At 31.6% G+C, this 144,179-nt stretch overlaps 11 protein-coding genes across 19 annotated transcripts in view; 6 read left to right on the top strand and 5 right to left on the bottom strand.

Moving 5' to 3' along the window:
- The window catches only part of Koko (cyclin Q), a 10,337-nt gene extending 211 nt beyond the window's left edge, over positions 1 to 10,126 (top strand). The window contains exons 2-7 of one of the 2 annotated variants that reach the window (XM_074256157.1): positions 58 to 118; positions 327 to 460; positions 5,328 to 5,425; positions 6,701 to 6,919; positions 9,641 to 9,871; positions 9,939 to 10,126. In XM_074256157.1, coding sequence (XP_074112258.1) covers positions 58 to 118; positions 327 to 460; positions 5,328 to 5,425; positions 6,701 to 6,919; positions 9,641 to 9,871; positions 9,939 to 10,034 — 839 coding nt within the window. In that variant the 3' untranslated portion in view covers positions 10,035 to 10,126. Of the gene's footprint in view, positions 1 to 34; positions 119 to 326; positions 461 to 5,327; positions 5,426 to 6,700; positions 6,920 to 9,640; positions 9,872 to 9,938 lie in introns of both variants that reach the window. The other variant, XM_074256158.1, reaches the window with a different exon arrangement.
- Positions 10,127 to 17,020: 6,894 nt separating this feature from the next.
- LOC141535899 (uncharacterized) lies at positions 17,021 to 23,219 on the bottom strand. The gene is made up of 8 exons (XM_074256064.1): positions 22,923 to 23,219; positions 22,591 to 22,837; positions 21,901 to 22,478; positions 20,309 to 20,602; positions 19,880 to 20,236; positions 19,071 to 19,276; positions 18,675 to 19,005; positions 17,021 to 17,040 (listed from the first exon to the last, which is right to left on the bottom strand). The coding sequence occupies exons 4-8, from the start codon at positions 20,520 to 20,522 to the stop codon at positions 17,021 to 17,023; spliced, it is 1,128 nt and encodes a 375-aa protein (XP_074112165.1). The 5' UTR covers positions 20,523 to 20,602; positions 21,901 to 22,478; positions 22,591 to 22,837; positions 22,923 to 23,219.
- A 9,005-nt stretch (positions 23,220 to 32,224) lies between these two features.
- On the bottom strand, positions 32,225 to 44,402 carry LOC141535663 (uncharacterized). 3 transcript variants are annotated; one of them, XM_074255721.1, is made up of 3 exons: positions 43,613 to 44,402; positions 33,932 to 34,094; positions 32,225 to 33,771 (listed from the first exon to the last, which is right to left on the bottom strand). In XM_074255721.1, exons 2-3 carry the CDS (start codon positions 33,994 to 33,996, stop codon positions 32,304 to 32,306), a joined length of 1,533 nt encoding a protein of 510 aa, XP_074111822.1. In that variant the 5' UTR covers positions 33,997 to 34,094; positions 43,613 to 44,402; the 3' UTR covers positions 32,225 to 32,303. The 3 variants fall into 3 exon arrangements, 2 of the variants coding, with proteins under 2 accessions (XP_074111822.1, XP_074111821.1); XM_074255720.1 differs by lacking the exon at positions 43,613 to 44,402 and having other exon boundaries at positions 33,932 to 34,166; XR_012480627.1 differs by lacking the exon at positions 43,613 to 44,402 and having other exon boundaries at positions 33,655 to 33,771; positions 33,869 to 34,171.
- On the top strand, positions 34,369 to 89,186 carry LOC141535662 (uncharacterized). 6 transcript variants are annotated; one of them, XM_074255714.1, is made up of 6 exons: positions 34,369 to 34,457; positions 34,805 to 34,928; positions 35,044 to 35,127; positions 35,770 to 37,903; positions 88,620 to 88,835; positions 88,910 to 89,186. In XM_074255714.1, the coding sequence occupies exons 2-6, from the start codon at positions 34,890 to 34,892 to the stop codon at positions 89,098 to 89,100; spliced, it is 2,664 nt and encodes an 887-aa protein (XP_074111815.1). In that variant the 5' UTR covers positions 34,369 to 34,457; positions 34,805 to 34,889; the 3' UTR covers positions 89,101 to 89,186. The 6 variants fall into 6 exon arrangements, with proteins under 6 accessions (XP_074111815.1, XP_074111818.1, XP_074111819.1 ...); XM_074255717.1 differs by having other exon boundaries at positions 34,439 to 34,457; positions 34,831 to 34,928; XM_074255715.1 differs by lacking the exon at positions 34,369 to 34,457 and adding an exon at positions 34,530 to 34,548.
- On the bottom strand, positions 63,533 to 64,973 carry LOC141536123 (uncharacterized). Its single transcript, XM_074256388.1, has one exon. The coding sequence runs from the start codon at positions 64,945 to 64,947 to the stop codon at positions 64,015 to 64,017; it is 933 nt and encodes a 310-aa protein (XP_074112489.1). The 5' UTR covers positions 64,948 to 64,973; the 3' UTR covers positions 63,533 to 64,014.
- Positions 76,691 to 77,931, top strand: LOC141535664 (uncharacterized). Its single transcript, XM_074255722.1, has one exon. The coding sequence runs from the start codon at positions 77,347 to 77,349 to the stop codon at positions 77,875 to 77,877; it is 531 nt and encodes a 176-aa protein (XP_074111823.1). The 5' UTR covers positions 76,691 to 77,346; the 3' UTR covers positions 77,878 to 77,931.
- A 9,822-nt stretch (positions 89,187 to 99,008) lies between the features above and the next one.
- LOC141536294 (uncharacterized) lies at positions 99,009 to 102,120 on the top strand. Its single transcript, XM_074256725.1, has 6 exons — positions 99,009 to 99,391; positions 99,863 to 100,539; positions 100,613 to 100,743; positions 100,814 to 101,021; positions 101,074 to 101,449; positions 101,912 to 102,120. Exons 3-6 carry the CDS (start codon positions 100,622 to 100,624, stop codon positions 102,103 to 102,105), a joined length of 900 nt encoding a protein of 299 aa, XP_074112826.1. The 5' UTR covers positions 99,009 to 99,391; positions 99,863 to 100,539; positions 100,613 to 100,621; the 3' UTR covers positions 102,106 to 102,120.
- A 2,016-nt stretch (positions 102,121 to 104,136) lies between these two features.
- Positions 104,137 to 105,308, top strand: LOC141535974 (uncharacterized). Its single transcript, XM_074256166.1, has 2 exons — positions 104,137 to 104,196; positions 104,462 to 105,308. The coding sequence occupies exons 1-2, from the start codon at positions 104,164 to 104,166 to the stop codon at positions 104,852 to 104,854; spliced, it is 426 nt and encodes a 141-aa protein (XP_074112267.1). The 5' UTR covers positions 104,137 to 104,163; the 3' UTR covers positions 104,855 to 105,308.
- Positions 105,309 to 118,421: 13,113 nt separating this feature from the next.
- Positions 118,422 to 142,912, top strand: LOC141536232 (uncharacterized). Its single transcript, XM_074256604.1, has 8 exons — positions 118,422 to 118,559; positions 118,663 to 118,872; positions 118,965 to 119,051; positions 137,352 to 137,518; positions 137,918 to 138,091; positions 138,529 to 138,632; positions 139,782 to 139,983; positions 142,322 to 142,912. The coding sequence occupies exons 5-8, from the start codon at positions 137,983 to 137,985 to the stop codon at positions 142,459 to 142,461; spliced, it is 555 nt and encodes a 184-aa protein (XP_074112705.1). The 5' UTR covers positions 118,422 to 118,559; positions 118,663 to 118,872; positions 118,965 to 119,051; positions 137,352 to 137,518; positions 137,918 to 137,982; the 3' UTR covers positions 142,462 to 142,912.
- Positions 122,854 to 123,270, bottom strand: LOC141535898 (uncharacterized). Its single transcript, XM_074256063.1, has one exon. It carries the CDS (start codon positions 123,268 to 123,270, stop codon positions 122,854 to 122,856), a length of 417 nt encoding a protein of 138 aa, XP_074112164.1.
- On the bottom strand, positions 127,710 to 128,917 carry LOC141536398 (uncharacterized). Its single transcript, XM_074256879.1, has 2 exons — positions 127,996 to 128,917; positions 127,710 to 127,918 (listed from the first exon to the last, which is right to left on the bottom strand). Exons 1-2 carry the CDS (start codon positions 128,206 to 128,208, stop codon positions 127,742 to 127,744), a joined length of 390 nt encoding a protein of 129 aa, XP_074112980.1. The 5' UTR covers positions 128,209 to 128,917; the 3' UTR covers positions 127,710 to 127,741.
- Positions 142,913 to 144,179: the final 1,267 nt, after the last annotated feature.

The raw sequence follows: 144,179 nt of genomic DNA, 5'->3' as shown, positions 1-144,179 counted from the left end.
ATAATTAAATAAAAATTTTTATTAATATTCGTAGATCAATAACTTGTCTCATTTTAGACGTTATAAAAAAAATTGTCGTCATGAATCCTTCTGAACCAACATGTACTGAAGTTTTGAGGTAATATAAATATTGTATCAACGAAGGAAAATTACAATTAGCATATAATGTCTAAACTTTTGCTGGTAAAAGTTGTTAGAAACTACCTTGCTTATAGAATTATAATATTCGATTAAGTATTGAACAATTATTGAAAAATACCAAATCATAATTTGGTCGGTGATTTGTAGCTGAGAGTTATTTCTAATAACTATTCCATTCATTTCAGTTCCAAGATGAAGGATGTTATCGATGTATTAGCTATGCAGCGAGAAAAAAGAAATATACTACAAAAAAGTATTACTATTGATTTCACGATATCAAGTGATAGCTTTACGATATCACGATTTATATTTGAATGTGGTAATTATGACAATTTCGCTTTATTGATTCTATAAATTTTAAATTTTTCATTTTGATTTCGCTCACCATAGTTATAACTATGTACTGATAAAAGTAAGTTAGTATACTAATAAAAGAAAAAAATTTTAAGCCTTATTCACACAAGCTCATTACTTCTGATTACAGCATCAAATTGAATTTCACAGAAAACGATTTAAAAGTGTATTTGTTTGCGATTGAATCGCATTTAACCTATTGGTTTTGGTGAAAACCATTTTATAGCAAGTTTAATTTACTTTTATTTTTTTTACTTGGGTGATAAACTATTATTAAAGCATTCATCTACAATAAATAAACTCATAACATATTTACATTAGGACTCCTAAAAATTTGAAGTGAAACGAGAGTGAAGAAAAGCTATCTTCTTTATCTTTATTTGTTTACCTTTTCACGATTAAGGAAAAATAAGAATGGCTTCACCTCACTTTCTTTTCACTTGAATTTATAGGAATCATGAATTGTAGTCTGATATCATTGTTGTGATTTATTACACTCAAAATATACATTGTCATATACATATATAATTTTAAGTTAAGAGGTACTTTCGATTTCCGCGGTAAAAAAAAATTAGGAAAATGGTTCACACTACAGGCCATCCCTGCAACTTCCCTCTAATTTCATACCTAAACGCTTAAAACTGCACTGATGACGTTTTTGAGCTCTTCGAGCTCAAAAATATAATCTATGTGTTATTTTGAGCTCTCCGAGCTCAAAGGGTTAGTTGTTCTCTGCTTTCAAGCAGTGCTGTACAATTGGCCGACTAAATCAGACATAAAGTTTAGCTAGGTTAATTAGTTCATTAGCCAACTGATTAATTCAAATTAACCGGTTAAACTACTTACCTAATTAACCGGTTAAATGATCAATTTCCATTTATAAAATATAAATTACTATTAAGTCATATATTTTCAACATATTTACAATGGCTATTAAGCTTTTATAAAACTAATTACTAATATTTTTTTGCTATGTTCTTATTATGATACAAAAATGTTAATAAATTTGTTGAATTTAAAGTTAAACAACTCCTCTTTGCTGTGATGACGTTCCCTGCCGTTAAAAAAACACGTTCAGATGAAGTACACATATTAGTGGGCTTTGGAATTTTTTACACTACAATTAATTCGAATATCCTTACTACACTACCATTACCATATATATTTGAATCGTTGATTTGAGAAACCCCATAAGTCACATATTTTTTTAGAAATCGAGTTCATTGTATTTTTCGCTTCTTTGAATTTCCCCTTACGTATACCAGCACCAAAAAATATTAAATTCGTATTTAAGACCTAACCAATCGGTCGATGCAAATCTCGTTCCGTTGAGAAACCCCATAAGTCGGTGACTTATGGAGTTTTTTGAAGAAACATTCAATTTAAAAATTTCAAAAATAAGATTCTTTTCGTTTTTTTACCAAAAAAACTTTTTCTGAGTAGAAAAAATTTAGTTTAATACAAAATACTTGAATTTTAATCATTTCTGTCGTATTAGTTTGATAAAGTTACATTAAATTATTGTTTTATTATTTAATGTGATTTTACTGACTTTAATTTTAAAACAATTGATTATCAGATAATAAAAAACTAACTTTACTGTTTGTTACGTTCTCGTAAATTTCCAATTTGTTTAAAATTTTATAAATTTATTTTACAAATTAATAAATAATTATTTAAATCATTTAATTATTATCCGAGGTATTTCGTAACGGTAATACCTCGAGATAACAGATTTCTAGAACGTCAACGCAGCCCAGTAGACTAAACAGTCTACGTTGTGGGATTTGGACTGCGTTGATGTTCTCATAGGGTAACCTGAGATGCAACGTTGCTAAAAATCATTATAAAACTCATTGTAATTATTATTGTAATACTCATTCTGTCTTCAGACTTCATCTGGAGCAGTCAGTCCGAGGACTTAGCAGAGGAGCAATCTCTGCTGGTCCGAGGCTGAGCCTGCTAATCCTTTATTAATAAATACTTATTTAATTGTCAATCAATTAAAATGGGTACTTATTAAAACCTTCACCCAGGGTTGAGAGCGCTTATCAGCGTTCCACCCTGGTTCCTTTACCTAGAGCGCTAGCCAGCGTTCGGGTATTCTATCCAAAAATATCCTAACTTTTACCCCCAGGGTGAGTGCGTTTATTAGCTGTTCTCACCCTGGTGAAATCGCCCAGCGCGCTAGCCAGCGTTCAGGCACTCTATCCATTACCTACCTGTAGGCAGGTAAATTAAAAAGTTAAAATATTAAAATATATATTTTATAAATTAAAAATAAAATTATTATATTATAAGATAAAGTACTTCGCGGAGGAATCAGTGACATGACCCACCTGAAGTCTATCGACTTCCTAACGAGGTCAAAATCTGGACTTAAATAAATTATTTAAATTTAAAATAATTATCCCCAAAATTTGGGAACGTAACACTGGTAAATATCTAAATTTTAATGTGTTTGGCAATATTCGTTTAATGGATTAAAATTGAAAATTTGTTGTTTTCTTGTTGACTCTGATTTCACTAGTTCAAATTCTGAAATTAATGATTACCAAATAATAAGACATTATATTTACTGTTAAACACTGATTTTAATAATTTTCGCAATTTTAGTTTTATAAAGTTAGGTTGAGATAAGTTAAAATGTTGTTTTATTGATGACTCAGTTCGTACTTTATTTTATAAATATAGTAAATGATTGACGGAGAAAAATTGATAAATTAATGATTTTATCACTATTCTGTTCGTTTTGGCGAGAAACCCCATAAGTCAATCAACTTCAAAACATTATTATTAATTGTAGTAATTAACAATTAAATTTTATCATGGTCGAATCTTTTTAAGGGATACTATCCCAGTGAACTCTTTTACATAAAACTGACGTCAGAATGACGTCATGCTATGTCACGATTTACGTAAGATATAAGTCATATATGAGTCATTTTTTCATATCTGTTGACAGAACAGTTTTGCGTAATATATATGACTTAACTGCGACGCAAGTGTGACGCTTGCGTGACATTTATGACATAACTATGACATCATTGTGACGTTCTTATGACATATAATTGATATCAGAATTAATACGCAGAAAAAAAATATTTTCTAGAAAAATAAAAAAAATTTAATTTTGCGTTTTTGAATTTGAACAATGAAATTGGAGACTGATTGTACGTTGAAAACTCGGGTCCTCTGGGTTCGAAGTCTTGAATGTTGCTTATTGATTATGAACTGGGTTCAATTTCATTTATATGAGTTGAAATCAAGAAAAAAACTAAGTTAATAAATTCCCATGAAATTTGTTGAGATTTCATGCAATTGTATACATTTTTTCTGAATTTTTATAATTTTTTATAAATTAATATCGCTCACACATCATAAGATTGGCACTACTGTCATTTTAACTTCATCCGATTTAACACCGAAAACCTTCTGTAATTAATTAATTCCTCCTAAAATTTAGAAAGTTCTTGAAATAAAAAATTTTTTTTAGCTTAAGTGAATTTTGTTTAAGCCATGAAATTTTCTGTTTAATTCAAAACAATAAAATTTTCTAAAATGATAAAGTTTACAACTCTATTATTAAAAAATCCAATCATGATAGTAAAAAATCTATTACGTATAAGAATTTTTAGAATCTGCATATTATAATAATTACTGAACTGTAAATTTTACTAAACGTTTTGGAATAATTACAATATGAAATGTATTTATTCATATCTGTTAGTAAATTTTACTAAAATATTGTAATTTTTACTATATTTTCGAGACTCGTTTTCTCCGTGTAGTCTCTCGCTTGTATTGTGTATTTTCCTTGTTTTCTTATGAAATATGATCCTTTATCAAAAAGTTGATGTGACGCTTTCATTATTGTCGCTTTTCGTTGCTATGGTCTCCACTTCGGCAACAGTTACCATGCCAACGGTTAAATAGTAATGAATAGAATATATAAAAATATTGATTGATTAAATTGTCGATGATAAACAATTTGATAAAAGCGCGTAAAGCGCGCTCGATTTTCTAGTAACATAAATAAGTCGTTCGTTTAAATATGTTAAAGTGACTCGTTTGAATAAGAATAAATTAAAATTCTAAAATTTATTTCCTGTCGTATTTCTTAATTATCGAGAACCTCTTAACTTAAAATGATGCATATAGCAAAATATTATTCTAAAAATTCCAGAATAATTTCAGTTCGATTTATTGCACGCCTCATAAGTGAAGCGTTGAAGTTGTCCTCTACTCTCAACATTTCAAAAAAAGCAGTTTTCTCGAAACTGAAATTGATTTTTTGTTATTTATATCGCACTTACAGGTTAATATGAGTACACTTATATCAACTCAAATAATTTATCAGGCACATAAAATATATTTCAATGACAATTTTTTTGTTTAACATAGTTAATTATAACATTAAACATAATCTTTTCTGGACGTCTGCGTATGGATGGGTGTATGTGGCAGGTAAATTAGTCGAAAAAATGATCGTACCGGAATAATTTTTTTTTTTTATTATCTAAAGTGACACACGACGGAATTTCTCAATTAATATAAGCGTTCAATTCACTGTCGTTAAATTATTATTTATAAAAGACTGATATATGACTGTGGATGTTTTTGTATATCCATCTATACATTTTATTATAGTATTTTTTTTCCTCACCTTAGAGTTATGGCGCCACTAAACTACGACAGAGTTTTCTGTTTTTTATTATTTTGATTTTTACATTTTATTTTAATTAATTTTTTTGTGAAAAATGAGACTATGAGGTGTGCACTTTTGGATTTTCCAAACTTGTTAATTTTATTACTTCTATTATATCTTACAGGTATTAAGCTAGATGCACATCCCTTAACTGTTGCTACTGCTTTAACATTGTTTCATCGATTTATGAGGGAAGTAACACCGCAAACCTATGACTTATACGTAAGTGAATTTTAATTGAATTCGACTAATATCTGATTTTAATTAAAAATCCAAACTGTTTATTAATATTTTTATGTTATTATTATTTATTATTTACTGTTTATTATTATTTTTACGACTTCGCGATAATGGACACTTTTATAGAACATTTAGTTCTGAGAAAATCATGTATTTGGACAAGATTATACCATAAAATGCCGCTGAGCTATAAGAATTAAAAAAAAATTAGGAAAATTGTTGACCCTGAAGGCCATTCCTGCAAATTTCCTCCAATTCCATACCTAAAGGTTTGAAATTGCACTTATGACGTTTTTGACTGTACATTAGACCAGACCCACCAACCGACATGTTTATCGACCCGCTGAATCCAAATTTCCATCATGAGCACTAATGCAATAGTTAAATTTTTATGAAATCTATTAATAATAGATTATTAATTGATACTAAAAATATCCACACTATTAATTTTAATATGAATGTCAGGTTGGGATGCAATCTATAAATGTGTAATTTTGCATCCGTAGATAGGGTTGAATACAATGAATGAGATTCTTTATCACGTGAAATCGAATCATCTGAAGTTGTTCAATGCAGAATGGAACTAAATACTATCTTAAACGATACTAACTTAAATTATTTTCTGATTATGTCTGATATATCATTTCTTGATATGACTGGGCATGATGATTATACATATATTAAGGTTTTTTGATCTATTCCCTGTAAGAAAATTTTTTTTATTTCATCTAGTAAAGATAAATATGGAAACATTTCGTCTTTGAGAGACATCGTTATCAAAATAAACTATAGTAACACCTTATTTAAAACTTATAACTTTGAATTGAAACAAAAATAAAATTTAGCATGAAAATCCATTATAAAAACATTCATATTAACTATGTTCTTAATCTTTTCTAGATCTTCATAGCCTAATAGTGATAAAAGTGAAATTTTTGAGTTTCTAAAGTCCAAGAAGGTATATTTTTTAATAATTTGATAATCGCAGGAAGCCGACAGATTTCACGTTTTTCTGATTTTTCTTGTATTAAATCCATATTTTGTTATTTTATTCATAATTAAAGTTTCCCATCCTCAATCAGTTTTTTAAAAATACTACCCGTTGGTAAAAAATTGAAATATATGTTATATTATAATAAATGAATTATAAATTCTAATTAATGTAGATTTCTTCAACTTCTTCGAAATATATGTAACCGATAAAAATATTCAAGTTATTCAATGTACAACAAAATATTACGAAATCTTATATTTTAGTTGATTGCGGCAACATGTTTGTACCTTGCTGGAAAAATAAAAGATGATGCATTAAAAATACGAGATGTCATGAACGTGACATCAAACACTCTCCATAGAGGATCTCCACCTTTAGAACTTGGCGATCAATATTGGAGTCTACGTGATGCAATAATTCAAGCTGAACTCTTAATTATAAGAACGTTAAAATTTCAAGTAGTATTTACTCATCCACACAAGGTAAACTTCATATTAAGTAACGTTTGCTTATATTTGTCGTATTGTTTTCCTAATACAAAATTTTTTACACGCTTTTTATTAGTTTCACTTGTATGTTTGTATGTTTGTATGTTTGTTTGTAACCGACTTCTTTGGACGCGATTTTGACCCACTTTAAATGGCCAGATTTCGTTCAAACTTTGTAGATTTATCGAAAACCGATGACAATACACTAATTTGATAAAATTATTCCATTTTTCAATTTGCAAAATAAGATTTTTGTTAATTTATATAATTTTCATCTATAGTCGATAAGGCAGAAATTTTAATTTCCAACCATTATCTTTAGCCGATTTATCTAATATTAACAAATTTTCGAATACCAAAGAGAATTTTTAAGTCAACAAAGCATATAATAGTTTAAAAAATTAAAAAAAAAAAAGTTTTTATAAATAAACAAAACTAAAAAGTAGAAGATAAATAATAGTTTAAAAAAGGAAAAAACACGCTTTTTATAGAAAATCGAACTAAAAAAATAGAAACTAAGTTTTAATGAATTTAAATTAAGAATAGTGTTAAAAATTTCAATAAATATAAATTAACAATAGTGTGAATAAAAAAAAATTTATTTTATTTTAAAAAAAGCGTGGGGTGCATGGTGTCAATAGTTATAAATATTTTATTGGAAGATATGAGTAGAGTGCATTGAAATCATCAAAAATTCTCAAAATCTGTCGGTCCGAATCATTCAAAATAGTTTTCAAAATTTAAGTTCGGTCAAGCCCTTTCGAATGGCACCAAGCGCGATGAAATCGGTCAAGCCGTTCAAAAGCGGTTCACACACACACACACACACACACACACACACACACACACACGCGCGCGCGCGCACGCGGGGTTATTTATCATTTTAACCAGAGATTTCTAAATCTAGAATTTTTAACTGGCCCTACTTTCCCTAGATAATCATTCATAAAATTTTCATGAATGATTCTATGATTTTAAGTGATAAGTCTTAACATATTGTCAGAAATCAAGAAAAAAAACTTAAATTTACTCTAAATTAAACTTTAACCTTGAATAACTGTTGAAGGAGTGAATTTGTCGAAAAATGATAAGAAACCTTTTTTATAGAGCAATTAATTTTCTATAAAAATAAGTATCGCTCATCCGGCACTTTGCTTCTAGACCGAAATATAAAATTCCAAAGTTCAAAAATTTTTTTTCCAATGTTATTTCAATGGGAAATAGAAATCTGCGATGAGCGACCTCTAAATATTAATATTAAGAGCTCTTCTCTTTAAAAAGCATCTTTCTACACCTTCTCGAAGGTATAAATGGAATTGTTTCGAAAAAAAAAAAAATAGTCACTTTTTTTGAACCAGTCTAATATATATGTATATCAGATATAATGCGGTTTGTCACGACGATAGCGTCGCCAATTTACAACGGATCTTTACCAAACTCAACGTAATTATTCTACAGATAGATACCGAAGTCAAGTTCGTAGATGAGCTTAATCGGTCGAGTAATTTAGAAATGCCAGGATTTTAAAATTTTCAAAATCATAAAAATTGATATTTCTTCACTTTCTTACTCGTATAACTTTTGAATGGGATAACTTATCGAATTTCTGTAAATTTCATCTGAAAGCTCTTTAAATAAGCTTCAATTTGAGTACCATTATATATATATAGTCTCAAAATTATGGCCTATTCCGCTATGCTATATATGAAATTTGCTGTTGCATTGGTTTTACCAAACGTCATCCAAAACTTATCGTTGTGGTTTGAAAATTGTAATTTCTTTTGATTAATAAGAAATTATTATCATCATTGTCAATAAAATGAAATCTACTTCCATTTCGGCTGCCGAATGGTCTTTTTTATTAATTGTTTTTATAATTAATAATGTTTACGAGATTTATCCTATACGTCGCTATAATGAACTTTGATGAAAAAGAAAAACATGGCGCGCAACTGAAAATCGTGACGATTTTTTTTTACATTGCTATAAATTTCTCTCATACGTCGATAAAGAAGTTTCACTTAGAAAAAAAAAAGGTATCAACTATAAACCAACGCAATTTCGTAGAACAGAAGATTTCCTTCAAATACTCAGAATAACATCGATCTACTTCGAAAAAGATCGATAGCAGTTTTAACAATCTCCACTATGTGATATTTTTTTTTCCAAGTTTCATAAGTAAATATATTGGTTTCCCATTTTTTTGAAAAATTACATTTTCTTTTTATTCGAAATTTTACTATTTTCTCTATTAAAAATTACAACATTTTGAAAATTTCATGCTGATAGTTTGACTTTTAGTTGTTGACGACTTCCCTAATTTTCAAAGTATTGTTCTTCAGTATTTTTGAATAACATTCATTTAAAAGAATTCTTTGAGTTTAATATGATAATTTGATAAAATTTTTAAGGCTTAAAAAAATTCTCGTTATTTAATATATCACCTTAAAACAAAGAAATTGAATGTTTTTTTTTTTTTTTTTTTTTATTTTATATTCATGTTTACGTCACTCGAAGATATCTCTAATACATATTATTATTTTGAAAATTAACAAAATCTTGAACAACTTCTATAGAGATCGAAAAGTAAGTTTGAAATGTTCAGTCGATATTACAACTGCACCATACAGTATATAAATACTTGATATTCAGTAAAATTCAAAATTCTTTGAATCATTTATTAATGAACATTTTTTCAATTTTCATTTTATATAGTACCTCCTTCATTATTTGCGGTCCTTTCAAGCATGGTTTGGAGAAGATGAATGGTCCAAATATCCTGTGGCAAAAACAAGCTTAGCATTATTACAAGATTTTCATCATTCACCTGCAGTTTTGGATTACCCTCCAAATTGTATTGCCTTAGCGTGTATTAATTTGACGCTACAAATTTATGGAGTAGTAGTACCGTTGATGGATGAATGTGATCAACTTCCGTGGTTTAATGTGAGTATTGACTAGTTCATCTATAAATGAGGTAGATTGAAAATTAATTGAAAAAATGAAATTTTAGGTATTTTGCAAAGAGCTCACTAGAGAAAAACTATGGGAAATCATGGAAAAAGTTATGATAACTTATGATCCTGAACCTGAAACTCAAGATAACTGATTTATTATTATTGATAACGGAGTTATTATCCACCAAATAATGTGCATTTAGTTGAAAAATGATTTTACAATAAACCGAAAAATCGAACTTTATTTGCTGGATTTAAAATGTGTTAACTTTTTATTTTAATCTAAGAAATAAAGGAACACATACTTTAAGTTCTTATGGAAAGTATACGAAATCTCAAATTACTTGATATTTTAAATTATTATTATTAATGTGTTATTTTATTCAGATTAAATTAATTATAATTTTTTCTGAAAAAAATCAATTAATAGTATCGTTTGTTTATTTTATACCATTATTATTGTCATTCTAACCGTTAGCTATACAATAATATATTACACACCTAAGGAAGTAAAGTTAGAAATGTCTCAGATGTAATTGTCAGCCGAGGCGAAGCCGAGGTTGACAAACATGTGATCTGAGACATTTCTTATTTTACTGCCCTAGATATGTAATATATTATTTTTGCTCGATGAAGGCAGAAAGCGGCAACTTCGTTTAGTGCAGCGGGCCGAAAGTTGATGCTTTCTGCCCGTTGAGCAAAAAACATATTATAATTCTGTTACTAAGTATGAATAAGAATGACAAAAAAAAACTATTCAATTTACGAATAGTGTTTAATAAAATATAAACCATTATTTTCTTGAATTGTAGGTTTTAATTTTCTTAATAAGTTTTATAATAAATAGTATATTACACCCTTTGGAAAGGAAAATAAGAAAAGCCTCAGATCACATGTAATTGTTGACCGAGGCTTCGCCTCGGTCAACAATTACATGTGATCTGAGATATTTCTTACTTTACTTCCCTCGGTGTGTAATATACTATTTGTCCGACGAAGGCGGAAAGCGGCAACTTTGTTTAGCGCAGCGGGACGAAAGTTGCCACTTTCCGCCCGGAGGGCAAAAAACGGTATTTTCGCTATTCGTCTAAAACGATCTAGTTTTGGTTGGCTCTAGACATTGAAACTAGATTTTTAATGCAACTTATATGAAAAATGTAATGTGTGACGCGGGATGAAACACGATTTCAGACCGAGTGATGCACTAGATTGCTCGTACTGCCTCCTTCTGGACTGAGGTATGAGTTGTAGTCACGCGAGATCAATTTAAATTTATTGTCGTTTATTAATTTAGCTTTTGATCATGGAATTTGTTAGATTATGTTGAAGAAAAAGGTAAACTTTAGTTAGATGGACAGGTTTAAATGATAAAGAATAATTGACAAGAGCATGATTTTATTCGGTGGTTTCAACTGAAGCAAGTGCTCAGTTACGGCTCTCGGGGAGAAGTAAAGTTACAAAGTGTTGGCTCGAAGTCGGTGTTTCCCGACTTCACTTCCCCCTCTATGCTTCAAACCAATATACTTAGTCTATTACATCTTATACTTATTCTAACATGTATATTAATACTTACTAGAATTTAAATTTGCGCGCGCAAGCGCGCGCCTCATATTTGTTTGATATATTTATGTGTCGTTTATGTATATTATATTCACTTTCAACCAATCATAATGAGAATAGTTATTTTCAACCAATCATATCACGAATAAATTGGTTTCACATACATTTCATCTCTATTTTAATATTAAGATTCTGACTTATACACTAAATACTTATACTCGTCCATGTTTGTGCCTATATATATTTTGTTTGATACATACACAAATACATACTTGAGCTCACGAGTTCACAATTATATCTTAAATTCTTATGGCTTATGAATTAACAACAATATTAACTTTAGAACATTATTATTATTTATTATAATTAAATTGTTATAAAATTATGAATATACTTATGCAAAGTTTATCTACCATAATTACAAGTTAACTATTAATTCCCAAACGTTACTTGTTGGACTGATATGATTCAGATGTTCGAATTTAACATATGTATTGCAGATCAATTATCATTTCGTTTTTTAATTAATATGAGATATTGTCCCTTTGAATGAATATTAACTATTATTAAATATTATTAACAATAATAAATAGTATTATTGTTGGCTTGGTTCTATGGTCTTATTCTATTTTATAATTTCTTGCATGACTTTTTGAAAATGCTTAACGAAAATGTATATGTAACTAACAAACCCTTGAAGGACATTTAATACATGGCTTTTCTTTTATTAGTTTTCACAAAGGTTTAATTGTCGAAATTGTCGAGTAACACGAGCAAGCTTGTTTGAGTACTTTTTATAGTTCTGAGAAATGTTGATAAAGTTAATTTGTTCATTGTTTGTTTAAGGAGAATACTATACTTTAATTTATGGACTACAACAATTTTGTATGTAAAATAATATGTATTATTTATAATTTATCACAAGTTAAATTAAATCATTCAAATTATTATGGCTGTTATGTCGCAATAACTATAATGCTTTGGGTTGCATCTGGCAGGTGACACTACTTGTCAGATAAAACAGAATTTGAATATGTTAATTAGTTACATTTATAATTTAAATTTATATTTATATTTTATATAGATTTAGAATTTCTATTTGATTTAATTGCTGAGTTTGGTCGTTGAGTGCACACGTGTCTTCGAAAGAGAAACTTTAATCTCAAGAAAATAATACAAAGGAATATAGTATTAGGCTCTGAAAAACCATAAAATCTTCGAGTAAACACAGAACATGTCCTTGCCACATTGACAACTTCAAGTCCTTAAAAGAAAAGCCATAAAAGACACGTGTGGAAAGTCAACGGTCTCTTGTTCTCTAAAAACAAGGCACTTCAACTGAATTTAACAACAAATAAATAAATAATAACTTATTTATCCACTTTATTTTAAGTAACTAAATAACATAAGTAATGAGTATTTAGACGCGACAACATGTGTATATATGTATGGATTTAATGTTACAATGGTTTTAGACAAATTTAATTACATATTAGAATAATTGAAAAGTAAATGGTATTAAATTGAATTTAGAAATGATTAGCAAATATTTAAGTAAAATCCGCATCTGATATAATTTATTGAGCAGATAATACTTTAAAATTATAACACGTTAATTGATTCTAATGAATATATGTTAATTAAATTATAAATAATAGATAAGGATGATCATTGTTAATAACGATCTGATATTATGTTACCATTACTGTCTGTACCTCGACCAGGTATTCTGCGGTTTCCCTAGGTCGCTGTGCTGAATTTAAAGCCAGGTAAATACAGGTACATGAATATGTAAGCCGGCCGCAGCCGCAAATAATAAGTGTTATATAAAAGTAAGTTTATATAAGTACATGTAAGATAGTATATTACGCACTATGTATAAGAGTAGTTCTAGCAATAGTATAAGTGTATACGTGTAACCATAGTGGGGGAAAGTGAAGCTGAGGAGTCAGAGTTGAGACTTTGTGACTTCACTTCTCGGATAGAACTCTATAGCCATGAAAGTGATGACTTAAACAACAACTGATAACATAGGTTCCGATGACTTGAATTCCTATAGCCCAGATTCCGATAGCCAAGATTTTCGATTGGATATAATTCCGATAACCAAGAATCCCGATGAAATAGAAACAGTTAACCTAAATTCCGAACCGCTAAAAAGTTGACATGGAAGTGTAATATTGGAAAAAAACGATTAGGTGCTCCTAATTGCTCACTAATTGCTCAATCAAAATCCGCAATTGCTCACTTAATTAATTAATTATTTAATTAGTTATTAACAATTAAAAATACAAAAGTTATTTGTGCTATTTTTTCAATGAAGCAATTAACTTTTCTTAAATTTTTTAATTCTAATAAATTGCTCACAGGTTGCTCCTTCGATTTCAGACTTTTTTTTATGGGATACCTTTTGTTAATTCAAAATTAATTAAAAATAAATATCATTGCTCATACAGTCATTGCTGGATGACGTCACACAAGACTTCAGAATTATTTCTGCGCATGCGCATAACATTATAGGCGCGCAGATTTTTTAAATTTAAATTTGACAATTTCTCCTAAATTCATCCTACAAACAACAATGATATTATTAATAATAAGGATCGCGATGAAATCGGTTGAACCGTTTAAAAGTAATTAGAAGTTTACACACACACACACACACACACACACACACACACACACATAGTGACACCCTCGCGGGAATAGTCAGAAGTGCTTCCTAGGACTTCAAAACGTCGAGATCTGATGAAAATTCGATTTTTTCAAAATGGGGTAAATCCAATAACTTCCCGACTTTTGAAAATTTTCAATTTTCTTAGCGGGAAGTTTAAAACTTATGGCTATTTGAAAATGATAAAGCCATTTTTTTAAATTCATAACTTTTTTGGGTGAGACAAAAAAATTTGAAAAAATTCTCAAAAATGTTTTTCAAAGGGTAGAAAAGAATGATATATATATATATATATATATATATATATATATATATATATATATATATATATATATATATATATATATATATATATATATATATAACCTATTTAATAAACTATTTATATAAGTTTATCAATTATATGTTTTATTTAAAAATTGAGGGCTTATTAATTTTTTTATTTCCTTTTTTTAGTATTTATTTCAGTAAAAATAACAGTCACTAATTTTATTTTGATTGAGGTGAAGAGTTAAATATATCAATTTAACAAAATCGAAGATGATACTTTCCTAGAAAAGTAAATAGGGAAGAAAAAACAAAAATTAAATTTCTTTTAAATTCAAAATTTATTGTAAAAAACGTTGTCTTATTTGCTATAAAATATGTATACACTATAGTGTCAAAAATTTTTTAAATTTAAGTATGGAAAAATTTTTATAAAATCATACAATTTTATTAATATTTATGATTAAAAGACAATCATATTTTGAATGAGGCACAATTTGATGTATACATACAAATTGCAACTATTTTAAAGCATTTATAAATATTTAAATATGTGATTTAGTCATTAAGAAACAGGTTACATTTAATATTTCAATTTTTTATTGGTATCTAGGTTCGAATTTAATAAAGAAAAAAGGTTCACCAATCTGCTGAAGAATGCCAAGGTAATGAATGATAAAAATCATGTACAGATTGATCGAAGCACCTTTAATAAATACAGTAAAGGTACATCAATTATTTATAATTTAGAAAGAGAGTAAATAATTACAAAAATATTATTTACTTCCAAAAATTTTTTTTTATATTTCAATTATTTAATTGTTTTGTAGTTCTCGTCTAAATTCTAAAAATTTCAATTTAAGATAATTAATTAAACATTTTTTCATTATCATACAAACTATTTACATTAATTTCAAAAAGATTTTTATTGTATGCAATATCAACGTAAATTAATTATTTAATATCCAACACTCGGTGTTATATATTTGCTCACTTAAAGAACCGTATATACAAAGTTTATTAATAACGCAAGTATTCTTTATACGAAAAGTTCTAATTGTTACTATTTTTTTAAGTAATCAAGAACGACAATATAGTAGTTAGTTGATTCAATTTAAATTTAAACTAAAGAAATATTAATTAGCAATTAATCCATTGTTTGGCCATAATAACTTGTACAGCGTTGGTTTTAGTTCCTTATAATAAAATAATTTCAAATAAAAATAAGAGCCCATCTCATAAAAAAATTAAGCACTTCTACATCTTTTACGTATCTTATATTTCAATAAGTGTACCGTAATGAATATATTTATTATGATTCGTGATAATGATTCGTATATATAATCATAACCTTACTTTTCTATAAAATTTCCAATAATTCATTTTATGATTTCTGGTTTTTAATTTGTTTTTCTCATACTTGTTAAGAAAATTTATTATTCTTTATTTAATCTAATCAATGTAAAAAATTTAATGAAGTTACGTGTTAATAATATTAGTAATTCATTTCTATATATAAACAGCAATTTATTTATATATATATATATATATAGATTATATATATTACTTTTCATAACATAAACTTTATTATAACCATACTTCAAGATTTCAATTATAATTATTACCCATAAAATAATCTTTTAAAGAGTTTAATATAGTTTAATAAAGTTTATTAATATTTACTTTGATTCATATAGAAAAAAATTATATAAGCGTGACCACGTGGATTTTATAATCTATACACAAATGTTTTTAATTATTAAAATTATATGAATAGTTCATAATTTCAATGAAATCTACCCATTAATTAAATTATAATAATTAAAAATAAAATTTACAAAAATATAATAAATAAATTCATGTTGTTAAGAAAATCATTAAGTAATATTTTAATTTTTTTAATACATATATATAGGTTAAAATACTCATTTTTTTACAATTTGACATATTCTATGAATAAAAAATTATATTATCAGAGACCGTCAATGGAAAAAGAAGTTTAAATAGGTTTAAAATCAATTATGATGTTTCAACTTAAATTTTACTGGCAATTTGTTATAATTATTAATTATTTTTGCCATTTAAAAAAGTTCTTAATAAAATATTAATAGTCGTTGACAGCGGGTAAATCAACTAATTCTTGGTTTTGCATTATTGTTACTTTATTCATCTCATCTCATTACCTTATTGATATCTTTATAGAATTTAATTGCAGCATATATCCAGACGTTTTTGTTATAGGTAATTATCAAAAAGGAAAGCAAACGTAGTACATCATCAATTGTTTCACCTCTATCGACTCATATCTATAAAAAGATGCAACAACTGCTACCGCATTTGTTGCACTGGTGACCAAAGTAAGTTCAAGTGTAACAGATTTGATATTTTACAAAATATCCCAGCGTTTTTTGAAAAATGCGTACCACAAATTATCAAATTTTTTTCAACGGAATTATATAATACTTGAATTTTTTTCTCATTCAGAAAAACAGTTCTAAATAGAATGATGTTCTTGATCCCTACGAATAAAACAATGAAATCTTGTATGTTTATTAAAAACTAACGTATAAAAACATTTATCAGGGACATCATTTTAAAATAACTATTAATTCATAACTTTTTAATGATAGTTAATAATCACAATATTGTCAGCGATACTAAAAAAATAATTATTATAAAAATTCAAAAGTGAGTCATTCTTGGGTTGCCAGAATATCTACTTAACTAGCTATATTGATGATTTCGTATCTTTGATCAGCATTTAATAATAAGTAAATAAAGGAGTATACTACTACTAATGTCAATTAAAGATTTACTTGTAAAATTGTAAACTTCTAATAATCGAGCAGCTTTAAAATTTATCACCTGTCTTAAAATTTAATAACTAATACTTGAAGATTTAAAATGAAATAATGAGAAATGAATGAATAATAAAAATGAAATTATAGTTACCTGAAATTTTTACATACCACATTATGTAATTTTAACCTGGCTGTTATATAATTTGATTTGTAAAGATTTTCTGAAAGAATAAATGCAATAAATGATTTAAATGATTTAAAATCGGATTTTTAAAATTATATTATTTTTAATCTTTTTAATTTTACTTTTACAAAAATATTTTTAATTAGATCATATTTTATCCATAATTATTTATACCAAAACATAAAGTAATAAAGAAACTCGTACATTGGGTAATTTAGCTTTTAATATTGTTGGTGAATTTCTTAAATCATTTAATTCAGTCCATTTGTTTTGGATTGTTCGGGTATAGGTGACAAAATGTCCAATTTTAATCAGTGAATCAGCCGGTTGGAATTCAATCACACCAGTTAACATATATTTTTTATTTTTTAAATTGAGATTTATTGGAATTTCTTTTAAATTACTGTTTACCAGAGCTTGTTCACCTTTTTTTTAGAAGTAAGTAGTTTTTTTCATAAAAGTGATCTATCCCCAAACATACATACGAATCTATATCTATTGTTCGACCAATCATAGTTTTATTACATTTTTACAATAAAAAGTTTTTTTCAATATCATTTAAAATACTTGCTTCTAAATAATCAAATCCTTTTTCCATATTAATCCAGCGTTAACATAGAAAACTGACATTTTTTTGTCGCAAAGATTTGCATTGAATACAGTGAGTATATTCCGTGAGTGATTCATAATGAATCAATAATTGTTCTATTAACTTACACACATCATCTGTACAGGTAATAGTAAAGTCTTTCTCAAAAATTTTACGTAGAAGTTTAAATCTTTTCTTGTAAAATTCTGCATTTGCACCAGATTTAGCATAAAATTGCAAGATTTCTAAAAATTCTGACATGCTTTTTTGATTATCTATAAAGTTTTGAAAACTTTTAAAATTTAAATACGCAAAAGATAAAAGTTCAGTAATGGTATCAAACGGACAAGTATTTTGGAGTGATATTTTTAAATTATCAATTTTTTGAGAACCCATTCCCGAACCATTTTTAATCATTTTTTTTTTTTTTTTTTTTTAAATTTCTATTAGCATTCTCATGGAATGCTTTTACTTCGGGAAATGGATTAACGTATTTACCCCGTTTAGTTGGTTGAGATGAAGTGCTGTGGAATAAACGTTCTCGCTTAACTGATATTTTATTCTCATTAATTTTAAATTTAATCGGTGACTCATTTAATATTATGGAAAAATTATTTTCCTGATTTTTTTTAAACGATAAATGTAAAGTTGTTGATGAATCGCAAGTAGTATTTGGGGTAGAGTGAAACTTAGGTTTAATAAATTCTAAATTATTACTTAATAAATTATTATTTTCTTTGCTTGCATTTGAATCTCTAAAATCGATAGAAAATTTAGTAGATGTGTCCCCAGAAGTTACAAGAGGAGTCAACTGTCGCTTGAGTACTGAAGAAGTTGATTTCATCTCAGAATCAGATGGTAAACTTGGAGTGTCTTCCTCAGACGATTCACACTGATTCATTTCACTTTTATTTGCACTAATTTTACATTTATCAATTACTACATTAACGTCATTCATAGAAATACTATCATCAGAAAATTCATTTTGATTATCAGCTAAAGTTATATCTTCAGTTTCTTCATTCTTGTTTTTATTTCTCCAGTTTTCCTCAAAATTCAGAACACATTCTTTACGTTCAATATTTTTTTAGAATTTTTTAAGGTCTTTTTAACCATCTGATGTTTATCGTAAGCAGCTCTTGCTTCTATTACTCTTGGTGAAATTGTTTGCAAATGCTGGATTAAAAACATATCCGCACGAGTTGGTTGCCGATCCTCCAAAACATTTTCTTTAACATATTTAAAATAATTTTCAGATCGCGCTGAAGTAGCAACATAATTTTCGGAATTATAATGCTTCCTCATAACATTAGTCCACGCTGGAAATTGTTTAAATAATTTTATTAACTTTTTTGTATTGCATTTAAAAATAAGGATTGACATCATTAAATTTAATAGATTGATCAGAATTGATAGAATTTGGAGTTTCTTTAACGATCCTATCAATAAAATCAGATAAATAGGAATCATCTGATGAATTTGATTCACAAGAATCATCAACTTCTAATTCTTCATCATGACATGTTAAATGTGAGTCACAGTTGTTTTTTTTGTCACAACTACTACTAATTTTTATTTTTTATAGTCCACTGTTTTATCGAATTCAAATGTTTCCATTCTCGTAAGGATCCAGTTAATATCATCTTTACATCCGTATTCATTCTGACTGATATTTAACAAAACTTTCATCATTTTTACAACATCCTTCAAATCTTCTATGGTACTCATCAAACCGATAGCTCTTAAGTAAAAATCCTTGACTACAAATTTCACCGATAAAAACATTTCTGTGTTGCTACACTATGTATTAAATGTGCGATGTCGATCCGCACATATGGACGTGTTAAAACTTTGGTTTTTCCCAATAGGAATTGATAACAGTGAGACAGGTATTGCTTATAAGACATTTGGCAAAAAGCTACATAAACCATTTTGTAATGCCAGTGACATATCCGTTACTACTTCCAAAGGTACTTTAACATTTGAAGAAATCCATTCGTGAAGCCAGAACGTCACTATTTTTGTGTCATGTCTTTCAGACAACATCTGGCAAACTGGAACAATTAATGAGCCGATATAAATCACGATTTGGTACAAAAATATCGGGCCACTGTCGTAGTTTTGAAGGAAAGAAATTTTTCGCACCACACTCCCAGTAGCATCTATGGACACTATGGATTCCAATGTCACAAGATCATTGTAAATATCACTTTGCTGATGAGTCCAATATATAAGAAAAAATTTATCAAATCCAACTTGTTTAATGACTCCCTGAAGCTCTACATTATTGTGTATTAAAGATTTTAGTGATTCCCATAAGTTTCCCTGGATATTTAAACGAATTTTTTTACCTTCATGACGTATTTGAGTGATAACCGGTGTATTTGGAATTATAGGAGCTGCCTGTTCTCCATATTCTTGGTACTTTGTAATAAGTCTTCTCTTGAACAAATCGCCTTTCTGCAATTGTAAAGCTTCTGCATATTCGCGTCTTTTATCACCAGTAATAGCTCTTTTTTTTTTTGAATGAGGAGCGTCAATAGTATTTTGTGTATGTATGAGCATCCTTATATTTTCATCTTCACTAAAAGTAAAAATACATTCACCAAGAAGTGCAGCTTTGCATGACTTTTCAGTACATGAACCTGAAATTTTCACAATAAATTTATCAATATTATTTTCACTATTAAGATACTGAACACATTGCTGTGGAAATTTAAACGCACAAGGTAATTTTTGAGAAATATAAATTAATTCAGAGATAATATCAGTCCAGCCACTTTGTAAAATATAATATTTTTATTATTACAATCTAATTTCTCTACTGGTTTAATTTTTAACCACTCTTCTTTCGTAAAATTAATATAAAAACCTATGAATTTTGATTTGCTTTCAGGAATGTCAATTGCATCTCCAGCTTCTAAGGAGATAGTACATTTATTATCACTAGTCTGAGAAAATTTAAACCTCGCTCTTGTACATAGCGATCATAAATTTGATGTCGATTTTGTTGAAAATCAAAAAATAATGCTACAGGTGATTTTAAATATTTTCCAGAGGGTAATTTCCAAGTTTTACATACTTCTGACCAAATTGGATCACCTCTGGATTTAATTTTTCCATTATCAGTACAAATATCGAATTTTACAACGTGATTTATCACTTCCACAAATGGGACTGCCGCCCAAGTTGTCATATTGTTATTTACTTTAATATATTTAAATAAATAAACAAATTATAAAATTATTAATTGAATATAAAACTTTTTGTTACGGGCATGTGAAATAATAATAAAATTAGTTTAGTCATTTTGATTGTCATTTGTTTTTCTCAATGAATCGGTATAGCGGGAAACTTAAGAAATTCAAAAGATATTATTTAAATGTAATATAACAATACTTATTTTTTAGAAACAAATGTGTCTGTTTAGTGAACTTATTGTTTAAAATTATATCAAGATATAATGGGGGAGCGGGGAAATAATAAAAATTAAGCTATAAATTTTATACTAAAATCAATCGACATTGCTGAAAGTGAATAAAAATTTGTAGGTTTCAACATATCATTGTTATAAAGGCACATTAATTAAAAATTAAACCAATTAATAAATAAAAATAATAAAAATAATAATAATAATAATAGTAATAATATTATTATAATACACAAATAAAAAAATAACTTGATTTAATGAAATTATTTCTAAAAACTGACTCTCTTAAATTGAATAAAAATTTTGTGTGATGAAGAAAAATTTCCTTGGTTTAAGATTTTCTTTCCTGATTCAAATTAATTTTTTTATCAGTGTAAAAATAAATACTTAAGGAAAATTTTTATTTTTATGGTTTATAAATAAATTAGATCATTATTCTCAAAACAAACTTTATTAAGTTGTTGAATAAAAATAAATCAAAATGAGTAAAAAGTAAAAAGATTAATAAAATACCTGATGTCCAATTTTTTTAGTTTTGAGTAACTCAATAGCGAGTATGTATTTGGAGTACTAATAATACACGAACGGTATTAATTGGATCAGTAGTTTAGTCGTGATTTTATTATTATTTCTTCAATCTTTAACCTTGATTTTTCTAATCATCAATCAAGTGATGATCACTGCTGAGCGAACAACCTGGTGAGATGTTTTTTTTTCTGAAAATATTAGCATATCATAAATAGATATTATACATATAATACAATAATATATACACATTTATTAGGACATTTCACAACTATTTATTCACAATTTAGCTTAGAAAAAGAAATTAATCCTGCTGTAAATCGATGAAAGAAAAAACTATACTTTCACAGAATAAATAATAAATTAAAAAAAAAACTCCAAAAATATTGATATTGATCTGATTTCAAAATTCTGTCAGTAATTAAAAAAAAAAAAAATTAATCAATCTCAGTTTGAAAACGATTTATGCAAAGATCCCTTGTCATACCACCAAACTAGCCGTAATATATGACAGTATTATCGTCTTTGTGAATTTTTTAGTAGCTGCCGACAGATTCTTTATTAATCTACAAAGAAGGTAATAAAGTAATAACTTAGTTAAATTGATTATTAATTGTAAAATTAGAAAACTTTAAAAATAAAAATTAAATAACTTTTTGATTAAATAATTAAACTTACCGATTACTTCGCAGGAGTTCTCCCAAATTATCAGACATCCTTGAGATAGTTCTATTCTTTAATCTATGAAATCTCAACAAATAATACACATAAAGTCATTTTGTGTAGGTAAATATATCACTTTTACAGCCCTCAGCGTTATTTTGTGTCTTTTTCTAATTTCAATTGAAACTGTTCCGAGAAAATAGAAGGTATCTCATTTTAATATAGAAAATAATAACCCTACAGCATATCACTTTAGTTTTCCCTGTAAATAAATGATCAAAATTCATTACAAAATTAAAATTATTTAATGGGTTCAATAAACACATAAAATAATAAGAACAATTTACCATGATAGGACGTTAATTCTCGATGAACTGGCATTATGTAGACTGCACAATTTAATTTTTATCACCTACAATTATTTTTACAATAATTTATAGTTTGAAAATTAAAATATCCTATATTTGTTTAGGTGTCAAAATATGGAGCCTATACACATACACCTGGAGTGTATAGGCTCCATATACGGAGAGTAGTCTTTTACTCTCCATAAAGTAGTCTTCTACTCTCCATAGCTCCATAGTTGTAAATTGAAGCAGACTCCATGAATGGTCAATTTGTATACATCAGTAAATCTTGAATACAATTAACTTGTACTGAAATCCCTGCTTAATTATCATTCATATTTTATCATAATTTTAACATGCTGATTTTTTTTTCAACATTATAATGAATTAATTTATCATAATAATTTGAAAAATTTTCAAATGTCTAGTCATTTCATGCATGATAAAGGTTAAAAATAGAAAATTACGATCTTATTCACATGACACTATTTTAACCAGTTAATTAGCTGGTTATTTACCCAAATGTGAAGAACAACAATATGGCAGGTAGTGGAACTATTGTGATGTAGCAGTACATGCCGCCATCTACATAGGATATAAATTAGCGATTTATTTAAATTCAAATCAAACAAATAATTGATTAATAATATAATTATAAGAATAATTATTTTAAGAGAAATAATAAGAATATCGTAACAAAGAAAATAAAACATGTAATACTTAAATATAGAATGGTCACTCGAGAGGAAAATAAAATATAATATCCTGAGAAAAGCTATAAAAGGAGAAACAAAAATCTTAAATAACAAATACATCTCTATTTCTTAGAGACTCTAGCAAAATACTACAATTTATGACTTTGAATGAAGGACTCTATTATCCTAGGCTAAACTAAATATTCCCTTTTTATGGCTTTTCTTCTAACCAAGCAACGACTACGATGCCATGTGTTAAACACATGGTTAGTTTCACTTTTCTGAGAGAAAACTAAACGAAGGTGTCACTTTTATTTTGAGTCCCACTCTTGAAGAAAAACGACCAATTAGAAATAATTCTTATAATAAATCCAACCCCTAAAGCTAAAATCTCTCCTCTAAAATAAATAATTAATTCGATGTAAAACTTAGAAAAATTAAGTCATAGCAGTAAGCAAGTAACTCCTGTACATGAAATATCTTACAATATACAGTGAAAGCTGTTTAAAGTTACGGTAGTTCTGTCTCAATTTCTCATAAAACACTAATAGGAGCGAGAAAGACAACCTGGGTAATTTTTAAGAGCTTTTACTGTATTCCTTATAACTTGCATACAAAATCTCATCATTTATAATATCAAATACCAAATCCTCATCCTAACTAGTATAAGTTAATAATAATATTAATTATTATTCATGACAGTCCATAACAGGAATACTTTCGTATTCTTTAGCGAATTTTAAAGAGCCCGCCAATCTGAGCCGAATCAAACGAATCAAACTATAATATTGAGACATCTACAGCAATAAAAACTTACTAAACATCGAATCAGATCATAACTTTATTCGAAATCGAATGCAAGGGATGCGTTCCGTTAAGCACTCTCATAACTCTCATATACTGTTGTAACCAGTTAATTAGCTGGTTATTTACCCGAATAAGAAGAACAATATGGTGGGTGCTTGAACTCAAATGCAAGGAGTGCGTTCCACTAAGCACTCACAACATATACTTGTGCAAATTCAGCACTCCATGTGAAAATTTTTCAAAATGATGATGTTCTTCGGGCAAGTTTTTCAATCCGCGATAATTAGATAATTATTCATATTAGTTGATTTAATATTAATTATAAATATTTTATAATACTTGTAGCGTCTTTATTTTTACTATGTACCTTTACTTCTGATAGATAAAAACCAGAGAACTAACTCATAGCATATTGCGGTATCACTGGACAAAAAATTACCCTAATAAATTTTTGATAACCTTCAAATTAATTTTGAGCCCATGTGTATATAGTACTGATTGAGATAAATAACATTGAATTAATAAAAATATAAATATGTTATCTAAATATGTATAATTAGAGAGTGTCCGAATAGCCACACTCTAATAAGAAATAATACGGTGATATAAATAAAAAACAGGCTCATACAATGTATTCCGCAAAAACTAATCACAGGAAAAATACATATAATTGAGTTTTTCTATGTTTTCTCCTGGTTATAGTGGGGTAGTAACTACTGAAATTCAATCATTAATATAATAAATTTACAAAATAAAAAATTAACAACTACGTTAATATAAATTATTTTTCATCGGTGCAAGAATTGGCTAAAACTGGTCGGAATTAACGGTTTCGTTAGCTTACTTGTGTATCAGTGGTTTATATCATGGATAATATTTTTATTACGAAAAGCAAAAGAGCCTCTGTTCTCCATCATAACACAAACAAGTTTGCGAGCATACTCTAAATGATTGATTAATCAATTCTAAATTAACTAACTTAGATAGAATCAAAATTATATTTTAATTTTTAATTTTCTAGCAGTATTTCCAGATAACAATGAAAGCCATATTTTTAAACAGTTTATTCAGATTGGAGATTAACTCAAATATGGAAAGCTCATCACATGAATGCTACGTGTCTCAATTAGACTTTAAAAATTAATAAAATAGTCATGTGGAGCTAATAAAGATGGTTATGTTTAAAATCAAGAGAAATAGAAATGTTTTGATCGAATGACCTCCATTCTATGATTTTCATCTATGTTAGTAAAACTAACAGGTGTAAAAACTATTGATGATTTTTTTTTCTAGATAAATAGTAGAAAAATAAAAAAATTTTTTTTTCATTTTAAATGTAAAAGGTAAGAAAAACTATAATTAAAATTTGTCTGATGTTTAGAAACTTTTTTACGAATTTTTCAACTTATACTAAAATATGTTTTACGAATTAAATCAATTAATTGTATTGAAAACGAAGTAATCGAAACAATACTTGATTTTATCTTATTTATTTCTGTTCGTTTTTCCTTTTAAAGTTGCACAAATTGAAATATTTAAAAAAATATTTCAAGATGTTACTAAATTTAAAAGTAGATATGTGTACTTTTTCATGACATTAACCAAAATTGTGATTTTTTCAAGAAGCAAGCTTTAGTTTTTGAAAATTAATTCATTTGTTTGAAATAGTCATTACATTTTTCTTTGGCAATTTTTAGAGTAATTGATTTAATCTATAAATTATAAAATTTATGTTTGTTAGCTTTGGTTGTTTTAATGATAAATATTATTTAACGGATTATTAGAAATTATTTTTGTCATTTTCTATCTTTTTTAATTCATAAAAATTAATCCAATAAAAATTCTAAGAGTTAAAAACGAAAATTAATCTGTTAAAGTGAAATGGAAATTATCAACACTAATATTTATATTCATTACATTAATTATAAATTCTTCTTACTATTATTTTTAAATGGCTTTAGTTTTGTTTTATGTCAAATTTGATGTTAGCATATGAAAAAAATACATTATATAAACGTTCAAAATTTAATTTCCCCTATTCTCTCAAGTTCTGGATGATTAACAAGGATGAATTATAATTATTTTTAATAATTTCTAAAAATAAATATACTATTAGTTCAGGATTCAGAATGATAGCTGTTCATTAGTGGCTTTCGACGCATACAAAGCAACTAATTCGATCAACTGTGTCTGCGATTGATCAGCATCCACATCGATGCAACGGTTCTAACATGTCATAACCCTCAAAATTTGACACCTTCACTTTTTTTTGAAAAATAGTATCACTACAATATTATTGTTTTATTATCTTATAAAAAAATTTATACGTCAAATTGTTTCATAACTATTTTTATTCATCAAATCCCATTTAAGCCGTCTACTGTAAAATTTTCTAAATGTGGGTTACGATATGTTAGAAAGTGGGTATTGATATAATAGTTATTGTATCGAAATAAATTGATTTCAAGATATGGGTATTTGGTGCTTATATAAAAAAATATATGTTCACTCAAGTTTGGGTCCTAGGGAGCTGAATCATTATTAGAAACTTTTTTACTCAATTTCCCAGCTCATCTAATGATAGTGGTTAGATTCATTCAGTTGCATTCATTCCAGCAGGAAATTTTTACAGTAGCAAATTTTTAAAAACATTTATCAGAAAAATTATAATTAATAGCAATTTCTCGTTAAATATTAAGAGACATAGTTGTAGCTATGCGTTATTTATTTGATTTGAACGGCCAAGCTAATTTTAAGCTTTATGAAGAAAATTACGTTGAAAACTCCATGCTGTTTTTGATAGACATTACTTATTCTTGGTGTTAGGACGTTGGGTTTTTCTAAATCTGTAAGATTGTTAACATATTCACAAGTAATTAAAATTTTTTTATCGAGTTATTCTTGTTTTCTATTTAAAATTTTTTTCTTTTTCAAGTTCCATAATTAGATGCATACGACGCTTGAAAGAAATGGTTGGACAACTGACAACCCAGGTATATCCCTGATGAAAAAAGTATTGAGACAAAAAAAAAAAAATATTGAAAAGTATTGATCTTCTAGTCAATCCAATACTTCTCAATAATTTTTCTTTGTCTCAATATTTTTTTTTTTTCATCAGGATAAAAGAAATTATGTATAATTATTAATGATATTTGATCCATATATAATTATATATGATATATACATAATTATATACAATAATACATAATTACATACAATTATACATAATTATATAGAATTGTACATAATTATATGCCAGGGTTTTTGTGATTATATATAACTAGCAACCTTACAGTCACTATGTGACTGCCGTGGCTTGTGCACTGTAAGTAAATAAAATTTCGCTTTGTTAAATAATGACTTTTGTTAGAATTGCACTGTATTTTTTTAACTATTGACATCATAGGGATCTTGTTTTTCTCTCATTATCGGATAAATAATTACAAAATTTCATAGAAAAAATTTCATGGGATCATAATAGCAATTTTATTAATTTTATACGTATTCATAAAATTTTATAAATTTTTATGAAATTTCATATACTTTTATAAAATTGTACAAATTCGGAGATTTGTTCCCTTATGATATTTTATGAAATTATCTCAAATTTCATGAAATTATACTAAATTTCATATATTTTTATGAAATTTTATAAAGTGTTATGCAAATAATTTCATGGTTTTTAATAAAAGTTTATAAAACTTTTTAAAATTTAACAAAAATTCATAGAATTTCATACCAAAAATTCTATGGGATCTTAATAAGAACTTTGTGAAATTCGATGTTTCCATGGAACTTTACATAATTTGATAAAACTTTATGAAATTTCATGAAATGTCATGAAATTTTATAAATTTGCAATAGGACAATTTTATAAAATTTCAGGAAGTTTCATGAAATTTTTAAAATTTCATAAAAATTTTTTTTTCCGGGAGAGCTAATCATTTCTTTTTCTGATAAATTGTGTGTAAAAATAAATTATGTAAGGAAAATAAACTTAATTTATCCTTGAAGTTCATACGCATTCTTTATTAATAAAATTTTTGATTTTATAAATTATTTAAATGTGTTACGATTTAAAAATTTTTTTAAAATTGTTATCGATGTTTCGATAAAACATGGTAGTTATTCATTATTCGATTGTAATTTAAATAAACAAAAATTGAGATCTATTGCCAATTTCCTTTTGTTGATTAATGCAAAAACTTTTCTACTATCAAATTTTTTTAATTTTTAGTTTTATTGTACTTCTATCAACAAAACTATTTATATACTTTATAGATAAAGATATATTTTCAACGATATTTAGATCGTAAACACAAATGAAAAATATTTTCATTGCTAACAAGCATTAGCTGAATGATTGAAGTTTATGTTCAAATAAGCTTATTTTCCTAGGTATTTTATTTGTGAGACCAAGAAAATATTTGGAAGACTGAATTTCACGACTTAAAATTCTAACATATCTTTTTAAAAATAATATAATTTGGACTTACATCACAAACCCGTTGAAATTTTTGAAGATTAATCAACGACTTTAGAGTTTGAAAAATAGAGAACGACAAAAATTTCAATAGAGGATCCTCAATAACGTTTTAATTTTTTTAATTGATGGAAGAATAAAATTTTTTTAAATAAATTTTACCCTGGAAATTTTTCAATTTTCTGTAGAGGAGATACGATACAAAATAATTACTAACAACTTATTCTCGTAAAATATTATGCTAGTATAAGTAAATTTTATCAATTTATTTCAAAACAATGTTAAAAATAACCGTAGGATGGACATTAAAACAATTAACTAATCTTTGAATGCAAAAATCATGCTACAATAGCTGCATATTAACAATAAGACTAATGTAATCGCCGATTGGTGATCGTGGGACACGGTGTGCAACGACCAAAATGTACAAAAAAGAAAGATATCCGAAATGAACATGTTTTTTTTTTTTATTAAAAAATAATATAAGTACAGCTAGCTGCAATTAATAATAATAAAAAGTACATAAATAAAGTCGAATAGAATCGAATTTGTTGCAATATAAAGGTAAAATTTTAATGATATAAATATAATACAATAAAGTAATAAACAATAATAATAGTAATAATTTGATTGTAATAGTAAAAATGATATTCATAGTAATAGTAAAATTATTATTATTATTATTATTATTATTACTATTATAATTATCATGAATAATATTATTGTTGTTTGTAGGATGAATTTAAGAGAAATTGTCAAATTTAAATTTAAAAAATCTGCGCGCCTATAATGTTATGCGCATGCGCAGAAATAATTCTGCACATGCGCATAAATGGGATGCTCCTGAAGTCTTGTGTGACGTCATCCAGCAATGACTGTATGAGCAATGATATTTATTTTTAATTAATTTTGAATTAACAAAAGGTATCCCATAAAAAAAGTCTGAAATCGAAGGAGCAACCTGTGAGCAATTTATTAGAATTAAAAAATTTAAGAAAAGTTAATTGCTTCATTGAAAAATAGCACAAATAACTTTTGTATTTTTAATTGTTAATAACTAATTAAATAATTAATTAATTAAGTGAGCAATTGCGGATTTTGATTGAGCAATCAGTGAGCAATTAGGAGCACCTAATCGTTTTTTTCCAATATTACACTTCCATGTCAACTTTTTAGCGGTAAATTCCGATTACCAAGATTTCGATACCCAAGATTTTTGATAGGGTATAATCCCATTAACCCAGGATCCCGATGGAGTAAAATTCCCAATGCAACTGCGAAAAAATTTTTATTCAGATAGGTGGCGCTATTTGATTGCAGCTGTTATGCCTCCATCTAGTTGCGAATTGTTTTATTGACTCGAGCGTTACCTACCGTCGTTTTTTCGCCCGAGAGTATTAAAATACTCGGTTCCAGTGCGGGAAAAGGAAATTTGAATTTAAATTAATTATACTGAACGACTTGTTATTTGGTTATTAAATCGTGTAAAATGTACTTATTTCATTTATTGACTAAACATTTAAATATAAGATTATGATTTGAATTACAGAGGGTAGATTATACAGTTCTGGGCTCTCAAGGAGAAGTGAGTTACAAAAATATCGGCTCGAAACCTCCGACCTCACGTCTCCCCTCCGTACGTCACACATATATACTCAAACTATTACAATTCGTACTTCGCTTGACGCTTACACTAATACATACAACTAAACTTATCTCGAAATACACTTATACTTATTGCTTTTTACATGTATATCTACAATATAAGAAACTGAAAATATATATATATATATATATATATATATATATATATATATATATATATATATATATATATATATATATATATTAGGTAGGGGTTGTCTTATTACACCAAGTTTCTTATACCTTAAGTTTCTATTTTATTAATTAACTTAGATTACTATCATCATATCTACTTTAAATATCGTTAATATCAACACTAATTATTATTATTGTTACTACAATTATTCGTATGTTTGTATTTTGTAATTACTATTATTGTTAACATTATAATACTATTATACTAACTTATTATTATTATTATTATTATTATTATTAAGTTAATTTTGAATACTATCATTTACTTATCAACAGTGATCTTATTATAATAACATAATTATTCATTAATTAATTTCTATTGTTGCGGCTGTGGTCTGACTTGTGCATGGTGTATCGCATTTGCCCTGCTCCTCACCCCTTTCTCTCAGGCTCTTGGAACAGTGACACGGGGAAACCACAGAGAAAACCCATTTCGATACATATATATATAAAAATGAGTCGATTATAAAAATATATTACTTATTATAGAAATACAATTTCCAATTTACGATGAATATTTAAAAGTTATTTTAATATTTCCTTAATTATTCATGTAACAACCGTGCCATTGTTATTTGAATTTTATAATTTTAAGTTTTCTTATTTTGTATTTATATTTTATTGCTTTTGGGAAATGTTGTTGTAGGATATCTAAATGGTTAAGGGAACCCCTTGAAAGGTTCAACATGTGTTTTCTTTTTATGTGTTTCCACAAAGGTCTAATTGTTAGGCGACACGTGTGGGTCATATTCGAGTGTATATTTTTTCGTTACGAAGAGGTTTACAAGGATTTATTTATTTATTGTTTACTCCAAAAGAGTGTTACCCAAAATTTATGAGCCATAAAGATTTCTTTTTGGACGTTGATTTAACCGGATGTTGTATTTGTTTTTAACAATTATAGTTTTACATATTATCGGACAATTTAAATTCGCGCCTCCTGATTGCAGCGTCATCTTACGGATTCCGCTGATGACATTACAGTATTGCAATCAAAACGACATCTATTATATCATAGGGATCGTGCGTGAAATATAGAGGCAGCACTACTGTCGAAGTAAGCGCTCTCTAGTGTTCTTTTGCCAAAGATAGTGGGATCAAAACATTCATTATAAACAACATAAAATATTTATAAATAATGGAAAAAATAATAAAATATGGTTTTCAACCAGTTGTCAATAATATTATACGTGGCCAAAATGATGAAAAAGGGAAAAAATTATTTAACTCTAATCATGTTTATGGTGTAGTTGAAAAACAAAATAATTTTGCAAGTGTCATAATCGCTAAAGTCGTGCCTCAAACAAGTGTGTCAAATACTTATGATGTAAAAGTTTTGGTACGTATAAAAATTAAATTAAACTCTTTATTGCAATTAAATTAAAATTATCAGTAATTTAGATATGTGAATTGAAGTTCAAATAATAATAAAAAAAATATTAAACATTTAATTTTTATTACTTTCTATAATAAAAACATTTATATAAATATTATGTATCGATTTATTTAATACAATTCCCAATTCAATATATTATTTATAATTTTTCTCAAAAAATTTTACTCATTCACTTTTTTCTCTTTAAACAATGGTTTCTGAACATTAATTAAGGCGCAGATGACAAAAACTATCTCATCAATATGAGGAAATAACGAATTTGGTACTTTAGATAGAATTTTACAGTCCTTGATTCGTTGATTAACGCTTTCAATATGTACCCTTACAGAAGCGATGTTGTATGTTTCGTCTACTTCTTCCGGGGTAAATTGATGTTTATGACCAAAAGGAGGCATCACAAAAACAGCATTTTTATTTTCTACTTGGGTTTTTATCTGTGGAAAGCCTTTATCAGCTAGAACGACATCACCAGGTTCAATTAAATCGACTAAACCACAATCATTCGTTATAAAACAATCATCAGCACGACCACCATAACATTTAGAAATAAAACTGATAAATCCACTTGGCGTACAACCCACCATAAACTTCACTGTATGATGATGCTTATATTCTGAATACATTAATACCCTTTGATTTACTTCCGGTGGTATTTCGGTATTAACTTCTGTGCAATCGATTATAACACGAGTGTCTGGGTAGTGTCGTTTGAATGATTCTGGTAGAGATGCTTGTATACTTGATTTAGAAGGCCAAAAAATAAAATTTTTCAGTAAAATATTCAATTCTTGTATATGCTTTACGAAGATTCTATGTGCTGAAGTTCGATGAATATTAAACAATACTGAAAGTGCCGTAAATGATAAACCAGTTTTTAATTTCATCAATGTAATTAATAAACTAGTTTTTTTTTTGTCTATTTTCGAGGCTTTACAGTCTGGAAGTAAAGTTAAGAGATATGAGAAAATTGCCAATGACACGCCCGTTAAACTGCTCATAACTTCGTCTGTAGTAATTGAAGATAGTCCATGGAAGCCTTGACAAGATTTTGTGAGATCCACATTTATTGGATCACAACTTGAGTCTCGGACATCTTTTGAAATTGGTATATTTGCTTCGCAATTCTTATCTTCTGTTTTGTTCATTGGAATATTAATCTGTACTGCTGCAGTGCTTATACCGTCATGATAGTCCTGATTGCAAAAAAAATATGTTAATTCTTCATACGTTTCATCCACAACTGTCTCCGTTTGACAACTTATGCTTCGTTGTACAGGTTTAAAAATAACACTTTCAATATTAGCATCAATCTGATTCTGATCAACACTATTAACATGCACATTATCACCTTGCTCCATTACTGAATTAATTGAATTGGTGATATTTATCGAATTCTCGGTTTCATTACTCACAAAAGATTTCTTAATATTTGAAACTTTTAATAATTCACGATTTTTGACTCGCTGGAAACGTCCCAAGGATTCTATATTTTTTTTAACATTTTCACTTCCAGGAAAGATGGAAGGAACGTAAGACGGATGTAACGGATGTTCCGATTTTTCGTTGTTGATAAAATGAGAATTACAAATTCTCGTATTTTTATTTGGTTCCCAGTCTTTTGGATTTTCTCTGAAAACAAGACAAATTAAAAGGTTAAGTTTTTATTATCACATAAATATCATAAATATTAATAACTTAACTATCAAAATTATAGTTTTTTATATACCTGAGTTTAATTACAACTTTTACTTTAATTTTGCAATGAATTGTTGATTAATACTGAACTTACACATAATTTTTTACTGCTTTCATCCACTGTTTACGTTTTGCTATTTTCCATGCGGCTCCAAACATGCTATCTGGGAATTTATAAAATTTCACTTTCACATCAACCCCACGTTTTTGACGTGATGTATTATTACAACCACGGATGCAGCAATTCTTTCTTGAAGCTGACATAATTAAAATAATATCAATTAATTTTAATATTATTTATTAAAAATAAATCACGTGTAAAAATTTAATAAACGATGCCAATTACTTGAGATATTCACCACTAGTTGGCGTAAAAGTCTAGATGCTCGGTCCCTATCGGATATAACACATATATACATAGAGATGTTTTCGAGTACGGGAGAAATACATATGTCGCCCACCCTAAATATGCAAGTAGAAAGTCGTTATACACAACACTAATAATTTGATGCTGCCCCCTTTGATGAGTTTTACTGCTATGTATCGATAGATTGTTACTTTTTTTTAACCATATGTTGTGAATTAAAAATTACAAAATTAAAATTTCAGTAAAATTTGAGGTAAAAAAAAGTCGCTAAATACTTTAATATTAATGAAATGATAAAAACCATAAAATTGAAAAATAAAATCTTGAACAAGAATTAATTCAACGTATGTAAATCTTTGAAGTTATTTTTACCATATTGAATCAATAATGATGTTTTCATCGTGTTTAAGCTTAAAAAAAAACTTTTCCGTCATGTTGAAGTCGGCTCAATTTCAAATTGTCATTCTAAATTATTATTAATTATTAATAGTAGCTATTATTAGTATATGTCAAATCATGACCGTTGACGTCAAATTTTCCTGAAATTTTACCTAAACTTGAGGTTAACTGATTATCCTAACACGAGTACGATTGTTATAGGACAATTAATTGGTTTTTTGGTTTAGGTAATTTAAAATAATATTTAACCTGAATGCAATAAAAGCGTACGAATAGCGAATTTACTATGAATAAAAATGAAAAACTTTTTGCTGCTAGACAAAAGGTAAAATTACATTCTAATTTTGTGATAATAATTGAAAAAATAATTTTATTGATGATTTTTTCTATTCCTCTTAAAATATCATCAGAAATAACTAATAAATTATTACATTTTATAGCTTAGAGAATTCCAGCTCAATAAACAATATCAAGAAGGTTTCCATACCCATCAAACTGAAAACGTCAATGACGGGAACTCACAGGTATATGACAAGATTATTTTACATTAGAACGTAACGAAAATAATTTTAAGTTCATGTACAACTATCTACCAGTATTTAGTATGACTAATTACATTACAAAAATTTATGTCTGACTGTTAACTTAGATAGGGTAGAAATGCCGGTTTTGGCCATTTCAGGACCATATTTGGCCACAACATTTTGGTAAATTTGTAAAAAATTTAACTATTCAAGTAGAATTTTTATAGGATTTATCAATTAATAAATTTATACGAATTTAATTTATAAAGTCTTGCGCTTATAGAAATATTTATACAATAATTTGAAAATGAAGTGGGCAAAAAAGGTACACTGACTACAAATGGTACTTCTATCGTAACTTTTAGAAGAGTGAATTTATCAAAAAATTATCCAAGACTTTTCTTTAAATTATTCAATTTTCTTCTAAAATATGTATTACACTTCAGAACTTGTTCCTTGTAGGAAGAGCAATAAAAGTTCTGAAGTTTACTAAAATTTTTTCCCTCATTATTTAAAACGAAAATGAAATTTCGCGATCTTTAAATCATAACCAATCAGTATTAGAATTATTAATAACTAATAACTTTTATGAGTCATGATTTCAATTGCAATTTTTAAATTAATTAATGATTCATATTTTAGGAGTTCGAGATAAACATCAATAATCACACTCGATTGATTCAAAATCATACACAATTAATCGACAGCCGTAGAGCTAGTTTAGATTTTTTTGAAATCGTAGAAGATGGTGTTAAGCGAAATTTATTAGATTTTTCTAATGTAAACGAGAAATCTAAAATATCTAACCCTGCAATCAGTACGTTCAAGTCATCACCGTCAATCGATCTCATCAGTCATGATAATGAATGTTTACTTTCATTACCCCTAGACAATGTTATTACATCCGAAAATAAAACTGTTTCTGGCACTAACATATCTCAACATTTTTTTTCATCATCTAATCAGCCTGATCTTTCATCGAAACATATTTTAGATATTTTACATGATAATAAATTTACTACAAACTCACTTGAAATAAATTATGACTCTGAAGAAGAAAATAAAGTATCATCAGAAGATGTTCCGATATTAAATGAACTAAATTTTCAACTCAATCAATCCCAAAGTAAAATATCTAATTTAGAAAATTTAGCTTCTACACAAAGCAACAATTTAAATCAAAAAAGTATTGAAGAAATTGACTATCTAAAAAAACAAATCCAAATGTATTCGCAAACTACAGATATTCTTATTACAGAGAAGGCGGATCTTAATAAATTAGTTTCTCACTATCAAATATTAATAGAAAACAAAAATCAAATTATTAAAGAATTGAATCGAGAATTTAATTCAAGTGAGCATCGTTGCAACGATCTACAAAATAACTTGTTACAAATACAACGACTTGTTTCTGAAATAGAAGAGTCACATGAACTTTTGCAATATAATCATAAAAATCTTGATAATAAATGTAATGAATTAGAACAATGTAATGAAGATCAAAAGCTAGAAATTGCAGAATTACAACAAAATTTAAATTTAAAAAATATTGACTTGAAAAGACTCTCTCAAGAAGTTCAAGAGAATAACAAAATATTGGTGTTAGCAGAGCTTAAACTTCAACAATTAACGAATAAATCGCAACACACAAATTTTTTCGAAGATCAAAGTCAAATTCATACAATGGTTGAAGAAGAATCATCAAAATTACATGAACACTTGAAAACCTTCAATGCAGAAAAATTAGAAATCTTTAATCACTACGAGAACTATGTTAAACAATTACTTAATAAATGTGAGAACATGGGTAAAGATTTACTAAAGTCACAGACCATAATTAAAAATTTAAAAGAACGTGAAGAGAATTTAAAAAAACTATATCATCAAGAAACTCAGAAAGTCGAATCATTTCTTTCTCAAGAAACAAATAAGACTCATGATGAATATTGCACTGAAAAAACTAATTCTTTCTTGCAAACCCAGGAATATCTTACAAACACTTTAAGTGAAAAAGAAATAGAGATAGAACTACTGAAAAAAGAGATAACAGAACTACAAGAACTGAAAAATCAAGATATTGAAATTTCAAAATTAGTTTCAGCGTTAGAAAGCGAACAACTAGGGGCATCTAGGGCTATTTCCCAAAATCAACAACTTAAAAAACAACTGAGTGAAATGCAGGATGCATTTTCCACTCTTAGCAATACGAAAGTGGATCTGACTCAACAGTTACACTATGAGTTAAAAGTAAATGAAGAATTGATATCTCAATTGAATTCATTAATCTCCAAAAATGAACAATTACAAAATGAGTTAGATAAAAAGATAGCTATAATAAACACGATGGAAATGGAAAAATCTCAAATAAAGTTGAACGTTTACGAAGAAAATGATCAAACACAATCATGTAATTCGATCAATTCGAGTGAAAAAAGTCAACATACTTTGGATTCAAAGAAAATGTGTGAAATTACGAATCAGAAGTTAAACTTTGAAAGTGAAACTTTCGCAACAACAGTTAATAATGATTTACAAATTCAAAATGGTGAACCAATAAAAAAAGATAATGACTGTTTGTTTACGACCGAAAAAATTAACGAAAATTTTGGAGAATCTAAAGAAACACATTCAGAAGCGAATGATATGATAATTGAGCCAAGAAAAAAACTAGAAAAAAGATTTAAAGATCTAATTGAAAAAGTAGCAGAATTAACTGATGAAAAACAACGTTTAGAACACTTAGTTTTACAACTTCAAGGGGAAACTGAAACTATAGGTAAATAATTTAATATAATTTTTTTTAGTGCGTCTGTACATGAAGTTTTAATCTCAACTCAAGTTTATGCACCAATTTTTTAAAATAAAAATGGTAATAAATTCAAAATTTTGATCATCCGTATAATCAAAAGACGCACAATTAACTATAAGTAAAAAGTGCGCTTCAAATTGTGTATTAAATACGTTTGCTTTTGCTTTAAGATTAGGAAAATAATTATGAATGTAAATTAAAATGACCTATTTTTATTCCTTGAGCAATTAACAAGAAAGGATTTTCATTATTACTCAACGCATTAACGCACAACTATTAAAAAATTTTGACTCTGCAGAGCCAAAAAAGCGTATAAAAAAAGTTTTTTTATATACGCCCTTTTAGCTCTCAGACAAAAAATTATAAAGCCAAAAGGGCGTATCATTTTTTTTAATCACAATTAAATACTAGCCTTAAAAAAAAAAAAGAAAAGTTATAACATACGTGAAAATAATGACTCTTCTACTCATTTCATTTGAAGAGAACATGTATTCGATTAAAGAAAAAACTAAGATATCAATTAAACTAGGCACTACTCCGATGCCGTCTCCATAATCATTATCTTTTGCTTCTAAAGGTAAAAAATAATAAATATATAGGGTATTCCACGCCAAATCCAACGGTTTTAAAAATTTTAGATATTCTCAATTTTTTGGTATTTTTTAGTACACCCCAAAAGAAGCCTCTTGATGAATTTTGAGATTTTTTGATCACTGATTTAAAAAATATCGAATTTTTAGAAAAACCACTCTTTTTAGTAGATTTCATGGAAATCTAACTATTGCATTGGTCCTCATGACGGAACTTTTGAAAAATTTTGCTATATTTCGACTCAGCTCGTCAAGCGAATTCAGAAAATGGTTCAAAAGTTTATATATATATATATATATATATATATATATATATATATATATATATATATATATATATATATATATATATACAGGGTGTCTCAGAAGTCGTGAGCCACCGGACAGGGTGTGGTAGAAAATTGGATTCTGAATAGAAAAGTCCTTTACCATTTTTCGATCAGACCCATAGAAAAATTACTACAAATTTATGAAAATAGACCAATGAGGAGCGCGGTTTAGCGGCAGAACGGTAGGCGCAAGAGCGAGCGAGTGGAAGCGCGACAGGCAATGAGTGCGCGCTCGCTTGCACACGTGTGATATCATTGCTCAGTTATAGCGGGATGCCCGCATGCAATAATAATGATCAATGATACTCCTGTAAATAAAAAAATTAATATTAGAAAAATCATCCCATAGACAGCCCCATAAAATAAAAAATGTGCGATTTTTTGATAATTAAAACTTAAATTTTCGGTGTCACCGAAAAATGGAAAAAAAAAAAAGCCAACAGTCATATTCAATGATACCCCTGTAATTAAAAAAAAAAAAAAGAAAAGTTATAAAAGTACCCCATACACTCTGAGATACAGCCCCATAAAGCCAAAAATTTGCGATTATTTAATGATGAAATTCAAATGATCAGTGTGCACTTGAAGTTAAAAAAAAAAGCAATAAAAATAATCAGTGACACTACTGTAGACCAAAAAAATTGAAAAAAATAAAAACTACCCCATAGACAGGGAGATACAGCCCCGTAAAGCCGAAAATTCGCGATTATTTAATAATGAAATTCAAATGATCAGAGTGCACTTGAAGTGAAAAAAAAAAGCAATAAAAATAATCAGTGACACTACAGTAGGTGAAGAAAATTTTTAAAAATAAAAAACTACCCCATAGACAGGGAGATACAGTCCCATAAAGCCAAAAATTGTGCGATATTTCAATAATTAAAATAGAAATTTTCGACGACTACTCAAAATTTCAAATAAAAATCTAGGACTAATAGTTAACTATACCCATAACAATCAGAAAAAAATTAAAAATTACAAAAACCACCCCATAGACACTAAGATACAGCCTAATAAAGCCGAGTATTTCGGGATTATTTAACATAAAATAACTCGGAATAACTCAAAGAAAATTATCTTTCTTTCCAGTTTAACCTTTTTTATGAATTAAAAAATCAAAATTTTGGAATCCACCCCATAAACACCGAGAGGCAACCCCACAATGCCACAATTGTTCGATTTTTTATTGATTTAAATTGAAATTCTCGGTGTCTACTCAAAATAAGTAAAAGAAAATTATTGTACTTTTTAATGTTATCTCTGTTATAAAATAATAAATCAAAATTTTAGAATCCACCCCACAGACACCGAGATACATCCCCGTACAGTCGCTATTTGTCGATTTTTAATTGACTTAAATTGAAATTCTCGGTGTCCACTTAAAATAACGAGCATAAACTCATTCCACTTTCCAATTTACTCTTTTTAATAAATGAAAATATCAAAATTCAAGAATTCACCCCATAGACCCCAAGATACGCCTCCATAAAGCCGCGATTTATCGATTTTTTGTGGATTGATATCGAAATTTTCGGTGTCATATGAAAATTTGAATTTTAATTATTGAAAAATCGCGAATTGTTGGCTTTATTTGGATGTTTGTTAGTGTCTATGCGGTGGATTTTCAAGAGTTTTTTTATGTTTTTAAGGGTGTAATTTAAAAGTACAATAGGTTTCTCTTGTTGTTGTGTTAAATGGACACCAAGAATTTCAATTTCAATTACTAACAAATCACAAATTAGCGGATTTATGGGGTCCTATCTCGCCGTTAATGGGGTGTTTTTTTCAAATCTTATTTTTTTTTGCTTACAAGAGTATATCTGAAAATGAGTTTTCATACTTTTCATTTATTTTCAACGGACACCGAGAAGTAGCATTTTAATTACTAAAAATCAGAAATTTTCAGCTTAATGGGATCATAATTCGGAGTTTGCGGGGTGGTTTTTAAATAATAATTTTTTCGATACACAGGAGTTTAATCGATAAGTACAAAAGGTTTCTTTTGTTGATTTTCAATGGGCACCAATAATTTGAATTTTAATTTCTAAGCAATCCCGATTTTTGTGCGTTATCAAGTCATATTTCGGTATCTATGGGGTGTTTTTACAATTTTTTAAATTTGTCTGATGGTCAAAAGTACCACTGATAATTTTGATTGGTATTTTTTTTCTATTTCGAATGCACTGTGAATATTTTAATTTTTATGTTAAATAATCCCGAAATACTCGGCTTTATTAGGCTGTATCTTAGTGTCTATGGGGTGGTTTTTGTAATTTTTAATTTTTTTCTGATTGTTATGGGTATAGTTAACTATTAGTCCTAGATTTTTATTTGAAATTTTGAGTAGTCGTCGAAAATTTCTATTTTAATTATTGAAATATCGCACAATTTTTGGCTTTATGGGACTGTATCTCCCTGTCTATGGGGTAGTTTTTTATTTTTTTTCAATTTTTTTGGTCTACAGTAGTGTCACTGATTATTTTTATTGCTTTTTTTTTTAACTTCAAGTGCACACTGATCATTTGAATTTCATCATTAAATAATCGCAAATTTTTGGCTTTATGGGGCTGTATCTCAGAGTGTATGGGGTACTTTTATAACTTTTCTTTTTTTTTTTTTTTTAATTACAGGGTATCATTGAATATGACTGTTGGCTTTTTTTTTTTTTTTCATTTTCGGTGACACCGAAAATTTAAGTTTTAATTATCAAAAAATCGCACATTTTTTATTTTATGGGGCTGTCTATGGGATGATTTTTCTAATATTAATTTTTTTATTTACAGGAGTATCATTGATCATTATTATTGCATGCGGGCATCCCGCTATAACTGAGCAATGATATCACACGTGTGCAAGCGAGCGCGCACTCATTGCCTGTCGCGCTTCCACTCGCTCGCTCTTGCGTCTACCGTTCTGCCGCTAAACCGCGCTCCTCATTGGTCTATTTTCATAAATTTGTAGTAATTTTTCTATGGGTCTGATCGAAAAATGGTAAAGGACTTTTCTATTCAGAATCCAATTTTCTACCACACCCTGTCCGGTGGCTCACGACTTCTGAGACACCCTGTATATATATATATATATATATATATATATATATATATATATATATATATATATATATATATATATATATATATATATATGTATATATACGATATAACCGGCCTTGTCTCTACTCTAACTCCCGCAATTCTGTACGGATCTTAATAAAACGTAACATACTCATTCTTAGGACTATTTCCGAGGTTAAGTTCGAAGATGAGCGAAATTGGTCGATTAGTTTAAAAATGAGAACAATTCACAAATTTTCAAAAATTACAAAAATTTTCACTTTTATCGTATTTTCGTGCAATAACAATTAAACGAGATATTATATTCCATTTCAGTGAATTGCACCTAAAAGCTGATTTAATAAGCTTTAATTAGCATACTTATCTATTTTTCTAAATTAAATAGTTTAGGAATGACAGCAATTCAAAAATTATTGAAAATTACCAAACGTTTTACTTTTTCCGTATTTCAGTGGGATAACAATCGAACGCGACGTACCATCAAATTTCTGTAAATTGCAACTGAAAGCTTATTAAATAAGCTTTAATTTGGATACCTCATTATCAGTCTAGTCCAAAATTTACCTACTTTCTCAGACAGATTTAATGAAATTTTTAGTAGATTTCATAGACATCGAACTATATCGTTAGTACTCTATGTCGGAATTTTTAAAAATTATATTATACATCCTTACACAATATATATATATATGTCGGAGGAAGAGTGGTTCGGGCATCGTTAGGGTCCTTTGGATCATTATCAGCCATCTTTATTTATTTTTACAATAATCAAATATAATAAAGACTTTGATTTAAAATATAACGTACACTAACTCGTACAAATAATAAATTTAATTACAAATATTCTACTGCGATTGATATAACAGTTAAAGACGTTTTGGGAATAAGACCGAGAACGAATCCGGGGTCAGCAGGATGTATGCGATCCTTACTTGATCAATGCTCAACGAGCACTACTCTCCCAAGTACCCTAAATACTTATTCACTCAAAAATTATTTCGACAGCCCTCATTGTCTGTCGATATTTCTAACTATATACTTTTTACTTCTATCCTGTGACCTCGGCTACGTTTGGTGACCATTGTCACTCCGGACTTAAGCCCATCGTTATAACCATAAAAAATATAACTAGCTTAAATCATAAATAATATCTAAATATTCTATGCTTTACGATTTTGCTTAAAATTAACAGACAAACTAAAATATTGGGAATTTCCAATCTCTGGGAAAACCCAGCTCGATATTATCTCCGACATATATAATCTTTTCTTATTCAATTGCTAGGTATTTAGTAATAAATTATGAAATCTACTTCCATTTCGGCTACCGAATGGCTCTGTTTAGTTTTTACGCGTAACTTTTTCAATAATGGTCGGAATTCAAATTTTTTTTTAAATTTTCGTTTTTAAATGCCCTTTTCAGAAAAAAATATTCAAATTATTTTTCATTGAGATTTTTGATTTTAAGTTTTAAATCGTATTTTCCAAATTGTGTATCCATCGATTTTTTGAAAATTTTCTATTTTGAATTTCTATCCATCCTTCGACTTATAAGCCCGGTCTGGTAATGGGCCCTACATAATTACTATTTTTTTATCGATTTTTAAAAGTTGAAAAAATTTTTTTCTGCTACAAATTATTATTAGTACCGATTTTTTAAACTCTGTACTTCTTTTTTACTTACACTAAATTGATTTTGGTGTATTTTTGTTCCAAATTGAAATTTTAAAGAAATATAGAAAGGCTAATTTTGTTAAAGAGTAACTATTAACAACCGTTATTATTTATTTTGATTTTTTTTAAATATTTCACACAAACGATCGTTTTGTAAGTTTGAATACTTCTTAGTTAATATGTTTTCGTCGCTCCTGGGAATAACTGAATGAAATTTTTGAGTTCCTGTAATGGTCTTAGCGGTATTGTACCACAAATCTAATCTTTTTTTTTTGTCTCAATATTGTCTCTTTCAGGAGACAATTTGACAACAATATTCGGTCTCGACGCCCAGTTGTACAACTCTATTACTGTGGTTATTTAGTCATCAAGTGGCCGTTGAAGGCTTGTTCTTGCTGCTTTTCTTTTTACCGTTCCTCTAATACCATCACATAGCCCTTTATCATGTGCTGTTGTGAAAAAATGTCACTCAGGATCTAAGTTAAAGTCTTCTTTGTGATAATGAATATTAACAAAATTCTTAAAGTTATGATACGAACAAACAAACAAACTATGTATGTCAGCCAAAGGAAACTGCCGGTATAAAGAAGACATCAGTAGTGTCAACTAGTGAAGAAATTATCAACATGGGTAACTTTTTTTAAAATGAGCTGAAATTCATATAGACACGGAGATTTGAATGAATATATGAGTACTTTATGAAACAAAAAGTATCTACAATTTAAATTTCGAACAGTTTTTGAAAAATAAAAGAAACATGAACAAAAACTTTGGTTAATAGTTACTCGGTAATAATATAACCCTTTCTTTATTCCTTTAAGACTCCTATTTGAGATAATAATTTATGGCGGAAAAAAAAATTTTTTAACTTTTAAAAATCGATAACAAAAAGTAATTATGTAGGGCTCATTACCGGACCGGGCTTTAAAGTTGTAACAGTTTTACCTGCTCAGGTTGGCCCCTAATCAATTTTTATAATTAAACTAACAAAACTAACAACAATATAATTATTAGGGCGCCACCAGGATTTTTAATCACGGTTCCTGGAACCGGTCCAGAGCTGAGAAATCTTATCTTAGGGTAGAGAGAGTGGAGGAAGGTGCTGCTGAATAATAAATAATTAATTAACAAGATCGATCGATATTTATTAACAATAAAAAGAAAACTTAACAGTGTTTTGACTTAAAACAAGTTAACAAAATTCATTCACTCACACACTATCCACACTTAACAATATTAAAACTTATAAACTACAGCCTAACTGTCGGCTGACCAGAACAACTTAACAATATCCTTATTCTCGACGAGCCCCTTTCGGTGTCTACCCGTCGATTTCTAACACCTGCCCCTTTCGGCGTCTACACGTGACGGGCCCCTTTCGGCGTCTACCCGTATAATATTTTACCAACTAACTAAACTTTTAATCACCCGCACAGAGACTAATCGTATGCAGGGATCGTTGACTCGGCCCAGTGTCGAAACGTAGACCTAGATACTCTGCAACTCACACATAACCCACACTTGTCTCACACTAACACTACTGATTTGACTCTATTTGATTTTTATTTTATAAATTTTATCTTTAACACAATTGACTGCAATTAATTTTAATTAAATATTCTAAATTAATTATTCAATCATTAGTAATTAGTGAAACGATAATTCCAAATTCACAATCAATTTCTATATAACCTTGAACTAACTATTACAATTCTCAATTTCCGATTGCTAATTTTCTTTCTATTAAAATATTAGATAGATTAAAATTCCAAAGTAAGTTATAGTCACGGTCTTAATAATATAACAATAACTATTTAAAACAAGAGGCTTAATACCTTGAATTAACTTTTGCCAATTAAATTAATCACCATATAAATTTCTCAATCAAGTCAAAATTATTAACACAAGTTTATTGTTGTAAATTAATTAATTCTGACCGAATTTTTCCTGTGATATTCTTGACTCAAAATAACTAATTTCTTGGACTTAATGTCCACGCCGATAATTATCAATTTGGAATAAAAATTAATTTAACTAATTCACGGACTTAATCCCAAAATTACTAAATTTATAATTATAAATAAAATAGTTTTACAATAAAAATATTTTCAATAATTAATTCTTAATAAAATATTCTGAATGATTTTCTAATAGTTTTATAAATTATAAAAATAATCGACACGAGTCGAAGCATTCAAATTTTATTTGCTAGAACATTCGCTAGCTAAGTTTTACTTGACCTTGGGTATTGGAATTTACTGCGACACAAAAATGTATTGACGCTCGACCAAAATTCCACGAACAAAAGTTTGTCGATTATTTTCAAGTAACAAAAATTAATCAATTTTACTAAGTTAATTGTTATAAAAATTACAACAATGAAATTAACGAAATTTTCGGATGTTAATTAATTAATTGATAATTTTTTAGTTGTTAAAATTTTCCCGCAAGGTCGATTGAGTGATTCTCGGGTATAAGCCCCCGTGAAAATCACTAAATCCAAACTACCAAATGTTCAACTATTAATTATTGAAATAATCGTCGATTAAACGATCCAATAATAATTAATTAGGAGAAGTAACTGGGTATTGGGTAAACCGCGGTCCACTTCTTTCCCATAGAGTAATAAATGATATCTTGACGAATAAGATGATGATCTAACTCTCTAATTGAAGATGAAGTCTTAGTTGTAGTTGGCTTCCTTCGTCTCGTCACTACTCCGGGGGTCGGTCCTTCTCGATTTCCGTGGCACTCAGTCTGGCGGTCACACTACTTCTCCCTTTTCCACTGCACGGCTCACCTATTTTAACCCAAAACTACCTCCTCCTATTCTCCCTTTAGGCCCGAAGATCGAGACGCGTCAGTGCTATGTCGAATAATTATCGATATCCGGTGACTTATCGATTTAGGGTAATTTTATCCTGTTACAACCTTTACAAAACAAAATTTCACGGTTTCACGGATCCGCGTTGACCCTCGGTCGGTAACACTCTCACACACACACTTCGAAATTTTCGCGGTTTCACTTTTGCGGTGCTATTTGCCCCCGGTCGCCATTGGGGGTGTCTGGTCAACAAACCCCAACCACCCTACTCGGCCCTTCCCCAGAGGGTAAGCGGATGGTCTCCGTCTCGCCCCCACCTACTCGACTATGGTTACCTGCCGTACCTCCGCAGAAGGCCTCGGTACGGGGATCCCTAATCTCCCGTAATTTTGATTCACTTACCTTGGTCCTGGCCACACTCTAGGTAGAGTGTTTTTGTGTGTGTTGTCCAGAGAATGGTCTTCTTCAAGAGAACACTATACAGGAGACTAGTTGCCCTTCTGCTTTCTTCAAATTCTCAAAAATTTTAATCTAATCAAATATCAAATTCATTCAAACAATTCATCAGATTACAATAAATTTCAAACAAATTCATTTCCATACAAAAAGTCGTTCGGGATTCAGAAAAAATAACATCCGTCAAAATAATAATTTTACCAAAATAATTTCCCATACTAATTTCATTTCTGGTACTTAGTCAAAAAATAATTTCACAATAAAAATAATTAATTAGATATTTCGAATTTATTCGTAATATTTAATTAATTCTTTATTTCAGGTAAATTAAATTTTTGTTCTTTCAAAGAACATAAATTATCGCTACGCAGTTTCGCTTATATTAGCTCGTCAGTTTTTACTGCAAGCGAACAAACGGCGAAATTATCCGCCATCTATCGCAGCGATGGCAAACTACTCATTTCAAAAATTCGCTCGTATTTTGTCAAATAATTATTTTTCTCTTTCACCTCGTTTCTCTTTCACTTCGTTTAGAGGAATCAGGGATGCCAGCAAACGCTCCAAGGGTGTCTGGATTTTCTTCGGTATCTGGAATAGATCTCCCGACTGTTCGGTGAAGTGGTCCCGCTATTTCTGCAGCCAGGAGGCATCATCGTAGCTGAGCTACGCCGCGGTCTCGGATTCTGGTGCTGCTATCAACTGGGGACTGCGTTCGCGTGGGCTCGGGTTGGTAGTTTTGTCGTTGTCCGTGCCATGGGTGCTGGTGCTGGTTGGTACCCCTTTTAGCGGTACTGTTGCTTCACGAGGAGGAGTTGCGCCGAAGAGGGCTTCCAGTTTCAATCGTCGTTTAGCTGTCAACTGGGGACTGCTTTGTTCAAGTGGGCTCGGGTTGGCGGCTTCCACTTTTTTCCCGTCATACGTCTCAGCTTGAGCGGTTCTCGACTTCTCCGGTCTGCTGGCTAGCTTTAACAGGCTAGCGGTGGCCGGCCTTATTAGGGCTTGGGTCTTCTTTCTGGGCTTGAACGGTCCGTGGGTGATCTTTTTCACCCCTTGGTTGGTCACGGTGATCCCATTACTGGACGGTCGGTCAGGCCTAACGAACCCGGGGTTGGCTGGGTCGTACGACTCGTGAACTTCCGCCAGGTGTATTGGGGTTTTTACCTCCCGAATATCCCTCACGCGAATATCGGGCTTCTTGGTCGGTGGTTGGAGCTTGGTGGAGCGGTGTGAGGATGAGTTGAGATGCTTGTCGGAGCATATCCTCCATCAGCCAAATTTCTTCCTCCATGATAAACTGCTCGGCTGTTCACTGCATCGATATGGTACAAAAAAGATTTCACGGTTCGCAAGGTTTACAAAATCATACCAATTTCGTACAGTTATTCACTTCCACGCTCTCGAGTCGCCATTTTCGGTGTCCTAAACAGGTAGCAGCAGAGGGCTAGCTTCAAAATTCAGGGTACAGATTAATTTTAATAGGCAATTCCTCTAATATTTTATCTAAGAACAAAACAACAAAAGTACAAAAAACGACCTCGCAACGAGGTCATCAAAAACCAATACGCTTTAAACGTGTTCAAACACGGGGATTTTGACTGGTCAGTTCATTTGTTTGGCCCGATCTCAACCCGGTTCTCCGGTGGCAAGAGTTAGTTTCACTTTCTTGGCCATAGCTCGGGTTATCCGTCGTGGTTCCAGGGATTCATCTAAATCTGGTTCAGGTTGTTCGTGATCAAAATGTTCCGGGTCTAAATATTCGTGGTTCAGCTTCGGGAATTGTCGCAGTAAGGAGGTAAACTCCTTACTCACAAAAGGGGTGCCGTTGTCGGTAATTACCGTCTCTACTCTCCAAAACGCAGCAGGACTCGCTCTTTGAATGCTGTGGCGATTGCGGCGGCTGTTTGTTGTCGTAGCAAACGAAGTTCACCTCTTTTCTTTCCGAGGAAGGAGGGGTGTGACCTACGGTCTAGTAGGTGCGAGCGAGACGGCGGAGCGACAGTAGAAATACCTACTCTTCTATTCTCATGTTCTCCTGATACTAAGCCGGCCGGAACCGGCGAAAATATTTTTATTTAATGTTTAATATTGTATTATTGTTCACATGGTATTATTATTATTAATAATACCAGTTACCGGAGTTTAATTATTATTTAATTATTAATTTATATCATTTATTTACTACTCGTTCCCATTATTAATAACGTTTTCTTTATTATTGGCTAACATTTTTATTTGTTTAAAATGACGATTACTGACAATAATTATAAATGAAAATTATTTAGCGTTGAAGTGCTGTACTTATATTTATTTATCGCGGGTAAGCCTTTTGTATAAATAATTTTTGAATCTATGAGATTTCTTTTATTTAATTGGATTTTTTTTTATTGTTTTGAGCCTAGTTTCGAATTATCGATTTGTGTTAAATCTTTAACTTGTTTTATTTCGTGTTCTTTATATTGTTTATAACATTTTGATACTTTCGTTTATTATTGTTTAATGGAAATTTTTTCATTCACCAAAATATTGACTGCAATTTAATTATTAAATTTATGAAAAATAATTATTTGACAAAATACGAGCGAATTTTTGAAATGAGTAGTTTGCCATCGCTGCGATAGATGGCGGATAATTTCGCCGTTTGTTCGCTTGCAGTAAAAACTGACGAGCTAATATAAGCGAAACTGCGTAGCGATAATTTATGTTCTTTGAAAGAACAAAAATTTAATTTACCTGAAATAAAGAATTAATTAAATATTACGAATAAATTCGAAATATCTAATTAATTATTTTTATTGTGAAATTATTTTTTGACTAAGTACCAGAAATGAAATTAGTATGGGAAATTATTTTGGTAAAATTATTATTTTGACGGATGTTATTTTTTCTGAATCCCGAACGACTTTTTGTATGGAAATGAATTTGTTTGAAATTTATTGTAATCTGATGAATTGTTTGAATGAATTTGATATTTGATTAGATTAAAATTTTTTGAGAATTTGAAGAAAGCAGAAGGGCAACTAGTCTCCTGTATAGTGTTCTCTTGAAGAAGACCATTCTCTGGACAACACACAAAAACACTCTACCTAGAGTGTGGCCAGGACCAAGGTAAGTGAATCAAAATTACGGGAGATTAGGGATCCCCGTACCGAGGCCTTCTGCGGAGGTACGGCAGGTAACCATAGTCGAGTAGGTGGGGGCGAGACGGAGACCATCCGCTTACCCTCTGGGGGGAAGGGCCGAGTAGGGTGGTTGGGGTTTGTTGACCAGACACCCCCAATGGCGACCGGGGGCAAATAGCACCGCAAAAGTGAAACCGCGAAAATTTCGAAGTGTGTGTGTGAGAGTGTTACCGACCGAGGGTCAACGCGGATCCGTGAAACCGTGAAATTTTGTTTTGTAAAGGTTGTAACAGGATAAAATTACCCTAAATCGATAAGTCACCGGATATCGATAATTATTCGACATAGCACTGACGCGTCTCGATCTTCGGGCCTAAAGGGAGAATAGGAGGAGGTAGTTTTGGGTTAAAATAGGTGAGCCGTGCAGTGGAAAAGGGAGAAGTAGTGTGACCGCCAGACTGAGTGCCACGGAAATCGAGAAGGACCGACCCCCGGAGTAGTGACGAGACGAAGGAAGCCAACTACAACTAAGACTTCATCTTCAATTAGAGAGTTAGATCATCATCTTATTCGTCAAGATATCATTTATTACTCTATGGGAAAGAAGTGGACCGCGGTTTACCCAATACCCAGTTACTTCTCCTAATTAATTATTATTGGATCGTTTAATCGACGATTATTTCAATAATTAATAGTTGAACATTTGGTAGTTTGGATTTAGTGATTTTCACGGGGGCTTATACCCGAGAATCACTCAATCGACCTTGCGGGAAAATTTTAACAACTAAAAATTTATCAATTAATTAATTCACATCAGAAAATTCGTTAAAATTATTGTCATAATTTTTTATAATAATTAACTTAAGAAAAATTGATTAATTTTGTCACTTGAAAAATAATCGACAAACTTTAATTCGTGGAATTTTGGTCGAGCGTCAGTGCATTTTTGTGTTGCAGTAAATTCCAATACCCAAGGTCAAATACAACTAAACTAGCGAATGTTCTAGCAAATAAAATTGAATATTTCGACTTGTGTCGATTATTTTTATAATTTATAAAACTATTAGAAAATTCTTCAGAATATTTTATTAAGAATTAATTACTGTAAATATTTTATTGTAAAACTATTTTATTTATTAATTATAAATTAATTGATTTTGGGGATTAACTCTGTGAATTAATTAAATTAAATTTTTATTCCAAATTGATAATTATCGGCATGGACATTAAGTCCAAAGAATTGGTTATTTTGAGTCAAAAATGTCACAGGAAAAATTTAGTCAGAATTAATTAATTAAACTTGTGTTAAAAATTTTTAACTTGATTGTAAAAATTATATTGTGATTAATGCAATTATCGAAAGTTAATTCAAGGTATTAAGACCTCCTGTTTTAAATAATTATTGTTACATTATTAAGACCGTGACTATAACTTACTTAGGAATTTTAATCCAAATAATACTGTAATTCAAAGAAAATTAACGATCGGAATTTGAAAATTGTAATAGTTAGTTCAAAGTTATTTAGAAATTTGTTGTTAATTGAAAGTTATCGTTTTATTAAATTCTAATGATTGAATGTTTTAATGGCACAAATTTTAAGTTATAAACAAAATTAAATTATTCTTAATTATGAAATTATAAATAAAGTCAAATCAGTAGTGTTAGTGTGAGACAAGTGTGGGTTATGTGTGAGTTGCAGAGTGTCTAGGTCTACGTTTGGTCACTGGGCTGTTACTCCTGTGAGCCGAGTCAACGATCCCTGCATACGATTAGTCTCTGTGCGGGTGATTAAAAGTTTAGTTAGTTGGTAAAATATTATACGGGTAGACGCCGAAAGGGACCCGTCACGTGTAGACGCCGAAAGGGGCACGTGTTAGAAATCGACGGGTAGACGCCGAAAGGGGCTCGTCAAGAATAAGTTTAGAAATCGACGGGTAGACGCCGAAAGGGGCCCGTCGAGAATAAGAATATTGTTAAGTGTGGATAGTGGAAGGGGATTGTGTGTGAGTGATTGAATTTTGTTAACTTGCCTTAAGTCAAGATACCGTTAAGTTTTCCTTTTTGTTGTTAATAAATATTGATCAATCTTGTTAATAAATTATTTATTATTCAGCAGCACCTTTCTCCACTCTCTCTACCCTAAGAATAAGATTTCTCAGCTCTGGACCAGTTCCAGGAACTGTGATTAAAAATCCTGGTTGCGCCCTGATAATTATATTGTTTGTTAGTTTTGTTTGTTTATTTATAAAATTGGTTAGTGGCCAACCTGAGCAGGTAAAACTGTTACAAGGCAGTAATAGAGGGCTACAGTCTTTATGAAAAATAGTGTAATAAAGTTTTGTTTATTTCTTGATTAATTTAAAATTTGGTTTAAATTTTGTTTATCCCCTTTTACGATCCTGGACACCGGCGAATAATAAATTCGAGCAAGGGAATAGTCGTTTGGCAGATTCCTACTTTTTATTCTGTGGTTAATATTTTAAAAACAAGCCAATTATAACCCGTTGAAATCGGCGCTCGAACAGGGACGAGGACTTTCATCCGGTCGGTCTACGATACTTACCTGGGTCTTGGTCAGACTCCAGGTAGAGTATCATCCTCTTGAATTACTTGGTGAAGGGTATTCATCCAAGTAATTCTCCGAAGAAAGAACTGCTTGATCAAAATTATTTTCAAAACTAAACTTATCATATTTATGAACTATCTTTACGAACGAGAAATCTTCGCCCTCTGTCGAGGCTCGCGCAAGCTCATGGATTATAAAAAATTTCTAAGTTTTTATTTCCAATAGAATAATTTCGTCGAAACACTCATAATTATTTCATTATTTTCATTGCCCTTATCTCATTCTCTATTCATTCCATCGCTCAAACTCTAAGTTTTTATTCTTTTCAAATATTTTCTCACAAAATAATAATTGTCATTCTTCCATTCTCTATCCATTCATCGCTTCTCTATACTAAATTAGCTTGGGACTTGGAATATTTTCCCATTTTTTATTGATTCTTTTACAAATATTTTCTTTCGCTCGCTAAATTCACTCCAACTCAAAATAATTTCTCATACTCTTCAAAATTCTAAATTAATCAAACCATCAGTACCATTAATATAGTAATATTGACCAAATAATACAATAATGAAAACTAGTAAATAATCGTCATAATAATCATAATAATTATTTCTATTAAATTTTAGTGATGATTAAAAAAACAATCACTCATAATACCCTAATTAGTCAATCCACGTCACAAATTATATATGATTATATATAATTACTAGCCGTTACCCGCCCGCTTCGCGTGGCATAAAATACTTGCCAAGTGAAAGAAATATTAAATTGTGTTATCTAGCTGCCTAATTATATATCATGAACGGATTTTACGAAATTAACACACCTTTCACTACTTAGGGTCTTATCGATTTATATGACTTAAAATAATAAATAACACAGCTTTCCACATCACCATGGAGGTACTGTGTCGTACGATGCGTTCCCATTATTTTACATGGCGGGATCCCCAGTAGGCCTACACCATGGGTCGACGTGAGTGTTAATGCCATCAAGTTTAGAATTTGTTACACATATCAAATCTATATAAATATAGATTGGATATAAACAACTTAAACCTGGGCATTAATACTCTGTCGTGCTAAATAAAAAGACAGTAATTTAACTTATATCTTTTTTATTAACTAATTCTAAATGAACATTAGTTATAAATTTAAAACTATGAACTTTTCAGCATATTGCTAGCATTTTCTATTTTAGCATTGTTCTTATTTTTATACTATTATTTTCATAGTTTAAAAATTTTTTTGATTACTAATTTTGTATATTAGAAACGTAAATTAAAATCCAAAAAACACATTATTCATAGTTTTAGCTTTACAATAAACCTGAAAATTATTAAAATATATTGTTTATTATATCTATTCTTTGGCAATTTATAAATGTATCCAATCAATTAACACTAAACAAAATTGAAAGCTTGATAAACATTTCTCTTGTTACAGTAAAAAGAAATTATTATATAGATAAAATATTTAAAATAATTGAATTAAAAACCACTCTAGCGGTAGATCCAAAAAATTTTTGAAATTTTAATATTTATTGATTGGATTACTGTTTATTTTTTGATTCTATCGATCTAATTTAAAGAAATAATTATTAATATAGTCAAAAATCGAAAATTGAATACTTAAAACTTCTTTATATACAACATTTTTCGTTTTTTCTATTGGTTGAAGAATGACCAAGCTGTCAGGTGAACTTACTCTTGTGCATGCCACGTATAGTTGGCCATGAGAGAAACAGTCATTTCTTAAATCAATACCAGTCATCTTTAAACTCTGCCCTTGTGCCTTGTTAATCGTCATGGCATAACAAACTTTGACAGGAAATTGCAGACGTTTAAATTCGAAGTGGTAATCTGATGGGATCAGAGGAATCCTTGGAATGAATACAGTTTCTCCTTCATATTTTCCGGTGAAAATCATGGCTTCAATGACATTTTTGTGTAAGACCTTGACTTGAAGCCTGGTACCATTACATAATTTTGGCGGATTTAATTTTCGGAGCAAAATTATTGGAGTGTCAATCTTGAGTTGAAGAACATGAGGTGGTATCCCTGGTGGATTGAGAGTGTGTAAGAATTCAACAGGATAGTGGACAGCTTCTTCATCCTCCAGTACTTTGTCCACCGATTCATATCTTACTTGCTCAGTTGGCAGTTTCTCCAGCAAAAAGTTGTTAATACAATTGACTTGTTCATTGGTTGGTGTGAGGATGGCTCTTTCCTTTAACCATGAACTACAATTGTCGCCAGCTTTTTCAATATTCGGGTATATTTTGTCAGTCAAGGTGATTAAATCTGGGACAGTTTCACAATTAATATAGGACACGTTTATTCTTCCGTCTTCTTCCGGAATTTTGCCATCACCTATATCAATCAGTATTTTTGAAAACTCTTCTACTTTCGAATTTGGCTGAAGATGAACACGCATATTGATGGTCAAAGATAGAACTTTGACCGAAGGCCATAAAATTGATGACTTGATACAGGCTTTAACTTCATCTGCACGTGTTCCTCATGGCACAACAGGCAAAGTTTGTCTAAAATCACCGGCCAAGAGAACAATTACTCCTCCCATAATTCGGTCGCAACCTCTAATGTCTTGGAGCAATCTGTTTAGAGCTTCAATACCATTTTTGTGAGCCATAGTGCACTCGTCCCAGATAATAATTTTTGCTTCTCGCAGCACATGAGCCATATCACTCTGTTTAGAGATGTTACAAAGTGGAGACTCAGAATAACCTAAATTGAGAGGTAATTTAAAGGCAGAGTGAGCTGTTTTACCTCCGTCTATCAAAGTCGCAGCAATTCCTGAAGAAGCTACGGCTATAGCGATGTTTTTTTCACTCCTGATTTTCGCAAGCAGTAAATTGATTAAAAACGTTTTTCCAGTGCCACCTGGAGCATCAAGAAAATACAACTGCCCAGAATCAGATATAATTGAATTTAAAATTTCATTGTAAACTTTTTCCTGTTCTAGATTTAATTTAAGAACATTTTCTGCTACAACTTTAGTTAAATAGACGGTGTCGTAAGCCAATTCACGCAAATATTGACGATTAGGGACAATAAACCTTTCATCTCGGGTTGGAGAGTGGAGACCGAACTGAAGAAGTGTTTTTCCAGACATTGATATAACAATATCTTCAAGTAGTATGAGACATTTGTTGTAAATAACGTCAAGTAACAGCTCAACATCTCCACCGTCTCGTTCTACCTCTCTCTTAATATCTTCTGAAAAATAATCTCGATATTTCTCCCATAATTTTGGTGGGTCGTCAACATGACAAAAAACTAACATAATGGCAAACAGCTCACGGATCTTGTAGGGCGAATCAAAGATGCAAGCTTCATCCAGAGTGCGATACCAATTAGCATCATCTTCTAGAAGACCAAGTGCTCTACATGCTGCTTAAAATGATGGATGAATCACTCCATCAACAGGTTTCAAAGCAGAAAATGATGTAGGACCTCGAATCTCATGTAAGAGAAGACGCAGGTGATAACATTCAGTATTTCCGGGATGCACGGTATAAACTCTACCTAAAACTTGATCTTTCTTGACTCCTAAATAACCTGAAACAACCTTATCTTTTTTTCTTCTATCAAATCGGTTATTTTTCCATACGTAATAAGCTGGAACTTCAACATACAAAAGAGTTTTTGCAAAGTCATCAACTTGGCAAAGCTCAAAAAAAGCCATTAGTGTTGTTTTTTTTGGATTAATTACTTTGTCAACCACATCTTGCTCAGTAAAATAAATTCTTTGACCATTTTCAAGATGTACGGCAAGATGCATCACCGAAGGAAACCTGTCATGAATAGGAAAACGAAATATTCGCCAGACTGCTTCAGAGCTACTGATGTAACGTCCCGCCTGGTAGTTCGTCACCTCATCAAGATCCTGAACGGTGAACGATGCTTGGTCAGATCCTTTATTTAAATAATTACAGATGTATTTTATGGATTTTACAGAGTTACAACTCTCAACATTAACATGAGCCCCAAAAGTATGGGATAGAACGGGATTGTACGGCACTATCCATCGGTTGTCGATTTCAACTCCGTTAAGTTTGAAAGTTTTTCCTCCGTCTGCTGGTGATCGTCTACGATACTTGGGATATCCGTCATCTCCTGTTTGAGTTTCTTTTAAAAATTCCTTGGGGTAATTTTTTGTGCACTTACCATCAACCACACAGGGTGATTTTAAATTGAAAGATCCACATCGACCGTGAACCATTGTTGTCTTGATAATTTGATAAAGATCTGGATTTATGTCTGGATCAGGTAACTCAGCGCAGATAATTTGGTCAATAGACTCTGGTCTCATTTTCTCTTCTAACCATAATAGAATATGAACATGAGGGAGTCCACGTTTTTGCCATTCTATGGTGTACATGTGACACCTCGTGTCACCAAAGATACGACCTACTGTAAGAAGTTTTATCATATGTTTCACTTTCACATTGAAAACCCTCACTACGATGTCATGTCTATCATGAGACTGTTGACCTTCACTCAAAAGCTGCGTTATTTCCGGCCACTTAGGATTGCAGGTGAATGTTATAAATAAATCTGGCCGTCCATAATGACGTACATATGTCATTGCATCTTGAGTTCGCTCATGCATGTAACGGGGTCCTCCAGTAAAAGAAGAAGGCAACACAACCATTTTTCCCATTGTTGATAATTGTTCATCATTTTTTGACAAAGCATCTTTCAAGTGAACGTATTCTTCACTTCTCAGTTTTTTTTGGTTACGAATATAGTTAAATCTTTCAGTCTCAATTTTTGCGTACATGTCAACTAAAAATTGATTTAAAAGATTGCGGAATCGCAATAAATAGCACACTTCACTCTCACGCTCCATAATCCTAAAGCTGTAAAATTCTGAAGCAGATACTGTCTTATCGAGAGGCAGTTTAGTCCTCTCGTCACGCTTAGATATGTTGATGTGATAGCCATCTTCTCCATAACAGAACATCAAAGGATATTGTAAAGCATCATATGAGCGGTGTGTTTCACTAATTCGCATCAACTTATTGTCTCTACTGTGAAGAACAATGTCTCTTTTTTCGAAATCCTGTCCGACAATTAGAACTGCAACTTCTTTTGCTTGAGGAGCATTAAAACGGCCCTTATGTTCTCCAGCCGGTTTTCTGTCAGCATTAATTATTACTTTGAAGTCTTTTTGATCTTTAGGAATTGAATCTATTGCAGCCTTAAAATCCTGAAGATATTTGTTATGCTGATGTAACAACTTCTGCAGTTGATGAACTAATTCCGGATAAACGCCAGGATAAATTCCACAACGGATGTCTCTTTCATGACATTCATCACCAACAAAGTATATTTGAAGAAAAGAAGGCTTTTGATTAGGTTCAGACATCAAGCTGCCTATTCTGTGATAAACCTGCCCTTGAACTTTGAAAGTTGGCATAAAATTTCCTTCTCTTACCTCTTTGGCTCCAAAAGATGTCATTTAAAAACATCCATTATACTTACGGGCATTTTTCAGAAAATGTTCTGATAGTGGATCCTGATGAGTCAATAGGCTGTGTAAAGATTCAGGATAGGGACCAATCTTAGAAAGTTGGACTTTACCACTACTGCAGCACATTCCTTGAGTCTCATCTTTCCATTTCAGAGCATGACACCATTGGCAAGGAGAACGTGGACCAAGATTGACAATTTTATCATTTGAATAATTTATTCTACTATCGTACTTGAAACCGGACAAATGTTTAGAAGTCCAGGACAATAATTTAGATTTTGATCTCTTTTCATGATATTTGGCAGTAGCTACTCGATTGACGTGTGGATTTTTTTCGTTGTACGCCTTGTGAATTTTTTTCACTACATCAGGATGAGTTTGACGATATGTTTGGGTAGCTTGTTTTAAGATTTCAGGATGACTTTCATTATATTTTCTAGCGGCCTCTCTATGAACTTCTCTATGGTTTTTTGTATATTTTGAAGCAGCTTTTTTCAGTTGTTTAGCTCTGATTGCGCTAGAAAATCTTTTTCTTCGTTTTGTTCCACTTTTTGATCGTATTGATATTTCAGTTACAAAAGCAGATCCATCACTACTCAAGAAAGTTGTGTCAGAAGTTAATTGAGAGGAAGACAGATTTGTTACATCTTCGGTCTCTATTTCAAGATTTTGATCAAGATTGTTTGATGGTTGAGTAATATCAATACTTATTGGTTCAAATAATGGAACTAAAACGTCATAATGACCGTTGTTGTGGTTTCCAGTAAACCTGAGTCCTTTAATTCCATCTGATGGTTCACCAAACGTAGCCCTGAGACAGCCATCTTGATATACTTGAAACTGATATGGAAACAACTCTGCCGCCGCTTTAACTTCACAAAGAGATCCTTGTGTATAAGGCTTCGACATGTCCTCGAAGTACAAACGTTTAGTACCATAAGGTTCACCAGATTCTTGCTGAGTAAAATATTTGAACCTGTGCCAGTTGTTGGATACATGATGCACGATCTGATTTCGAATAAGAGCACTTTTTGACATAGTGCCATACAATAAATACGATATTGAAGAAAAAAGACACGCACCATCACTGAGAATATGTACAACTTTTAAAGAAATCTCAGAATCCATTGGTGAATAATTATTATAAAATGTAAATAAACAAAATTTTATTTGAACTTAGGTTGATATGGTGATGGAGATTAATTGAAAAAATAGTTTAAAAAATTATATTATCATCATAACAATAAATAAATGATAATTAAATATATCTGTAAAATGTATGAAATAGCGGAAAAAACTCAGGATCAGGTTTAGGTCTGGATATCTCAATTAAAAAGCTTAAATTAGCATCAAAACTAACACTAGAGATTTATTTACAATAAATACACTAAATATTTAATTTATTCAATAGCGGATCGTTAATAAAAAAGCGGATTTATAATACACAGCGTGGTCAGCAAAAGCGAAGCCGATTGACACGTGGTTGATCACACTGTCGGCACAGAGAAAGCGGTGAATTAGTTGCACAAATAACACAGTTTATCTGTAACAAGCTAGAGCGAAAGATTAGATTTAATTTAAGTTAATTAAATTAAATAATTAAGCGAGATGCGGTTATTATACAAAGCGAGGTTTTTTAAGAGTTAGAAAAAGCGACTTGTTCAAACTAAAAAAATGGATGCGAGTCAGAAAGGAAGAAAAAAAATTAATCAGTCTTCTTCCTCGTCACTTTCGTGAAGAAAAGTAATTGCGCATGTCAGCGGAGTAAGCGGCCAATCGGAAAATTCCGTCTATCGATGTCGCCATTGATAGCCAATAGGAACGATCGATACACATGGCGTGATCGTGACGTCAGAATATATATACTCAGGCGCAAGTGTACCAAAATTTGCGGAAACGAGCTGCCATCAGGCTCGGCTCATGATATTGGGCGGCCCCCAGGAGCGAGTTCATCGCTACTGGGCCTTGTTCACCGAACATTCTCCCCCGGGTTGGCGGCTGCGTCGACAAGATCATCGTCTTCGTACATTAGCGGTAGTACACAGAGCTTTGTAATTGGGCGTACTAGCTCTGAGTTAACTGTCTTAACAGTTACCACGCGGACTTGCCCATCTTCTCCTGGATGGACAGCAATTACTTTGGCTAATGGCCACTTGGTTGGCGGGTGATCCTCAGTGGTGATCAGTACAACTGAACCCACTTTGATCTGGTTGCGCTGATGATGCCACTTTGAAATGGCCTGGTAGCGGTGGATACAATCCTGGTAGTAGCGGTTCCAGAAATTTTGAACCATTTGCTGGACTTGTTCCCAGTGCGAGAGCCGAGCAGGTTGTAAGTCTGTCAGCGATGGCTCTGGGACTGCGGTCAATGACTGTCCAATTAGAAAGTGACCTGGAGTTAGTACAGCCAGGTCAGCAGGATCTTCATTCAGCGGTGTAAGCGGTCTGGAATTCAATATGGCTTCAATTTGAGCCAGTAGCGTTGAATATTGCTCAAGCGTTAGTATCGATTCTCCGGTGGTTCTTCGGAGGTGAAATTTGATTGATTTCACAGCGGCTTCCCATTTTCCTCCAAAATGTGGAGCTCCAGGCGGATTGAACTTCCAGTTCGTGCCATCTTGAGCTATCAAACTTGATAACTCTCGTAATGTGCGGGATCCTGCAGTAAATAGTCGTTTCAGCTCTTTATCTGCTCCTACAAAATTGGTTCCACAGTCTGAATATAGCGTGTGGCAGATACCTCGGCGACTAATGAAACGGCGATAAGCGGCGATGAAAGCGGCAGCGGTGTAGTCAGTGACTATCTCTAGATGAACAGCTGAGCTGAACAGGCATACAAATACTGTGATCCAGCCTTTGTATGTTTTTGCTCCACGTCCTTGAAACGTTTTCAGTATGATGGGTCCAGCGTAATCGAGTCCTGTATGCAAAAAGGCTCGAGTTGGCTGTACTCGTGCGGCAGGTAGTTGACCCATCAGCTGTTGAGCACGTTCTCCACGATGTCTCGTGCAGATAACACAGCGTAAGATAAATGATCTGACTGGAACACGGCCTCCAATGATCCAGACAGTCTTGCGTAAATCAGCGAGCGTAAGCTGAGTACCTCCGTGAAGCGTTTTGCGGTGCGAATCATCAATCAAAATTGATGTAAGCGGTGAGTGTCGTGGTAGGATTGCTGGATGCTTTTCTTCTAGGTCCAGCAATGCGTTTTTCAAGCGGCCACCGACTCTCAGGACCCCCTGATGGTCGATGAACGGAATCAGCTTGGTGATGCTGTTATTTTTTGGCAGATCATCACCATCTTGTAGCGTGTGAATCTCTCTAGCGAAGTATTGGCCCTGAGTGAACTTAATCAAGGTCAATTTAGCGCGCTCCAGGTTTGTTGGAGTTAGCGGGTAGGCCAGCGAAGATTGTGGAACTCTTTTGAAGCGGTCGATGACCCGATGCCAGATGCTGAGCTTCCTAAGTAATGGAAACAGCTGTGTGTAATGCGCTAGTAATTGTTGGAGCAGGCACTTTTCTGCTCTCCAAGTTACTAATGTCAGACCTTGGCGTTCTTCCCGATGCGTTGCGTTGTCAGTTGGAGGCTCCAGAGTGGGCCAAGAGGATTCTGGTTTATGAAGCCAGGATGGTCCATGCCACCAGAGAGCGTGTTGCTTTAATTTTAGCGTAGGTATACCTCTTGAAGCGCAGTCAGCTGGGTTTTGTTTTCCTGGAATAAATTTCCAGGAGACATCTCGAAGCGTTTCTTGGATTTTTTCCACTCTATTGCGGACGAATGTCTTCCAGCGGGTTGCTGGACTTTTAATCCATGCGAGAGTCACGGCGGAGTCAGTCCACAGGTTGATCTTGACATTTTCTAGCGACTGGACTTCTTTGAAATGAAGTATCAGTTGAGTTAGCAACCAGGCGGCAGATAATTCCAAGCGTGGAATTGTCATTGTCTTCAGCGGTGCTACTTGCGTTTTTGAACACAAAAGTGAGACCTTTCTGTTCCCATCAGCGTCAGTGACTCTCAAATAAACTGCGGCAGCCATAGCGTTTTGTGAAGCGTCAGCGAACCCGTGCAATTCCTTAGTTGCTCCAGGTGCTATATTATTCCAGCGTGGAATGCGGATGGATTCGATGTTTTGAAGATCCTCGCGGTATCCAGTCCATTTGTGGATGAGGTCTGGTGACAATTGTTCGTCCCAGGACACTCTATCTAGCCACAGATCTTGCATAAAGATCTTGGCTTTGACGACCACTGGTGCGAGTAGTCCTAGCGGGTCATACAACTTAGCGATCTCTGACAAAATCGCTCTTTTTGTCTTCGGTGTCTCTGCGGGTAGCGTGTATTTGAACTGGAGAGCGTCAGTATGCGAATTCCAGTACATGCCCAGGACTTTTACTGGCGCATCACTGATTTCTTTAAGTGGTGTATCTAGCTGCTTTTCTTGAGCGACTTTAGCGAGTAGTTTTGGACTATTGCTAGCCCATTTGGCAAGCGGGAAGCAGCCTGCGGCACACAGTGCTTTTGTTTGCACTGCAACCTTGATAGCGTCTTCTTCGTTGTCTGCTCCACCGTAGATGTCATCTACGTAGCGCGTATCCAACATTGGAGCAACTGCTAGCGGAAAGCGGTGTCCTTCATCCTTCACAAGTTGAATCAGGACTCGTACTGCGTCAAAAGGTGCACTAGCGGTACCGTAGGTGACTGTCTTGAGACAGTAAGCGTCTACCAGGTCATTCTCATCTGTCCAGAGAATGCACTGAAGCGGCCAATCAAGTGAGTCGATCTCAATCTGTCTGAACATCTTGGTGATGTCAGTAGCGAATAAAATTCTGTAACAGCGAATTCTCAACATCACGTCAAAAATGTCAATTTGCGTTTTGGGTCCTGCGTGGAGAATGTCATTCAATGAAATTCCTGTAGATGTTGCACAGGAACCATTGAATACTGTGCGGAGCTTCGTAGTGGTGCTATCAAGTTTCAATACCCCATGGTGAGGTAAGAAGTAAGCGTTTGCGGGCAGTTCGTTGATTGAAACTAGTACCATGTGTCCTAGTTGGATATATTCTGCCATGAACGCGCGATACATATTAGAATAATCCTTTTCTCGCGACATGCGAGTAATTAATCTGCGGAGTGACCCCATGGCTGCGTTGATAGAGTCGCCAAGTTGACTCTCGGGGGCTTTAAGCGGCAGCCTCACTATATAGCGTCCATCAGGCTGTCGATAATGCGTTTGACGAAAGTGAACTTCACATTCGTCCTCCTCAGCGATGTTGAGCGATAAATTTCCTGATGGTACTTCTTCCTGTTCCCAAAACTTAGCGATAGCGTCTTGTAATTCTGTATCAAATGACGCATGTAATGCTGCGTGTTGTGTTGAAGCGGTTTTAGCGGTGACGGCTCCATAGACAATCCAACCAAGCGTGGTGGATTGTGCAATCGGAGCATTGCGAGGTCCTCGTTGAATCTCTGCGTTCATTATCTGTGCGGCTGGTGATGCACCTAGAATAATATCTACAGGACGTGGCTGTAGATACTGCGGGTCAGCTAGTTGGAGATTCTCCAGATGCGGCCATTTCGGATCAGCGATCACGAACGATGGAAGATCTACCGTCAGCGTTGGTAGAATATGCATGCTGACATACATTGATGCGGTCGTATGCAGCGAACGAAGCTCAATTGTGCTCACACCTAGTGAGCTTCCTGCGGAGACATTGCCAATGCCCTTGAGCATGACCATGTCACGATGTAGCGGTTGTCCAAGCTTTTTGAAGAGCGTCTGTCTCATAAAAGAGAGCTCTGAGCCTTGATCAATCAAAACTCTGGCGGTAATTGGATTACCACGATGCGGGTGGACCTGGACTAAGGCGGTAGCTAGTAAAACTTGAGCGGAAAGCGGATCTGAAATAATCAACAATTAATGTTGAGTTATAAGCGGGTTAAGGGAACGGTTAGTTACCTTGAGCGGTGTCTGCTTGTTGCGGTGAAGCTGATTTGAGTGGTGCATCTCTGTGGATGGAAGTGTGGTGACGTTGACTGCACTTCCTGCATCCTTGAGCGGTCTTACAATCAGCTACGCGATGTGGGCCCAAGCAATTGTAACACAAGCGGTACTTTTCGACAATGTCGATTCGTTCTTGTAAAGTTGCGGCCTTGAAGGTCGGACAGAACAGCATATAGTGCTCCTCCGGGCACAGCGGGCAATATCTCTGAGGCTTGCCCTTATATTGTGTAGCGGTGTAAGAAGACTTGGGCTTCTGATGATCCTTATTGCGTGAACCTCCAGGTCTTGGACCTTCAGCGTGCTTCTTAGGCTCAGTTGAGGACTCCAGGTTCTCCCAAGCCCTGACCTTGGACTTGAGGAACTCGTGTAGCTGCGTGTAGGTTGGCATGTCATCAGTCAACCCAAGACTGGTCTCCCAGTCCTCTCTTACAGCGGGCGGTAATCGGCGAAGCGTAAGATGGATTATCATAAGGTCCCAGTGTTCAACTGGAACACCTTGGGCTTTAATAGAATCCAGTGCCTTCTGGTTTGATAACAGCAAGGCATCTAGTTTAGCGGCTGAGCGGGAGGGAACTGACTCACCGACCAAGAGGTCTTCAAGGTGAGATGCGACTACGCGGCGTGGATTGGAGTAGCGGCTCTTCAGCAGGTTCCAAGCGGGCTCAAAAGACTCATCAGTCGATGACATATTGCCTATGAGCTGGTGTGCTTCGTCTTTGGTGAAGGTCTTCAAATAATGCATCTTCTGGCTGTTTTTCAGAGGAGCATTGTCTATAACGATGTCTGAAAATAGCTGACTAAAAGATCCCCAACGTTTAAAGTCGCCTGAGAAGCAGTGGAGCTTGATTTTAGGGAGTCCAGTGCCTGATGACCCTCCCATGAAGGTTGTGCTGTTCAAGGCGATGTGTTGATGGTGTGCGGCATCTCAAGCGTCAATTTCATCCTGAAGAGCGCCTATGCGGTTGGCAATGCGGGTGTCCATGAGTCCAAAGGCGGCGTGAGCGTCAGTGTATTGATTTCCAGTATGATAATCATGCTGGAGCACCTCTTTGTAAGTTGAGAACAGTAACGAGTTCAAGTCCGTAATATCTTGCCAAAGTTTTGAGCCTTGTTTGGCTACGGACTCCAAAGCGGTCATGGACAACTTACTGATTTCTTCATCAGTCAAGCGGTTGTTCAAAGCGTACAATGCAACCAAGTACTGCTGTTGCATTGCAATTGCACTCTCGAAGTCCATATTTGCGGTTAATTAGGCCCGAAGTCGAGTTTTCAGTCTAATAAAAACGAAGTGTTCAGCGTACCGGTGTACGTATGACTACCAGGAGCAGCACCCGATGTGCTCCGCGATGCTCCTGACACTCGACCTTCCTAGCGGTAATAAAGTTCACTCAACAATACACAATTTTTTAAGCGGAATAATTATTTAAATTAATTAAGATAGAGCCAGCCTGATCCGGCTCGAGGGACCAAATGTAAAATGTATGAAATAGCGGAAAAAACTCAGGATCAGGTTTAGGTCTGGATATCTCAATTAAAAAGCTTAAATTAGCATCAAAACTAACACTAGAGATTTATTTACAATAAATACACTAAATATTTAATTTATTCAATAGCGGATCGTTAATAAAAAAGCGGATTTATAATACACAGCGTGGTCAGCAAAAGCGAAGCCAATTGACACGTGGTTGATCACACTGTCGGCACAGAGAAAGCGGTGAATTAGTTGCACAAATAACACAGTTTATCTGTAACAAGCTAGAGCGAAAGATTAGATTTAATTTAAGTTAATTAAATTAAATAATTAAGCGAGATGCGGTTATTATACAAAGCGAGGTTTTTTAAGAGTTAGAAAAAGCGACTTGTTCAAACTAAAAAAATGGATGCGAGTCAGAAAGGAAGAAAAAAAATTAATCAGTCTTCTTCCTCGTCACTTTCGTGAAGAAAAGTAATTGCGCATGTCAGCGGAGTAAGCGGCCAATCGGAAAATTCCGTCTATCGATGTCGCCATTGATAGCCAATAGGAACGATCGATACACATGGCGTGATCGTGACGTCAGAATATATATACTCAGGCGCAAGTGTACCAAAATTTGCGGAAACGAGCTGCCATCAGGCTCGGCTCATGATATTGGGCGGCCCCCAGGAGCGAGTTCATCGCTACTGGGCCTTGTTCACCGAACAATATCAATTAGCAATGTTTTGACAAATCCAATCAAAAAAAATTATGTTTAATCAACTTTCGAAAATAAATCGATGTTTTTAAATTTAATTAAGAATCTCGTTATTATTATTGAATGGAGATCGAATAAATATTCCGATGATTACTTCATAAATTAAATTATTTAAAATTATGATGATAAATTAAATGGGAAAAATAACAAAGTATATTGAATTATATATTTTGAAACAGAAAAACGATTAAATAAAAACTCACCAAGACTGCAAGAACATTAAAAATAAGAAATCACTTTTGGTTTGATTTCACTCACTTTGAATATCCATAAAATTAATTCTTAATTGAGTAGCATTTCACTAAATTATCATCAACACTATATTAACTGAAATTCTATTATAATTAAGAAATCACCTTATTAACAAAAAAAAAATAATATAAAAAAATTATAGATTATTTAACTTCACTCAATTAAGCTGACTTAAATCCGGTCTAATAGATTTTATTAAATCAATAAGATCAGTTTTTTAAATTATTTATCGTGACAGCTGTCTGATAATATTTTTATTTTGACACAATAAAAAAAGTGTCAAAACAAATGTCATCCTAAAATATAAGCATATTGAAGTTATATATTTACAAATAATTAACCTATTTCAATTTAATAACTAAAATAATATATTTATAGACTAAAAAATTAATATTATATTATTTATAAAGAATATTCAACCAATATTATTAATAACTATATTTACAAAATAATTAACTAATGTAAATGAAAATAAAATTTAAAGTTCAATAAATAAAACAATAAAATAACCAAATATAAAATAACAAATTAAAAAAAAAATTTTTTCCAATTTTTTTTTCGAAATGGATTTAAATAATTTGGATTTAGAACAATTAATAGTAAATGGAGATAAAACATTTGGACCTCACGATTGGTCTCATGAAATTAAAAAACAAATAATCGGTAAGTCAATAATAGTCATTATTTGTTTATCATGTTTGATACAAATCCATACATCATTGATCAATTTTTTTTGACTCAAGAAAATATTTTGGATAGCTTTAATTATTTTAGTTATCTAATATTTTAGTTACTTATGTAACACTTTCTTTAGTGAAGAGTATTTTCTTGACTGTATAAAATTTTTTCTTGTTCTAAAACAACTTATGTCTTACTGAATACTTTTTTCATTGAGAATTACATTTTTCTTTGATGATAAGATCAATTAATTTCACAAAATCATTAAGAATTTTTTTTGTTCTTAAATAGATTTTGTCGACCAGATTGATGGGATTTATGTCGTAGGATGCACTACTATTGTGAAAATTTTTTTGAGAGATGGTCGTATTCATGAGGCAATGGCTTTTAAAGAATTACGGAGTGATTCCTATGGAATTGCATATGATCAAGCACGAAATGTAAAACATTAAATTTCCTTGATTAGTATTTGTGAGGAAGTGAATTAAATATAAGCCAATATTTGTGTTTAATAATCTAATTAAATCTTTATTTAAACTTCTAAAATATAATTAAATAATCTTGTAATAATATAACGTAGAATGTAGGGATAATAATTAATATAGTAAGGCACGTGTTAACACGTAATACCGCCGAGTACAGAGCACGAGAGAAGAAGAAGAAAAGAATGTAGGAGAGAGGAGTCGTATACGCCGTCAAGCGGCGCGTAGATCGCCGCCAACTCACTAGTAATAATAATAATAAGCTTAAGCTGGCTTGGGTAAATCTCGACTTCTTAACAGTATTAGAGTTAATAATTAATTTTGCTTAATTAACAATAACAATTTCTCTTTATTTTCAATAGGGATCATTTGTCAGGGCTCTTTATGACACCTTCTTGTTTTTTAAGGAATTCCGCGACAATTTATTCTCTTTAACCGAGCAAAAATTAAAAAGATTGGCCAATCAAGAACGATTAAAATATGAGTGGAGAAAAAAAAATGATTCATAATTATTTATGATTCATTAAATTTTATTATAGATTTTAATACTCATAAGAGAATTTTATTTATTATTTATTGGCGCCAGATGTACAGCTTGTCTAACAAACTCTGATACATCTTTCGCTTAAATCTACTTTTCTTTCACTAATTTTATAATTTATTATTTTATTTTAGTATTCCAACTTAATAGTTAATCTATATTTCAATCTATAACGGTAGTAAATACTTTCGTAGACGTTGGGTCGTTTCCTTAGTTTCAGCTTATCGTATATAGCAGATTCTTTTCAAATTTTGAGCTTATAGGAGCTACAGCTCGGAAATTTAAAAATTCAATTGTTAACACTCACCCCCGCAACCTCCTGTCGGAAAGGATATCGTAAAATTCGTTCATAAATTATTTTTACATCACTTACACAAAATTCATACAAAATTAGGAGTCTGTAGTAGCTAGAAGTCGAAAATTTTTAATTTTCATTGTTAACGTCCACCCCCGCAATCCATATTGGGAGTAGATTGTCATAAAATACGATCTTAGATCATTTCTACATCCCATAGAACAGATTCTTACCAAATTCTTAGCCTTTAGAAGCTACAGCTAAAAAATTTAAAATTTTCATTGTTAAGATCCACCCCCGCATTCCTCTGTGGAGTGGGATATCAAAGAATTCGTTCGTAACTTATTTTTACATTACTTACACAAAATTCATACAAAATTAAAAGTCTGTAGGAGCTAGAAGTCAAAAATTTTTAATTTTTATTGTTGACGTCCACCCCCGCAATCCATATTGGGAGTAGATTGTCATAAAATCCGCTCTTAGATCATTTCTACATCACATATAGGAGATTCCTACCAAATTTGAAGTCGATAGCAGCTATAGGTTAAAAATGGGAATTTTCCATTGTTAACGCCCCCGCAACCCCCCTTGTGGGTGGAATTTCGTAAAATCCGTTCTTAGCTGACCTCTACTCGGCGAAAGGAATAATCCTACCAAATTTCAAGTCGCTACACCTTATGGTTCCAGAGATATCGTGATGAGTCAATATATAGGTGAAAATCTCTTATATATATATATATATATATATATATATATATATATATATATATATATATATATATATATATATATATATATATATATATATAGATTAAAAAATGCTGCATCTAATTATATATCATTCATACACTGAAAAAAAAATTAACTTGAATCAAGAATAAAGTTCTTAAACCAAAAAAATAATTTTGAAGAGTTTCATTGTTTTGATTCAAGACCATAAATTCTTGAATCAAGTAAAATGAACTTAAACCAAGAAAAATTTCTCAGTTTAAGAATTTTTTTACTCAAATCAAGAAGATGAAATTCTTCAAGATTATTTACTTGATTCAAGTTAATTTTTTTTTCTGTGTTATCATACGTAATTATATACACGAAGAGAATTTTATGTTAACGGTAATCATCCCTATTTTGTAGCTTCTACTATACAGGATGGTTACTAACTTTTACAAAGTTAAGATGATAGATGCAACTATCCGGTGATAGTAATTAGCACAATCAGTATATATTAATTCCCACAATTATGATGATACGGTTCTTATCTAGATGGTAACTTTTACCATCGGAGATAGTTAAAATCATCATAATTGTAATCATATATTCCAATAAACGTTTAAAAAAAATTTATCGATATATTATATATACATTATATTATAGATAATTTTATATTATAGATAATTTTATATTATAGATAATTTTATATTATAGATAAATTTATTATGACATTAAAGTTAGCAGTCTTTTTTTTTTAATAAATAAATTTGCTCCGAAAAAATATTTCTAAAAAATTGGATTTTTATTTTTTTAATTTTCCAAATGTCAATTTTTTTTCTCATTTTCTTTGACATAATTTATTTATTGAAATAATCCTTAAAATTATAAAATATCTGCTAAATTAATTTTCATTAATTTATTTTTTTTCATTATGACTTATGAAAATATAATTAATTAATTAATTAAAATTTATACTTACGTCGATGTCAACAGAAGAAATAGTGAAATTTGAGGTTATGTGTACAAACACCGTTGGATTGCGGTAAATTATTTAAACGTATGGAAATAAGACTGCAGTGCTCGACATTTTTAAAAAAAAAGAGCGTGTGTACAGAGTACACATGTTAGAAGTGAAACTTCTTTGGCAAACTCAATTTATAATTCATTAATTAATAGTTAATAGATATCAAAGACAGGTACATAAAGGATTTATGCATATATAGTATTGAAAGGATTAAATGAGAAAAATTTACACTATTTATGTCACATATTCTTTCAATTTATTTCTTCAATATGTACAACATCATCTGATGATATTTGTAATGATATGGTTGTCACTAAAGCCTTATATGGTAACTAAAATATGAAACATAAGTTCTTGTTTCAATATTTTCTAAATATCGTGTAAAAATGGCATTTATTGTGGTTCCGTATTTAGTTGTTGACATGTTAGGATTATTATTTAATTGCAGACTAAATTTTTCATATAAAAAGTTAATTAATGGTGTCGAACATTAAAATATCTGAATAAAAACGTTAATAAAACAGTAAAAATAAACACGAGGTTATAAAATACATAATAATAATAACATTTAAGAGCAGTGTACCTACAGTCTAAAATATACAACGCATGTGCACATGAAAATAACATTTCTATAGTGTAAAAGTATAAAATTCCTTTATATCTTTATCTTTTTCTCTCCGACTACGTACATATATGCGTCTTTTAATGTGACGCTCATATTATGATTATTGTGACGCTTATATTATTACTAGCTGATACCCGCCCGCTTCGCTGGGCATACAAAAAATTTTATGGTGTAACCTAGACGAAAAATATAAACAAAATGATTAATTTCAAAAAGATAATGAATATAAATTTTGAATTAGAGAAAAGTGATTGTTTGTGATGACCGGTGTTAGCAAGTATTAAATATATGAGAAAAGTATTTTATTATTAATAATTAATCAATCAATCAATGGGTCAGTTAGTCATTAAATCTGTCATTACATAGATTTCCGCATCACCCATGAGGTACTGTGTAGTAAGATGCGTTCCCATTATTTTACATGGCGGGTCCCCAGTAGGCCTAAACCATGTAAAAATTACCAACATGAAAATAAATATATATTATATTTTTTTTTATTTTTTTAAACCCATTGAGTTATATTTTTTAGTAAATTTCACTTTGATGTTCTTTATTTTTTATGTATGGCAATTTTTATAAATATCAACGAAATTTTTATTTTTTATCACATTAATTTATTTCTTTCAATTATTACATTTAAGAACATATTATTATCATATGATTACTTATAATAATTGTTAAAAATATATAATATCTAAAATAATGTACTTACATGTTTAAAACTTCTTTATATACAACATTCTTCGTTCGCTTCTCTGGTTGAAGAATGATGAGATTTTCAGAGGAACTTACTCTTGAACATGCTACATAAAATTGACCATGGGAAAAACAGTCACTTTGTAAATCTACACCAGCTAATTTTAAACTCTGCCCTTGAGCTTTATTAATAGTCATCGCGAAGCAAACTCTAACTGGAAACTGCAAACGCTTAAATTTAAAATGATAATCTGATGGAATCAAAGGTATTCTTGGAATGAATACATTTTCTCCCTTATACTTTCCTGTAAAAATGGTCGCTTCAATTAAATTTTTCCGCAGAGTTTTTACCTCTAGTCTGGTGCCATTACACAATTTGGGAGGATTCAAGTTATGCAACAACATTGTCGGTGTACCAATCTTTAAATGAAGAATATGAGGTGGTATGCCTGGCGAGTTAAGTGTATGCAGAAACTCAACAGGATAATGAACAGTTTCCTCTACTTCTATGACTGTATCTACAGACTCATACTTCATATGTTCAGTTGTTTGTTGTTCTATCAGTAAGGTATTAATCCTATCAGCTGATTCATTTATTGGAGTCAGAATAGCTCTTTCTTTTAACCATGATAAACTATCTAATGCACCACGTTGAATATTCGGGTATATTCTATCAATCAAAGTAATCAACTCTCCCACAGTTTCACAAAGGTTACTTGGAATGGTTATTTTTCTTTCTTCTTCTGGGAGATTTCCGTTACCTATGTCAATTAATAATTCTGAAAACTCTTTCGCTCTCAAGTCATTTTGAAGACATACCCTCATATTAACTTTCAACGATAGGACTTTTATATTAGGCCATAAAATTGAAGATTTTAGGCAGGCTTTAATTTCATCTGCACGTGTCCCTCGTGGTACAACAGGTAAACTTTGTCTGAAGTCACCAGCTAAAAGAATAGTCAATCCACCCATAAGTCGATTATTCTCTCTAATGTCTTGAAGTGTCTGATTAAGAGCATCAACACCTTTCTTGTGGGCCTTAGTACACTCATCCCACACTATAATTTTTGTTTCTCTGAGTACATGCGCCATGTCACTTTGCTTTGAGATATTACAAATGGGATTATCGGAATGATTCAAGTTGAGAGGTAGTTTAAAAGCTGAGTGCGCCGTCTTGCCTCCATCAATTAACGTAGCTGCAATCCCTGACGAAGCAACAGCAACAGAAATATTTTTCTACTCCTAATTTTGGCAAGCAGAAGATTGATCAAGAAAGTTTTCCCAGTTCCACCAGGAGCATCAAGAAAAAACAACTTCCCTGAATTAGAATCAATACTGTTCAAGACTTCATCATAAACTTGTTTCTGATCGTCATTTAATTTCGAAACCCCTACAGAAACTGCTTCGATCAACTGAGAAACATCATAAGCCAATTCATTTATGTACTGACGGTTGTTAATAACGTTGCTTTGCTCTCTTAATGGTTCTGGAAGCCCAAATTCTAACAATGACTTACCTGACATTGATGTAACAATATCTTCAAGAAGGATAAGACACTGGTTGTAAACGATATCAATGATCAGTTCAACACCTCTACTCTCTCTTTCCATTTGTCTTTTGATATCTTCTGCCAAACTTTCCCGGTACTTTGTCCATAATTTTATCGGATCTCCCACTTGACAAAAAACCAACATAATCGCGAATAACTCTCTAATTTTATAAGGAGAATCAAAAATAGAAGCTTTCTCTAAAGTACGATCCCAGTTAATATCGTCTTCCAATAATCCAAGTGCTCTGCAAGTTGCTTGAAAAGTCGGATGCTCTACCCCTTCTACAGTTTTTAAATCATTGAATGAAGTAGGACCACGAATCTCATGTAGGAGAAGGCGTAAATAGTAGCATTCAGTATTACCGGGATGGACAGTATACACTCTACCCAACACATGATCTTTTTTAATTTCTGGAAAACCTGTCACGACTTTTCCTTTTATCCTCCTAATAAATTCATTGTTTCTCCAAACGTAATAACCTGGAACTTCACTATACAAAAGAGTTCGCGCAAAACCATCTACTTTACAGAGATCGAAAAAACCTATAAGCGTTGTTTTCTTTGGATTCGCGATTTTATTAACAATGTTCTCTTCTGTGAAATAAACTCTTTGACCATTGTCTAGATGAACAGCAAGATGAACAACAGGAGGATATCTCTCATGAATGTGAAAACCGAAAATACGCCAGACTGCTTCAGAACTGCTTATGTATCGTCCTGCTTCATACCTAGAAACCTCATCTAAATTATCAACGGTAAACGCTGCCTGATCAGAACCCTTATTTACGTACTTGCAGATGTATCTGATAGATTTAACTGAATTGCAATACTCAACATTGATATGAGCTTTGAAAGTACGTGACAAAACAGGATTAAATGATACCACCCATCGATTATCAATATCATTTCCATTAATTTTTATTGCTTTTCCACCGTCTTCCGGAGACCGCCTTCGATACTTAGGATATCCATCTTCACCTGTTTGAGTTTCTTTTAAGAAAGGCCTTGGGTATCGTTTAGTGCAAACACCAGCCAGCATGCAAGGTGAACTGAAATGGAAAACTCCACACGGGCCATGAATCATTGTTGATTTAATAATTTCATGAAGTGTTTGATCCTGATCAGGGTCAGGTAATTCAGCTCTTATAACTTCGTTAATAGAGTCAGGTCTTATTTTTTCTTCCAACTAAAGAAGAATATGAACATGTGGAAGTCCACGCTTCTGCCATTCCACAGTATACATGTTACACCTTACATTGCCAAAGATACAACCTTTTCTCAGAAGATTCATCATGTGTTTAACTTTCAAACAAAATACCCTCGCAATGATATCGTGTCGATCATAAGATTTTTGTCCTTGTCTCAAAAGATCTTCAATTTCTGACCATTTAGGATTGCAAGTGAATGTAATGAATAAATCTGGACGTCCGAAATGCCGTACGTACGTCATAGCGTCTTGAGTTCGTTCATGCATGTAGCGGGGTCCACCAGTGAACGAAGACGGCAATACAACCATTCTACCAAGTTCTGAAAACTGTCCATCTCTTTTTACCATAGCGTCTTTTAGGTGGATATATTCCTCACTCCTAAGTTTTGTTTGATTATTACGAATCCAATTGAGCCTTTCAGTTTCAATCTTAGCATACATGTCAACTAAAAACTGATTAAAGAGATTACGAAAGAGTACTAAATGACGTATTTCACTAACACGCTCCATTAACCTATAACTGTAGAACTCAGAAGCAGAGACAGTCTTCTTGAGAGGGGACCTAGTCTTTGCGTCACGTTTAGGTATGTTTATGTAATAACCATCCTCTCCACGGAAAAACATCAAAGGGTACTGGAGAGCATCGTATGCACGATACGTTTCACTAATCCGTATTAATTTATTGTCTATACTGTAAAGAATTATATCTCTTTTTTCGAAAGCCTGACCGACAATAACAACTGCTACTTCATTAGTTTGAGGAACATTGAAACGACCCTTGTGCTGACCTTGCGGTTTTCTATCGGCATTAATTACAACCTTGAACTCTTTTTGGTCTTTAGGAACTGAATCGATAGCGGCCTTAAAATCCAAAATATATTTATTATTTTTATGAAGCGACTTCTGTAGTTGGCTAACTAATTCGGGTTTAACACCAGGAGTAATTCCACAACGGATTTCACTCTCACGTTTATCATCCCCAAGAAAGTACAACTGAAGAAAAGAAGGATGCTGATGAGGTTCAGCCATAAGGCTACCTCTTCTGTGGTACACTTGGACCTGAATTTTAAATGTTGGCATATAATTTCCCTCCTTCACTTCTTTTGCTCCAAATGACGTCATCTGAAAACATCCGTTATACTTTCGAATCGTGGAAAGGAAATGTTCTGAAAGCGGGTCTTGATGGATAAGGAGACTGTTCAAAGGTTCAGGGTAGGGCTCAATTGTAGGAAGCTGGACTTGACCACCACTGCAGCACATCCCTGGAGGTTCATCCATCCATTTTAAAGCACGACAATAAATACACGGTAATCGTTCTCCAATGTTTACAATTTTATCATTTCCATAATCGATGTTCGTTTTGTAATGAAAGCCAGACAAAGTCTTAGATTGCCAAGGTGCTAGTTTACTTTGTAACCTTTTTTGATTGTATTTAACTACAGCTGCCTGATTAACATGTTGGTTTTGAGAAACTTACCTTTTTACAGCTTCTCTATTTACTTCAGGATGACTTTTAGTATATTTCGCAGCAGCTACTCTATTTACTTCAGGATGAAATTTATTATATTTTGAAGCAGCTTGTCTCAATTGTTTATTCCTAATTGCATTTGTAAATCGTTTCCTCCTTTTTTTTTCTCTATTTGGTTGAAGGGGTGTTACATTATCACTAATAGATTCACTTGAACCTGATAAATTAATTTTAGACTAGCTGATACCCGCCCGCTTCGCTGGGCATCTTTCTTAAAAAAAGTATGATTATGAATTCCTACTGTCCCAACAATCAATCGATAAAAATCGATGTATTTGCCTAACATTGTATAGAATAATACTGTTGAATAATAATTGTATAGAATATTTGTATTTAGTAACTTTCTACCTTTATTCTAATCATTCCTCTGAATTTAGTTTACAACCGAATTTGTTATTACAATTTATTCATTTTAACAGTTGTTATAGCAACGGTAACCATTGCAACTGTAGCCATGGCAACTTTATCCATTGCAACGGTAACCATGACAACGGTAACCATGGCAACGGTATCCATTTCAACTGTAACCATGGCAACGGTATCCATGACAACGGTAACCATGGCAATGGTAACCATGGCAATGGTAACCATGGCAATGGTAACCATGGCAATGGTAACCATGGCAACGGTATCCATATCAACGGTAACCATGGCAACGGTTGATTAGCGTGGGTGGTTGGGCTGGGGAAGGGGGGTGAGTTCTATAATTGATGGGTGCCACTTGATGGGTTTCTTAGATTGGCGAATCAAAATGACATTTTCTAAAAAAAAAAAAGAGAGAGAGATATAGGGAAGGGGAAGAAGTCACGGGAGGGGAGGAGAAGAAATCCGTTCTTAGTGAGTGTCTACATCACGAATGGAGTAAGTATGCTAAATTTCAAGTCAATCGGCGAATAGTTTCGGAGATCTCGTGATGAGTGAGTGAGTGGTATTTCGCTTATATATATATATATGTCGGAGATAATATCGAGCTGGGTTTTCCCAGAGATTGGAAATTCCCAATATTTTAGTTTGTCTGTTAATTTTAAGCAAAATCGTAAAGCATAGAATATTTAGATATTATTTATGATTTAAGCTAGTTATATTTTTTATGGTTATAACGATGGGCTTAAGTCCGGAGTGACAATGGTCACCAAACGTAGCCGAGGTCACAGGATAGAAGTAAAAAGTATATAGTTAGAAATATCGACAGACAATGAGGGCTGTCGAAATAATTTTTGAGTGAATAAGTATTTAGGGTACTTGGGAGAGTAGTGCTCGTTGAGCATTGATCAAGTAAGGATCGCATACATCCTGCTGACCCCGGATTCGTTCTCGGTCTTATTCCCAAAACGTCTTTAACTGTTATATCAATCGCAGTAGAATATTTGTAATTAAATTTATTATTTGTACGAGTTAGTGTACGTTATATTTTAAATCAAAGTCTTTATTATATTTGATTATTGTAAAAATAAATAAAGATGGCTGATAATGATCCAAAGGACCCTAACGATGCCCGAACCACTCTTCCTCCGACATCAGAAGTGGGATCAGGATCATCTGCTGCATTTTCTTCTGAGCAATTTAAACTGCTTTTGGAAATGCAAAACCAAAGTCTTGTAGAGTTAATAAAGTCTATGACAAAACCAGTGTCACCGAATCGTAGTATTTCACTACCGAAATTTAACCCGGAAAATTCAAACGCGGATTCGTGTGCTTGCTGCGCGACAGTGGATATGTGTTTAGTGGAACGTCCTCTAGAAGGTAGTTCGTTAGTTATTGCACTAAGTGAAGCTCTTCAAGGATCTGCGTCTACTTGGTTATCTCAAGTGTGTTACCCTGGGATAACCTGGACTGATTTCAAAGATCTTTTCATTACAAGGTTTGCCGGAGTGGAGACATCAGCAGCAACTTTAATTAATCTGCAAAATAGTCGTCCAAAAGACGTCGTCTTCAACGTTTGGCGTTCACCACAGACGTCAAGACCCGTATTCAACTACAGAAAGAGTTAAAGGCTTTTTCTTACACGCGCAAGAGACCTACATCGTCGCAAGATGAGCGATCGTCTTCTGATTTCAAGAAATTTAAGTCGGCTGTGCCTATTAAGTGTCATTCATGTGGGAAAATGGGGCACAAGAGTACAAATTGTCTCTCAACGGCAAATCAGAGGAAACCGGAGTCATCACCAAACAATCAGGTAGCTGTTAGACATATTCCAATGCACAACAAGCCTGTTACCTGCTACAAGTGTGGGAGAACTGGACATATCGCTTCCAAATGTCAATCTACGGCCAGCAGCATGAAGGATCAAGGAAGCAAGGAATTTAGAGAGCGACGAGTCGATTTCTGCACAGTGGCAGCTCCGTCAGGTTCCTTAATACATCGTGGTGAGTCGTTTTCATTTTGGTTCGATTCAGGAGCGGAATGCTCATTGGTTAAAGAAAGTATTGCGACTAGGATCGCGGGAAAGAGGGAAAATAAATTAATAATTCTTAAGGGTATTGGAAATGTTAGCGTGAACTGTACGATACAAATTTTGTCTGAAATAACTATTAATAGCCATACGTTAGAGATACTTTTTCATGTTATTGCGGATGATTATTTAAAATGTGACATATTAATTGGTCGTGAAATTCTTGGGCAAGGATTTGATGTAAATATAACTTCAAATAATTTTAGCTTATCTAAAAGTAAACTGATTAATGAATGTAATAAACTCGAATCTATTAGTAAAATACATTTTAATGATATTGATACTGACGTAATTAGAGATGATAAAGAGAAACTCATTTCTATTTTAAAAGAATATACCGATTCATTTATTCAGGGGTTTCCAAGTACTCGTGTTAATACAGGGGAGCTTATAATACGTTTAGTTGACCCTAATGTAACTGTACAAAGGCGACCGTATCGTCTCAGTGCCGAGGAAAGGCAGGTAGTACGGGATAGAGTAGATGAACTATTGAAGGCTAATGTTATTCGTCCGAGTTGCTCTCCGTTTGCAAGTCCTATATTATTAGTTAAAAAGAAAGATGGTTCTGATCGTTTGTGCGTTGATTATCGGGAACTGAATTCTAATACGATAGATGATAAATTTCCCTTACCCCTCATAGCCGACCAAATAGCGCGACTCGCTGGTGCAAAGTTTTTCACATGTTTAGATATGGCCAGTGGATTTCATCAAATCCCTGTTGAGACAGAATCAATTGAACGGACAGCGTTTGTAACGCCTGATGGGCAATATGAATATTTGACCATGCCATTCGGGCTAAAGAACGCACCCTCTGTCTTTCAACGTGCTGTTATAAAAGCTTTAGGAGAACTTGCATATACATTCGTTATTGTGTATATGGATGATATTATGATTATAGCTTCAACTATTGAAGAAGCTTTAGACAGACTTCAAAAAGTAGTCAGTATTCTCATTAAATCCGGATTCTCTTTTAATTTATCGAAATGCTCGTTTCTCAAAACCCAAGTACAATACCTGGGCTATGAAATTTCTGCTGGGGAAGTCCGTCCCAGCTCACGTAAAATCGAAGCCTTAACTGTCTTACCTGCACCGAGAACCGTAACTCAGTTGAGACAATTCATCGGTCTCTCTTCTTATTTTCGTAAATTTATTCCAAAGTTCTCACAGGTAATGAAACCCTTATACCGTTTGACCTCAGGTAACAAAAAAATATTGAATGGACTGAGGTACATGAAAATATCCGTCAGAAAATAATCTCTGTATTGACTAATGAGCCTGTACTAATGATTTTCAATCCGAATTTTCCTATAGAGTTGCACACAGACGCTAGCTCTGAAGGCTATGGGGCTATATTAATGCAAAAATTTAATGGTTCAAATAGAGTTGTCGAGTATTATAGCAAAGCTACAAGTTCAGCTGAGTCACGATATCATTCATACGAATTAGAGACTCTAGCTGTATTTAACGCAGTAAAATTTTTCCGTCATTATTTGCATGGTTGACCGTTCGTAGTAATTACGGATTGTAATTCGTTAAAAGCCTCTCAGAAAAAGGCTGACCTAACACCAAGGGTTCACCGTTGGTGGGCTTTCTTACAGACTTTTAAATTTGATATTGTGTATAGAGAAGGTAAAAGAATGGCTCACGCTGATTTCTTTTCGCGTAATCCTGTTACAGAACAATTGCGTAGTAATTCAAATAAAATTTTACAGAAACGGATAAATTTGACGGAAATTTCCGATGATTGGCTTCTTGTTGAGCAACGGCGTGACCCAGAAATTAGTAAGATAGTAATTGATTTAGAAAATGATGAGATTGCGTCCGATCTTGCTAAAACTTATGAAGTACGGTCAGGGTTACTCCACCGAAAAATCCAAAGGCGAGGTAAAACATTATGTTTACCTATTGTTCCACGTGCTTTTAGGTGGTCGGTAATAAATCATGTACATGAGTCAATTATGCACTTAGGATGGGAGAAAACACTTGACAAGGTTTGCGAGTATTACTGGTTTGAAGGAATTACGAAATATGTTCGTAAATTCATTGATAACTGTTATACTTGCAGAGTTTCCAAGTCAAGCTCAGGCAAAGTACAAGCAGAGCTTCATCCTATTCCTAAGACCAGCATCCCTTGGCATACAGTACACATGGATATTACAGGTAAATTAACGGGTAAAAATGATTCAAAAGAATACGTTGTCGTGTTGATAGATGCTTTCACTAAATTTGTTTTATTATATCATACTCGAAAAATAGATAGTGTCAATACTATTAAGGCTCTTAAAAACGCTATATCATTGTTTGGCCCACCGACCCGCATAATTGCGGATCAAGGTAGATGTTTCACAAGTAAAGAATTTCAAGAGTATTGTACCTCACAAAACTCAAAATTACATCTTATAGCTGCGGGTTCTAGTCGAGCTAATGGTCAGGTAGAACGCGTAATGAGTACCCTAAAAGTATGTTTACTGCAGCCGAAACGAGTAGAAACTCTTGGCAAGCAGTTGTAAATGAAATTCAGTTAGCAATGAATTGCACTACCAATCGAGTCACTAATGCGAGTCCATTAGAATTGTTAATTGGTAAAGTAGCCAGACCTTTTGGAATGGTAGTTGGCCAGGTAGATAAAGAAATAGATATCTCTGACGTAAGGCAAAAAGCTATTGAGAACATAGAAATAAATGCTAAGTATGATAAGTATAGATTTGATAAAAATAAAGCAAAAATTATACCATTTAAGATAGGAGATTTCGTGTTAATTAAGAACGAAGAGAGAAATCAAACGAAGCTTGATCCTAAGTTTAGAGGTCCATTTGTAGTGGCGGAAATTCTCGATGGCGATCGGTATACTTTGAAGTCGTTAGACAATAATAGGACTTATAAATATAGTCATGAGAATTTGAGGAAAATGCCGGAAAGTCATATCCCTATTGAATTGGATATACCAGATGATCATGAGGGTGATGAACAGGAAGTTTCTCAGTATAACTCTGAGACAGAGTCAGAAACCACCGGGGAAAGACCGAGCACTAATGGTAGTTGATGAAAGTCGCATCACTCGCATCAGGCTGTAGGTCATAATGGCAAATCAATGGTGGTTTGGCCAGAGTGTGATGGGCAGTAGATGATGTGGTGGCGATAAGAAAATTTTACTTCTGGGGTCAAACTACTTGGACCAAGCTGTAGTCGTAACTGCAAATCCAGGGTGATTTGAATCAATCTTGGTTGCTAAGATTGTCAGGGGGCGATGGGCAGTTGGTGAGGTAGCGGGGGCCTGAGAAGAAAATTGTGTTGTACTACATGTGTCATTGGTTGACAATGTAGAAAAGATTTTGAATACTGGTGTACATAGTTGAGTAACTATGGTGGTACACAGTTTTGCTGTATGTAATATACAGTTGCAGACCATTGTGTGCTAAGGGTCTATACCTGGGGTGGTGATGAACATAGCCTGCATGATCGCTGGGATAGACAATCGTAGAAATTTTGAAAAGGCACCTTCAAGAAGCTAAGTCTGTTAGATTTGATAGTCGAGAGTTTTTGTAGCTTAAATGAGCCTCTGAATAAAGGAAAATTATTTGTTTAAAAAAAAAAAAAAAAAAAAAAATTGACACGGTTTGTAATAACATGTTTACTGATGCACCCGAGGACGTGTGATCGTCAGGTTGACCGTGTCGGAGATAATATCGAGCTGGGTTTTCCCAGAGATTGGAAATTCCCAATATTTTAGTTTGTCTGTTAATTTTAAGCAAAATCGTAAAGCATAGAATATTTAGATATTATTTATGATTTAAGCTAGTTATATTTTTTATGGTTATAACGATGGGCTTAAGTCCGGAGTGACAATGGTCACCAAACGTAGCCGAGGTCACAGGATAGAAGTAAAAAGTATATAGTTAGAAATATCGACAGACAATGAGGGCTGTCGAAATAATTTTTGAGTGAATAAGTATTTAGGGTACTTGGGAGAGTAGTGCTCGTTGAGCATTGATCAAGTAAGGATCGCATACATCCTGCTGACCCCGGATTCGTTCTCGGTCTTATTCCCAAAACGTCTTTAACTGTTATATCAATCGCAGTAGAATATTTGTAATTAAATTTATTATTTGTACGAGTTAGTGTACGTTATATTTTAAATCAAAGTCTTTATTATATTTGATTATTGTAAAAATAAATAAAGATGGCTGATAATGATCCAAAGGACCCTAACGATGCCCGAACCACTCTTCCTCCGACATATATATATATATATATATATATATATATATATATATATATATATAGATTATTGTGACGCGACCTTGAAATTTTACTCTCAACGCGCGCAAAGAAGTTTCACTTCAAAAAAAATTTTCAATTTTTTCAGCGGGAATTTAAAAAATATATCATACCACTAGCTCTGATAATAATGTTTACCTTCATGATTGTAGAATTTTAATCAACATGATTTTAGCGGTTAACATAAATAACGATTAAGTTTACGATCTTTTAGTTACCAGCCAGATAGTAATAATTATTATTCAGATGGTAAATGTAACTATCTGGGTGGTTTAGTTAACAATTTGGATAGTTTTTGCAATCATTCATACTAAGAAGCCTGTTTTACAATACTCGGATAGTTGTAGTTATCATTAAATTTTCTCCGTGTATGATCATGAAAAGCAAAAATAGCCGTTTTGACACTTTATAATCCTATAGCGGAAATATATGATAATAATTCAATTCAATAAATAAATCACATTTCCAATATTGAAAAATATGAAAGATAATTATGAGCTGCGATAGAATTTGGTATTTTACAATAAACATTGTTATAATGTAATATAATTAATGAAAATGATTTTTAAAGATGATTTTTGTTTATAAGTAATCTTCATATCATATGACATTGCAAGCAAAACAAATTCAATCACCGAAATATTTATTAACTGTTAAAAAATATTTTTTAACTATTAATAAATACTAATAAGCTATTGATAAATATATAATTTCTTCCCAAATAAATATTTATTGGATGTTAAAACATATTTATTAAAATTTAACAAATTAAATAATTGTCTTCGAATAAATTAATTTATTAAAAGTGAATAAATCTTTCTATCAGTGTATGTTGATAATTAATGATTTATAAATTTAATAAAAAATTTTTTTCATGACGCATCGATCATGTATACGATTTGCTTTACTTGTAGTTGTTAAAAACTCTGCTTTTCAAGTAAGTTTTTTTTTGGTTTTGAAATAGGATTTTATTTTTGGCGTTTTCTTTATACATATATAAGTAATAATATCCTAATAAACAACTTACACACTAAAATACCATCATTTGAACTGTCATTACATGATGCTCTTATCAAATATAACTAATTAACTAAATTATAGTTTTTATTATTATTATTATTATTATTATTATTATTATAATTTTGTTATTAAATGCTCAGGGGGGTTATCCCCGGAGTCCGATTCTCCGAGGGCCCAGCCTGAGCTCCATCCGTTACTGCTGGACCACTCCGCACAACAAGGCGGTTAGTGATCACAGCAGGCCAAAGTCATTTCCCTTAAGAGACGGAGAGAACCAAGTAAAACAGCCTTCTGCATCCTAACTGCCAAGAACTCAGCTTTTGATGAGCAAGCTGGAACTTTGGCAAGTGAGGATACAAAAGACTGTTTCATCCCTCCTAGGACGCCAACAATCAGAACGAGAAGCTTGACACGGTAACCTGGGTAAAGTTTGCCAATTTCAAACAGGAGATCCTGATATATTTGTCTTTTGTGCTCTTCTTTGGCTGAGATGTTGTATTCAGCCGGGGCCGAGAACTCAATGACATAAATGTCACGAGTGGCCTTGTCGAAGAGCACAATATCAGGTTTGTTGTGATCTATCCGCCGGGTTGTTGCAAATGACATGTTCCAATAAATTTTGCAACTGTCATTCTCAACAACCTGGGGAATATCTCCTGGCAAATAAGGCAGCACTGGTGTCACGTCAATACCGTAGCAATGACGAAGATAGTAGTACAGTACTCTCAGGGCAGCATTGTGACGCTGGATATATACACCTCTCGCCAGCACTGGACATGCCGACAAAAGGTGCATAAGCGTCTCCGGATGTTGTCTACACCTCCTACAGGAAGTGTCCGGTAGCTGCACCTGGAGCACCTTGCTACGGTACTCAAGAGTGTTAATGACACCATCTTGGCAGGCAAATATGAACCCTTCAGTCTCGGACATCAGGCCAGCTGACTTTAAGAAGGAAAACGTCAGCTGGGTGGACAAGCCATGATCACGCACGTGTTTAAAGAACACGCTGTGCATGGACTTGTCCATCAGTTCGCCAAGGAGTAGTTTTTCCTCGGTGTTCCTGATGACGCTCTTAAATTCCTCCTTTCGAAGTTCCATAAGAACGTTTATTTCTCCAAGACCAAGGGTTCTTGCCGCATATATTGCTGCCTTATACAAGAATGACCCCTTATGTTCATTTTCATGTTTATGTACAATTTGCATAAGAAAGTCATCCTCGTCTGCAGTGAAATTGACAACTTCGTGTGTTAAACCCAGGACCAAACGGTCGTGAAGCCGCTCCAAACTCTGCAAACCTCTCCCACCGATGAATCGGGGAGGTATAATCTGGCGACTGATGAATTGGGGTGCATGCTCCGATTCATATTGATGATCTTACGGGTTTTGATGTCGAGATCTCGTAAATCCTTTCGGGCCCATTTCAGGACACCGAAAGTGTATAGTAAGACTGGGACAGCGAGCATATTAGTAGCTGAGACTTTGTTTTTGCCGGAAAGTTCGGAGGACCAAATTTTCCGGAGTCTCCTAACATACTCGCTCTGGAGAGTTGCTCGGACTTCAGAGACCGCATGCATGCGGTGCTCTTCCATTCCTAGATATCTATACAACTCCCCGGCGTCTAATTGTCTTAAGACGCTCCCATCCACTAACTCGACATCATCACCAGTATCAGAGCACTTACCCCTCGCCAGATGTACGACCGCACACTTGTCCAACCCAAAAGACATTCCGACATCTCGTGTGTACTCTGCTACGATGTTGAGGGCCGCTGGTAGATGATCTTTATCAGCGCTATACAGCTTCAGATCATCCATGTAAAGCAGATGGGTAATCGAATAGTTTCGATCACCCGGAGGCCCCACAGAGTACCCACGAGTTTTACGGAGAGCAACAGATATAGGCAGCAGTGAAACGCAAAACAGCAGAGGGCTCAAGGAATCACCTTGGAAGACCCCCCGTTTATACTCTACAACTCCGGTTACGTGCAATGCATTTCCACTTCCAATGTGAAAACGCGTTCGCCAGAGCTGCATTGTACGCCGAATGCACTCCACTATTTCCGGATTGACTCCCTAAGCATTTGAGTAGATATAAAATCAACTCATGTGGAGTTGAGTCAAATGCCTTGCGATAGTCAATCCAAGCCATTGACAGGTTGCGTTGATAGTAGATCGCATCTTGTAAGACGCATCGATCCACTATCAGGTTCTCCTTGCAAACTGACAGGCCTCTTTTACTGTCACGTTGTTCATATATCTGTTGCCATACAGGCTCTATCTGCTGCAAGATACGGTTATTTAAAATTTTTGTAAAAATTTTATAAACCGCATTCAAGCAGGTGATAGGCCTGAAATTCTTAGGGTCAGACAAGTCACCTTTTTTAGGTATCAGTACGGTTCGCCCTTCTACAAGCCAGTTCGGAATCGGATCGTCAGCTCTAATGTATGATGTAAATATGCAGGCCAGATGGAGGTGGGTAGAAGTAAACTTCTTCCACCAGAAGACATTAATGCCATCTGGTCCCGGGCAGCCCAATTTTTGCTGCCATTTAGAGCTGAACGAACTTCATCCACACTGACTGCAGGGCTCTCTTCATCAGCATTCTGCCGACGGTGTTCCCGACAGAATGCGTTGAAGTCGTGCAGAGCTGGAGTATTGGCGTTCACGTTTTGTTGATCTCCATACAAATCAGTCCAAAAAGCTTCCACCCGCTCAGGTGTTGGATAAGTCCCAGTAACATCGGTCTTTGGTGTCAGAAACCGCGAAGGGCTGGATCGAAACAACGAGTTGTCGACCAACCGCTTCAGTCTTTTCTCTAGTGACTTTTTGGCAGTCACTAGAGCCCGCAATTTATTAAGAGACTTTTCTTCTTCTTCTTATAATAATAATAATAATAATAATAATAATAATAATAATAATAATAATAATAATAATAATAATAATAATAATAATAATAATAATAATAATAATAATAATAATAATAATAATAATAATAATAATAATAATAATAATAATAATAATAATAATAATAATAATAATAATAATAATAATAATAATAATAATAATAATAATAATAATAATAATAATAATAATAATAATAATAATAATAATAATAATAATAATAATAATAATAATAATAATAATAATAATAATAATAATAATAATAATAATAATAATAATAATAATAATAATAATAATAATAATAATAATAATAATAATAATAATAATAATAATAACAATAATAATAATAATAATAATAGTAACAATAATAATAATAATAATAATATATTATTTAACATTACTAATATAACTTTTTTGAACTATTGCTAAATAATCATTATATTGCTTCGGAAAAGTAATAAAAATAAATAGAAAATACCAAATGTATACTTTAACATGCCGTATGAGGCGGAGGGGAGGATGGGAAGGACAAAGGATGAGGAAGTGATGGGTAGTGTTGATTTTTTATATATATTCATAAATCACAGATGCTTTTCTTGAAACAGCATGCACTATTGTTGAGGTCTTTGGGCACTTCTTGGTTTTGGGTGACTCGATCGTTGTAGGTGCTAAAGCTGTTGTTTATATCTTGCTCTTCTTCTTAGCTCGTCCAAGTATCTGGTGTCACCTTGGAGCCACCAATACTTTTCGTTTATTGCTATTTAAGTAAGTCTCATCGATAAATGGGTAACGAATTAGTCTTTCAAGTGTCAGGTCCTAGGTTCAGTTCCCACGCGTGACGGTTTTTTTTTATGGAAATAATTTTACATAATTATATCTAATTCTATATAATCATACAGGGTCATTTTTAATATATAATTATGTATAAGTATATACAATTATATATAATCTTTTTTATCCGGGAGAGTCAAATACATTTTTCTTTAAATAGAATGTTACTGTTATTTTGGTTTTTTCTTTTTTTAAATTAAAATCCATATTCTTTTTAAGTAAAATGAGTTGAAAAGTCATTATTTTTACCGGTGTTATAACTTTTTTTTTTTAGGCTAACATTTAATTTTGATTAAAAAAAATGCGGTCTCATGGGACACCAGATTAGAACGAAGTTCCTTCGGATAATATAGAAGCAACACAAATTGCGAAAAGAAATAAAATAAATTAATAATGTGAGTACACACAAAAAACAAATTTCTTGCGCCAAGAAGATTTTAATCAAAACAAAAGTTATTTTGGAGCAAGAAGAAATTTTCTTGGCTCAAAAAATTTGTCTTGTCTCAAGAGACTTTGACTTCGTTCAAGAAATTTTCGATCTTTCTTGATATTTTCTTGAGCCAAGAAAATTTACACTCCAGTCAAGAATTTTTTTGTTCAGTGTATACGCCACGTACTTACACAAGAAGTTCAAATATATGTCGTGGTAGAGGAAGAAAGATAAAGAAAGAACGACGCTTGCGTGTATACGACTATAGAACTTCCGTTGTACATTTTTCTTACGGTTTTAGTCTCCCATTTTTTTCAGTTCCGTCTCGAAGTAAAACCCCTATTTCCTCCAAGCCTGCCGTAAGGAACTTCGTTTCAAGAATGATACGCCTTTTTGGCTTTAAAACTTTTTTATCTTAGAGCTAAAAGAGTTTATACAAAAAAAATTTTTATTCACTTTTCTTACAGATCTGAATGTTATAAACATTTTTAGGTTGGTTGGAGCAAAAAATTTTTTTTTATACGCCCTTTTGGCATTAGTAACGCGAAATATTTTACTAACTATAAATAACTAAATAATAATACCAAACTCTCAATATCATTTTCAGATTTTATTTTATTCATATTATTTAACCATCATTAATTCTCAATTTTTCGGCCTAAAATGAAAATTAGCGTTTAATTTAATTAATTTCTAATTGAAAAAATTTTCCTAAAGAATGATTAATTTGTAAAAAATTTCTTTATTCACAATTTTAGACAAAATAGTGGTAAAAATTTGAAACAAATGAATTGCATTTTTATATCATAATTTTGTTATAGGCGAGTACATTACTTTGTATCATAGGCAACGTTCTACTCTTCAAATAAAAGCTCAAGAAACCGAAAGAACATTCCGCCACTTGATTGAACAGTATAATCAACAGCATGCACAACTTTACCAGTTAAAAATTCTTTTAACTGATTTGCTAAAAGCCAATAATGCTCCTTTATCTTCTCATCAAAATAACATGGAATTTTCAAACCCACACCAGAAAAGTTAGAAATGTTTCATCAATTATATTTCGATTACATTTTTTAACAGTAATTATGTTTTTTATCTTCCTTTATAGATAAACTTGATGCTGTCACGGAAAAATTGGAAGCTAAACATTTGGATCAACTAATGTTAAGTAAAAAATCAGAGACTACAGAGAAAATAATTGATTTAATGAAACATATCACAGACTGTCAAGATCCATGTACTTTAGAGCAAAACTTTCATCCCTGTCTGTGGTGCTCAGGAAAATTAATTACTGTGTAAACAGGAGATATATCATAAAATATTAATTAATTTTAAAGTATAATATGTGGATCATTGTGCATAATAAAGATTATTTTTTGTTATTATTTAAACTAATTTTAATCACATTTTAGGATCATATCATTAGTAATATGAGATTTACCACTGAATATTCAAACAAAATATCCTATTGTAATGAGTAATTCTTTCGACTTCCTCCTCAATAAGTGAAATAATTATTAATAGTTGAAGTAATGATAAAAAGTAGTTTCAACCATGAATTTAACAATAATTAATTTCTTTTTATTCAAAAGTCATTTTAAAATGAAGTCGCGACCCTTGTGGAAATAATTCTCAGAAAAAACTCTTGAAAAGTCTTTATAACTCTGAATAAGACTTTTCGAAAGTCTTCACATCCCTAACTAAGTAAAGGAAAGACTTAATAAGTCGTCAAAATTCAGCAAAACTCTTCAAAATTCTAATTTTCCCTGTAATTTCGGACTTTCTCAAAGAGTTATTAAGACTTGATAAGATTTATTCAGTTTGACAGGAAAAGAAGAGAATATTTCTTTTCAAAAAAATTACTTATCAGAATTAAAGAAAATTGAAAATAAAACTATAAAAAAGAATTAATGCATGTTTTGTAAAAATTTTTTTAAAATAATATTTTTATCACGAAAATACTTTGATGGGCATCGAATTACTCATAGTTGAGCAAGTCAAAACATCAACAGCAAATGAAATGCACTTGCTGTTGGAAATAGATACTACTCAAAGAGTAAATCCAATCGGTATTTAATTTGGGCTATCAAATATTTAAGTCAACTTTCCAGGTAGGAGAGAATTTTCTAACTACACGTCACCTATTGGAAACAAAGAACACTTAAAGATTCTATCTGTAAATTCGTAAACTAAAATGTGGTTAGTATCAATTAATTTATGTGTTATTTTGAGCTCTTCGAGCTCAAAAGTCTGATAGAAGTATCATAGAAGAATATTCTTTAAATTTTCAAACTGCACTAACTTTTCAATAAATCAACCGATTTTCGCGCGCTTGGCAGAATTTGACGCAATTTTTTTAGTTTCATTATGAATCTTCAAGTTTGAATTGATGAAACTAGGAAATTTTGAGTAATTTCAAAAAAAACACTTTTTTTGGTTTTTTTTTGTTCATGATATTTCTTGAACGAATTGACCAATTTTGACTGGCTTGACGGCGATCGACGTAATTTTTTCATGCTAGTAGCTGATTAGTTTTTGAAATCGATCAGTGCAACCGTTTAAAAGTTATTCCAAAAAATGTCGGAGTTATGTTAAAAAAACACTTGTTTCCAAATATTTTATCGAGGATATCTCTCGAACCAATCAACCGATTTCCTCGTTTTCAGCGGCGATCGACGCGATTTTTTAAGCTCTAAAATTATTCTACATCATCAAAAACGATCCGATAAGAAATAACGAAGTAATGTCAAAAAAACACTTTTTTCTATTTTCTTTCGTTCACGATATATCTCGAACGAATAAACCGATTTTAACCGGATTGGCGACGATCGGCGTGGTATTTCAAGCTTAAGAGCGAATTAGTTTTTGAAGTTGATCGATAGAGCCGTTTAAAAGATATTCCAAAAAAACCACTTTCAAAAATGATTTTTTTCTTATTTTTTTTGAGATTTTTCAAGATTTCTTAAAATCTATCCGTCCGAATCGGTTCAAATTCTCAGGAAATCTAAGTTCGAGAGAACTCTTTAGAACACCGTTTAGTTCGTTCCGATCGGTTCAGTCGTTCAAAAGTTATAAACGAGTTACAAAGTCACACACACACACACACACACACACATATATATATATATATATATATATATATATATATATATATATATATGTCAGAGAGGCATGAGTTATTGTTGGGGATTCGGTATTTTGTGATTCACTCATTTTTATTATTACAATTAATTAATATTCACAATTACAAAAAGATCAATTATTACGAATGAGTAGATAAACTCGTACAAGGTTAAGTTAATTCAGGCCGCAAACAATATTAATAATATCTTGCGATTGACCGAGACTTAGGAAATAACGAATTCGCGATCACCAGGACGTCCGTTCGATCTCGATCTCAAAGCAAGAATGTCTTTTCAAAAACTATTCTCAAATAGTCTGCCTGCTGCACATTTCTCTTTTCCTTATTAATTTTATGATACCCCTATCGTCCTGGGATCCCGACTACGTTGACAACCATGTGCCTACCTAGGCCTAAGCCTACCGCAATAAAACATTTTAGTTATATCTTATTTTACAAAATATTAAAGTAACAATACATTTCTTAAAATAACTAAAAAAATAGAAATATCCTAAAGAATATTCTCATCGCTTCGTCAGAAAATACTCCACTGTACTTTACTCTCCGACATATATATATATATATATATATATATATATATATATATATATATATATATATATTAGGGTGCTTTTTTTTTTTTTGCGGTGGTAGTTTCATGTCGATACGATCAGTGGTTTAGGCGTGATTGAGCCTTAAACGAAGACCATTTTCATTATATATTGTTACATTTGGTTTGTTACATTTGTCCATCGTGTTTCCAGACTGAAACCAGAGTGGGCTCAGTCGGTAACCAAAATGGATATGTAGTGAAACCATAATGAATACATTTTGAAAACAGAGTGTTTCCAGAGTAAATACATAATCCGAACAAAAACAGTTTCACTGTAAAAAATTGCGCCAAGTCCACGTTCATAAAACTCATCTCAATAACATCTGCACTTTGCAAAAAAAATAAGACTCGTTACAATAATTTTCATTCTATACAAAAAAAAGTTAAATACAAAAAAATACCAAGAAACCGTCATAATGTTGAAAAAATTGAAAAAAATTTATTGAAAATTTAAAAATTAAGAAAAAAATTTTTTATTGTACTTGGCGCGCGTCATTGAGTACCCCAAATTTTTTCGAACGAATTTCAACCCGAGAAAAACGATTTCGCTTGAATTTATGTAATGTAAATATGTATAATTATATAATATATATATATATATATATATATATATATATATATATATATATATATATATATATATATATCTTATCAGCTCTAATTATATAATATATGATTTCATACATTGTTATGTTTATAGATTCACATCAGTGAAGTATACTCAACGAATTAAAAACACTGCTTACTGGATTAATATCAGTTCCAGTGAAAAAATCCGTTTCGAAAATTTTTTCAGATTTTTAGTGAAAATATCTGTCAATATGGTAGTCTGGTGAAGATATCTGAAATAACACAAAATTTTTTAATTCAATTTTTTCAGTTCCGTCATTAAGCTTTCATGAAGAAACTTGATCATGCTTCGTTTAATTGTAATTAACACATTTTGATTGGCAATCACACCGCATTTTCTCAATTTAGTCGGCCATACGTTTTATTTTTTAATCAACTCAATTTTCGCACTGATTCCACGACAGAGTCAATGTATGCAGGCGTATTCACTTGTAAGCAAATTGCATAACCGAACAGGAGAGGGCGTTTTATTGAAATCATAAACGATGGGCGGACAATTTAAAAATTTCAAATAAAATACGTATGCCATGTTGATTTTACCTAACTTTTGTTAAACGTATCATAAAATAATATTTCACTAATTACATTTATGCATTTTATAGGTTGACTTACTTATAAATGTTGAAACATTAAAAGGATGTTCATGTATCCTGAAAAAATTTGGGGTACTCAATGACGCGCGCCAAGTACGATAAAAAATTTTTTCCTTAATTTTTAAATTTTCAATAAATTTTTTTCAATTTTTTCAACATTATGACGGTTTCTTGGTATTTATTTGTATTTAACTTTTTTTTCTATAGAATGAGAATTATTGTAACGAGTCTTATTTTTTTTGCAAAGTGCAGATGTTATTGAGATGAGTTTTATGAACGTGGACTTGGCGCAATTTTTTACAGTGAAACTGTTTTTGTTCGGATTTCATATCTTTTTGTTAAGTGTAATTTTTTGCTCGCCTCTTAATTTTAAAATTGAACTTTTCCCGCGCAAAATTAGAAATATGTAAATAAATTAATTAATGCAGGTAAAGCTATTATCATATAAAAGGTTATTTGTTCGTTAATTTTGAAAATCAAATCCTAACAAAAAATTAAAATTCTGTTTCTCTCATAGTAGCTAGTAGCATTAAAAGACTTAACGTGACTGATCCGCGTAAACTCCGCGGTTAAAAGCGATTAACTATCTTTTAATAGGGATTTTACATTTTTATTTATATACAGTAAAAATTTTAACATTTTTTTGAATTAAAAAAGTTGTTGATTGGGATTTAATACTCTAACCCTTGTGGAAATAATTCTCTGAAAAAACTCTTGAAAAGTCTTTATAACTCTGAATAAGACTTTTCGAAAGTCTTCACATCCCTAACTAAGTAAAGGAAAGACTTAATAAGTCTTCAAAACTCTGCAATACTCTTCAAAAGTCAAATTTTTCCTGCAATTTCGGAATTTCTCAAAGAGTTATTAAGACTTGATAAGACTTGTTCAGTTTTACAGGAAAAGAAGAAAATATTTCTTTTCAAAAAAATTACTTATCAGAATTAAATAAAACTATAAAAAAGAAGTAATGCATGTTTTAAAAAAATTTTTTTTAAATAATATTTTCATCACGAAAATACTTTGATGGGCATCGAATCACTCATAGTTGAGCAAGTCAAAACATCAACAGCAAATGAAGTGCACTTGATGTTGGAAACAGATACTATTCAAAGAGTAAATCCAATCGGTATTTAATTTGGACTATCAAATATTAAAGTCAACTTTCTAGGTAGGAAAGAATTTTCTATCCACACGCTATCTGCTGGAATTAATTGATACCTAACATATTTTAGTTTACGAATTTACAGTTAGAATCGTTGAGTGTTCTTAGTTTCTAATAGGTGGCATGTGGTTAGAAAATTCTTTCCTACCTAGAAAGTTGACTTTAATATTTGATAGTCCAAATTAAATACCGATTGGATTTACTCTTTGAGTAATATCTGTTTCCAACAGCAAGTGCACTTCATTTGCTGTTGATGTTTTGACTTGCTCAAGTATGAGTGATTCGATGCCCATCAAAGTATTTTCGTGATGAAAATATTATTTAAAAAAAATTTTTTTAAAACATGCATTAATTCTTTTTTTATAGTTTTATTTAATTCTGATACGTAATTTTTTTGAAAAGAAATATTTTCTTCTTTTCCTGTAAAACTGAACAAGTCTTATCAAGTCTTAATAACTCTTTGAGAAATTCCGAAATTGCAGGGAAAATTTGACTTTTGAAGAGTATTGCAGAGTTTTGAAGACTTATTAAGTCTTTCCTTCACTTAGTTAGGGATGTGAAGAATTTCGAAAAGTCTTATTCAGAGTTATAAAGACTTGTCAAGAGTTTTTTCAGAGAATTATTTCCACAAGGGAATACACATTAATTTAATAATAACAATAATTCATTCAGTAATAATAATGATAATAATATTTTTAACCTCAATTTGGTATTACCGATGTAATTAATTTCATTCTCATAATTTTTATTATTAGTGTTATTGTTATTATGACATTGTTGTAAGTAAATGACACAATACACCATGCTCATAATTGTAAGACTTTTCACCTAAATCCACTTGATTGGATAACAATGCAACCTATCGGCAACGACCACAAAATCATAGAATGGTACACTATCCAATGGGAATAACCTCTGATTATGATTGTTCATGTACAAAAAACCTTTGTTCCAACTTTAAATTGTTTATTTCTTGTTTAATTAACATTTTTAATAAGCTGAATATTTGTATTCTAAATATTTGCACTGCGCATGCGTCAACTTTACGTTTAGACTTTCAGCGCGGACTTTTGAAAATTATATTGACCAGCACAGTGATTAGAGTAAGTGTATTTTTCTTGTAATTTCAATTATAGAGGTCACAGGACAAAAGGGCAACGTGTAGTTTTTAATAATTTTATAATAAGTTTTATTTTAATAAAGTATTGAAATTTTTTTAATTAATTGTTATGGATTTTTTTTTTTTTTTTTTTTTTTTTAATACTTCGTAGTATTCATGAAAATAGAATTGATGAAAATAAAAAAATGTACATGCATTGATTAACAATTCTCTCGATATTTTTAAAAATTTAGAATGAAATGAATATTTATTAGTTATTTATTTATTTACTTAATGACATTGATATTGGCTGACGTCTAACAACAATTTTTTTAATTATTTGAATTAATTAAATAGTAATTCCTAAAAAATTACACTCGTAAACTTTTTAATTTTTTACACATGAGATGTGCTTGTCACTATAATTTTCAAAAGACCGCGCTAAAAGTCTATACGTAAAGTTGACGCATGCGCAGTGCAAATATTTAGAATGCATACATAAAGCTAATTAAAAATGTTAATTAAACAACAAATAAAAAATGTGAAGTAGGAACAAATGTTAAATATCCATGAACAATCAAAAATAGAGGCTTGATGAACCAAATTGCTACCAAAATATTAAAAAATGCGACAGGGGGGCTAACTTAAAGGTACATTATTAATAAATTTTCTTTAAAATGAATAAATGGAGAACTAACAAATGTTGATATTAAACAATAAAGAACAAACGACGAGCTAACGACGTGATGAAAAAAAATCAAAAATTAATTAAAAAAAAAATTGTGGGGTGGTAACTTTAGTGAGCTATCCCGTTGAATCTACAGTTTATGTAGAAAGAACCAGTGCACCCTGGCGAGTGTAGATCCAAGCTGCGAAATATCTTTTTAACTGTAGTTTCCCATCTATCGGAGGATTACTATGCATTCTCGAATTATTTAGTCTGTGGCAGATCACTTTGCCCATCGAAAAAAAGTCAGGATCGAAATTTTTGCGTTGCTATAGTTTGTGCTGATTAAATTTAATAATATTAAGCAGATTAATTGTTATAATTGCATATAATCAATTAATATCAAGAAAATAAGGTATGAACTACCGTTATAATACTAATTTAAGGAAAAAAAGGACCGTAGAATTAAAAATAAATTTGCAACCTCTAAAAAACGCGATGCTTACAGTAAACACAGTCGGTAGTCTGGCGCTCCGTTTACAACGGGATTTTTGAACGGACCTTGGCGCCAGATGCTACCGAATCTGTGAATGATAATAGATTGTTTTCAGAGTGAATACGTACTGTAACCGATATGTTACCATAACGTGCCCAGAGTGGATACATTTTGTCATCTTGTCACGGGGCTCCTTCATTACCCGTTGAAGGTCCTCACCCTAGCCGCGGTTAGTAATCGACGGATCACAGAGCGCTGTGGTCTAGGATGCTCGCGCAGTAGAAATAAAATTTACATAAGTTCCGGGGCCTAGAAGATAAGTGTTCCGCGGGTGGGGATAATCCCACACGAGGGACGAGTGAAGTTGCCGAACGGAAAAGCGACATTGTGATGCCCGAGCAACCAACACGAAATTTTGGAAATTTCAGGTAAATATTAATATTCCTCTGAGATTCCTGTGGAACCTTCAGAGCGATTATTTTTAACCCGTAAAATTGATAATTACTGCTAGGCATTTAGCCAGCCTAATTATCCAATATAACCATTCTAACTATCCTGAATTTCCAGATAAAATATTGCTAAATATCCCGAGCTGCGACGCAGTAAACCCTGATTCAATTCTGACACACACACTCATACTTACAAAAGTTGCTTATTCCTACGATACCCTCTTATGGAGCGTCTATATCTTAGTTTCTATTATAGTACCTATTCCTGCGATACCCTCATATGGAGCGTCTATACCGCAGTTTCTATCATAGTTTCTTATTCCTGACAGTACCCTCATATGGAGCGTCTATACCGCAGTTTCTATAAAAGTTTCTTATTCCTACGATACCCTCATATGGAGCGTCTATATCGTAGTTTCTATCATAGTTCTTATTCCTGGCAGTACCCTCATAAGGAGCGTCTATACTGCAGTTTCTAACTAAGTCCCGCTGTCCACAGGACCCTGACGCTCTAAGACTCTAGATATGCCCTGGGTGGTCGCCCGGACCTCTGCCCAAGGTACATACCGTCCTTAGCCCTTTCGCAGTCCACAGGACCCTCACTACGGAACTAAGGAACCTGAAGTCGACTAAGACAGAGGAGGATACCATGACACTAGTCGACAACCTGCTAATCCTGACCTCCTCGACAGCCCGTGAACGAGGAGTATATACTGTAAAATGTTTTCCACACACACACAAACGATTCTCGATAAAATAATTTATCCAATACACACTTGACTCTAATTTACAATTATTTTAAAATCCATAATACTTTTTACAACATATCTTCCTGGGAATCAAATTTCCCGGTCCCTAACTTGACTTCGATAAATAATTTAATTAAATTCTGGTTGCTTAATTATTAATATCACAGTAGCGTTTTGTTCAACCAAAATGTTAGATTAATTAAAATGTACTCGAATTCAAACTGCCTGTATAATCGGCTTACGTCTATTTTGAATTCCAGTCAAGATTTGAGATTTAGTCTTCAACTTGGTAAAATTTTCCAAGGCTAAACTTTCTATGTTGATTAATTTAGAAATCATCGTACTGGAATTTGACAAATTTATTTATCGAAGTTTATTGAACAAATTTTCTTTTGTTGATAAATTTTCTCTTGTAATTTTGTTTTAAAAATTAATTTACTATTTAACAATTTTAATATTCTAATTTAAAGAATGTGTGTCTGTGATAATTTTAATCTATTATTTTTGATAATTTCTCAAAAGTAAATTTCAGTTGTTAATTTTAATTTAAATTTTAATTCATTTTTACATGTTGATTTTATTGGTCAATTTTGATCTAATTCGGACAATTTTCTAATTTTAATTTTCTTTAGTTTTATTTTAATTCCTAATTTGTAATAAATTTAATCGACAGAATATCGCTTATATAAATGACGCAGTTAACTCAAAATTGTCGATATCAAAATTTCTGATTTATAAATTTTAATCTAAATTTATTTGAGCAATGTTATAATAATTTTATTTCTTTTATTTTTAATTTTGAATTTTTCCAAATTATTGAATTTTCTATTTGTTCAAATTTTAATTTAACTAATTTTAACCTCGATTTATAATTTAGATATTTCAATTAAATTCGAATAATTAATTAATTAATCAAGTGGGGTTATTGGAAGTTGGAACCTGGCCTGTGCCTAGAGTTTCCGGGGACGACGCAATAATTTTCCGAGGTTAAACTTTATTTTGTACCTGAGAACTTTTGACGATTTCTTCACTTGAGTTCGGCTCTCTTTGTTCTCGTTGACTTCTAATAGAGGTAACCTTGTCCGCCAAAATCACGGTGTTCTCGGTACTCGGGTTCACTGCGTCGCAGCTCGGGATATTTAGCAATATTTTATCTGGAAATTCAGGATAGTTAGAATGGTTTTATTGGATAATTAGGCTGGCTAAATGCCTAGCAGTAATTATCAATTTTACGGGTTAAAAATAATCGCTCTGAAGGTTCCACAGGAATCTCAGAGGAATATTAATATTTACCTGAAATTTCCAAAATTTCGTGTTGGTTGCTCGGGCTCCGGCATCACGATGTCGCTTTTCCGTTCGGCAACTTCACTCGTCCCTCGTGTGGGATTATCCCCACCCGCGGAACACTTATCTTCTAGGACCCGGAACTTATGTAAATTTTATTTCTACTGCGCGAGCATCCTAGACCACAGCGCTCTGTGATCCGTCGATAACTAACCGCGGCTAGGGTGAGGACCTTCAACGGGTAATGAAGGAGCCCCGTGACAAGATGACAAAATGTATCCACTCTGGGCACGTTATGGTAACATATCGGTTACAGTACGTATTCACTCTGAAAACACTCTATTATCATTATGTATTTACTCTGGAAACCACGGAGCTTAGATAGAAGGAGCTCGAACGGCATAGGTCATTTGGTATAAAATGTGTCCTCAAAAACAGCAGCAAATAACATGTACCTATTTTCACCACCAGAGTAGCGCAACGATCACTACAATCTCTGTGACGTCACAAAAAGCCGTTAAGATTTTATGAAGTATGTAAACATAAACAAATGTAAAATTAAGTTTGCTTGGACAGTGCTGTTAAAGTGTGAAAATAATTGATAAAATAATTTAAGAAAATGGTCAAAAAGTGTTCAGTTAAAAATTGCTTAAGTGGCTCAACTGCTGAAAGAAAACGAAACGTTGAATTAAACCGTCGTCAAACGACTTTATTTCAAGTACCCAAGGTAATATAACCAATAAGTTCAATCCATTTTATTATAAGTTAATAATATATAATTTAAATTAAGTAATAATAAGAGTTAATTAATTTATATTCTGTGATTTTTCAATAAAGAGTCGAGTTTTATTTTGTAATCACTAGTTTATAAAATCAAAAATTACGGGAATTATAATCAATAATTAATAGAATGAAAGTTGAGGATAAATAAGATATAAAATTTTTAAAAGTTATAATTGATTAAAGACATCACAGTTATTTATTTATTTAAATTTTTTTTTTTTTTTCAAACAAATTTCTATGAGTGTGGCTATTAGCATTTACCCGTGCTAGCATTTTTCCCCTGTTTTTGCTAACACTTCAAACTTTAAAGTATAAAAAAAAAAAAAGAGAAATTGCACATTTTTTTGATTCAGCGTAATAGATGCGTACTAATATCTGAATAATCGTTGGAAAAATAATTTTTTTCTTAAATTAGTGTCCCGATGCATTAAAAAATTGGAACTTGGCATTGTCACAACATCTTCTTCATAAAAACTTTGTCTGTGAATTGCATTTTAAAGATGATGATATCATTAGAACATTTGACAGAATAAACTTGCCAAATGGTGAGGTTTTTGATTTACCAAAAGAAAGATTCCACTTAAAGGCAGGTGCAATTCCTGTACAGGAAAATATGATCGTAGACCACCATGATGCACGTGTATTAGATTCTTCAAATACAAATCCTTTACCTATGCAAATAGTTTCGGAGGAAGTGGTTATAAACGAAGAACTTGATACTGGCTGTTCTGCCGGAAAACATATGGAAGAGAACAGCAACATAAGTGACAATTTTTCCGATTGTCGCCAACAAATGTATAGTTCAAGTATCGTAAATGAAATAATTGAAGATACAACAAGTCATACTGGAGATCTTGAGTTGGAATGGCAAATATTATGCGAAGAAAATTATCGTCCTGCAGCTTTTGATGACAATCCTGGAACGTTTTCGTTAACTACAATATTGCAAGCACTGAAAGATCAAGGTTTACCACAAAATTGGTGTTGGTCAAAACAATCAGAACCACAAAAACTTTTAATTCTATATTACATAGATAGTTTTTGAAAAAACTAAAATTAGAAGTTAAAATTAGTAATAATCTAATTATTCAGGTACTTAGACTTTAGTATATTATCGGCCGGAAATATAAATTTTATCTTTCAATTTTTATCATTTATTATTTAGATAACTGTTATGGAAACAGGGGTGACTGTTAATTACAATTATTCATTAACATCAGTAATACATTTTTTTAATATGCTCCAAGAAATTGAAAAATCGCAGTTTTGCAGTGGTGCTGGAGTGAACAACGGAAGGTTTTTATTATCTTCATTTCCTTGTGAAGTAATGAATAAAATGAATTACGAATTTTATCTTTTTTTGTAGGTGTTCAACCAGGTGTGATGGTATTTTACAATCACCCGAAAAATATAAAAGATTTATGAAAATGAATCGATGTTTCAGTTGTCGATCCTTACGAAAAAGATTGTTAATGTCGTCAAAACGAAAAAACAACGATATAACGAAACGTTACATTACGATTAAACGTAAACTGCATGTAAAACAAAAAAATTTACATCGTCTGAAGAAAAAGGTAATATTGGTTTTATAATGTAATTGCTGTTATACTATTTGTTGTTCTACAGAATCATCAATTGAAGGAAAAGATGGAACAATTAAAACACCAGTGTGCTGTAATCAAAGATAGTGTTATTGAAGAAGAAATCGCGGATCTCCCAGAAGCCCAAAAACAAGCAGTTCGTGCTTGTTTTCAAGCTGCTAAAGTCAAAAATTCGAAACAACGACGTTATACTATTGAGTGGGTATATGAGTGTCTAATGATTAGAATTAAAGGTCCTGCGGTTTATGATAAATTGCGTGAACGTCAAATATTACCATTACCTTGTAAGGACACACTAAACAGATACATAAACAAATTAGATAGCGCTTTTGGTTTTCCGAAAGCTATATTTGACACTCTCCGTTTGAAGGCATCGCGAATGGAAAGTTATGACAAAAGGGGTATAATTTATTTTACGTGACACGTGGTAAACTTTGCGATACTAACAATTTTTCTACAGTTGGTTACTAACAATCAATGCAAAGACAATATAACAATTGCTTCTTCGAAACATTACGTTAAACTATACGTGAATATGAGCTGTTGAGCTTTATTAGCGTTATAAATTATCCACTTTTTATTTCTATTATTTTTCAAAAGCATTTGTTACAGTAATACAATTATGACATACACAACAATGATACACATTGTGTCATTTTTACATTTACAAAGAAATTGCGTAGTACTAAATTTCGAATAATTTACATAGGCTTAATATCATTTTTGCTAATATGCTTATTAATACGTAGATAATGCATTATTAACATAGCTTAATTAGAAATAAATTACTTTTGCTTACAATTTTTTAATACAAGTACTCCAAGCATTTTATTACACTAACTTTCATCTTCGTGTTTTCGCAGGTACCTTATTAATTGACGAAATCGCTTTAAGCGAAGCTGTAAAATTAAATACTAAAACTATGGAGTTTAATGGCTTCGTCAATTTAGGCAGTTACACGCCACAAAACTTAATAAACGAGAGAGCTGATCATGCACTAGTTTTTATGTACCAACCCTTCCGTGGTACATGGGTCCAAGTGTTGGGATATTTTTAAGCAAAAGTGCAGTGACGAAAGACGTTCTGCATAAATTAATCATAGACTGCATCATCCAGTTAGAGAAAGCTGGAATGCAAGTAGATGTTGTCACCTCGGATGGTGCTCAGTGGAACCGCGGAGCGTGGAAAATTTTGGTATCGAAGACCAAAAATTCAGTTATACGCATCCTTATGATACATCTAGACAACTATGGTTTATGTCAGACTTTCCTCATTTGCTGAAGTGTTTCCGAACCAAAATTCTTGAGGGACCTTCGTTTTGGGTAAGAAGTCAAATATATATGTTTATAATTTTGTAAATAGTATGTAAATTGACGATGCGTAATATTTAGTAAGAAAAAATATCATGTTTGGTATGAAAAATTGTTCTCATTACGGTAATTAAATAGCTTAATACATTTTTAGACCCCTGATGGGATTGTGAAAAAATCCATTGGGAAGTTTTATTGCAACACGAGCTTCAATATAGACCTAACTTGAAAGTTTCGTACAAATTAACACCTGAACATATACACCCCGAAGGATATCAAAAAATGAATGTTCGTTTAGCGGAAGAAGTAAGTAAACTTTAATCTTTAATCTTTAACTTTTTATCTGATTCTTTTATTTTCATGAAAAATTAATATTAGTTGAAACAGTTGCCTTGTAAAATACAGATTCCGCCATTGGTCTCTTTATTCATTCATTGGTAGTTCAGCTTTTTTCATAATTATCGCGAATTTGGTATTCCATTTACGTTCACTATACTAACTTAATAATAATTTCGGAAGAAAACTAAGAGGCCGGAAATGCCTGTTTTTTTTTCTTCGGATTTGAATATATAAATTCGTATAATATTTGTTTTTTAAATCAATCAGACCGTCTACTCAGCGTGAAAACAAGAATATGCGGTTTGGTCATTCTTTAAATTGCAATAATCTCGCATTAGGGATAGTTAATCAATTTCAAATTTAAAGGGTTAGTGCATTTCAATATCCTTATTAAGTATACAAAAGTTTAGAATTTTCCGACATTACTATTTCCGAAGAACGACTACCTCACTGAAAAAATCAAAATTTAATTTCAACAGAAATTGCAATTTTTTATTCTTTTAGTTATTCTCTAAACCATTAAGAGTTGCTATGATGACTTGGCAAAACGATTGCACCGAACTGCAAGATTGTGGACCCACTATCAAATTTATGGAAAGAGTAGATAATTTGATAAAGGCGATGAGTTCTTGCACTCCTGAATCTGCTTTACGTTCTAATGACGAATGTCCAATGAGACAGGTATTGTATTATTTTCAATAAAGTAGAAATAATTGATTATTTCAGTTAAAGACCAAGTGGAAATGAAATCGGTATATCACAGCTAACGGCGCATAAAACGAATATCAATACCTTCGAAAGTTTTTTTCTCCATCACAATATTTATCAGAAGGAGTAAGTAAACAATATAAAATTGAAGAGAGAGGAGAGTCACACTTCTACACACATCTATTCACAGTTCAGATACTCCATGTTCTTCATTCGGCAATAACAATAACAAATAATAACAAACAATTTTGTAGTATGTTGATTCCCAATATTTAGTAAAAAAATAATTAATATTTTATGCATCATACATCTTTTACTAAATCTAAGACAAAACATTTCTTATAATTTGAGTTAGTAATGCTTTGCCGCTCTGTTTTCTTATGTATTGTTATGAATTTCATTTTTCGTTATGAATTTAAAATTAATAATCACATGTACATATGTAATAACCATTCACTTCAAATTATTTCATTGCATGAACATTTTCCAATTCACCAACACTTCTTGATATAGTTCTATTTTTACGCTGTAGATTATCAAAGAATTTGACAAATATTTGAGAGAATGGGAAGCTGAAGCTGTTGATAACAAAAACAAATGTCGCAAGAAGAAAAATCAAAATGTAGAAAGTGATGACAGTATTGAAAAACATTTTTTCTCGCTATTACCAAAAGCACGCTAACAGGATTGAAGATTACTTTAGGAGGGACACTTGAACTATTGGATTTTTGACTGAAAAATGTAATTTTGACTATTTAATGACTGCCCGTCTTAATCAAGACAAGTTAGAAGTAAGTACAATGAAGATTTAATTGTATACAGTCACTTCTCGAAATATCATACTCTCATAGAGTCTCCCTGGTTTAAAAACTGATTGAAAAGAATTGAAAAGTGATCACTCCATGCAAACTGTATATCTATATATACAATCAAAAGAATTAAAATTATTGAAAAAATTTGAATTTCATCATTTTTAATTCTTTTCAATCAATATTTTTAAACGGCTCTATAGCTTTCATAAATTTTTTAAATTTCTCATTTGTTCATACTTTATAGCAATTTTTTGGGATCGTAAGGAGTGCTTGTGGGTGTAATGAACATCCAGATCCTATCATATTTGGACAAGTATTCAGATTACTCTGCTCCTATTCTTTAGTTACGCCACCAAAAGGATCAAATGTAACTGCCGTTGAACTTTTGCAATCATTGATGGAGACAAAAGAATCACTGATGCTAATTCAAGATAAAAAATCAAAGTGGCTACAGAAATTAGATTCTATAATTGACAATGGATTTATTGAAGAAGACGATATTTACCGAAGAAAAAGCGTCGCAGTGAGTCATTTTGAGAATTTAGTTGATACGAGTGAAGATGACACTGACGTCACGTCTGCCACCAATGATTCATCAAAGTCAAGGACTATGAATTTTCTTGAAAAAGGAGTGTAGCTAAAAACCTTTTGAGAGTTTAGTTGACTCTAGTGAAGATGAAAACAATAATGTTAATTTGGATTCTGCTATTGCTGATGGATTACAGGCTAATGATCCTCATGAACATCATGACTACGATGTTGTTAGTACAAGCGAGTTTGTTGTGTCGTATATTGCTGGTTACGTTGCCAGAAAAATGCAGCGATTTTCTCGGTGTCATCTTTGCTTGGCGAGTCTAGAGTCTGATAAATCTTCTCATAGAGATCGAGTCATTGATCTAATGAGTGAACAATGTATACGTCCAAGTAATAATCTATATTCTTTGATCCAGCAATTGGAAAATATTGTATTGACTGTTGTTGGGACAAAGACAGTTAGGTTTGATACGATGAATTGTATTTTAGATAAAGTCGCAGAAGAAAAATCACTACCTTTCGTTGGTTGCCAAGAACATCAATTCACGTTGATGAAAAAATATTAAATTACTTTATAACTATTAGAGGTCATTTCTTAGCTAATCATATTAATAAGAATTATAAGCAAAAAGTATTAAAAATAAAAATTACGTAAAATTTCAAAATTAGTATAAGTTGTGCTTATCGGAGTTTTAAAAGATTTTTACAAATGTTCGTCAAACTTAACAATTTTATAATGATAACTTTTATAGTTATTAATTATTTTTATGCAGAGTTTTTATGTAAAAAAAAAAAAACATTTAAGTAACAATATATATTTTTAATAGATGTTTACGTTTATTATTTGATTTTTTATCTTTATAGAAATTATTTTTTCATACTTCACTTCTATGCCTGCTAATTATAAACAGACCAAGGAATTCATCGTTAATACTATTTTTGGTATTTTATAATTATAAGGCTTCTTTTAGAAAATAAATTTAATAATTTTAAATCTATTCAACAGGTCCTTCTCTTAATATGTTCAGTTTTTTATATGAAATAATTTATTATTTACTCAAAAATTTTAAAATAATTAAGTCATTATAAAAGTAACAATTTAGTTAAAAAATTAAATGTGCCGTTAACTTGTTATTTCAATATTATTTTCGAATTCTTAATTATTTATTGGAAAATCTGTAAACATTGGAGTTGTAGATTAAGTATAGCTTACTCCTCGTTATACTTATACTCTTAACCGCTAAATTCAAAAACTGGATTGCAGCAGTAGCAGCGCACTCTGTAATGAAACTTTATTTTCTCTACTTTTCGTGGACACTTCTGATACTATACGTTCGAGCTCCTTCTATCTAAGCTCCGTGCTGGAAACACTCTGTTTTCAAAATGTATTCATTATGGTTTCACTACATATCCATTTTGGTTACCGACTGAGCCCACTCTGGTTTCAGTCTGGAAACACGATGGACAAATGTAACAAACACACTCTGAAAACTCTCTGGAAACACTCTGGAAACGGAATGAAGCTATTTCCACTCTGTTTCCAGAGTGTTTCCAGAATGGCTGTAAGGTTGCGAGGGATATGTTTGTTTTTAAGGTTATATATAATTGCATATAATTTTTATATAACTATACGTCATTACATACGTTCGTTTTTAAGATTATATATAATTTATATATAACTATATATAATTACTTATAATTCATATATAACTATATGTCATTACATGTGTTCGTTTTTAATATTTGCTCGAGCATAAATATTCAAGTTCTCATCAAGAAAATCTTCGGTTATAATCAAAAAGCGATCATTTTCGTGGGCTTTATAATTAATTGGATTTCCCAACCACAAATAGATTTCGAACTCTCGAGCTTGTTCATTTTGATTAGTTTGTCCTATTTTACATTTAAGCATTGGTACACCTTGAAGAATTTTTAAGTTATTAACTTCAAGACTTTCATGTATATTAATTTAGAGGATTTATAAAAATTTGACCAATTAAATAATTGTCTTCGAATAAATTAATTTATTAATAGTCAATGAATCTTTCTATCAGTGTATACTGATAATTAATAATTTAAAAACAAAATGAAAAATTTTGTTTATTACGCATCGATCATGCATACGATTTGTATTACTTGTAGTTGTTAAAAACTCTGTTATCCAAGTAAGTCTCATAGGTAAACGGGTAAAGTCATAGTCTCTCAAGGTCCCAGGTTCGGATCCCGCGCGTGACGGTTTTTTTTTCTATGGAAATAATTCTATATAATTATATATAGTTATATATAATTATATAGGGTCATTTTTCATATATAGTTATATATGGTATTATATATAATTATGTCTAATTATATATAACTTTTTTTACCCGGGTATGGAATTATTTTGAGAATGGAATATTTTCACTCAGAATACATTATGGAATTTGTAAGAATTTATTCTGAAAATAGTATGTATCCACTCTGGTTACATTCTGGTTTTAATATGTGTTCTTTCTGAATTCAATATGTATTCGATCAAGTTACATTCTGAATTCAAAATGGATTCATTATGGTTTCGATATGTATTCACTATGGTTTTACTCTGGAAACATAATGGACAAATGTAACAAACACACTCTGGAAACATGCTGGAATCAGTCTAATTACAGAATGTTTTCAAAGCGATTCCATAAGTGTTTCCAGAATGAATCAAAGGTTGCGAGGGTACTTACGACTCTGGAGGTCGTACCATCTTTATCTCCAGCTCTAGTTGTTTTACTGGTTACTCACAAACCCGTGAGGTAACTGGGACGTAACAGATGCTTGGTAATTATCAAATTAATTAATAATTATAAGTGTGTGAATTTTCTGTTTATTTAATAACTTTTCTTTTAGGTGCAAATCTTCATTCTTTACTAATAAATACAGAAGAGCCCATGAAACACTATAGTGATTGTTTGGACATGATAATTTGTGAGACTCCATCGGTGCAATCCCGGGAAAAAATGATCAGACCTGATCAGACATGAACAGGCATGAGTCTTCAGCCCTGATCAGACATGAAAAATGACCATGTCTGATCAGGCATGAATTGACCTGATCAGGCCTGATCAGACATGGTCAGGTCTGAAAACCCATTACTATTTTTAATTAATTATTTTGCTTAATTTTATGGTTGTAGTACTTGATAGAGTCGTACGCAATTCTCTATAATAAAATAAAATTAAAAAAAAAAAAAAATAATTACATATTATTGTAAGGATGTAACACCAGCGGTCAACCATCCAACTACCAACCATGCTCAATGCTGTTTAACTCTGGTGTTATCCGTTTGCCTTGAATTTCCCGCCTGCTGTGCTGCTATATTAGATGTAACAATTCTATGAAGTACATAGAGTATCGAATAAGTTTATGATAAATATAATGTTAAAATTGGTTTTATAATATATTTTGATAGTCCTAATTTATTTATGTAACCGAATCTCATTATAATATCACATTTATTTAAATAATATAATAAGTAATGATTTTCATATTAGGCAGGAGCAGAGCAGACCATAACATCCCATAGAAAATGTAATAAATTTTTTATTTCAAAATTATTTAAATAAACGTAATGTTAAAAATAATTTTGCAATTTTTGTGATGACCAAAAATTTTTTTTCGTCAAAGAAAAAATTTTTATCATATCTCTGACTATAGTCAAAGAGGAACAGTCATAAACAGGCATAGTCAGACATGAATAGACATGAACAGGTATGAACAGGCCTGAGCGTATTTAACACTTCAGACATGAACAGGCATGGACAGGTCTGATCAGGCATGGAGAGGTCTGATCAGGCATGGACAGGCCTGAACGTATTTAACACTTTAGACATGAACAGACATGAGCAGGCATGGATAGGTCTGGTCAGGCATGGACAGGCCTGATCAGGCCTGAGCGTATTTAGTACTCCAGATATGAGCAGGCATGAACAGAACTGATCAGGCCTGGTCATACATGAACAGGCATGATCAGGTCTAATTTCAGGCCTGATCATACATGAACAGGCTTGGTCAGGTCTGATCATTTTTTCCCGGGATGTTATTTGGGTGGATGTAACAACTGTCCAGGGGTAGATGAGTTCAGTAACATTCTACTAACATGTTTTGAGAATCAGGAGATCGAATTAGACTATTTTTACATCTCTTACAGAAGATTCCTACCAAATTTGGAATTTATAGGAGCTATAGTTTAAAAACGGGAAACGAAAACGAAAAAATGACGATTTTACTCAAAAAAACCGATTATTTTAAGTAATTGATCATGTTAAATTTTTTTCGTGTATTTTTTCGAAAAGTTCATTCAAAAACAAAAATTTAACAAAAAAAGGTACCTCAAAGTCAATTTCTAAAAAAATTATGGCTATTTGAAAATAAAAAAGCCATTTTTTTGAAAAATTCATAATTTTCTTTGGGTTAGACAAAAAAATTTGAAAAAATTCTGACTGGTTAATTACCTGGTTATTCACCATATACTTTACCTTGTATCAGTGACTATCTATTGGCAAAGTGTTATTAATTGTTTCTCAAGTTTATCAATTGTATCTCAGTATCAAATTGTTGCTGTGTGAGAACTTACAAAAGACCAACAGTGTGTTTATTGGGAAATTATAAGTGACACAATTAAGAAGAACTGGTTATTTACCTTATACTTTTCTTTATATAAAATTGACATTATTTCGATTGGTTTTTTATCTTGCTTATACATCCAGTAATTTACCTTACACTTAAGGTGTTGTTGCTATGCCATTGGTGCCTGATACATGTGCTAAATGCAAGAGATCTGTCAAAACACCTGTCATTTGTAATATTTGTCAACAGCATTTTCATCCAGGCTGCCCGTGTAAAAAAAATCAGAAATTCTGGCGGAAAGTCTGCGGAATTCTTTAAGGATTCATAGTTGTTGCAAAATAGGAATTCCAGATGAATTCTTGATGAAAAAATTAGAGATGATTTCATCATTATAGGTATTAGAAATTTCAGTGCAAATGTAATAATACAAGAATAGATACAAACTTAAATGGTTCATCACGTATTGAATTCTTGGAGGTCTTACCAATATCTTGCAAAAATTGTATTAATAGCGGAATAATTAATGCATCTATAAATTCTAGGGGAATTTTCATAGACATCGGGCAAAATTCCAGCTGATGTCCAGCAAAAATTGATAGGAATACGGGAAAAATTATTCTTAAAATTAAACACTAAAAAAAAAAAATGAAGCGTCTTCAGCTAATATTCTTACGGAACTGATACGGCCTTTTAATAATAATTTTACTCGATTTTGATGTTGATTAATTTGTACACAGAAAAAAAAATTTACTTGAATCAAGTAAATAATTTTGAAGAATTTCATCGTCTTGGTTTGAGTTGAAAAATTCTTAAACTAAGAAATTTTTCTTGGTTTAAGTAAATTTTACTTGATTCAAGAATTTTTTGTCTTGATTCAAGACAATTAATTTCTTCAAAATTATTTTCTTGGTTCAAGAATTTTTCTCTTGATTTAAGTTAATTTTTTTTTCTGTGTACACAGGGCCTTAAAATTTCTCGGGGACACTAAAAAGAATTCTAAAGAAAATTCTGAAAGTTTTGGTAGACTTCCAGCTGACATTTGGCGGAAATTAATGTTTCCACGAAATTATACTTCAAAATGGAAAGTGTATAATTTCCATTTGGTTTCCAGCATACTGTTTCGTCAGAATTCATGTAGTCTTTGCTATAATTTAATTAGATTTTTATTCTGATGAGATTACACTAATGCCCGGAGATTTTCTCTGAAACTAAATATTTTCCGAAGGAATTTCTAAATTATTCGAGTGGATTTCCTGCTGATATCTTGTGAAAATTCACAGAAACATTTAAGGAATTAAACGGTAGAAAAATTTTTCTTGAGTTTGCTAAAAGATTTCACTTAAAATTCATACGGTCTTCCACATGAATTTACTCTGTGTTGACTGTTAAGAGTTCATGCAGATGTCCTTAGATTTTCCCCAGATGAATGGACTAATTCCGAAGGACTAATTCGGCGGAAATCAGCATGAAATTTTAAAAATTATTCGTAAAATACGACCGTAGGAAAATTTTTCTTAAGTTTGCTGAAAGATTTCACTTAAAATTTATACGGACTTTCACATGAATTTATCCTGTGTTGACTGTTAAGAGTTCATGCGGATGTCCTTAAATTTTCCCCAGATAAATGGATTAATTCCAGAGGAATTTTAGCGGATATCAGCGTAAAAATTCAATTAATTATTCGTAAAATACGACAATAGGGAAATTTTTTTTGAGTTTGCTAAAAGATTTAACTTAAAATTCATACGGTCTTCCACATGAATTCACCCTGTGTGGACTGTTAATTCATCCAGATGTCCTTAGATTTTCCCCAGATAAATGGATTAATTCCAGCGGAATTTTGATGGACATCAGCATAAAAATTCAAAGAATTATTCGCGAAATACAACAATAGGAAAATTTTTCTCGAGTTTGCTAAAAGATTTAACTTAATATTCATACGGACTTACACATCAATTTACCCTGTGTGGACTGTTAAGAGTTCATGCGGATGTCCTAAAATTTTCCTCAGATAAATGTTTTTATTTTGGTAGAAAATAGCATAACGAATTTCATGCTAATATTTTATCGCATAATATTTTATCAAATTTCATCGAACAATAAAAATTATGCTAAAATTTTATCGTAACTTCTATAGCTATCAAGATTAATTTTCTAGATTATTTCATTGAATTGCCAGATCTCTGTGTCTAGAAATTCTACTTATTGCGAGAAAATTCTAGATGAATTAATTCCGCCAAATGCCAGAATAAATTAACCCGGAACTCTATACGATTTCCTGTAGTATTTATCTGTTGTCTTTGAAAATCTTTAAATATATTGGCTCACAAGTTCAAGGTAACAAATTCACTAATTCATATTGAGAACTATGAAAATTCTGATAAAATTTTTGTTGAAAATTGAAATAAATATTCTATCGCTTCCTCTCAACGACAGTAATTTTTTTAATTGAATATAGTATGAATTTTACAAGATCTACACTTTGATGTATTTAGTACTAGGATTCATAGATGTGTAAGAAAAAGAACAAATTTTTTGGGGTTTTTTCAACAGTCTGTAACTTGAAGAAAAATAGTCGTTCAGCAAATAAAAAAAAAAAAACAAATTGTAGCTCCAAGTGTCTAGTTTTCAGATCTGAGTTTCAATTTTCTTCTCTGTGGTTTTCTTGGTAATACTCGAAAAAAAAAACGGTATTTTATTTCAATTTTCATTAAAATTTTCAGTGTGATCTATTTAATTATAGTATAAACCATCGAATATCGTAATAATCAATGCACGAAAGGGTATTTTATGTTATCTCAAGAAAACTACCGACAAAAAAAAATTTGGAACTTAGATCTAAAAAGTAGGCACTTGAAGCTACTTGCTTCTTTTTTATTTGCTGCATGACCATTTTTGTTCAAGTTACAGTCTGTTCAAAAACCCCAAAAAATTTGGATTTTTCTCTTACTCCCTTCATTTTTGTAAAAGGTTTATATCTCTCACTGGAAAACTATGGCGCCACATAATCAAGCTAGATTTTATTAGACTGCGTGCGCATATGACAAGAAAAACAGGCACCGATATTAAAATAAAAATCACTCTATAAGAAATAATTTAATAATTATTATTATTATTGTTTTTTTCTAATTAATCACACAATTTATTTATTTTTTTTTTTTTCCAAAAAACGAATGAACGTTATAAAGTTTGAACTTTTGGATTTTCTTAAATTTAGTTTATGCTTAATTTCACACAATTTAATCAATTTCACACATATTAATAGGTTTTATAACAAAGAACGTATCTAAATCATTCATCTTGTCGGTCAACATAGCAAAACATACAGTAATTATTCCTTTAATGTCAATTATTCTTAAATTGTCACCAGAGTCAATGCAAAGGTTTAACATGTTATCGATTTCAGAATCTTGAAAAACATTTTCAATCGGCAGACACTTTCTTATTATCGCATAGAAATGACTACTTTCACAATTCACATTACAATTATTGATCCCATCACAGAAACAAATTTTCACAAATTTTGTTAGTATACCGATACAATTATTTTCATTTTCACGATAAATTACTACTGATGAATTAGTTTTTTTCGTACGCTCATAAAGTTCAGAATCATATAGAATATTGTTTTTAAATAAACGCGAAAATGTATGCACATTAACAGGATTCTGATAAGGTATATTGGCTTTTCTCATTAAGAATTCCATTAAACCAATGAACTCATCAGTTTTGTTCAATTTTCCAATAATAAAATATTTATCAAGAATTTGTGTGAGCTTGCGTCTCCTCAAATTAGTTAATTCCAGTCTCTGGCAAAAATCAGCAACTTCACAACTTTCTTGTTGTGCTTCGGATTTTAATTGAACTACATTATTGAAAATTGATAAGGCAGAACAAACTTGCAATTGAGTGTATCGGGTTCCTTGAATTAAACGCCTTAAAGATCCGTTAAGGTCTTCGTATGCGAAACAAGAAGTATAGGGTAATGGACCAAATTTACGGACATCATCGGGAAGATGGACTAAACAATATAAGTTGCAAGTCATATGTTTTAAACCGTAAAGTTTTTCAAATTGTGAAACATATATCTTCAAGCACGTTGACGCGATTGAAACCATTTTCTTGCTGATAGAATCATAATTTAAATAACTGATTGCAAGGACTAACAGTTTATGGTGATAAAAATATTCTTCGCCCATAATTGAATGCAAAAGAGGGGTTGAATAGTACAATAACCATTGTTTCCACTCAGACGCTTTCCAATATTTATAATCAAAGATAGATCTAGTCAATCTTGAAACGAACGCTGGCGGAGAAACGGACTGAAGTTTTTCATTTACCCACTCTCGATGCTGATAAAGGGAAACATTTTTATTTTTATACTGTGGATCAAACCATAGACTGAATAATTTTCTTGCAACTCCTAAATATACACAGTGCATAGAATCTACGACAGTAGTATTAAAAACATCATGAACTAACTGAGAAAGAACTGTCGGACCTTTAACACCATTAACATCGTTCCCAGTGTTAAAAGCTTTTTTGCCATCGCGTATCGATTCTGTAGTAGTTCTTAACTTCATTCTGTGTTGAAAAGGGTAAACACGACTTTTATTTAAGTGTTGAGTCTCAATTTTACAATGGCAACATCCAAATATTCCTCTATGTCCCTTCATATTGAGGAATGCAGCTTTAGCTGGGAGATCACACGTGCCACAAATAATGATCCCTCTCACCTTTACTCTAGAATTTAGATCTACAACTTTGCACCAGATACCGCTGAAAATTCTTTGAAGATCAGCTCGAAAACTATCTAAAAATAAATTTGGTTGAGATTTCGCTCCAAACCAAAGACCAGCTAATAATAAATTTTCTTTTTTTGTCCGTTGATTGAAAGGAAGTTCATTTATTGTCAGATAAAATGGCCACAGACTAAATTTAGAAGACTTGAAAAGTGCTATGCCATCGGTGTTCCAAGTGAATGAAATGTTTGAAGGATTAGATAAAAATCCGTTATTTGAGAAGAATGATCGATAAACTTCCCCATCCCAAATGTCTTCTAAATTGTTTTGTGAAATTTTTTGTCTATTAAATCGGCTTTGCAACAAGTTGTAAAAATTAGGACGCCGGAAAAAGTTAAATAATTGTGGTATTAAGGGAACTTGAATAAAATAACTAACGTCAGTTTTCTTCTTACATTGGGGACAAGAAGTTTTTTCATTGTTTAACTTCGAAAAACAAACTGAACAAAAAAAATGTCGTTTAAGTGGGTTTTGAACATTTTTAAAAAATTTCTTAAAGAAGTACAGAGTTTTAAGACAATAATTTAGTTTTATACAATGTATGTTAATAAGAGATAATAAGTCTGCTAACAGAACTTTCGTTACTTTATGCCGAATCATAAAGGTTAAAATGCAAAGTAAACTTTCGTCTAAAGTCAAAGGAGCATTCTCGTAAATCGGATCATTCAAATGATCAGTATCAAAAGTAGGTCCTGTCTCACTGTCATCAGATGAACTGTCGTCAATTTCACTTTCAGATCACTGACTGTTGTTATCCCACTCGCTTACATCACTGTTAAATGAACTACTATAAGTAGATTCACATTCATCATCACTACTGTTGCTTGAAGAATCAAAATCATTACCAATAGTAAAAGGATCGATATTCCGGTAAAAAATAGGATCATCACCAACGTTACCGAAGTCATGCTCATAATTATCAACATTATTTTGATTTTCTTCCGTATCGCCAAAGTATCCAACATCAGAATCATCAGAGAATTCATTTTCAGACTCATATAAATGTTGGATTTCAGATCCATCGGGGCTGTCCCTTTCAGGGTCATCAGAAGATTCGTATTCAGAATTTTTTGGACTAGTACTTTCATGAAGATCATCTGGAATTTTAAAAATAATCATGCATCTCAAGACCGAGAGGGAGAAAACAAAAGTACTTAAATAGATTAAATAGATTTCAAAGATTCAAAGATATTAAATCTTATCTTTTATCATGGTAATATTCAGATCTCAGCAAATAGATAACATAATATGTTCAGCATGTTTAAGATCAGTGATTTATATGATGTCTAAATTATATCAAAACCCGCAACGTTTCGTTGACAATCTCAACTTCATCAGGCATCTTTGAATTGATATTTAAATAAATTCATTCAAAGACGTCTGATGAATTTGAGATTGTTAACAAAACGTTTTAGATTTCGATATAATTTTAGACATCAAATAAATCGCTGATCTTAAACAACCTGAATATTTATTGTTACTTATCTTTTATTGCATTCAAAATCCAGAGAACAAATTTTCAGCTTTAAAAGCATGAATTCAGTGGGAACACCACTGCGACGGTCGAAAAAAAGGTGATTTTTAGGAATTTTTTAATAGGAAAATAAAGGAATTTGGGGATCGGGTTTTTTTTTATTTTATTAAGGGTACATTAAAAATTATTATCCTAAATTTTTATTAAAAAATATTTAATTATTACAAATTTATTAACAATTTTGTAGAGCACTATAGAAAATTTTCCCCTCCATGGCCGGATTGATAACTCAAAAACGGATCACCTGAATATAAAAACCCAAATTGTTTTTTAATCAATAAGGATGTAGTTATCGTCGAATATATGGAATTTTGAAAATTTTAATTTTCAAAGAAATGACGACTGATTAAAAATTTTCTCATCATTTCTACAGTTTTTCTTGTTTTAATCTAGCTAAAAAAATCTTTAAAATCAAAATTTTCAAAATTCCGTTCGTGCAACGATAACTACATCCTTACTGATTAAAAAGCAATTTTGGTTTTTATTTTCAGATATTCCATTTTTGAGTTATCGATCCGACCATGGAGGGAGGAAATTTTCTCCAGTGCTCTACGAGATTGTTGAAAACTTTTTAAATATTTAAATATTTTCTAATAAAAATTTAAGATAATAATCTTTATATAATGTATCTCTAATCAAATAAAAAGACCCAATCCCCAAATTCCTTTATTTTCCCTGTCAAAAAATTCCGAAAATCACTTTTTTTTTTCGACCGTCACAGTGGTGTTCCCCTTAACGTTATAAAAAAACAGCTCCTCGACCACCGGGCTTACGCCTAAAATCAACTCTGTAACTTAAAAATGACAAAAAATTGTTAAAAGTCTTATTTGACATTTCCGTTTTTTTAGAACACGCAGACAACATACCTACAACCTATTAAAAATTATCAATCTCCTAGCTACTCCGAAATCGGCCCAGCAGCCACCGAAAAGACTGAAAATCAACTAAGTGTGGATAAAAATTATCAATAAAATCGTTGAAAGCATGAATCTGAAGTTCCGGACGTTGGGTGCAAACGAATTTTCAATTTCCTAGAAAACAGAAAAAATATTGCTGATAGCAAAATAGAGGGCCGAATGTATAGAAAATTAAATAAAAAACTTCCTCTGGGTACCGGATGTCAAGTCCCACCCTCACAAATCAAAGCTGGAATTAAAAAAATTCGAAAAAATTACTTGAACGCCTTTGTTTGCTCTTAAAAAATTCTGAAGTATTTAATACACTTGTACAAGCTTAAAAGAAAAAATAACGGTGACTCTCCGTACTCCAGAACCTTTTAATTTATCCTCGCATGCCACGGATGAACATTTTTCTTAATTTCTAAATTTTACTAGTGATATGCGAGGGTGGATTAAAAAGGTTCCAGAATACGGAGGATGACCGTGATTTTTTTCTGAGCTCGTACAAGTGTATTAGATACTTCAGAATTTATCTGGAGTAAACGAAAGCGTTCAAGTAACCTCTAAAATCACTTCTTAAACCACTCCGTAAAAAATTAAAATTTGTATATCAGGCGTAAATCGGGTTATTAAATTGATTTCTTAAGAAACCTTTTATTTCCATCCAACGAAACCAAAAAAAATTTGGCATCCCTCTCGAACAATCTGAATTACTTCTAACACAAGTATTTAAAAAATAAAAATTTTTATTTCCGAAAATGTGGTTTTATAGGTAGGTCTGCAGATTCAGAGAGCGTATGAATTTTTTATGACTTGACAAGCTCAGAACAAAAAAGCCTACAAGAAGTCAGCGTGATGATTCAATTTACCTTCGATAAAAAAATTTTTATTTTCTACAAACTCTTGTTAGGAGTGGTTCCCATGATTCTACAGGGGTGGTGAACTTTTTATGTTTACATTGACTGAGAATAGATAGCCTTGTGATACTTTGGAACTAAACCCCAAAATATTTTTGAGCCAATGAAACCTATAATACTTTAACATTGCGCTATGAAACGCTCAAAGCTGCGTGATGTCCGGAGATAAAAGATGGATCCGAGCAATTGAGCCTGAAAAACAATTATTACAACGCAAAATGCGTAGAGCTGCCTTAAGTCTAGAGATGAAGCTCCTTGGACCTCTCAAAATGCTTGAATCTATAACACATAAATATTACAGAGCAAAACACGTCATGGATTATTCCGAGTCAATTAACATGTAGCACATAAACATCGCCTCACGACATTCCAAAAAGTACTTAGAGCTCAGGGACGAAGAACCATAGTATTTCGAATGGTTGAAAAATGCAGAATCAAAAATAATGAAGTAAGTGGGACCAATAAATAGGAAACGAACGTCATCGTTTTGCTCCGATTAAAGCAGAAGGTGTTCACTTCTGATATTCGAAAAGTTTACAGTGAAAATTATTAAAATTCCATAAATTTTTATTATTTATATCTATAAGAATGATTTGTGGTTCTAACGATCGCGAGGTATTCACCAATTATTTACCTTCTGAGGAATAAACATTTTCCAAAGCCGTTGCCTCATAATATTTTTTCAATATCCGGTACTTAGTTGTTCGAGATAAATCGGAAAAATCTTTCATTCTGTAGTTGTAATTTTTTCGTTTTAGTTTTTTTTTTGTTTAGATAGCTTGTCTTTCAACTGTTATTATTTTAAGCAAAATATTGATTATTTTTTTTAGCAGATTTTCATTTATTTATTGTTATTGACATACTTCAGTTATTTGACATATTGGACATTAAAAAATATATTACATTATAAAAATGTCTGAAAAAACTTTTTCCCTTGTTTACTGGGATACATTAAAATCAAGTTCTGTTATCAAAACCGCAAACATTAAAAATTCAAAAAAAAGTGGTTTAGTTGCGAAGAGAGACAGGAAAAATTTCACTCTTAAAATTATATTACAAGATGGTGAGTATTGCAGTTTTTTATTTTATAATTCTTGACATACATAAAATTTTTTAAATAAATAATGATAAGATATCAACTGAAAAATTCATGTTTATGTATTAAGATGACGAAAAATTTTTGGAAAACTGCACTGTTGATGAAGGTGGAAACTTGATAAGCAAAGGAGATGATTTAAAATCAGAGAATGACAAGCCTGGAAAAAGAATCAAAAAGAAAGGCAAAAAGGATGTGGTTAAATCTCCAATTGATGCAGCAATTGTTGACAAAATTTCTATTTTTGATGACGTTATGACTAATACAATTGCGAATGACGGTATGAGCAAATTAATTTATCGTTTTTCAAATTTTGGGACGCGAATTTCTTTTTTTATTGTAACTTAAAAATTTAACATAAAATTGTTATAGAAAATAAAGTTCAAGAATACGCGGACCAAAATGTCAGTTTGGGTGAAACTCAGAATTTTTTCGATAATAATTTACCAGAAAACAAAGGTTAGCAATAATACGTTGATCATTTTGAAAATAAGATAAATTACTACAAATAAAACAAGAATTTTTTACACGAACATGCAAACCTTTACAGATACTGACAAAATTTTTTAATTTTAATTTTTTTCTTCTTAAATGAGCAATTAAAAAATGTTTTTCAAAAAATTAATTAATTTTCAATGATAGGTTTACCCCAAAAACTGATATCTAAAAAACGACATGCAGCTGCTATTGATGACAAATTGGAACTTAACGAAAAAACTCGTGATTCAAAACAATCTATGAAAGAAAAATTTTTATCTGAAGATTCGGATGATTCATTGATTGATCCGAAAGACAAAAATAGATCATCTGTTCCCGGGAAAAAATGATTTTGCCTAATTATATATGGTTATATATAATATAACTTATATATAATTAGACCTGAAAATTGGCCAGGTCTAATTATATATAATCATATACAAGTTATATATAATCATATATGAGTTATATATAATCATATATAAGTTATATATAATTTTATGTACTCATATATAACTACATGTAACAACATTAAATTATATATCATTACCCCTAATTAAATATGTGGTTATTTTTAGGGATATAATATTTGATTTCGGCGTACCTAATCCTGTAACCAAAAAAAAAAATCATCACATATGATTTTGCAGCTATAACTCCGACGCGGTCACCCATCCAATTACTAATCACGCGCAATGCTGCTTAACTTTGATGATCCCAGTGCGTCTCGAAATTCCCGGCTGCTATGCTGTCGTCTTTTAAGTATTGATGATTCTATGAAGTACATAACGTATCAAATCAATTTATCAAAAATATAATATAAAAATTAATTTTATATTAAATTTTGATACCTTTGATTAGAAAAAATGATTTGAAACGATTCGAAATGACTCAAAGCGATTAAAAACGATTCAACTTGACAAATATATAGATATACATTTTGCATGGGTTGAATAGTTTTGAATCTATTTTTTTAATAAGGGCCTCTTGATTCGCTTATTTCACTGAACCTAATTATAACAACATATTTATTCCAATAATCATTTTATTATTAAACAGTAGCAGGGCAAACCAAGACATCCTATAGGAAGTGCAATAAATTTTTCATTTTATAACTATTTAAGCGTATTGTAAAACATCATTTTGCACTTTAAGTGATATCTAAAAAAATGTTTGCTTAGGTCTGACTATGCATGAAAGCAGTATGGTGCAACTTTGGCGCATCCCACTCTTTTGAGGTGGGGGTAACTTGTGTTGTTCGCAGTAGTAGTAGTAGTAGTAGTAGTAGTAGTAGTAGTAGGGATAATAGTAGAGACTTATTAAATAATAATAATAATAATTATACGGTAATATAAACTATTGCAAGGTCGTTGAGCTTGCAAATTCTTTTTACTCAAGGTCACTGACGTGGTTGCTTTTATAAGCGTGATGATGTTACATACATACAGTTATAACCGTTATAGAAATAATGCTGAATTTACAAATTCTTTTTTGCCAAGGTTATCAACGGGCTTGATTACAACTCTTTATACTTATCAAGTTTTTATATTTAAAGGTATACTTACCTTTTCATAATATGTATATTACTATTATATCATACTTATTTATTATATAAACTAATAATTAGATAAAAGATTTTAAAGGAGAGGCAATTATATCAAAATAAATAAAGATACAACTAAAATTTGCATTTTTGATATTTAATTTCACATAAAAAGAATAGGAGTACATAATTGATTATTAGCGATTATTGTGAATACAAAATTAAGAACATGATTGAATATTAGCTATTATGTCACTTACAAAATTATTGTTATATTTTTTTGGCTTTATTTTCATAAACGTATTGTAATATTCTCCGACGATCTCATCATTTCTGTCAAGTCTTCCGTCAAAGATAGATATAAATCTATCAAGTGAAGGATAAGTAGACATATAATGCAAAAACATGATACAGTATTGACTGCACACTTGAGAATTTTCTTTTTGCAACTGAATGTGGTTTTATTTGAACCATTTACAGTTGTTTTTGAGGCGTTTAAGATACTGCGGGATATACGGTGGGAGTCCATAGCTATCGAAGTACCATCCACAGCCATCTCTATCGACGTATATGGCGACCCAGTGCTGTCCTGGCTTATGGCATCCATCTGTGTTTATTACGAAGGCTGTAGGCTTAGTCCAGACTCTCGGGATCCTGTCTGCAGGATACACTCCAATCGCGTGGTATGGTATATACTGAATAGTTTTTAAGACCTGCACCGTGTTCATTACAAGCCTCACACCCCCAAGGACAAACGAGTGAAGGTTCGTAGCTATTTTCACTAGCTTCAGAATTTGCTTTCTTACTTAACCACTGTTTCAGTAAGTCAGCACAAGACAAAGCACACTGATTATAACCAAGACTCCGATTTCTTCGAGATTCCAAAACACTGTGTAAGGCACAGGTTAACCGTGGCTGATGCAGCGTAGATACTGAGGGGCTGTCTTGCAAATCTTCAATATTTATAACTGGTCTGCAGAGTAGAGATTCCAAGTATGATTTTTGTGCCCTCCCTCTTGTATAAATTTTCATAGAATTTTGACAAAAAAAGCGTAACTGTGTATGCACGTATTTTACCATTGATTCCCCATCGTACCATTCAAGACCATGTTTTCGGGTTAAGGCGTTGTTTTCGAGCTGTCTTTCTTCGGATAGCAGGTTAAACGAGAATTCAGGAGCCAAAATCCAATGTGCAGTATCACCGTTAATTAGAGAAGTTACACCTATTTCTTTAGGTAAAAATTCACGGTCGTTATTTATAAAGCCTTGGATATATATAACAACAGAAGACATATCGGTCTCCACCGTACTACAGCAAAGCGTATACTAAATTTTAAATACTTGCTTACCCGGCGAAATCTATAGTTACTTGTCTCGAAGCATCTATTTCTAAAACACTTTCATATTCGGCATATACTATACAGTTTGTAGTTGTAGCCAGTGCTTTATCAAATCTGACCTCTATACGAACTGTACCATGTTTGATTAAATTCCAATGAGTGTTACTATTAGCTGATAAATCGGGCGTTAAATCAAAAGCATATAAACAATAGCCGTTAGGGTAATCAAATCTGTCTATAGAGTTCCCTTCGTTCAAAATGAATACCTGTGCCTGAGAATAACGTGTGATAAGCGTCTATGTAATTCATACGGTTTCCAAAATCAGGCTGGAGTGGTTTTGACGGTATTTGCCGACCGTCAACATACAGCGATAAATAATTAATCCCAAAATTTTGGAAATTGAAAGGATTCATCGAAGCATCGCCGTTAAATGCTTTATTATCAACAAAACCGATGATTAAACGTCTAGGTATTTGGCCATGAAGGATATTGTCCATAGTCTCGCCATGTACACCAGCTGCCATTGAAACAGCTTTAACCTCAACTCTGGTCAGTGGATATTTAGCAGTAGTTTTAGCTAACATACGGGCGTGTGCTAAAAGTGTTCCTGGTGAAATTTTTGCACGACGCACTAATAAACTAGCGTCACTAATATTGTATACACAACCGTTTACTGTGTCATCCATTAGACAAAAAGTATCACGTGCACATGTTAATCGTAATCGCATTTCTACACCGTTAATTAAAAATCTTTCTTGATTGAAAACGTCACAATGTAGATGACCAATAAAATCTGCTGTTTTATCACACGTTAATAATTCTTTTCGTTTTTTCAAGCCTAAATTCTCGTCGGTTAAACTATCCATTTTTCCAGGGTATCACAGCACCACCCTACAGTAGTTAAATGCGATTTTTGGCATCTGCTCCGTAGTTCAATAAAGTTTCTATGTATGCCCGGTACGGATATAAATTATTAGGTGTTGATACAGGTTTTTGATTGAATAACACATCAACTTGACTGAATATTGAATGCATAAAATTGTTTATAGGTGCTACTTTAGGAGGGTGAGCGCTAGCTGTCACAGGGCTTCTTCGGGTAATACCCACGCATAACCTTAGCATCGTATGTGCTAAATCAATGTATTCATCCCCTTGACCTTGAACAACAAATTCTATCGGCGAGTTATCAGTCAATGATGAAATTGGTTTATAATGAACCCATTGGGAACTTTCAATTGTTGTTTGGGTCGGCGGTAGAGTAAATAATTCTAACTCAGTTTTAGCACACTCACACGAATGTACATGTAAAAACGACATTTTAGAAATTTTTATCAAAAATGTCAGCCACTGTACGTAGTTTTTTATTTTTATTGTTATTGTTTTTCTTTTCAATAGCGATCTTTTTTTTATTAACTTTACTTTTATTTTTCACTTTAGATTTGACAATGCGCCTTTTTTTTTTTTTTTAACAATCCGTTTTCTTGAGTTTGGTTGTGTGTTGCTCATACCGTTGGTTAAGGCAAACTGGGTAGGTATATAGCCAGACCCGTTCATAAGACTATCAATTTTTTCCTGGGCTTTACGTTTTAAATTTTTACCTGACTCGCGCACGCGCGTTTTAAATGATTCTTCAACCGGGATTTGGTGATCCAAAACATCTGTAGCTATATTTACACCTGATCTTAAAGCTTCTTTACCAACGGTCTTAAGACCGCTTTTTAAAAAAGGTAATACTCTTCTGAATAAGCCGCCCAAAAACTACCTATACCATGCCCTCTTTGATAAGGTGATCCTACATAAACATGGCTTATTCCAGAATAACTACGGGTACCGTCACCGTATTGTATCATCTCGAAGTCTATCATCGTAGAGAATCTTAAAAACTTCTTTTGAAATGTAACGTTACTGTCAACGCCCCGTATTCGAATGGCACGGGTTTACCATATTCGTCTCTTATATCAATTTCGATAGTAGCCATACTTTTACGTAATAGAGGTATATATTGGCCAGGCGAAAAACTTTTAATTTTAGTTGAACCGTAAATGTATTGATCGTGATCAAGAGGCACAACACGTAGTAGAGGGGCCTGAATATCTCCTGTTATGTAGCCTTCACAAATATCTGTATAAACGAATAATTTTCCTGGTATAGCTTGAGATAGAGAGGCTGGATTAGATCCGCAACAGTCATCAGGGCCGTCTGTTATAACTTTAGAAAACGAACTTTCTTCAAAGCCTAATATATGCCAGAGCCGATCACTTAATGCCAGCGTATGTCTTGCATTTTCACACTTGCATGTTGTATAAAATTTTATGAAACCGCCAGCACTACAAGTAAAATTGATATGCTCTGAAACAGATTTAAGTTTGTTGAGAGAATCCACTAAAGAGCCTATATTTTGATATTGACCATGTGGTATGTTGTTAGAATAAAGGAATGAATCCATTATTTTATTATTATCTTCTGTATCTATATATTCAACGGTTAATGTAACTTTCGTGAAATCTTTAGGAATATGTAAGATTGTCATTGGCGTCTGGATTTCCACTAAAGCAACATCCCACCATCCGTTAAGTTCTAAAGGATAGGGCAAACGCGTTATAAAATGAGTAGTTGTGTTGTCCGGGAAGTATTTCATGCTGCTATTGCTAGGTAGCACTATGTAAAAATTATCTCTTTCTAAAGACATTTATTCAACCTTAGATAATTCCTCTTCATAAAATATACCGTTGATTGGTTCGTTTTGAAGATCGGTTAATATAAAAACCGGTGGTTGGCGATATTCAGAAATACTTGATACTTTAAAAACTTCGCTACTCCAGCCACTCTCATATCCTTTCGTAAACGCTGCCTTTGCTTTACTGATACGTACCAAGTCACCAACAGCATATTTAAGCTTACGGTTTTTCAAGAGCGCAGAGCGCTTCTCATTTTCATAACGTTTTTTAAGGTTATTAAAAGCAATTTGAGCTGTATTATTGTTAACATTTACCGGCGCCATTTTGATACCAGTATGCGTTGTGTGATTGTAAGCGTAAATAATTTTTTGTAATATGTCTAAATACTTTTTTGTGCGGGAATACGTAAAATAACGCCATATTCTCTCCTTTATCGTTCTATTTAGACGTTCTACAATAGCTGCTTTGACGTCATGGTTGCGTGCTGTTCTAAAAAATATTCCTTTTTTTCTTAAAAACTCTTGAAAAGGCTCTCCAAGAAACTCCTTTCCGCTATCTGTCTGCACTAAGCGGGGTTTTCTTTTGTTACTTCTACTTAAGATTTTTTGGAATGCTTGAGTCACACTTAGACTAGTTTTATTTATTAGAGGCTCAGCCCACGCATACTTACTCAATACATCGATCACCATCAATATATATTTATAACCCTTGTTATACGTAGAGATACTTCGTAAATCAGCTAAATCAGCTTCCCAGACATCATCTATTGATTCAACATTGTAAGTCCTTCTAATAAAACGTTTCCTGTTCATACGGTGCTTTGTAAAAGTTTCTTGTTTATTTAACCATTCCTTAACATCATCTTGAGATAGCTCTGATTTGTTTTCAGCAGAGTATTTTAGAATATTTTTAGCACCTGAAAAACTTTCTGGTCTTATAGGATCATAATAGATGTTTTTAGTTTTTATCTATCTCAACTTTATCCATGGTATTTTTTTACTTTGACTGTTTTTATTTATAGAACCTTCACCGTTTTGATTTAATTGTAATTCGTCTAAGGATGGATGTGTTCTGTAAGTATTTCAGGCACGGAAAAATTAACAGATCGTCTTCTAGGTGTAGAAGTTGACATTTCTTCGTTAAAATAAGCTCGATTACCGATGTATTCACGCGGAATGTTTAACGTTTGCAGTACTTGAGCAAACTGTTGACGACCTATCGCTTTCACACTCTTTCTAGACCTCAACACATCGTTTAAAAGATCAGTGATATTAGAACGTGCTACTTTTTTACCTCTAATTGTCACAAGACCTCTATCGTCCCAAGATATTAACGTGGCAGGTGCACTTCTTAGTCTTTTTAATAGCCGCGCTGCATTTCCTCTGAATCTTCGAGGTACACTGTCTATAACCGAATTATCTATAACTACATCATATGAAGAACGATGATCAATTTCACTTTCGGAAGAACCTGCACTACTCTCGAAGAATTTAGAGTTGTTGTTGTCTACAGCCAGGTCTGAAACATTTATGTTGGTATCTATATTAGCAGCGTTGACAGATTTTTTTCATTTTCAAGAATCCTAAGATATCGCTCAAGTGTTTGTAAATAGGCTTGACATTTTTCACGGTCTGAGTTATATTTACCCGTAGAATTTAAAATTTCATACATTTCATTGTCGAGCCTAGTTAACACTGTTCCACTAGTAAGACAAGATTTATTTTTTGCGATATCTTCATTTTTTTCTGAGACTGCCAATTTCTCATGAATTTTATCCTCAGGTACTAACACCATCTTACGGGCGTGTTCCATGATTTTACTAAATGTTTTATTTAGAAATTATATTTGCAACCAAAGCACCCAGAACAGGTGCTAAAAATAAAGGTAAAAAGCCGCCTTTTTGAATAATTATTTTCTTTTTAGTATTTACTTTAATTTTCTTAAAATCGTAATGTGACGTTTTAATTTTTTCTTATGACCCGTTGTTAAAGGTACGTTACCGCGTAATATGTTTAATATACACTCGCAAATACAACGTATTAAAGCAGGATCAGCTTTACGTAAAACAGCTAAGCGTTGCGTATTATTTAGATAGCACAATGCTTGTAATACACGTAGCTGTTTTTTTTTTATAGGTGTGAGCTCGCCCATTATCAAAGAACTACTGGTACATTATTCCTTTTAGTTTTATAATTTATACTTTTTTTCGACACATAGACCACCTGGTATGGGTCGTCCGGGAAAATAGAGCATCGGAAACGGCAGTTTTCTGGAGTTGATTGTTTTAAATCCAGTAGTAAGTAACCGTGTGGTAAAGATGTCGCTTCGTAATAAATCTCTTGTAGAAAACGTGTATTTTCCGGACTCACTTGACGCGCTAGATGTTGAATTTGTGATCTATCGCGTGGGTTTTTAAAAACTACAATGTAATTCGCATTTAATGATATATCTCTTTGACCTCTACCTTGATGGAAAATATTTTGTGTCAAAAAAATAACACTCAAATTCCTATGATGACTACCTTTTGTAAAAAGATCTATTATAGCATTATTTGATGCTTCACGCATCAAATCGTCAATAATTACTAGTTTTGGATTATTATCACAACCGTATTCTTCACCTATTGGAAGACCTTCATGAAACTCAATGTTTTTATCATGAATATACTCATTGTAGCCCGGCTGCCATTCAGCGTAATGAAATATTATTTTTGAGAAATTTGTATCACTCATTAGAGATAAATGTTTGATGAATCTTTTACGAATACTGTTTTACCGCAACCAGTAGGACCGCATATAATTGATGTCCATGGATGTTTCCAACGTGGATCCATAATATATACTGAGCTAATTTATAAAATGTTATGTTATATAAAGACAGACTCTGCTAAGATCTACGGGGTGTAAATCGTAAAAACACATACTGATGATAAATAATATAGATTAATTTTCATCGGCTATAATAGGAACTTTATTTATATTTTCCAATGATTGGTATCTCCAAATACAATTTCAATGATATTATTTTTATAATTTATGTCGTAGAAAGCGTTGCACATATATAAATAGATAAATATAATTCATGTATAAATATAATTCATAAATATAATCTTAATCACGGCTGCTGCTGCCGGTAGTGCTGCCGCCACAGCCGCTACTGCTGCTATTGCTAACACTGCCACTGCTGCTCATCGACATGTTTCGATGTGGTATAAGAGCTTGTTGCACAAGCTCAGGTGCTGACCTCATGGCTGATTCGAATATGTCTTGACTAAGATTCTCAAAAAACTACAATGTTTTAAAAGTTTAAGAAAAGTTAGAAAGTACATGAAATCATAAGTTAGCAAATAAAATTTTTAATGTACCTGTAGAAACGTTGATGGACGCCTTACAAGACGTGTGCACAGAGACAGCCACACAACTGTTTTTTCATCTAAGCTCCTTGATAAAATCTGGAAAAGAGGATCATGAGGCCAAAAAGTCCGAAAGGCCATTAAATCCTCTTCACGCACTTCGATTATTGGTAATATTCCAGACTCATCTTTCAAAATCACTTCTTTCATTTTAGGATAGCACATATTGACTGTGATAATAATGTGTCTTTTAACACTAGCTTGAATATAATGAGCGTACGAGCTAACAATACAGTCTTTAAGAGATGTTACAGCTGAGAATTTGCTGACAAATCTAAACGTGCTTACATGAAAAAAGATTCTGTATTCAAACGTTCTTTTAGAAGCCACTTTTGTAAACACAAAACATTATTTAATGCACACGAAAAACGCTTATCCGGTAATGAAGTCTTTCCATGGAATACGCAGTTAATTACTTCAGGTTCTAAATTCTCAAACTTAGGGCATTCTGACGAAGGTTCTTCTAAATTAATAATTTCTCTTTGTAATAACTCTTCAAGATATTTCGCTTTTACAGACCCGCGTACATAAATACGATGAGCTTTTTCAGAATAAAATTTGATGTTATCAATTAAATTTGAGAGATAAACGGAACCATCCGCCCATTTCAAACCATGATGATTAAAAGTTAACCATGTGTTTTGATGACGGTCCTTTAGGGGTAATTTATTAAAAGGAAATGGTGATCTAATCAACCAGTGCCTTTGAATACCGTGCTCTACAGTATTTAAAGCAACTTCTTTTGGTAAAAATTTGCCTCGGCCGTCTGTGAAGCCCTGGATATCAATAATTAGATCCATTTAAATTTTTAATGTGTGTAGAATACTTGAAAACACAGCGTGTATAACTATCACTCTCGGTAGTAAAAGAAAAACTGTGGTATATGAATAAATTTATAAAGCTGCGGTGTCGGTTAAGGAAGGCGTGGTTAAATTTTTTTTTTTTTTTTTAACCAATAACAATTGAAAACACATTTAAATAGGTTGTCAATGCGAAAAAAGGAAAAAGTGGGAAAAAGCCAGCGGAAAGTGAGACGTTTTAAGCGTTTACTGTATTTGCGTACTTAGAAAGATAGTTGAACACATTTATTTCATTGTATACATAATTACATTTACAATATTAATTTATCTGAATTTATTTCGTTAAATACATAATTCCATTTACAATATTAATTTATCTAAATTTATTTCCTGAAAAATATATAATTACATTTTATAACCAAACGGTAATGTCATGTATTTATTTTTAAACTTTCTTTTCTTAAATTGCGGGTACGTTTTTTTCTTTTCTTTCTTTGTAACAACAGCGTGAAAACATGTTCTTCGTATAGCGTCAAATTTTATTTTAATAGGTTTTTTTCTTTCACCTGTGACAAGAGACCTTACGGTTTTATAATTAATTTTAAGACTGGTTGAAACACTTAAAGTTATACCTTTAACCTTACACACTTCTTTTATAGACCCGTCAGGTGTAAGTATTGTAAAAGCATAAAATTTAGGGCCTCCTGTTACAAATGATGTGATATAACTACCTATACCATATTTCTCTAGCTCATCGGTCAGCTCACCTAAAAATTTACCGGTCGGAGGTTCGTACAGACCATTTGATGAAATATAAATACATGAATCAGTATCGCAATATAACGCTCTCTTACCTAATTTTTCTAAGTAACTATACAGTTTAAGTCGAGCTTGAGCCGTTGTATAAGCTGCTATCACAACATTCGTTGTACGTGACGGTTTGAGAGCGTCTTTACTATGAATAAAATTTATGTACAATGTTTTATCATTTACTGGTAAGAAGCCGCAAATTTCGATTTGACTGCCTGTTAACATTTCCATCAACCGTGCACGCGTCGTGACAATTTCTGTCTGCATCAAATTTTCGCGCTGACCGAACTTACCCCAAAGAGAGTTTAAGCTGAGCTTCGCTACAGAACGTAACCCAGGGTTTACTTCAACTTTTTCACTATCTAATTTAATACCCTCAGCTTTTTTATAAGCAGCAATATATTGTGTTTTTTGTTGATCTGTAATACAGTCTCTGGGGTATCCAGAAGCTTCAGTTTTAATTTTTAAAAATGTATTAATATCATCTGCAAATATTCCACCAATACCTGTTTCTGGATTGTACTGCGTTATTTTATAATGCCATATCTCATATACTTTAAGTAACTTATATCCTTTCTGAATGGCCTTTCTTATCTCATCAACAACCCATGTGCCTCTTAAAAGCCTATCTTTAATTTTATGGGTACAGTTTGTTTGCTTTAATTCTTGAGCACAAGAACGACATAAAGTGAAAAGAAGTCTATTATGGAGCTTACAAGGGAGTACTGGGTGGTATAAATTCTGCGGTGGTAAAATAGTGCATTTAACTAGCCCTTCTACTTTTGATAAATCCTTGTTAGGACCTATAATTTCAGAACATTCCTTACCTATATATATTTTAGGGTGGCCTATTGGGAATTTACCTGTTTTACAAATGTAAGGATACAGCGAGCAAACATCTACGTACTTAATTTTTTCATTTTCTTTTGCATCATATAACGATATAAAGCTTTCCGTACGACCTCCAAAAAAGCATCTCGTGGGTTTAAGGGCTCTATATTGATTAAAGGGTGATTTTGCAACGCTATAAGTGTTTCAGGATTGTTGGTTAAGTATAAATCAAAATCACATTCCCACTCCTCTATTAATTTATAACCCAAGTTTCGAATTCTTTCGGATATAGCAATGGTACGTTCGTATCGAGTATCCATATTATCTATTTCTTGGTAGTTATTATTTAGTTTTCTATCACGGTTTACTTTATAACATTTAGGACACCCGTGCCAGTAACACCCGTGAAATTGTAATACGGTTTTTTTACCTGTTCTAGAATTTTCAAAGTAACCATCCACCACTATACCGGAAGGTAAACGCTGTTCTTTACCACGCGCTGCTTGTGTAATTCTATAACCGTACTCACGTTCTTTTAAAATTAACCATTTAATAGCTTTCAATGATTGATTCTGAGACCATTTGTATGTACCTGTAGCCGGTAAAATACCTATTGTATCGGGTTTAAGAAAATTACGGCGATAAATTTTTGAGCAAGCTGACGCTATTGTAGTGCACTCTGAAAACGGGCAAACATTTCCACACTTTATAAACATATCCCGAAACTGCATACAAGCTCTTCTTAACACAATAACATCGTTTCGACAATAAAATTTGATTTCGGAATCAAAATTGAAAACATAATTTTCTTCTGATTTTTCATTATACCATGCAATAAATTTTTCAAGCTCTTTTTGAAACATAGTATCAGGAGAAAAATATTTGACAGCAGGGATAGGACCTACATAACCCCTATTACAGGGTTTGTTGAATAAATGAGGAAAATATCCTTTCGATACTTCGTTATTGAAACCGAAAGCTTCTGGGAGATCTCTCAAAGGCATATGTAAATAATTTAGACTGTCTAAAAAAACCGTGTTACCTATACGCATAACAATTATTTTGGTACCATTTAATATTAAATCCGGTAGCCTTGTTTTATTCTTTTCTATCATACATTTCAAAATAAATTGAGCATCAAAACTTCTAGCATTGTGAGCTATACATATAGTTTTCGAAAATTTTTAGTATTTTTAAAGCTAGATCGATTAATTTTTCTACAGGTTTGTCGTTAAAAATAAATTCACGCACACCGCATTCAGCACAGTTTTCAGAAACATATTTGTCATCCCAACAATAAGTACAAGTTTTTTGAACTACACACAGATTAGGTATATGAATTCTTGTACTACGGTTACCTTTTACACGTTCATTTTGCTGTGTTTCGAAATCATAAAATAAAAATAAGACTTTTGGTAATTCTTTTTTTTTTTTCAAGGGGGCCATAAAACAATAATGATTCAGAGGCCTTTCGCAGCAGCACACTTTGCAATAATTTATGTTGCATTTATGTTCTACATTATGAAAGATATAACGATAACAAACACCGCATAATTTTAATGCTTCGCAAACTGTGAAATTTTTATTTTTACCTCTCAAATTAGCCGAACCAGTTTTTAAGTGATTTGAGTAACAATCATCGTTTGAAAACCATCGCTTACAGTTAAGGCATGTTTTTTTACATATTTGTACACACAGGTGCCACGTTGCAGCGCGGGCACTTTTTAGAACACCTATGACCACGTGCTGATTCATATCCTTTATTACAAGTTTCGCAAAATGCACGACTGCCTAAAGCACCCGCTAAATTTATTATTGGTTGAAAATGATTAGTGTCTTGGTAATATAATAAATTAATTGTATTGCAAACGTTTCCGAACGCTTCTTGAACAGCATTACGACCGTCAAAAAGCGGTTGACCTTTACCAAAAGTTAAAAATTCATAAACAACGATAGCTGTACCCTCGCGGGCAAAGTAGTGTTGAAAATTTTGTATTTGATTTAAACCGCAACCCCTTCGCGGTATAACGACCGGGTAAGTTTGTAATAATTTAAACGCTTCTTTCTCTTGAAAACTCCTTCGTCCATCAATTATGCTTTTCCATCGTTTCTGCAAATACCCTGAACGGATCTCACCACGTTCTATATATGCTTTTGCAACAACTAACGAACGAGGTAAACATAAGTTATCATTGTTATTGATTGTTATAATGGATCGTTTAAATATATTTTCATGAGATAAAATTACTTTCCCACACCCCGCGACACCGGCGACAACAGCTGATGTAACAATTATTTTATCGTTGGTTGTTAAGCCTCCGGCACTTTGAGAAACGCTAGTAAGCAAATTCCATAAATCAGTGCCTGTAACAGCGTTTGCACATTGAAAACGCGACCATATTACACCCTGTGTGAGTTTTTCATAATTAATTGTAAAACCTATATAGTCATGCGCATTACAACCCGCTGTAATATATGTTACAATATCGCTCAATGCGTCGTGAAACCATTGTAGGGGATCTGTATTAACCGGCGGTTCTTGTATTATTAAAGTTGTTTCTTTACCTTTAGCTTGAAACCGCTTATAATGTTTAATTATTTCACGTTCGATTTTGAATCTTTTACCAGGTGGTTCAACAATATGCTCTTCAATTGAAGTATGATCTTCAATTGAGGCTTCGTGATCGTCTGGTAAGCCTGCTGTCGATGTAGATGGTAAGGCGTTCTGTGTGGCTTTTGCTCTCGAGCGTGTTGTTACACCGCCATATTGGGCACCTATATATATATGTATATTTTCAATTAAACTATTTATAAGGTAGATGTTCATGTTGTTAGTATTTTAAACTTTTATTTAAATCGCATAAGGTGTCATACAAGCAGTAATAATATTTAATTAAATTTAAGCAGCGAATTTAAGCAGCGAATACCTAGAGCGTGTGATTGTACAAAGGAACGTATATTATCATCACTAGAGTCATCACTATTGTCGTCATAATAATCGTCAGGGTCATCAAAAAATAAAGGCGTGCTCTCTTCTTCTTTTTCTTCTTCTTCTTCTTCTTCTTCTTCGTCTTCTTCTACAATAATCTCTTCAGCATCGCTGTTGTGACGATTATTATATGCTACGTGTTGATAATACTCTTCTTCCGAATCGAGATCAGCCGATAAAGTCATCATATTTTCATCAGTATCCGTAGGATATGATACATGCGTATCATCGGAGCTAGTAGACGATGCACGGCTCCGTGAACGTTTCACTCCGGTAAAGCGGTCTAGCCTTATTATCTCACCTTTTAGAGCTGCAGATGTTGAGGTTTTTTGACAGTTCTATGAAACAATTGCGATTATTATTATTATTATTCGATTGGTTTACATCTTGATTAAATACACCGAACTTACTTTTTCACGCTAATGTCAATATCATCCTCATCGTCATCAGAAGTATTATCAGAATTTAGGAGTTCATCGCGGCAATAGACTTCTATAAAACCATTAAAAATGAGGTGTGAGATATTTAAATTAAACGCTGTACGGTCTAGAAATAAAAATACTTACCATAAGCTGTTAAGAAGGGTTTTAAACACTCAGCGTCTGCTTTTGATGTTTGAAGGATTGTATTAACGGCAATTGTCATTAATAAAGTGTTATTTGTTAATAATCCTTTCTTATAAGCTCTTGACAACACACGGCAAGAAGCTACAGCCACAATTCTACGCAATAGTTTTATTAATCTGTCACGCTGTAAAAAGACCCAACTTGAAACACGCGTTTCGGTGTAGATAGACCACAAACGAGGTGATTTATCCCGTATGTATCGCACTAGCTGACACACAGCCCTCGTAAAGGGTTGCTGATAAATATAATTATCTGCGTTCATTATGTCTTCAAAAAATACTTTAGTAAGTTACAAGAAGCTGATTGAAACTGTCTTATAATTATAAGAAAAATTGTGTGCAGTAGCTGGTCACGTTATGCTGAGACGGCTTTTTTTTTTAAAACACACGTGTAGTCTAGACAGTGAACGCATAGCTCTACTCTACATTTGTTAATATTATATGAAAAAATGCTTAACCATCATATTGAGTTGTGGGTGTTAACCGTGTGTAACCAGCATCAGTTCGCTTAAGAACATTGTTGGTGCAACAACTATTAATTTGCAATGGCTAAACGCTCTTTCTACGAGAATTTTCAAGCTGACGAAGGTGTTGAAGAACACCGTTTTATACCATCATGGGAACGTTTTGATTTCTTATTGACTACATCTTATAAATTAAATGATTCACACTCAAAGTCAATCATTGTTGGTTTAAAATTGAATAGTGATGTTTACAAGTTTGAACCATGTATCGCTATTGTTGACGAAAAAGCCTGCGGTATTTTATGTGCATCAGCGAAGTGGTTAAAATTTACGACTGTTCTTAAAAAACTAGCCCGTAATCTGAATTTAATCGAATCACAGTATAAAAAGTTACCGCTCGATACAACATCGCTTGATGGATATACTTTTCAATATTCTCTGCTGGGGTCCATGTATGGGAAAGCTAAATTATTCTCCATCATTGAAAGAACCGATCAACAACCATCATCATCAACATCTACTGCTGTTCAGCGTGGCCGAAAAGTAACAATGAAAGAGAACACACTCCAAACTATCTACGGTTTTGAAGAGCTCGTGAACGCCCGCTTGAATTATCTTCAAAAATTCGTCGAACCTTGTAATGTGTGTCTCAATCACCTTTTTACACCTGTTCAAGAGTTCTTACCAAAACTTCTTGGCAACATCGAATTACCTGAAGAAGTCATTCGTAAATGTGTGATATCAAATTTGAAGAATAATACCGTCAAAGATAGTGTGATTAGTGAGTTATCGGCTAAAGAAGGTAAATCGTACGAATGGTTTATTGAAAACTATATCGATATTGTTACTTATGAATTAATGTTGCTATTCGATAAAGAAATTATAGCTAAAGTGAAGAATGTTTAAATGATTATGAAAAGTTTGAAAATCTAAAATTATTGCTATTATAATTATAAAAAGTTAAATGTTTATTTTATAAAATTTAAAGAGTTTTGTATATTGCTATTGTATTCTGCGAAAACTTATGTATCAATAACTAATAATACATGTATTGATAATTTATGCTTATTATGAATATTATTATAATAGCTAATAAGAAAAAATCCCTTCATTATCCTTAAAATAAGATCTGATATGCAGGTATACGGTAAGTAAGATTTTCGTTTATCAATGGAATTATTTAAGATTATAAATTATATAATAATTAATTATTTAATGCTAAACGGTTAGTGAATATACATATACAAAATATTTGCAAGCTCAGCGACCTTGCGATAACTTACATTACTACTACTACTACTACTACTACTACTACTACTACTACTACTACTACTAATAAGGCATAAAGTGTAGGTATACGATCAGTAAGATTTTCGTTTATCAATAGAATTATTAATATTACAAATTATATCATAATTAAACTTGATAAGTATAAAGAGTTGTAATCAAGCCCGTTGATAACCTTGGCAAAAAAGAATTTGTAAATTCAGCATTATTTCTATAACGGTTATAACTGTATGTATGTAACATCATCACGCTTATAAAAGCAACCACGTCAGTGACCTTGAGTAAAAAGAATTTGCAAGCTCAACGACCTTGCAATAGTTTATATTACCGTATAATTATTATTATTATTATTTAATAAGTCTCTACTATTATCCCTACTACTACTACTACTACTACTACTACTACTACTGCGAACAACACAAGTTACTCCCACCTCAAAAGAGTGGGATGCGCCAAAGTTGCACCATACTGCTCATGAACCTATATATAATTATATATTAACTTATATATAATTTAATAATACATGATAATCTATAAAAGGGTAATTATGTTAGCCAAGTTTGATCACATCTAATTATATATGGACCCGTATATAATCAGATCTGATTACATACAGATTCATATTAGTCAAGTATGAGTAGGTATAATCATATATAAGTCTACATATGGTTATATATAATTACTAATTATTAATTAGATATAACTATATATGATTAGGCAAAATCATTTTCTTCGGGAATATAATCAGATTTAATTCAACAAAGTATACTCTATTAAAATACTAATAAATATATCATGTAAAATTTAGGAAATATTATACATAATCTATTATAAATGTATTACTTCAATATATATAAGCAAAATGTATTATTAATTTAGTATTGTTTTATAAATAATAATAATGAAATATAAAATAAAATAAAACTTAGCTCTTTATCTGCAATTATTAATAAAAAATTCAGATCTTATACTTATCTTAAAATTACTAAAGAACATAAAATCAATAATCATTGATAAATTTATAATTTACGTTTGATTAGATATAATTATGTACATAGCTTTACGTTTGATTACATATATATATATATATATATATATATATATATATATATATATATATATATATATATATATATATATATATATATATATATATATATATATATATATATTCTATATAAATTAGATCTGATCAGATCTAATTATATATAGATTTATATAAAATCATATATAGCTCTAGATAACTCAGATCTAATTAGATCTAATCATATAGACTTATATAAAACATACATATAATACATTAGTCCATATATGATTACATATATTTTATATAAAAATTTATATATAAATATATATGGTTAGGCAAATTCATTTTTTCCCGGGGTTGATGGTAATTATTATCAACTATGCTGGGACATGATTGACTCTGAAGATTTTAGTTTTTAAATTCCTCACAACCTTCAAACATAATCACGTTAAACTTATTTTATTTCTTATGGTAGGTTCAGTCCAAAAACTAAAAAACGTCATGCAGCTGTTGTTGATGGTGAACTAGCAATCAGTGGAATGACCCATGAATAAAAAAAATAAAAAAAAAAAGAGTCTGTTTCAGATGATCAGGATGATTTATTTGTTGATTCAGGCAATAAAAGTGGATCTTCTAATCATGGTAATTATTATTATCTACGTTAGCACACAGTGGCTCTGAAGGAGAGTTTTAAAATTCCTTACTATCTTTGAACAATAATTCTAAGTCAATTTTTATTCATTATTCTATTTATTATCTCTTCAAAATTTTTATTTTGATTTAAACTTTTTAAATATGTTTAAAACTAATTAACCGTCTGATTTTAAAATTAAATTAAATCATGATAATCAAAGTAAAATTAAAAGCATTTGTAATTTTTTTAACAAGAATTAAAACAAACAATTCTGTACTTGCAACGATATGTGTAAAAAAAGTTTCTGATATGTCTTAATATCATCACATATGTTCATTAGAGTGTTTTAAAAAAACCGCAAAAATTTTTTTCATTTTTTTATTTCATTATTTCATGTTTTCTAATAGATTCTCAAAAACAAAAATCTAAAAAACATCATGCAGCTGTTGTTGATGACAAATCGGAAATCAGTATGGACACCCGTAAATTAGAAAAATCTAAAAAGAACAAGTCTGTTTTGGAAGATCAAGATCAAGATTCATCAATTGGTTCAAGCGACATGAGTGGGTCCTCTAATTCTGGTAATTTTATCTGGTATTATTTGTTGGTATTATTTGCTGGTATTATTTGTTGGCACAGAGAGGCTCTGGAGATGAGAATTAAAATTTCTGACTACCCTCTTGAGCAATAGTCACAATAAACTTCATCTATTATGTCATTTTTTAGTTCTTCAAAATTTTTCATTTCGGTTCTAACTTTTTAAATATCTTTGGAGCCACTTGACTGCTTAGTAACAAAATTAAATTAGATCTTCGTCTTCATGACTTAATACAAAAATGATCTAGATTAAAACATATCAGGTTATTATGGTTATATCAGGCCATATATGGTCATGTCAAAATTTTTTACAAGATATGTAAATTCTTATTACAAAATTTAAAAATGTTTTTACAAATTTTTATAACATAGTAAAGTGGCTCTAAAAAATACTCATCAAACGTTTTTGTTAATTTTACAGATAAAAATTTGTACCAAGAATTTATGATGTATTTAGAGACAAAAAGGTTGAAAGAAAAACGTCGAACGGAAAAAAATTCAAAAGCAGAAAAGCGTCCGAAAGAGGTATTAATTAGATTTTGATTTAATAAAATTAGAACACCAATATTAAGCCCCTAACCCGTATCCAGCTACTTTATGTTAAATTATATTTATATATACTTTTTGCTAATGTTAAAATATAAGAGCAACTACCAGTTATGGGCTGAGTATTTGTGCTTTCACCCTACTTCAAGCATCAATAAATTTATTGGATTTTTCTTTTTAATTTTTGACGATTAAAGTGTCGATTTTCTGATAAGGAAATCGAAGCGTCAATCATTACTCTAAAAATGATACCTCAAGTGTAAATTATTTTTCATTAACAAACTTCAAATGTAAACAGAAGCCATCACTATACTTGTGGAGAATTTAAGCGAGATAGTATGTGTTTTTTTTCTAATTCAGCTAGTTCTCTTTTTAAATTTTAAGTTTTGAGATTTTTCTCAATTACGGAAGTAACAGTAAGAAGCTGCTGTACTTGCTGAGCGTCTTTAGAGCTTATAAGCTATAGCTATAGCTACTTTCTTTTTCTTTTTTATTTGTCTATTTTCTTAAAATGTCAAATAATTAGATTTTTTGCTCGACGAGCCGAAAGCGTCAAATTTCGGCCCGCTGCGCTAAACGAAATTGCCACTTTCTGCCTTCGTCGAGCAAAAAAATAGCATACACTCCTCGGGAAGTAAATAAGAAAGCCTCAGATCACCAACAATTACATGTGATCTGAGACATTTCTTATTTTACTTCTCTCGGTGTGTAATATACTATTCTCTTCAGCTGTCGGGAAAACGTGCCGTTAGGCTGTTATGACATAAATTGCTATTTTTACATTTTCAGGAAATAAAAATTTTTTACGGAATTTTGAGGGTATATCCGATTCGCTGTGCTATCCCGTTTTACTCCCTTTATCCCCCCCCCTCTACTCAGTATGATAATTTTGATATAAAATTTTCTATAAAGCTGACTATGCTATTAAATTATATTACTGCATTAGTTTTTACAATTTAACATCTTTCTGTGCTTCTGTAAATATTTTTGAATTTCTTCAGAAAAAAATCGAAATTCTTTGAACGTGACTTGTACGCTGGCATGATTATTTTTTACTAATGTTTTTAGAAGATTACATTTAAGAAGATATTTATCAGACAAAATTATATATTTTATATATCTTAACAGGTGGAATTGATAAAAGGATCAAAAATAATGATTAATCGATTCAAATTGGATCTATATACCCAAAGTAATCGAAAAAATCCTCGAGAGATGGCACGTAAAATTCTAAAATTGATTTTCAGTGAAGATGATCTGGCAAAAATGACCATCACTGGAAAAAAAGGACGAAAACAGATGCCTGAGGATACTTATGAAAATGTTTACGGTGAGCTTTATAAAAAGCGCTTTTAACACCAAATCGAGAACTTTTTAAGCCAAACCCCTTCGATTCTACTAGAAATTTTTTTCGTTTTTTTTTGCCTTATGAGACGTTTTTTTCAGAGTTAATTCAAATTTAGTTTACCTTAACAAAAAAAAACGAATTTTTGCAGAAAAAACCTGTTATAGTTTTAAATATCCATAACTTTGTCGAAAAATGATTCAAAGAAATTTTTTTGTTTTAAATCTTCATTATTGAATGTACTTCAATGAAGTTATACTGAAAGAAGTATTTATTAGTATTTAATAAAATTTTTTAATATTTCATAATAATTATTGACAGTTAAAAATCATTTATCAAAGGTTATTTGTTTGTGCACAAACATGGTTGAAAGATATTTATTTATTTATAATAAGGTAAAAGACCCAGTTATTGATTTTTTCAATTTTATTTTAACTAAATAAAACAAATCGACTCTAATCTATACATCTATACAAATATTATAAAGAGGAAAGGTTTGATTTTTTGTTTGTTTGTTTGTTTGTATGAATTGAATAGGCTCCGAAACTACTTGGCAGATTTGAAAAATTCTTTCACTGTTGGAAAGCTACATCATTCCTGAGTGACATAGGCTATATTTCATTTTCAAAAAAAATAGGCATCCTTACTAAAATTACGATAACGTAATCCAAGGTGTGAAAAAAATATCAAAAAACTACCTTACATCGCGTGCGCTGCGAAAACTATTGATGATAGAACAAAATGATATACTACATTTTTTTAGAACACACCATTATCTACAAAAATCAGCGGCAGCATATCTCTAACTATTACAGTCATGTCACAATAAGCGTTTTTTTATTGAAAAAAAGAAATTAAAATACCACCGCTACAAAAAGCTCTTTATTTGTACCTTGGTATTAACCCTTATCAAAATAAATGATGTATTATTTAAGACTGCTTCAATATCTTTATATTACTTTTTGAATTATTCGATTCTGACAATCCATTCAAAAGATATCACGAGTTAAAAAAAAATTAAAAAATAAACTGTATCCGGCTAGCTATGCGTTGTAGGCGTCACTCGGGCAGGGGTACGGGAGGGGGGTTAAGATCACGAAATAAACTTGCCGCGCGGCTCACTCGCGCGGTAGGCTCCCTACGTGATGGACGTGTGCGGAATTTACGCTTGATAATAATTCGTTTAGTAAGTAACTAAACCGATTTAAAAAGTTCTTTTCAGAACTAAACCCATTTATATAAAATATTGTTCACTTAGTTATTAACCTAATAAATTACTTGAATATTTTTCATGATTTTCAATTTAATTTTAATAAATAGTAGGTAGTATTAAATAAAAATGTCGAACATTGAGTCCGACATAACAGCTTATTCGATGAAATTTGGAATTTGTGAAAGTCAAAACAATACTCTAATCAAATTTTAAGTTTAGATCGAAAAATACAATTCTATAATTGCCCAGCGAAGCGGGCGGGTAACAGCTAGTAAATAAATAAATATAATTTTTGAATTATAAATTTTTAAAAAATTAATTTTTTGATAACATTTTATTTCTTTAATTAGAATAAAATCGCAAGTGTCAATCAACTAGGCCAGTTTCAATAACTGGGTCTTTTACCTTAAATGATTTTTTAATATTTATTTATTATTTTTTAATATTTAATATTTATTACATCATAAAAGTATTAATTTAAGATGAGAATTAGTTTACAATAAAATAAATAATTATCCTCAATTATACTTTTCTTAACTTGAAAATGACGATAAAAAAATGTATTTTCAATCTAATCAATTCGCGAGAATAAAGTAAGACTTGATAGTTCAGAAATTTGTCTTTCAGTATCGGCCTTATAAATATTTGTTAACAACTAATAAATCTTATTAAATGTTAAAAAATATTAACTTTAATATGATAGGGAATTTTTAATATTAAAAAAATTAATGAGAGATCAATAAATGATCAATTAAGTAATGATGTCTTGTTAATAACTAAGAAAAATTTGTTTTCTCCATAAAAAATCTCTTGAAAAAAAAATTTAACAAATTATTTATTCTTTTCTGATAAATCTTTTTATCATTGTATAGAAATCTAGAAATATAATGGAGTTTTTTAACGAAAATTAGTAAATTTTTTTTTTGATCATTCAAAATCTCGCGAATTATTACTAGATGATCTTCAGAAAAATTGTAAGATTATCTCCCGTCTGATTACGGAATGATCTCCCGAAAGATCATTAAATGATTTCCCGAAAGAACATTAGATGATCTTTCGAGTAATTATTAAGACTACCTAACATCTTTATAACCAGTTTTTCTCTTCTAGATTATGTGAATAGCCATACTGCGCCAGGCATGGAATTGACGGCAGAGGAATTCCAAAATTGCGTCTGTAGAATGCTGTGCGGTGTTCGAGATGGACTTAAGAAAAAAAATAATGCTAACGATCAAAATATTCCCGATTAATTATCAATAATTTCGTTTTTTAAATCATTATTAATTATAATGATTATTATTTCTCTTATTATTTACTAAGCTAGAAATGTTATTGACTAAAATTAATTTATAATAATAAGTACCATCAGTAATGGTTACCATTTTGTAAATTATAAAAAAAAACTACACTTCTAAGAATGGTACCGAATACTATTATCGTAATGGTAATTATTGCCATAAATTGATGTTAGTCTATCACATTCTAAAGCTAATAACTGTTAAAAAATAATGATAACAATTCTAAAAATCCATTTCTCTCCGTGAGTATGAATATTATCGTTATTGACATTAATATTAATATTATATTATTGTTGTTTCGTCAATATTATTATTGTCAATCTGATTATGATTTCATTAAAATGTGTTTCAAACTATTAATTATATTAATTTATGATTAACTTAACGGTAAACAGAGGAGACTTCTATTGACAGCCATCTATAAAAACAAAAGGAAATGTTTTTCATTGATTACACTTCATTATTATCATTTTGGAAAGGATGTTTTTAAAAGCTTTACAAGAATATTTTAGATATTGAGTAATTTATTCGGATTTATTCATAACTGCTATGGTAGATTGAAGTAAAAATGTACCCAAGTGTATTTTTTTAATCCTCAGTTGGAATTCCGGAAGAATCTATCAGAGTTCCATATGATGTCTTTTAAAATATACATTAGGTATTGAAGAATACATTGTAAGACATTTCTACAAATTTATTAAGGCTGTAACTCAATAAGTTTATATGTAAAACTTTATAGACTCCTATTGACATCGAGACAAAAGTCGTACACAGAAAAAAAAATATTCTTGAATCAAGTATATATTTTTGAAGAGCTCAATATTCTTGGTTTAAGTAGAAAAATTCTTGATTTAAGAAAATTTTTCTTGATTTAAGGAAATTTTACTTAATTCAAGAATTTTTCGTCTTGATTCAAGACAATTACCCTCTTCAAAATTATATTCTTGGTTCAAGAATTTTTCTCTTGAATCAAGTTAATTTTTTTTTCTGTGTAGAGGCTTTTATTTCTATTGTTTATGATTATAATGATTGAAATATTTTTAAAGTTGACTCCAATCTTACGGAAATTTTTAGTGTGACCTATTTAGTTATTTTACAAACCATCGAACATCGTAAGCATAATCGATGCACGAAAGGGTACTTTATGTAATCTCAAGAAAACCACCGACAAAAAAATATTTAGAACTTAGATCTAAAAACTAGACACTTAGAGCTACGATTTGCTTTTTTTGATTTACTGTACGATCATTTTGGATTTTTTTCTTGCTCCCTTAATTTTTGTAAGGTTTATTTAAACACTTGACTGCGATATATACAAAATTTTACTATTTTTTTGTATAATTTTTTCTTACACATCTATGAATCCTAGTACTAAATACATCAGAGTGTATATCTTATAAAATTTATCAGGTATTCAATTAAAAAAATTATTGTCGTTTAGAGAAGACGATAGAATATTTATTTCAATTTCCAGCTGAAGTTTTATCGAAATTTTGATAGTACTCCATATGAATCAGTGAAGTTACCTTGAACTTATAAGTCTATGTCTCCAGGGATTCTCAAAGACGCCAGATAAATGCCATTGGAAATTATATGGAGTTCCGGTTTAATTTCTTCTGAAATGTGGCTGAATCAATTTATCTAGAATTTTCTCGCGCTTAGTAGAACTT

This window comes from Cotesia typhae, unplaced genomic scaffold, assembly GCF_013202065.1.
Source record: "Cotesia typhae breed Kobodo isofemale line unplaced genomic scaffold, CoteBio_Ctyphae scaffold_152, whole genome shotgun sequence".
Taxonomy (NCBI): domain Eukaryota; kingdom Metazoa; phylum Arthropoda; class Insecta; order Hymenoptera; family Braconidae; genus Cotesia; species Cotesia typhae.
This window is presented reverse-complemented; position numbering and strand designations above follow the sequence as displayed.

Excerpts from the sequence above, each read along its gene's own strand:
- LOC141536123 (XM_074256388.1), bottom strand. The coding sequence starts at position 64,947 with ATGGGAGGGTCATCAGGCACTGGACTCCCTAAAATCAAGCTCCACTGC.
- LOC141536398 (XM_074256879.1), bottom strand. The coding sequence starts at position 128,208 with ATGTGCTATCCTAAAATGAAAGAAGTGATTTTGAAAGATGAGTCTGGA. Across the intron at positions 127,919-127,995 it reads GTCCATCAACGTTTCTACAG|TTTTTTGAGAATCTTAGTCA; the intron begins GTACATTAAAAA and ends AAAACATTGTAG.
- LOC141536232 (XM_074256604.1), top strand. The coding sequence starts at position 137,983 with ATGGACACCCGTAAATTAGAAAAATCTAAAAAGAACAAGTCTGTTTTG. Across the intron at positions 138,633-139,781 it reads CAGAAAAGCGTCCGAAAGAG|GTGGAATTGATAAAAGGATC; the intron begins GTATTAATTAGA and ends ATATCTTAACAG. Across the intron at positions 139,984-142,321 it reads TACTTATGAAAATGTTTACG|ATTATGTGAATAGCCATACT; the intron begins GTGAGCTTTATA and ends TTTCTCTTCTAG.
- LOC141536294 (XM_074256725.1), top strand. The coding sequence starts at position 100,622 with ATGGAAACAGGGGTGACTGTTAATTACAATTATTCATTAACATCAGTA. Across the intron at positions 101,022-101,073 it reads TACATCGTCTGAAGAAAAAG|AATCATCAATTGAAGGAAAA; the intron begins GTAATATTGGTT and ends GTTGTTCTACAG. Across the intron at positions 101,450-101,911 it reads GGAAAGTTATGACAAAAGGG|GTACCTTATTAATTGACGAA; the intron begins GTATAATTTATT and ends GTGTTTTCGCAG.
- LOC141535899 (XM_074256064.1), bottom strand. The coding sequence starts at position 20,522 with ATGCTCATACATACACAAAATACTATTGACGCTCCTCATTCAAAAAAA. Across the intron at positions 20,237-20,308 it reads CACTCAAATACGTCATGAAG|AGCTTCAGGGAGTCATTAAA; the intron begins GTAAAAAAATTC and ends ACAATAATGTAG. Across the intron at positions 19,006-19,070 it reads CTTACGATAAACATCAGATG|GAAAACTGGAGAAATAAAAA; the intron begins GTTAAAAAGACC and ends CTGAATTTTGAG.
- LOC141535663 (XM_074255720.1), bottom strand. The coding sequence starts at position 34,101 with ATGTCAGCTTCAAGAAAGAATTGCTGCATCCGTGGTTGTAATAATACA. Across the intron at positions 33,772-33,931 it reads AAAGCAGTAAAAAATTATGT|AGAAAATCCAAAAGACTGGG; the intron begins GTAAGTTCAGTA and ends TCTTGTTTTCAG.
- LOC141535974 (XM_074256166.1), top strand. The coding sequence starts at position 104,164 with ATGACTGCCCGTCTTAATCAAGACAAGTTAGAA. Across the intron at positions 104,197-104,461 it reads TTAATCAAGACAAGTTAGAA|CAATTTTTTGGGATCGTAAG; the intron begins GTAAGTACAATG and ends CATACTTTATAG.
- LOC141535898 (XM_074256063.1), bottom strand. The coding sequence starts at position 123,270 with ATGTCGTTTTTACATGTACATTCGTGTGAGTGTGCTAAAACTGAGTTA.
- LOC141535664 (XM_074255722.1), top strand. The coding sequence starts at position 77,347 with ATGGCTGATAATGATCCAAAGGACCCTAACGATGCCCGAACCACTCTT.
- LOC141535662 (XM_074255714.1), top strand. The coding sequence starts at position 34,890 with ATGAATAAAAATGAAAAACTTTTTGCTGCTAGACAAAAG. Across the intron at positions 34,929-35,043 it reads TTTTTGCTGCTAGACAAAAG|CTTAGAGAATTCCAGCTCAA; the intron begins GTAAAATTACAT and ends TACATTTTATAG. Across the intron at positions 35,128-35,769 it reads TCAATGACGGGAACTCACAG|GAGTTCGAGATAAACATCAA; the intron begins GTATATGACAAG and ends TTCATATTTTAG.